The 128,942-nt window shown below is 49.3% G+C and overlaps 41 protein-coding genes across 41 annotated transcripts in view; 24 read left to right on the top strand and 17 right to left on the bottom strand.

Moving 5' to 3' along the window:
• BDZ83DRAFT_778944 (common central domain of tyrosinase-domain-containing protein) overlaps window positions 1-1,919 on the bottom strand; it is a 2,245-nt gene extending 326 nt beyond the window's left edge. The window contains exons 1-4 of the mRNA XM_060515506.1: window positions 1,595-1,919; window positions 1,413-1,543; window positions 1,092-1,358; window positions 1-1,041 (exon numbers count right to left, since the gene is read on the bottom strand). The exon at window positions 1-1,041 is cut by the window's left edge and continues 326 nt beyond it. Coding sequence (XP_060364636.1) covers window positions 1-1,041; window positions 1,092-1,358; window positions 1,413-1,543; window positions 1,595-1,871 — 1,716 coding nt within the window. The 5' untranslated portion in view covers window positions 1,872-1,919. The remainder of the gene's footprint in view (window positions 1,042-1,091; window positions 1,359-1,412; window positions 1,544-1,594) is intronic.
• Window positions 1,920-3,439: 1,520 nt separating this feature from the next.
• BDZ83DRAFT_752483 (DNA-directed RNA polymerase I subunit RPA2) lies at window positions 3,440-7,178 on the bottom strand (the record flags this gene model as incomplete). Its single annotated transcript, XM_060514209.1, has 2 exons — window positions 3,440-6,649; window positions 6,711-7,178. The coding sequence occupies 2 exons, from the start codon at window positions 7,176-7,178 to the stop codon at window positions 3,440-3,442; spliced, it is 3,678 nt and encodes a 1,225-aa protein (XP_060364635.1).
• Window positions 7,179-11,386: 4,208 nt separating this feature from the next.
• Window positions 11,387-12,593, top strand: BDZ83DRAFT_346844 (ADP-ribosylation factor family protein). The gene is made up of 4 exons (XM_060502493.1): window positions 11,387-11,632; window positions 11,786-11,858; window positions 11,937-11,956; window positions 12,065-12,593. Exons 1-4 carry the CDS (start codon window positions 11,583-11,585, stop codon window positions 12,471-12,473), a joined length of 552 nt encoding a protein of 183 aa, XP_060364634.1. The 5' UTR covers window positions 11,387-11,582; the 3' UTR covers window positions 12,474-12,593.
• Window positions 12,594-14,514: 1,921 nt separating this feature from the next.
• On the bottom strand, window positions 14,515-15,651 carry BDZ83DRAFT_719821 (family 17 glycosyltransferase; the record flags this gene model as incomplete). Its single annotated transcript, XM_060512213.1, has 1 exon — window positions 14,515-15,651. One exon carries the CDS (start codon window positions 15,649-15,651, stop codon window positions 14,515-14,517), a length of 1,137 nt encoding a protein of 378 aa, XP_060364633.1.
• Window positions 15,652-17,739: 2,088 nt separating this feature from the next.
• BDZ83DRAFT_622444 (pyridoxal phosphate-dependent transferase) lies at window positions 17,740-19,860 on the top strand. The gene is made up of 4 exons (XM_060508334.1): window positions 17,740-18,128; window positions 18,280-18,531; window positions 18,586-18,844; window positions 18,903-19,860. Exons 1-4 carry the CDS (start codon window positions 18,107-18,109, stop codon window positions 19,720-19,722), a joined length of 1,353 nt encoding a protein of 450 aa, XP_060364632.1. The 5' UTR covers window positions 17,740-18,106; the 3' UTR covers window positions 19,723-19,860.
• A 2,123-nt stretch (window positions 19,861-21,983) lies between these two features.
• On the top strand, window positions 21,984-24,450 carry BDZ83DRAFT_622440 (trehalase). The gene is made up of 4 exons (XM_060508333.1): window positions 21,984-22,248; window positions 22,325-22,683; window positions 22,751-23,051; window positions 23,110-24,450. The coding sequence occupies exons 1-4, from the start codon at window positions 22,070-22,072 to the stop codon at window positions 24,311-24,313; spliced, it is 2,043 nt and encodes a 680-aa protein (XP_060364631.1). The 5' UTR covers window positions 21,984-22,069; the 3' UTR covers window positions 24,314-24,450.
• Window positions 24,451-24,790: 340 nt separating this feature from the next.
• BDZ83DRAFT_622438 (SPFH domain/Band 7 family protein) lies at window positions 24,791-26,557 on the top strand. The gene is made up of 3 exons (XM_060508332.1): window positions 24,791-25,327; window positions 25,419-25,774; window positions 25,831-26,557. The coding sequence occupies exons 1-3, from the start codon at window positions 25,069-25,071 to the stop codon at window positions 26,149-26,151; spliced, it is 936 nt and encodes a 311-aa protein (XP_060364630.1). The 5' UTR covers window positions 24,791-25,068; the 3' UTR covers window positions 26,152-26,557.
• Window positions 26,558-27,667, top strand: BDZ83DRAFT_622435 (ubiquitin family protein). The gene is made up of 4 exons (XM_060508331.1): window positions 26,558-26,791; window positions 26,872-26,926; window positions 27,015-27,097; window positions 27,209-27,667. Exons 1-4 carry the CDS (start codon window positions 26,781-26,783, stop codon window positions 27,291-27,293), a joined length of 234 nt encoding a protein of 77 aa, XP_060364629.1. The 5' UTR covers window positions 26,558-26,780; the 3' UTR covers window positions 27,294-27,667.
• BDZ83DRAFT_622432 (RNA polymerase II transcription factor SIII subunit A) lies at window positions 27,668-29,447 on the bottom strand. Its single transcript, XM_060508330.1, has one exon. It carries the CDS (start codon window positions 29,114-29,116, stop codon window positions 27,869-27,871), a length of 1,248 nt encoding a protein of 415 aa, XP_060364628.1. The 5' UTR covers window positions 29,117-29,447; the 3' UTR covers window positions 27,668-27,868.
• Window positions 29,448-29,560: 113 nt separating this feature from the next.
• BDZ83DRAFT_346774 (transcription initiation factor IIF) lies at window positions 29,561-31,702 on the top strand. Its single transcript, XM_060502491.1, has 4 exons — window positions 29,561-30,314; window positions 30,378-30,651; window positions 30,703-30,905; window positions 30,956-31,702. The coding sequence occupies exons 1-4, from the start codon at window positions 30,039-30,041 to the stop codon at window positions 31,295-31,297; spliced, it is 1,095 nt and encodes a 364-aa protein (XP_060364627.1). The 5' UTR covers window positions 29,561-30,038; the 3' UTR covers window positions 31,298-31,702.
• Window positions 31,703-31,766: 64 nt separating this feature from the next.
• Window positions 31,767-32,630, top strand: BDZ83DRAFT_578337 (HAD-like domain-containing protein; the record flags this gene model as incomplete). The annotated part of the gene is made up of 1 exon (XM_060505112.1): window positions 31,767-32,630. One exon carries the CDS (start codon window positions 31,767-31,769, stop codon window positions 32,628-32,630), a length of 864 nt encoding a protein of 287 aa, XP_060364626.1.
• Window positions 32,631-33,017: 387 nt separating this feature from the next.
• BDZ83DRAFT_752474 (uncharacterized protein) lies at window positions 33,018-33,617 on the top strand (the record flags this gene model as incomplete). Its single annotated transcript, XM_060514208.1, has 1 exon — window positions 33,018-33,617. One exon carries the CDS (start codon window positions 33,018-33,020, stop codon window positions 33,615-33,617), a length of 600 nt encoding a protein of 199 aa, XP_060364625.1.
• A 5,407-nt stretch (window positions 33,618-39,024) lies between these two features.
• BDZ83DRAFT_578309 (uncharacterized protein) lies at window positions 39,025-40,017 on the top strand (the record flags this gene model as incomplete). Its single annotated transcript, XM_060505110.1, has 1 exon — window positions 39,025-40,017. One exon carries the CDS (start codon window positions 39,025-39,027, stop codon window positions 40,015-40,017), a length of 993 nt encoding a protein of 330 aa, XP_060364624.1.
• A 2,845-nt stretch (window positions 40,018-42,862) lies between these two features.
• BDZ83DRAFT_622422 (serine/threonine-protein phosphatase 2A activator 2) lies at window positions 42,863-44,342 on the bottom strand. Its single transcript, XM_060508329.1, has one exon. The coding sequence runs from the start codon at window positions 44,206-44,208 to the stop codon at window positions 42,931-42,933; it is 1,278 nt and encodes a 425-aa protein (XP_060364623.1). The 5' UTR covers window positions 44,209-44,342; the 3' UTR covers window positions 42,863-42,930.
• Window positions 44,343-44,656: 314 nt separating this feature from the next.
• Window positions 44,657-45,542, top strand: BDZ83DRAFT_652058 (exosome complex subunit Rrp46; the record flags this gene model as incomplete). Its single annotated transcript, XM_060510500.1, has 3 exons — window positions 44,657-44,846; window positions 44,911-45,068; window positions 45,159-45,542. The coding sequence occupies 3 exons, from the start codon at window positions 44,657-44,659 to the stop codon at window positions 45,540-45,542; spliced, it is 732 nt and encodes a 243-aa protein (XP_060364622.1).
• Window positions 45,543-49,868: 4,326 nt separating this feature from the next.
• Window positions 49,869-53,861, top strand: BDZ83DRAFT_652057 (ATP-NAD kinase-like domain-containing protein; the record flags this gene model as incomplete). The annotated part of the gene is made up of 5 exons (XM_060510499.1): window positions 49,869-49,894; window positions 49,976-50,045; window positions 51,082-51,208; window positions 51,382-51,551; window positions 51,657-53,861. 5 exons carry the CDS (start codon window positions 49,869-49,871, stop codon window positions 53,859-53,861), a joined length of 2,598 nt encoding a protein of 865 aa, XP_060364621.1.
• Window positions 53,862-55,309: 1,448 nt separating this feature from the next.
• On the bottom strand, window positions 55,310-57,338 carry BDZ83DRAFT_578289 (uncharacterized protein; the record flags this gene model as incomplete). Its single annotated transcript, XM_060505107.1, has 4 exons — window positions 55,310-56,342; window positions 56,396-56,856; window positions 56,919-57,030; window positions 57,106-57,338. The coding sequence occupies 4 exons, from the start codon at window positions 57,336-57,338 to the stop codon at window positions 55,310-55,312; spliced, it is 1,839 nt and encodes a 612-aa protein (XP_060364620.1).
• Window positions 57,339-60,421: 3,083 nt separating this feature from the next.
• On the bottom strand, window positions 60,422-61,456 carry BDZ83DRAFT_719809 (ras family protein; the record flags this gene model as incomplete). The annotated part of the gene is made up of 5 exons (XM_060512212.1): window positions 60,422-60,556; window positions 60,624-60,829; window positions 60,914-61,067; window positions 61,136-61,228; window positions 61,394-61,456. 5 exons carry the CDS (start codon window positions 61,454-61,456, stop codon window positions 60,422-60,424), a joined length of 651 nt encoding a protein of 216 aa, XP_060364619.1.
• Window positions 61,457-62,728: 1,272 nt separating this feature from the next.
• BDZ83DRAFT_578413 (uncharacterized protein) lies at window positions 62,729-63,600 on the bottom strand (the record flags this gene model as incomplete). The annotated part of the gene is made up of 4 exons (XM_060505119.1): window positions 62,729-62,854; window positions 62,908-63,245; window positions 63,295-63,367; window positions 63,448-63,600. 4 exons carry the CDS (start codon window positions 63,598-63,600, stop codon window positions 62,729-62,731), a joined length of 690 nt encoding a protein of 229 aa, XP_060364618.1.
• Window positions 63,601-64,223: 623 nt separating this feature from the next.
• On the top strand, window positions 64,224-64,735 carry BDZ83DRAFT_719807 (PWI domain-containing protein; the record flags this gene model as incomplete). The annotated part of the gene is made up of 3 exons (XM_060512211.1): window positions 64,224-64,327; window positions 64,380-64,470; window positions 64,526-64,735. 3 exons carry the CDS (start codon window positions 64,224-64,226, stop codon window positions 64,733-64,735), a joined length of 405 nt encoding a protein of 134 aa, XP_060364617.1.
• BDZ83DRAFT_346472 (uncharacterized protein) lies at window positions 64,536-65,814 on the top strand. Its single transcript, XM_060502490.1, has 2 exons — window positions 64,536-64,690; window positions 64,741-65,814. Exon 2 carries the CDS (start codon window positions 64,741-64,743, stop codon window positions 65,644-65,646), a length of 906 nt encoding a protein of 301 aa, XP_060364616.1. The 5' UTR covers window positions 64,536-64,690; the 3' UTR covers window positions 65,647-65,814.
• Window positions 65,815-67,186: 1,372 nt separating this feature from the next.
• BDZ83DRAFT_346183 (uncharacterized protein) lies at window positions 67,187-71,119 on the top strand. Its single transcript, XM_060502489.1, has 3 exons — window positions 67,187-68,106; window positions 68,163-70,715; window positions 70,820-71,119. Exons 1-3 carry the CDS (start codon window positions 67,378-67,380, stop codon window positions 70,865-70,867), a joined length of 3,330 nt encoding a protein of 1,109 aa, XP_060364615.1. The 5' UTR covers window positions 67,187-67,377; the 3' UTR covers window positions 70,868-71,119.
• Window positions 71,120-72,362: 1,243 nt separating this feature from the next.
• Window positions 72,363-74,974, bottom strand: BDZ83DRAFT_752464 (Dynamin central region-domain-containing protein; the record flags this gene model as incomplete). The annotated part of the gene is made up of 4 exons (XM_060514207.1): window positions 72,363-72,677; window positions 72,734-74,356; window positions 74,428-74,814; window positions 74,876-74,974. 4 exons carry the CDS (start codon window positions 74,972-74,974, stop codon window positions 72,363-72,365), a joined length of 2,424 nt encoding a protein of 807 aa, XP_060364614.1.
• A 1,089-nt stretch (window positions 74,975-76,063) lies between these two features.
• BDZ83DRAFT_346090 (CHCH domain-containing protein) lies at window positions 76,064-77,124 on the top strand. The gene is made up of 5 exons (XM_060502488.1): window positions 76,064-76,245; window positions 76,314-76,497; window positions 76,591-76,625; window positions 76,699-76,813; window positions 76,890-77,124. Exons 2-5 carry the CDS (start codon window positions 76,445-76,447, stop codon window positions 77,041-77,043), a joined length of 357 nt encoding a protein of 118 aa, XP_060364613.1. The 5' UTR covers window positions 76,064-76,245; window positions 76,314-76,444; the 3' UTR covers window positions 77,044-77,124.
• A 692-nt stretch (window positions 77,125-77,816) lies between these two features.
• Window positions 77,817-80,864, top strand: BDZ83DRAFT_699964 (LIM domain-containing protein). Its single transcript, XM_060511424.1, has 2 exons — window positions 77,817-78,300; window positions 78,366-80,864. The coding sequence occupies exons 1-2, from the start codon at window positions 78,222-78,224 to the stop codon at window positions 80,666-80,668; spliced, it is 2,382 nt and encodes a 793-aa protein (XP_060364612.1). The 5' UTR covers window positions 77,817-78,221; the 3' UTR covers window positions 80,669-80,864.
• On the bottom strand, window positions 80,865-81,867 carry BDZ83DRAFT_622361 (ubiquitin family protein). The gene is made up of 3 exons (XM_060508328.1): window positions 81,539-81,867; window positions 81,160-81,412; window positions 80,865-81,093 (listed from the first exon to the last, which is right to left on the bottom strand). Exons 2-3 carry the CDS (start codon window positions 81,397-81,399, stop codon window positions 81,031-81,033), a joined length of 303 nt encoding a protein of 100 aa, XP_060364610.1. The 5' UTR covers window positions 81,400-81,412; window positions 81,539-81,867; the 3' UTR covers window positions 80,865-81,030.
• Window positions 81,394-81,867, bottom strand: BDZ83DRAFT_346083 (uncharacterized protein). The gene has a single exon (XM_060502487.1). The coding sequence runs from the start codon at window positions 81,710-81,712 to the stop codon at window positions 81,428-81,430; it is 285 nt and encodes a 94-aa protein (XP_060364611.1). The 5' UTR covers window positions 81,713-81,867; the 3' UTR covers window positions 81,394-81,427.
• A 10-nt stretch (window positions 81,868-81,877) lies between these two features.
• Window positions 81,878-82,960, top strand: BDZ83DRAFT_622355 (uncharacterized protein). Its single transcript, XM_060508327.1, has 5 exons — window positions 81,878-82,001; window positions 82,153-82,210; window positions 82,268-82,315; window positions 82,380-82,392; window positions 82,481-82,960. Exons 2-5 carry the CDS (start codon window positions 82,208-82,210, stop codon window positions 82,672-82,674), a joined length of 258 nt encoding a protein of 85 aa, XP_060364609.1. The 5' UTR covers window positions 81,878-82,001; window positions 82,153-82,207; the 3' UTR covers window positions 82,675-82,960.
• A 580-nt stretch (window positions 82,961-83,540) lies between these two features.
• On the top strand, window positions 83,541-86,966 carry BDZ83DRAFT_346005 (nuclear pore protein 84/107). Its single transcript, XM_060502486.1, has 3 exons — window positions 83,541-85,661; window positions 85,724-86,003; window positions 86,052-86,966. The coding sequence occupies exons 1-3, from the start codon at window positions 83,693-83,695 to the stop codon at window positions 86,533-86,535; spliced, it is 2,733 nt and encodes a 910-aa protein (XP_060364608.1). The 5' UTR covers window positions 83,541-83,692; the 3' UTR covers window positions 86,536-86,966.
• A 280-nt stretch (window positions 86,967-87,246) lies between these two features.
• Window positions 87,247-88,068, top strand: BDZ83DRAFT_752460 (uncharacterized protein; the record flags this gene model as incomplete). The annotated part of the gene is made up of 2 exons (XM_060514206.1): window positions 87,247-87,494; window positions 87,567-88,068. 2 exons carry the CDS (start codon window positions 87,247-87,249, stop codon window positions 88,066-88,068), a joined length of 750 nt encoding a protein of 249 aa, XP_060364607.1.
• Window positions 88,069-88,658: 590 nt separating this feature from the next.
• On the bottom strand, window positions 88,659-89,761 carry BDZ83DRAFT_578350 (uncharacterized protein; the record flags this gene model as incomplete). The annotated part of the gene is made up of 2 exons (XM_060505115.1): window positions 88,659-88,915; window positions 88,984-89,761. The coding sequence occupies 2 exons, from the start codon at window positions 89,759-89,761 to the stop codon at window positions 88,659-88,661; spliced, it is 1,035 nt and encodes a 344-aa protein (XP_060364606.1).
• A 1,411-nt stretch (window positions 89,762-91,172) lies between these two features.
• On the bottom strand, window positions 91,173-91,877 carry BDZ83DRAFT_622348 (uncharacterized protein). Its single transcript, XM_060508326.1, has one exon. It carries the CDS (start codon window positions 91,674-91,676, stop codon window positions 91,347-91,349), a length of 330 nt encoding a protein of 109 aa, XP_060364605.1. The 5' UTR covers window positions 91,677-91,877; the 3' UTR covers window positions 91,173-91,346.
• A 3,118-nt stretch (window positions 91,878-94,995) lies between these two features.
• BDZ83DRAFT_752458 (F-box domain-containing protein) lies at window positions 94,996-96,680 on the top strand (the record flags this gene model as incomplete). The annotated part of the gene is made up of 2 exons (XM_060514205.1): window positions 94,996-95,360; window positions 95,423-96,680. 2 exons carry the CDS (start codon window positions 94,996-94,998, stop codon window positions 96,678-96,680), a joined length of 1,623 nt encoding a protein of 540 aa, XP_060364604.1.
• Window positions 96,681-97,245: 565 nt separating this feature from the next.
• On the bottom strand, window positions 97,246-100,492 carry BDZ83DRAFT_652043 (uncharacterized protein; the record flags this gene model as incomplete). The annotated part of the gene is made up of 3 exons (XM_060510498.1): window positions 97,246-100,148; window positions 100,240-100,416; window positions 100,477-100,492. The coding sequence occupies 3 exons, from the start codon at window positions 100,490-100,492 to the stop codon at window positions 97,246-97,248; spliced, it is 3,096 nt and encodes a 1,031-aa protein (XP_060364603.1).
• Window positions 100,493-101,735: 1,243 nt separating this feature from the next.
• BDZ83DRAFT_752456 (V-ATPase subunit C) lies at window positions 101,736-103,274 on the top strand (the record flags this gene model as incomplete). The annotated part of the gene is made up of 5 exons (XM_060514204.1): window positions 101,736-102,030; window positions 102,117-102,211; window positions 102,354-102,445; window positions 102,518-103,010; window positions 103,068-103,274. 5 exons carry the CDS (start codon window positions 101,736-101,738, stop codon window positions 103,272-103,274), a joined length of 1,182 nt encoding a protein of 393 aa, XP_060364602.1.
• A 19-nt stretch (window positions 103,275-103,293) lies between these two features.
• On the bottom strand, window positions 103,294-104,611 carry BDZ83DRAFT_345723 (adenylylsulfate kinase). The gene is made up of 3 exons (XM_060502485.1): window positions 104,389-104,611; window positions 103,934-104,186; window positions 103,294-103,845 (listed from the first exon to the last, which is right to left on the bottom strand). The coding sequence occupies exons 1-3, from the start codon at window positions 104,394-104,396 to the stop codon at window positions 103,474-103,476; spliced, it is 633 nt and encodes a 210-aa protein (XP_060364601.1). The 5' UTR covers window positions 104,397-104,611; the 3' UTR covers window positions 103,294-103,473.
• Window positions 104,612-105,571: 960 nt separating this feature from the next.
• BDZ83DRAFT_578300 (thioesterase superfamily protein) lies at window positions 105,572-106,585 on the bottom strand (the record flags this gene model as incomplete). The annotated part of the gene is made up of 3 exons (XM_060505109.1): window positions 105,572-105,598; window positions 105,660-106,375; window positions 106,444-106,585. 3 exons carry the CDS (start codon window positions 106,583-106,585, stop codon window positions 105,572-105,574), a joined length of 885 nt encoding a protein of 294 aa, XP_060364600.1.
• Window positions 106,586-107,216: 631 nt separating this feature from the next.
• On the top strand, window positions 107,217-108,130 carry BDZ83DRAFT_345489 (uncharacterized protein). Its single transcript, XM_060502484.1, has 5 exons — window positions 107,217-107,276; window positions 107,329-107,436; window positions 107,534-107,657; window positions 107,711-107,739; window positions 107,798-108,130. Exons 2-5 carry the CDS (start codon window positions 107,434-107,436, stop codon window positions 108,077-108,079), a joined length of 438 nt encoding a protein of 145 aa, XP_060364599.1. The 5' UTR covers window positions 107,217-107,276; window positions 107,329-107,433; the 3' UTR covers window positions 108,080-108,130.
• A 51-nt stretch (window positions 108,131-108,181) lies between these two features.
• Window positions 108,182-111,449, bottom strand: BDZ83DRAFT_578249 (CBF/Mak21 family protein; the record flags this gene model as incomplete). The annotated part of the gene is made up of 4 exons (XM_060505103.1): window positions 108,182-109,003; window positions 109,058-109,568; window positions 109,636-110,723; window positions 110,787-111,449. The coding sequence occupies 4 exons, from the start codon at window positions 111,447-111,449 to the stop codon at window positions 108,182-108,184; spliced, it is 3,084 nt and encodes a 1,027-aa protein (XP_060364598.1).
• An 800-nt stretch (window positions 111,450-112,249) lies between these two features.
• On the top strand, window positions 112,250-114,485 carry BDZ83DRAFT_652037 (uncharacterized protein; the record flags this gene model as incomplete). The annotated part of the gene is made up of 7 exons (XM_060510497.1): window positions 112,250-112,345; window positions 112,408-112,501; window positions 112,560-112,600; window positions 112,661-112,751; window positions 112,810-112,892; window positions 112,946-113,075; window positions 113,137-114,485. 7 exons carry the CDS (start codon window positions 112,250-112,252, stop codon window positions 114,483-114,485), a joined length of 1,884 nt encoding a protein of 627 aa, XP_060364597.1.
• A 193-nt stretch (window positions 114,486-114,678) lies between these two features.
• On the top strand, window positions 114,679-115,893 carry BDZ83DRAFT_622276 (prefoldin). Its single transcript, XM_060508325.1, has 5 exons — window positions 114,679-115,087; window positions 115,173-115,334; window positions 115,395-115,504; window positions 115,574-115,691; window positions 115,775-115,893. The coding sequence occupies exons 1-5, from the start codon at window positions 115,063-115,065 to the stop codon at window positions 115,810-115,812; spliced, it is 453 nt and encodes a 150-aa protein (XP_060364596.1). The 5' UTR covers window positions 114,679-115,062; the 3' UTR covers window positions 115,813-115,893.
• The last annotated feature ends 13,049 nt before the right edge of the window (window positions 115,894-128,942 follow it).

The raw sequence follows: 128,942 nt of genomic DNA, 5'->3' as shown, positions 1-128,942 counted from the left end.
AATCCGAACTTGGAGATGTTTTTCGAGATACGGTACGATCTCATCGGGTTCAAGCCCAGAGATAGTTCGCGCCGAAACCATATGCACCAAGGCCGATGTCAGAGGAACTGTCCCAGACACGTGGTTGTCTGAACCCATGTTCTTCATCGCAAATACGCTCATTGATCCAACCAGATTTGGTGCAGCTGCCCAAGCAGTGGGTTCTCCGAGAACTTCACCTAGGAAGAAATGGATTGCGAACGAGCCATTTAATGCTCCATTCTGAACATGAACGTTGGCGATCCATTCGGTGTACATGTCGTCTTCAGTCGCTACTTTGGTCTGAAAGTCAGGATCTTTTGAGAAGTCTAACACATGCTTCGAAGTAGTTCCTTTCCGAACTTGGGATAGCGGCCCCCATCCCCTTTTTGACGCTGCTCTCCGTTGCTTCCAGGCCAGACCCGAGGGGCTAGACGAGCCGTATATTCTATTGATAGTTGCTATAAGGCGAGCTTGTTCTTCAGACTTGTGGATTCCAAGACTCGGATTTGTTTCCGCGTACGAATATCCGAAGGCCGTGGTGTCTCTGGCCATTGCCGAGTTCCAAAAGGTGCCGTTGGCGTCCGCATAGAATGGCTTGAGTTCCGTGAGCCAGTTTTGAACGGTCCCTGACGACATGGTGAAGGAAGGCTCCATTGCGACTTGGGAAGTGACCCAGGCAGTAGGGTACAGAACTTGCCACATGGCGACTATTCGTTCCACCATAGTATGGTGCAAGAAGAACACCGGATCGAATGCCGAATACTGAATGTAATACAGATGGCCGCGGTCGCCCACCAACACGTGCATAGCATCGTGCAAGGCCTCCACCGAGTCGTATTGCGTTTGATTCGACGCCGTCCCCCAATATTTGTTACTGAAAGGTTCAAAGTCCTTGTAATTGGAAAGGAGAGTATAGAGTCGTTGCTGAAGTGCAGGTCTGGCATGCTCGATCGAATGCGCTATACTTTGGTTGTCCGTTGTCTCGAAGGGAGCTCTCATTGTCTCTGTCCAATGGGGAAACTTGTACTATCAGGTTTTTACTCTTTGATCAAGTCGGTGACACTACTTACATCGCCTTGGGAGAAAACCAGCGGGTCCAGCGGCCGGAATTTGTAGCTGTATAATGGGTTGGCAATGGTCTGCCATCCGTTGGGGCCATACACTTGGATTGCAGGCTGCTCAAATTCAGATAAGTAAACAGTCTCTCCGAGCGGTGGTGTAGTGGCCCAGTCCCAGAATGGAATTCGGAAGTCTATTGCAGCGGCTTCGTAGTAAGCTCGTTCCGTGGGGTCTGGGAACCACGAGGCAATCAGCTGCACGAGTTGGAAGAGAATTTGCTGCTACGATGTTAGTGGGTTTTGAGCTGGCGTCACAGCTTCATGGGATCTGACCTCGTACAAAGCAAGATACACGCGATGCCACGATGGGAAGAGAATGGACATGTGGGTGCAGTACCCCCTTTCTTCTCCTCCCGGTACGCCAGGTACGCCATTCCAGGGGACGAAAGGAACGCCGTGAATGCCTGCTGTATATCAGAAAGCCGATCGACGCGAAAGGAGCCACTTGTTCTTACCTGCGATCTGATACCACGACAGCTGTTCACTTTGATTCGTGAACTGAAACATGCTTGAGGCGAGGAGGAAGAGATTCCACTTGAAGGGGTTCTCCATCAACTCTCTGATGTCGGGGCGGTTAGGAATAGTCCCGTTTATGGAAGGCAGCTTGGTGACAATAATTGGATCCTGCGTCTCGCGCTTGACCACCTTGGCCGCGTCGAAGCCATAGTCGTAGGCCGGCGGGGAGGGTATGGCCACTGCGGCAGCAGCGAGGAGGACAAAAGATAGGAGCATGGCGCAATGGAATGCCTTTTCTGCGCCCCCCTGGTTGTAGTCGACTAGAGTGGATTTAAGAGTATGAGAAGGTTGACAAGGACAATGGATATTGGTGTTCTCGTAGGATGGTACTGAGACGTGGTAGATGACGGAGGGTCGATCAAAACTTCGGCACAGCCAGATTGCCTTTAGGAAGGAAACCAGGTGTGATGATGACAGCAAGATGATCGTGTTCAAAATTCCGGGATTGTTTAGATGTTGATGAGTGCCGGGGTTGACGTCCAAATCGTGGCGGAGATGGGTGGCCTGGCCGAGAGGTATTTTGAAAAAGGACGAATCGAACGACATTTTAGCGTGCCAATATAATGCACTCTGCCCCCATCTTAAGGTAGATAGTCACGTAAGGCAAACAGGATGCGAGTGGCACGCCGCATGACCGTAATGGTACGGTGCTTGCGTAATTAAGTTCCTGGCTTCCGAAGGCAGTCTCTAGATTGGGGGAGAGAATCACCCAGGAAGGTGTCGAGACAAAGTACATCTGAACGTCGTAATCCCAATCTAGGTATTTGAGGAAAGAGAGACGTCACGGGCTAGGTAGGTACTGGTGAGAGCTGGAGACTGAAGCGGAAGGCATGGGTTTTGGCCCTCGGTATCTTGCGGGCACAAAACGTGCGGTGCCTTCCTGCCCAACTTCAACAATGTGACATGGCTTACCTTCCGTCAACTTTCCAAGAAGTATCACCACCGTAACTCATGTACATTGCTTTAGAGCCAAGCACAGGTTGAAGAGCATCCGACAAGAATAGCTGAGAGAGCAGGGCGCCGTGGCACGTCAAGCCAGGTGGAACTATTCAGCCAGAGCAAGAAAGCTCAGCATAGATATCTTTAGGTAAACGATGCCAGACCAGTATGAAGATCTCACTGACTCAATCTAAACAATCTAAAACAACTTGGTTGCCCACGGCGGCTCGTGGCATTTCTATATCAAGTCACCCCTAGAAAGAGCCACAGTAGCTTCCCGCCAACCCTCGGTTTAGACTGACCAAGAAACGGAAGCTATCACAGCTACTAGGAGCACAATCAACTACTTTGGATACCATAAGGCTTCTCAGGTACGCCACGAGCCGAACAAGCCCAATCTGTGCTATGGTTGACGGAAATACAGAGAAATCCCTCAGATCTGTGCCGCCAATTGACAGTCAAAATTTGCACAAGGCGGCTGCCGACATTGTCCGTACGATGTACGCCCGAATGGCTGTTTGTTGATTCGGTAACCTACATGAGACAAACGGTTCAGCATCTGATTGTGACCGCTCTACACATGTTGATGTTACGTAGTCCACGCTCGCACCATCTATGTCGTTTGTCAAGCTCCTTCGGACTTCGGCGTAGAGCCTGGAAGGCAAAGGTGAGACTCGGTTTAGGGGTTGAATCCAAACATGGAAGCTTGATGAAACAAAAAACCATCACTAATTGGCGAGAAGCACTTTTACCAGCATTGTGAACCTTTGCCCATTAAGAAGTCATGATTTATGTACAAGGTGGAATACATCTTTTGTCTACCGAAACGCCGTCGATCTAAGCCTTTAAGGTAATGATTTCATGGGCTTCAAGGGGCCCTTGCGAGGCGCGTCCTTGGAGTCGATGCGGTACTTCAGCTTGACACCCATAGCCGCCAACTCCACATCCAGGAACTTGAGCGCACCCGGAACAACGACAACCGTCGTGTTCTCGCCTCCGACCCACTGGTTACCCTGGCCGTCCTCCCAGATCTCTCCCTCCACCTTGGCGGCGCTCTCTGCGTCGCCGGCGTCGAGACGGGTCGCGCAGTTTCTGCAACGCACTGTCGTGACCTGCTTCTTCTTGCCCACAAATGGTGACACGGTTGGTTGAACTGAGAGGAACGAACCGCAGCTTCGGCAGATCCAAGATCGCGTGTAATCAGAACAGTTAAGCAGACGATCCTGCAGCAGGAAGGCCGTACCGTGAGCGAGCAGCGCGTCACGTTCCATCTCTCCCACACGAATACCACCACCACGCTTTCTACCCTTGATGGGCTGGCCGGTCGTCGGCACGACTGGTCCTGTCGTTCGCACTTGGTACTTGTCGTTAACCATGTGACGCAGACGCTGGTAGTAGACGACACCGACGTAAATGTCGGCGGCCAGTTCCTCTCCCGTGATACCAGAGTACATGGGCTCGTTGCCATGGTAATTGTACCCGGCCTTCATCAGCTGATGACCAAAGTAGTCACCAGCCGTGTTCTCCTCGTTAAACTTGAAGGGCGTGCAGTCTTGTGCCAATCCGTGGAGAGCGCCGGCCTTTCCAGCCAGTGACTCGACAAACATACCGATCGTCATACGAGAAGGGAAAGCGTGAGGGTTGATGATGATATCGGGCTGAATACCAGACTCGGAGAAAGGCATGTCGACAGCAGGCCATTTCTGGGAAGCGACACCCTTCTGTCCGTGACGAGAGGAGAACTTGTCACCAATGACCGGGGATCGGGGCACTCTGAGCTTGATGGAGATCGTCTGGGCAGGCTCATTACCCGACTCGCTACCGAGCACACGTACTTCCTCGACAAAGGCTGTCTCAGACTCCTTGTACTTTTCATAGTGTGTCTGACCGTCCAGGTTGATCAGCTTGCCGCTGTAATCTGCTGACACCGTGTGCCATGCGCAGAGCACATCTCCTTCTTGGACCATCCGTCCAACGTAGGGCAATCCGTCCTCATCAAGCAAGCCACGGTAGAATCCCTTGACAAAACCGCCGGGGGCGAAACCAAAGAGCTTGGTGATGTTCTTGGTGGCTCTCGTTCTTTGTTCTTCCTTCAGCGTGACCTTTTTCGTCTTGTAGATAGTACCGTGTCCGAATCCTCTTTCGTGTGCCGACTTGTTTAGAATCATAGCGTCGTCCATGTCGTAGCCAGTGTAAGAGATAACCGCCACAACGGCGTTGAAGCCATTGGGGAAGTTGTCGAATCCATAAGCGTTGTGCAGAGGCGATCGTACGACCGGTGTCTGGCCGCTCTGAATTCTGTACATTTTGTTGTCTGTTCGGTGCCGAAGAGCCGTTGCCGGTGTTCCCATGGTTTGCTTACCCATCTGACACTGGTACATGTTTCTGGGGGACTGGTTGAAGTCTGAGAAGGGCGTCATATTGGCAAGAATGGAGAGCATGTTGGTAGGGGTTTCCTCCACGTGCGTCGACTCGCCTGATACGATTTCGTTCTCAATAACGGCGATAGACATGTAGGGTTGCTCGTAAGGCCCGACGAAGTCCACCTTATCGAGAGGAAGATACTTCACGGGTCTGACCATACGCGCAGGCGCAGAAGACAAGTAGATACCGGGGTATGAGCCACCGTTTGAAGGAGGGACGTATCCAATTTCCAGTTGAAGAGGGACACCGTGAGTGCCCTCCACCTTCCAGAAACGGAGAGTGTCTGCAATTCTTAGAGATTCGCGAGGTGTGCAGAAGCCGATGAGCTTGCCGTCAAGCATGATGACAACGCTTTCATCTGTAGCCGCAGAAGATGTCTCCACAGCTCCCAACTCCGCCACGAGGCCGGGGATCTTGGAGGCGTCGACGGATTCGGTCATGATCTTACACTTGTGAGCCAGATGGTTGAGCAAACCGCAAGGCGAACCATCAGGAGTGTGTACAGGGCACAAGAAACCCCAAGACTCGGGCAGCAGCTTTCGGACCGTTGTTGTCTTCAGCTCGGCGAAGAAGGCACCTCTGTGAATCATTCGGAAGTGACTGATGAAACGGAGAAAGTTGAGCTTTTCCGCAACGACTGTGAAACCGGCTGTTTGTTGCAAATCAAGACCAGAAGGACTGGTCAGGTTGCCTGTGGAAAGGAAATATTCCAGGCCGTTTCCAAGGTTCTCGTTGGCGTGTCTGAAGATATTGGCAGGGAACTCCTTGGCGAAGTCCTGCGATGTGAAGGGGGTAGCCGGGTGCTTTCTGGTCCATTCGCGAAGGGACAATCTGACGGCAGTCGACAGGAACTCCTCAAGGCGCTCCTTGATGATCATGCCGTACAGGAAACCGCCAAGAAGAACCTCCTGGTTTTGGACAGCATCAGGGTTGTCGACAGCGCAGTCGCCTGCCACGAGAGCATACAGCTTTCTGATCATGAACAAGAGCATCTTGAACTTGTCGTTGTCCTGCTTCTCGGTGACGTTGATGTTACCAAGGTGAACAAGGACAACCTTGCGCAGGAACTCGGTGCCGACATCGTAGTTGGACATGGTGTCAGGTACACCCATCACCACGCGGAACTTCTCTCCCAGGTAGGCTCTCGTCTCGGTCTTGCTGTAGAGGCCGTAGGACTTGTAGGTTCGGAGCAGCAGCTCGACACGGTCCGTCAAGAAACTGTTCTTGGCCGACTTCGTGTTGGAGAGACCAATCAGTCCTTCGAAGATGTCGCGGTCGTTTGTGTCGACGAGAGCCTTGAGGACCATCATGACCGGTACGAGGTACTCATTCTTCTTCCATGAGAAACGGAATGTCATGTTGCCGTCGCTCAGGTAGTGCAAAACGTTGGTCTGAGATGTCTCATCGGGTCTCACCGATCGGACGATGATACCGTACGGGGTGTAGCCTTGGCCTCGGTTTTGGAAACTCGGTCGGTTGATCGCCATAGGGAAATTCCTTCGGTTGACTTGCAGCAGTCGGATAATCTTCTCGATACCGTTGACAATGAAGTAACCGCCCAGTTCTTCGGATTCCTCCTTTCTCTGCACCAATTGAGCCGGGGAGTTGCCCTCCAAGTGGCATCTGTTGGACTGCCAATCCCTCATTAGCACCCCGCCGTCAGTTTTGCAATTGATGTACAGAAGTGCTTACCTTGACCATGATTGGGACCTGTCCAAGCTCGCGCACGAATTCTTTCGGATCACCACCATTGACCCTGTACTCGAAGGTGGCGGAGAGCCTGCCTCGGTACGTCGAATGACGCTCTCTGCATTCGGAGGGCAGGATTTCACGATTCCTGGCGAACTTGTTGGAGGGGGGTAGCTGGGACTTTTGCAGCGCTACACTCTTGATCCGTACGGACAGGCGGTTCTTGCCTTCGAGGCCAGCCCTGTCGTCGCCATCGAGGTATGTCTTTGTGCCAATATCCTCTATGCCTCGAGCGAGGAGGCTCTTGTCGTCACTTGTGAACAAGGCATTGAACGAGTCGATGTGAGGGCTCACGGCCTCTTGCAGGGCAGGATAGGCCGTGTGATCCTTCGGGGGGTTGCGAAAGAGGTTCTCGCGACGAACGGTATTGTATTGGTGATCCCACTCGGTGCTTGTCGCTGAGGGCGCCATGTTCGCTCTCTCGTTCGCTTGCCTGCCTGCGACTAGGATTGTTAGCTTAAGTCGTAACTTCTTCCCTCTCCCATAGTGAACAATTGCTGGCTTACGGGGGACTATGGCATGTGGGTGTAACGATGTCAAGAACTGGTCTCCCTGGGCAAGACAAACGCGACAGAGACAAGGAGGGCGAAAGTGTAAGCTTCTTCCTACTGCACCGGGTTTCTGGATCGCAGAAGGTTAAGATGCGACGGTCGGGTCCTCGGTGAAAACAAAAAAATAATTATGGAGATTGGAGCGGAAAAAATTGCATCGTCCAATCATGGCGCGGTCTCGTCGAAAGTGCAGGCCGTTATCCAAGACAGTGCGAGGACGCTGCTTTATCTGAGGTGCGGGGCCCTGGTCTTGAGATGCTCATCCGGAATGGAGGGCCCGCGTACCTTAGACGGAACCCCACTGTTGCGGGATTGTGCACCCGGGACTGAGATGCTCTCGGAGTTCCCGTTATGAATGGCACCCGATATCCACGGAGACCGACCCACACCCGTCCGTACGCCAGCCTTCGCCTCAGATAAGGCCTTTCTCGGTACTTTGTACCTATGTTGTGGACACCGAAGTTAATTAGTCGTAGAGACGGGATATTGCGTGTCCTGCAGCTTTCTTGACTGTCCGTTACCTCTCATCTGTCACGAAATTTCAGTCACATTTGACTAGCTCCGGTCGCTTACTCAACGTGATGTGAACCCGACAGCTGGGAATCAACGACGGAAGTGGACGCGTCAATGGTTGGTGACTGTCATCGCCCGGGTTCGCTAACGGGACTCTGCTCTATTCGTCTGATGATCGAGATGGTACATTGGGTTGGTGGTAGCGCCATGGCCGCAATGAACTTCACTGGTCACCGCCCACTAAGTCGAATCAGCACAGCGAATTCTGACATAGGATTGTAGTGCCTACCCAGCCAGCCAGCGAAACCTTTCAGAAAGATGAAATTTCCAGCCCAAACTGGGATCCGTCAGGCAAGGTAAGCAACCTTCAATGGTTGGCCTAAGGTGTAAGAGTTATCCGCACTAATTAGAAGGTAGGGTAGCAGAGAGGTGAAATAAGGTAGGTAAGGTGAGGTAAGGTCAAGTCAGGTCAGGCCTTTGGGCGTAAAGTGGTCATGCCGTACCCCCGGATATCGTTGGTTCTCACCAATGCTCGCGGTGGATGGGTACCCTCCCCGTTGAATCTAGATTTCGGGAGTCTCCTAAGAATGCAACTAGCAAAGGAAGACTCCTGATTAGTAAGAATTACAGCGAGCAGCTGGCGACTTGCAGCCCAATCTGCACTGACTGGGGCCCGATTCACCAAGACCAAGAGCTAAGGCATCTCCATGAACATTCTACACAGTACGTGAGATACCTCCACCGAGGTACTCGCGATACATACTTCCCGTTCTCACTCTTTGTACTAGGTAGTCCACGGCCTTCGCGACTCCGCACCCATCACAAGATGATGGCAGGGTGATGCCCGGGGGATGCGTAACATACGCTGCCGCCCTTGCCTCTTGGCCTTTGCCTGTCTCACCTGCCAAGCCCCTGTCCTCTCCAGCTTTTGGTCGAGGTTCCGTACTTATTATCTCCATCTACCTCACTCCTCATTAAGCACGCCAAGGTAACCTAGGGCAATGGACAGTACCAACACTTGATGCTTGTGTGATGACACCACCTCTCCTTGGGAGGGAATATCGCAGACGTACATTACGATTTTCTTCTGTCCTCGTAGGGAGGGCTCTCGAATCTTGGTCTTCAGATCTTCTAGCCAGCTCAGCGGGTTTGTTCTGCCAAACTATTCAGAAACAAATGGGCATGCTGGTATCTTCTCCACCGCCTACATCATCTATTCCCATGGTCCCTTTCACGTCCACTGGCTGCAGAATCTAGAGAAATGGAGAAAGTAAGGCAAGGCACAGAAAATAGAGATTATCTTACCTTACCTTAAGATACATTAGCTTAATAAGTGCCGCACCTTCCATTGGGTGTAAGACTGAGGTGACTGATTGCCTTCCTTGCCTTAACCTTCCCTCCCATGCTAAACCCCAGCTGTGGAAGGTACATCTTGCGGAAAAGGCTCCTTCTTTCCATGAATGTAATTGGGTTGTCTGCGGCTTTTGTTGCCCGCGTGCTTGCCTGCCTGGAGAAAGAGCCCAGCCTGCCTTACGGTCCTTCCCTTCCATTACCTTACCTTACGGCCCTTACCTGACCATGCGCTGCCGTTGTTGCTAAATACTCCCGGTCTGCATCCTGCTTTCCCAGCAGCCTCGAGGCTCTCATCTCATCGCTTTCTATTCATCTAGCCCGGTCCGCCTTTCCTCCAGCTCGCCCTATCCAAATATTCATTTGGCTGCCTCTCAAGGTCGAGCTTGCATTGCTTCTTCATCCCGCTCGCAGAACCCAGCCCGACCTCCGTTGCTGGTGATCCTATAAAAGAAAAGGTAGCCACCAACAAACGCCTTTGTCGGCGAGCCGCCCGCTTCTCGCCTCGCCTCGCCTCTCATCACAGTCACAACGTCATTAGACGCCCAACGCCGACGACCATTCTCCCCTCTCATCGCACCGTCCTGCCTCGGCCCGCACGCAGCCAGCCCTTGCAGATTGCTTGACGGGGATTGTCAGAGAGATCTAGAGTTGTGCCGCCTGCAACAATTTGGGTCCTCACGCGCCCTTCATCCTTCTTCTTACCTTCCCCTTCGCGGCATATCTTTCTTTATTGGGGAATCTATCTACCATCTACTTTTGTTACCCATCCACCCACAAACGCGACCACCTGAGCAACCTTGCTTGGCACACCTTACCTTACCCTGAGGCCGACTAAACAACATCCGAGGTGGAGAGCCAGCCTTCGCGCCGACCGCATCACTTCGGGGCCTCCTTTATTAGCCTTGGAAGTCTGCATGTCTTGGCCTTACTTTGGACACCGCGGTTCGAATCGCTGCAACTCTTCAACCTAAGCCGGCTAAGACCGACTTGGCCCACCCATATCGGGTTCTGGTGACTTCCAGGACGTCTAGGCTATCGCGCCTCGCCGCCGTCTACCTCTGCCTACCGTAGCCGTTCGCCCACCGAAATACAGACACTGCCTACACTAAATTCAACCATCCGTCATATCCCGTTCATTTGGCATCGGCACCCGGGAGCAAATCCACGAGCTTTCATATCAGGCCACGGAAGCGTACTCTGGTCAAGTCATCCACGTCTGCCAAAGATATTCATCATAGTCGGATCGAGCGCCGTGGTGTTGAATAACCGCCTCGCAGGCTGGTCCTTGTCGAGCATCACCCTTCGCCGCCGCCGCCACGCTCGCATCTCATCCCTGCTACCGCTACCGTTGCTGTCATCAGTGGATTGACTTCCATGCCACTGCCGCGCATAACGTACTGCAAAGGCACTCACACCCGAACTCAGGTGCACCGGCACCCGCTTGACATACAATTACGTCCCTGATCGCAGCCCTTTCTCGCGCCTACCGTGGACAGATCCACACGATCCGGTAGAAGCAAACGAATGAAACCCCAGTCGTTGATCTTGTAACCGCTGCAGACCCTGTCAACGCGGTTATTCCCAGTCGCCTTTTCTTCCCCAACCGCCAATTCTTGCGACTCCAAATTCGGCACTGTTCATTCTACAGCTTGTGCCCCTCCCCTCCCGACCCCGGTCCCCCGACCCCAAGCTTGAGCCGGATCCAGGGTACTCAGTGACTTCCACAACCCATCAACCCTCACCATCCCGTCTTTTTCTGGTGGGGACCTACTATACCTTACCTTACCTCACAGGCTGCTCGAGGTACCTCTTCCGGCCCCAAAGGGACAGACCAGGCCAGGCCAAGCGTCACCTGCGCTCTTCTTTTCTGGTTTCCGCCCGCCGCCTGCACTGTCTGCACCTGCATCTGCGCCGCAACTTGCTCTCAGTTCCAGTGTCGTCGCCCGCCAACGAGAAACCAGCGACGCCCATCGAGCCTCTCTCTCTGTCTCTCCCGCCCCCATCATCGCACAGAGCAGAGCAGCAACCTACGCCGCCATCTCCCTCGTCGATGCCAGCGACATTTGACTTGCGACGTCTGGTCGGTTACCACGGGTCATACGAGACATTTTTATTTCCAATTTTTGAAGGCGTCTGAGCGCATAGAATACTTAAGCATCCAAATCACAACTCCGCACCCATCCTTCCTCCCTCTCCTTCTCTCACCGTATCGACGTCTCTTCCGAACGACATAGCAATCGCCACGCCACCGACCTTTTTCCGTTGCGCAACTTCTATTGCCGTCGCGCTATATCCGGATCCTAGAACAGTACACGTTGGCGACTCCTCATTTGGCCACCTACGCATACCATACCTCCTCCTCGACGCCAGCGCATCGCGCTCATTACACACCACCACCATGGCGGGGCTTTTCCGTAAAGTGTACGACTGGCTGTTGAGGACGTTCTGGTGAGTGCACTTTGATTGCCGCGATGAACAGCGGGGGTGATTTTCAGCGATGGACGGCCCGCGCGCTCTGACCTTACCCCGCCGCGCCCACTCTGCCCTTACCCTCGATCCTTGGGGATGGTATCTTGAGCTTGAGCTGACTTGCGATGACAGGGCGACAGAAATGGATGTGACGATGATCGGTCTCCAAAATGCGGGTAAGACGTCTCTACTCCGCGTACTTGCAGTAAGTCAATCCTCTCCTACACCTGCCATGTTTTCCTCTGCGCCAAATCCGTCCGCACGCTGACATTTACACTTGTAGGGCGGCGAGTTCACCATCGAGTAAGCGACCTCCGGTTCTTCTTCACCCCTCAGAACTGCCTACCGTGCCGTCTCTGGTGTAATCGGTCACGGCTAGCGGCATCTTCGGCTAACTGAAATCTCGTGTAGCTCGATCCCGACGGTCGGATTCAACATGAAGCGGGTGCAACGAGGACACGTTACACTGAAATGTTGGGATATTGGTGGTCAGCCCCGGTTCCGAACGATGTGGGAAAGATACTGCCGTGGCGTCAACGCTATCGTCTTCATCGTCGATATCGCTGATATGGACCTGCTGCAGCAGGCTCGGGAGGAACTTCATGCTCTCATGGACCAAGCTTCTCTGAGGGAAATCCCGCTCCTTGTTTTGGGGAACAAATCGGACCTCCCGCAGAAGTTATCGGTGGACGAGCTGATCGATGCGCTTGACCTCAAGTCCATAGGCCATCGCGAGGTCTGCTGCTACGGCATCAGCGCCAAGGAGGAGACCAACTTGGATGCCGTGCTGCAGTGGCTGATGAAGTGGGCGAACAGGTGATGCGTAATACTGATGCGCGTTGGGTGCCTCGATCCACCGCGTTCCCAGTTGTCCCGCCCTGCCGTTCCTACTCGATCGCATCCCTCTCAGGGTTGTGGGCTAGTGGATTCGAAAGGGTAATGCGATGCTGAAGACGGAGGGGGAGTATCCGGCATGGTGTTCGGTGTCGAGATGTGGTTGTGTCAAAATTGTCCTCCAAATCACGGACCTTCTGACGTTGTTAGTCGGTCTGCGACAGCATTAGCAGCAGTAAGCGTGCCAAGTCCCCCATGGCGTTTTCACCATATCCCATATACCGGAGCGGGAGGGAAGGGGGCAGTTTTTCAGCGGTAATTTGGACGGCATTTCTGGAAGCAGGGCGCTTGCCTTTGATTTTGAAGTTAGCACACCGGGATTCCCAGTCATTTAAAGGTCATCTAGCCTAGAAATGCTGGGCGCGGCACCGCTCAAGCGAGAAATAGCAATGTAGAAAGGAGCAGAGCGGGGTATGAGTGGGTGGCCATGACGATGCTACAAAAGTAGACGAATGAATATCATGACTGATGTACGATCGCTTGATCATTTGTCCAAACTTTATTTGTATGAGTTTTTCGCTGCCACAACATAGCTCTTCGTCTGGGAAGAAGGTGAGCCGCTTCGCCGTTAAATCGACAGGAGCTGGTCTGAGCTACAGCTACAGCACCAGTGTGTGGTGGTGTTGAGAGAGGGAGTGTGAGGTACAGTTGACAGACCTAGGAGAGGGGTAGACAGCAGAAGAGAGAAACCAAAATAAAGAACGCGGGATGTCTCGAGAAGAAAAGTAAAGAGAGGAAAGAGAAGGGTGAAAAGAGAAAGAGAAAAGACTTGTTTTTTTTTTTTGACAGTCTCTTTTTTTTTTTCTGTTCTCCTTCTCGTTCAGCAGTGGCAGTCTTGCTCTCTCTTATTGTCATTGCCTTTTGCGCAGCACACATACCAGAGACTGCCAGCGCATCGCGCATCAATGCATCGGTTTCCATCTGCTGCTGGCGCGACGTGATTGGTCCGCCAACCGACGCTTCCGCACCCCTTTGCTGCAGGGCCCATGGGGTGAAGACGGAGAGAGGGAGGGGTGATTGGGAGCCCGTTGCGCTGAGGTGCTCTCTTGTCTCTTGCGTTGTGTTTTCAATGTCTCGGACGTTTGGGAGGGAGAGGGGGGGGATATAAAGTTGAAAGGACAGGGAAACCCAAGCAAAGTAGGTAGACAGATAGGTTGACAAAAGGAGAAACCGGGTTGGAGAATAAACGAGAGGTGAAAGGAAAATGTGCCCTCTATTGGAAATAACTACGTATTTGGGGGAGAGGGCAAGAAAATCCCCCTCCCGCAGGACCCATTCAATGAGCGATGCCACGATGTGTTAGCCAGGGATGGCCTGGTGATGCTTGGGACGCTAGAGGTGGCAGAAGTGCCAAGCGGACAGGACAGCTGCTTTTCCTTCTTGCTTCCCGTCGTCAACCCCACACTCACTGACTGGACGCCGGTTTACTCGCTCACTCTTTATCACCTTGGCTATTTGCCTTGGATACCTAGGAAGGTAAGAACAACCTCCAGCCTTTTGACTTGACTTATTTCACCTCTCTTACCTTCTCAAATTCGCAGTGAGTGAGCGAGTTAGTGTATGGTATTCGGTGAGTCGATGGCTACCAACTGTCACGTAAGGTGAATATGGAATGTGGAACTCATGTACCCACTCAAATACTCATTGCTCGCTCGCTCATTCGATGTCATCCACATCACCGTAATACATCTTTTTCAAGGAACTGGAATGCCTCTCACTCCACCCACAAGGCAATGCGGCACGAGCACGGGGGTTGAGAATGTAATTTACAGGGTGTGCAATTCTTCTAGTGCCAGTGAGGACTTGCCAGATGCCCTCCCTTTAGGATTCGCCATCCCTCTCTCCAGAAAAACAACGATGATGCGAATCCTCCATGTAACCAGTAACTCCATGCTAATGTGCCCATTTGAACAAAACAGAAGATAAGAAACCTAACCAAAGAAGCAAGAGGCGGAAGCCCAGGACGGTCATGGGTAGTCGGTAAACCCAGCTGAAGGCCCATCCCTATTCACCATGTAACCAAACTTTTCCGGCTCGTCCAGCAGAATACTCGGCATATCTGTGTTATTCTCGAGGCGCACAAACTGGTCAACGTCCCGGCCCCAAAGGTCTTTTCCGTTCCTAATGGCGTCCGCTATACGGTCCTTGTTTCGAAACCTTTCGCCATTCATCCACTCGTGGGAGAAGGACGACATCTTGGTGAGGAACTCATCGACGGTGGCGAAGCAGCTGGAGCAGTGCCAGCAGGCATTCCCGAGATTCGCCTTCTCGAGATCATAAAGAGGCTTGAAGCCCCCGTCTCCCATTCGGAGGTTCGCCGGCAGAAGCGTGCGCGAGCCCTGGTAGTAAGTGGCTTGCGGGTGTTCCCACTCAGGTCCCGTGTGGAGGAACTGGAAACTGTAGTAGTAAAACCGGCTACGCAGAGTCAGGCGGCGAGGGAATTGGCACGTTCGCAGCACCAGGAGTGTCTCCAGCCGAGCAATCTCGTCAACGTCGGCAACGAGGATAACGTCCCCGTATACCGGAGCCTGCTTGCCGACGAGTCTAGGCAACACTTGGGTGTACATGGCGTTGCGCTGTAAGTCTTCGTAGTCCCACGACCTTCTCGGATTGAAGTCTGACGGGAATTCGAGTTCGTGGTAGATGAGTTTGTCATGGTAAGGCTTGAAGCGATCCCAGTTCTCCTTTATCGTGAGTGGCTTAGGCCTGCCAGTAAAAGTCTTGGGAGACTCGACAATGACAAAGTAGTCAACGTAGTCGTAGGTCGAGTTCAAGCGTATTTCCATCCAGTCGAGCTCTGTGTTGACCATGAACAAGTCGTACACCTTTCGCTGGCCAGTCTCTGACTGAGGAGTGAAGACGGGGTAACCGTGGTGCTTGCAGAACTTTGCGGCAGCATCGGAGGAGTAGAAGCCATGATGATCGCTCTTGTTACCGAAATTCAGACCGCCTTTGGGAAGCTTGAGGGACAAATCGAGGCTTGAAATGCGATGGTCGAATCTGTCAAGTGCAGGATGTTGGATAAAGTATAAAATGAGGCAGACCGTAATCGCTAATAAGAGTTTCAGGATGACAGGAAAGCCAACATGCCACTGGAGAACCATGGTCCCGTTAGGCTAGCTGTTGATTGACAGATGGTGATCTAAGTAGGAAGGGCAGCAGATGTTCTGGTCTTGAGTCGTTGCGGCGAGGCTGTTTCGTTTTACGTCTCGAAACAAAAGCTGGTGACCGGATGTGAAGTACGGCGAATGCAGCGTTCACCCTAGGCCGGTGTTACTGGTCGAAGCGTGAAAGAGAATCCTAGCCAGAAGGCAGTGTGAGGAAGACACACTTTGCAGAGCTGCTCAGATGAGAGCATCCGGGCCACGGATCGTTTGTTGACGGGAACAGCCTTGTCGCATATTTTCAGAACTGGGGAAGTGTGTAAACCCCAGGATACCAGGGGGAAAGAAGCAGTAATATAAAGTGTATGATTATGTCAAGGCTCGGACAGGCTCGAGCACCGGTGTCACCTGTGAAATATGAAGTAGCTTGAGATGCCAGAGGCAGGAGCGTGGAGGGGCGAGCTGAAGCGAAATCAAGCAAGCACACGCGCTTTAATGAAATAAACGTTTTACACTAAGGTAGGCAGAAGTTCTGATCAAAGTGGCACACTCTAGCTGGGCGGTTTACCGGGGAAAGCCTCAGCTATGGGCAAGTTTAGGTTACCACAAAGGTAGCACTAATAGCGCGATGGCGGGCGCTTCATAGTTCATACAAACCAAGGGAGCCCCTGAAATTGCGTTGGAGAGCAGATCGGTCGAGTTCCATTGTCGAAGCTGGCAAGCACATGGCGGCACCATGTCCTCTCAGCCCCAGGTGGATGTGAGTCTCCCGTGTCTTGCACTTGCAGACATGTGTCCACCCGGCCTAGGATTGTGCGTGTGTGGCCTGTTGTCCAGGAGTGTTCGGAGGAATGGTAAACTTGGGGCCGGCACATTGAGATACCGTCCGTCCGGCCTTCCATCTTTGACGTTGATGAGCCCAGGATCAAGGGTGGGACCACGGCCGCTTGCGTTTTCTGTTTATGTAGAAACGCCGAGAAGATAACTCTATTCGTATGGTGGTAGATCAGACGAGCCAGCTTGGAAAGGGCAAAACATACAGTCTGAGAAAACACGCTGAGGCTTCTAGCCCAAGATCATTCTCTCAATGGCTACCAGCACTCGTCTCGCCCTTGATGGGAAAGTGAGCTGCACGATGAGCACGAGAAGGCACGAACATCCGTGGTTCCGTGGTGCGCGGGTAGGGTGAATGTGAAAGATGAGAAGCAGGGGACGTCGTGCGTGATTGGTGCCGCCAACAGGGGTGTAGCAAGAAGAAGCTTTCACCAGGCCGAGTGGGGCCTAGTCACTCCTGACCAGTGGCCCTACGCAGTCAGTATTTCTCTCGAACAGGTGAAGGCGCGACAAAGATCAAAGCTGGGCATTGCTGCGCCAAGGTCAATAACGGTAGCTGTCAGCACTGTCGCGCTCCTTTCCCGACGATCAACGCCGTATGGCACCGAACGTGCTGAGTAACGCCCCTACGCAAGCTGTGAGGCGCAATCCATCGTCGGCGGAACTCCACCATCAACAACACCAGGAAAGACTTTGATGATGGCTGCCTGTTGCGGGTTTACACACTGCCGTATGCTATTACCTAAGAGGGATCCGGGGGCTCACGATCCCTCAATATTGACCCCCCGCCTACTCCTGAAAGACAACACAAGCCAAGGTGAAGCTTTCGTCTCAATACCTGGTCAAGAAAGGCCTCTAGAGCTTGGTGTGTCTGAGCAGCCACTGTCCCACCGCCCAGGTTTCAAGTTCCAGCAATGCCATCACGGGCCAAGCCCAGCAGGCCCCAGCTTCGAAGCTTGCTCGATTCAAGCACCTATTGGTCTGAAACAAAAACATCCTTCACCTCGGGAGGAGGCTTAGAGCTGAGATGTCAAGTTGCCAAGCTGGTGTTCCTGCGACATTTGAAATTATACCGAGTAACGTCCCTTTAGGTATATTGTATCCTTCTCCAATCTTTCTGTGAGACGCATTGGCCAATCCACTCTATGCTATGTCATCACTTCCGAACCCCCTGCGGAGATCGAGATAAGATAAGCAACGTCAAAGGAGCTAGGGTAACCGCCCCGGCAAGACGATGCCGAGTCAATACAAACAAGCAAAGCAACCTAGTATGTACTGAAGCATGAATGGTAAATACCGACATGAATGTCTGCAGAAACAGAAGCAGCTCGATATGTCATCTCTGAAGTACTTGGATGGTGATTGTCAGTAACATGAGATGACAAAAAGCTTTGTGGTCCACTGTTACTGTTGTTGGGCAACTCTCGAGCGTCCAAGACCACCCGTACCTCGGAACGTACTTGAAGTGCTCCACTCATGACAACGTCGCTGGTTGTTCCACATCGACCCCGACTCCGACCCCGGACTTGCCAGATAACGTACCGATACTGTGTATCTGTATGGAGAGCTTGTATTCAACCGGCCCACGAAAGCATCTCGTCCCGGCCAGACCCCAGAAAAGATGAACTCGACCAGGAGAACGAGTAAGTCTAGTCCTGCTCAGAAAACAGCTTCGTGGTACTAGTCTCCTCGCTGCTCGATATCAAAGCTCTAGAATTCACTCAAATAAGAGCATCCCACCTTCAGGAATCTTTTAAAGCCAAATCGGAACACTAACCGATCGGTCACCCACAGTTTCATTCACCTTGCGCGCGGCGTTGAGGCAACCTTATAGCAAGCCAACCCCGCAGCTGTCAACGGCCTTCAACGCCCTCACCCGCCACACGCTTCCAGGCTCTGCCGCATCCATCCACACATCGTCTCCCCGATCAATTTCAGGAGCAATGTCCCCATCTGCTGTCAGTAGCACGAGCAATGGCACTGTTAGTGCCCCTAAGCAGAATGCTTGGATTGGTCATCTCGGGGCCGCGGGCTTCGACCTGAGAAGTAAGTAAGGGCGTCAGCTTGATCAAGGGTTGGTAAAGTAACAGCAATGATAAGGCGATACCATGACCACTCCGACGGCGTCGATGCTCGCTGCCATTCAAAACTGCAGCTTGCTAGATGACGTCTTCGTAGAGGACCCCACAACGATGGAACTCGAATCTCATGTCGCCGCTCTCGCTGGCAAGGAGGCCGCTCTCTTGGTGCTCTCCGGGACTATGGGCAACCAAGTAGCCCTTCGAGCACTCCTCACACAACCTCCATACAGCGTGTTGAGCGACCATCGCTCTCACATCATCAAGTACGAAGCTGGCGGGTTCGTGCATCCCTCTCGCCTTCGTACCGTGTGACATCTACTGATTGATATTCGTCAGTGTTGCTTCGCTTTGTGGCGCCATGATACAACCCGTGGTACCAAGCAATGGAGCTTACCTGACACTGGAGGACATTGAGGCCCACGCTGCTCTTGATGACGATGTCCATACCTGTCCTACCAGGGTCATTAGCTTGGAAAATACCCTCGGCGGCGTGGTGACCCCTCTGGCCGAGGCCAAAAGGATCGCAGAGTTTGCACGCAAGAACAACCTCAAGCTTCATTGCGATGGTGCTAGAATGTGGGAGGCTGTTGCCTCTGGAGCCGGTAGTCTTTCCGAATACTGCTCACTATTTGACACGGTCAGCTTGTGCTTCTCGAAGGGCCTCGGTGCTCCGATTGGAAGCATCGTTGTGGGCGACGCAGCGCACATCAAGCACGCCCGCTGGGTGCGCAAGTCTATCGGCGGTGGTCTCCGGCAGTCTGGAGTGGTAGCGGCTCCTGCTAGGGTCGCCGTTGACGAGACGTTCGGAAAGGGGCCCAACGGTGAAGGCGGTCTTTTGAAGTCGTCTCATGAGACTGCAAAGAAAATAGGGGAACTCTGGACCAGCTTTGGCGGCAAGCTCACCCTTCCGGTGGATACCAACATGTGCTGGCTTGATTTAGATGCTGCCGGGTGCAGCACTCAGGACTTCATCGCGTTTGGGGCCGAAGTGGGACTGAAGCTCATCGGCAACAGGTTGGTCATCCACTATCAAATTGCGCAGAACCAAGACAAGGTTCTGCCTAAGCTAGAGCAAGTCTTTCGGCGAGCTCTCGAAGGCGGTAGTCAGACAACAGGAGGGGAGAAGGGCCCGACGAACATGTACCAGCCGCGATAAGGTTGAATGTCGTTTCTTGGGTTCTCGTGGACATTATATCTTCCAGACGACGCCAACTTCAATAGATGATGTTACGCCTATATCCTCGAATGATCCAAGGTTATCACAACCTCGGCCTAAGTGTCCCTTGAATATGATCCGAATTACATGAAGGAAGCAATCCTCGCTGGCTGACCTGGCAGATTTCTACTCAAGGTAGCTGATGTAAGACGAGTGACCCCCGCTTCACCCCTGTCATCTCAACTGGTCAACCCTCAAGAAAGGCATGGCAGACATACAGAACATTCTATATCATGGGCAAATCCAGACATCAAGCTTGAGATCTGCGGCCAAACTTTGGTATGCGCAATATTGAACATGGACGCTACCATTTAGGATGGCCCATGGCCAAGTCACTTGGTGTATGTCACTACCACGTTCAAAGATTTATTATCCGCCGCCGGACTTGACACCACAACGCCGATGCCGATTGCGACTTATGAAAGAGACGTATACAATTCAAGAGTGGCAGATTAATATGGCTTTGGCGCGAAATGAATTATGTTTTCATATTTAACCGCAATCAAGACTACTACGGCGCTTCGGACGGATGTGGATCAGCCTTGCAGGCTTTTGTACATGCAATGCCAGCTTGGAGTGCCGATGAGTAAGATGACTGAGAAGTCGAATGTAACGAATGTAACATATCGTCGGAAAATTAAACATATTGATAGGGGGTCAGGTTGCGACAGCCCCAATGATCTGTCGTTGGTATATCTAACATCAATGTGGCCGATCTTCGTCTCTCCACACATCTTCAACTCTCGAAGGCGAGTGATCGTTGTAAATCAACTTGTGGGAGTTTCAAGACCCATGGGAACGAGATTTCGTACGATTGCACATCATCAGATGTAACAAAATATTGGGTTTATCACACACCACACGAGAATCTCGCTCTCGCTCCTGTCCAGGCACCAAAGCTACACAACGAGGCAGACCCTTGGGCAGAAAAGTTGAAAGTACGGAGTACACCGCGGGCGACCGTCTCGTTGTACATGGGGAAGGCCTTGTTTGCACATCACCTACGACACTGTGTCTCGACAATGGACAGACAGCAACAGAAGAAGAAGAATGTAAACGCGGAACAATTAAGACTTCGAGGACCACTCAGCCGCCACTGACATAGCTATGTAAACTGTCATGCAGTTGGTATCTGCATTTGAATGCATCAAGACAACGTTCGGAGCAATTTCCGGGGGAGCGTGGGGAAAGCTGTATCCGGGACCGCCGAGCTTCTCCGCATGGCCCGGCTTATTTGTCCAATAACAATTACAGCATGGTCTGACGAGCACCAAATAAAGCCTTTAATACCCCGCCAAACAGGCATTCTTACCGCAATTTCCAAGACAAGACTAATACCAAGTTCGCAAGATCCCACGGTCATCCTTGCTGACGTCACAATACCTGTCGGTCCAAGTGGGATGACATACGATGCTCGTCACCCACACCTTCGGCCTACCCTTGCACTAATTAATACGCCTAGCCTGCTGGCACATCATGCTCATGGACGCTTCTGGAGCTAGAAGCTTCCCCCAGAGCTGGGAAATCACTGAGAAGCTGAGAGGAAACAAAACAAGCGGCCAATCGGTGCTATGACGCTCGTACAGCGGCTCTACCACGGCTCCCCAAAGGACTGGATCATGCGGGGAAAGCTGCACGTCGTCTGCAAGCGGGACCGGCGAAGTCAGCCAGCTTCATTCTCGGTGTCAAGGTGTCTCTCTGCCTTGTTCGATGTGACAGCACTCTTGTCTCGATTCGTAAAAGTTGCGTGTTGTGGCGTCCAACGTGTCGTCTGCCATGCTGCGAACCCAAGATGCCTGCGATGGCGCAGAATTGACTCGGACCCAGCATATTCCAAGCCCAACGGCGCCGAACAACGGTAACCTTCTGCTCGGCCGCCCACGTAAACCCGCAGGAAACGATGGAGTTTTTGAAGTTGTCTTGGTCATAATGTCTAACATCCTGGGAAAGCCTATGCACACTTGGGTTCGCGGCACCCTGGTACCGGCCCGGGTCTGCCCTGGCCTTGTTACGGTACTTGCCCACCTCAGGCGACCGGCGATCCCTCCTGGCGACGAACCCGTCCAAGCTTCCCCTCCCGACCTAAGGTACGTGAAGCTGCAGCCGATCCTGGTGGGCAGCCTGGCAGCTCCCCATGTGCATAAGGTACTTCCCTCTGTGCCCATTTATACCTGGTCGTGAGCCACTTCATCCGAAGTGAACATCTCGTCTGCGTCCTTGGATCTACCCGTTCAATAATACTACCATTGTGTATATACTAGCTCCTACGAGAGCTCAACTGAACGCCATGGTCAACTTTGCACTGGCCCTCGCAGCTGTAGCTGTCTTACCTCGGACAGCTCAGGCTTTGTATGAGAATGGGTCTGTCATCGCTCCTTGCGACTCACCCATCTACTGCCATGGCGACATCTTGAAAGAAGTTGAACTGGCAAGACCGTTCTCAGACTCAAAGACATTTGTAGACATGTGAGTGCCCATTGACATAGCCCTATGACCATAGCTCGACATAGGCTCCTTACTGATACTCATCGCTCCTCGAAAGGCCTGCAATTAAGTCCCTGGAAGAGATTCAAGCAGCATTCAACAACCTGTCAAAACCCCTGAGTAATAACACTGCACTCAATGACTTTCTACGCGCCAATTTTGCCGCAGCAGGTGGTGAGCTTAAGGAGGTACCGAAGGATCAATTGAAGACAGACCCAAAGTTCCTCGACAAGATCAACGATACAGTAATCAAGGAATTCTCTCAGAAGGTCATTGCCATTTGGCCGGACTTGACCCGCACTTACGCTGGCTCTGCGAGCAATTGCACAACATGCCCGAACAGCTTCATCCCAGTCAACCACACCTTTGTGGTTGCTGGAGGCCGATTCCGCGAGCCTTATTATTGGGATTCTTTCTGTAAGAGCTCGCTACGTAGCTTCACATTTACATGTACAGTTGTCAGCTGACTTGTAATGTCGCGTAGGGATTCTCGAGGGCCTCTTACGGACGGGCGGCGCTTTCACTGAGATCTCCAAGAATGTTATCGAAAATTTCTTGGACCTCGTGGAGAAACTCGGGTTTGTGCCCAATGGTGCTCGAATCTACTATCTGAACCGTTCACAGCCGCCATTGTTGGCACAGATGGTGCGCCTTTATGTCGAGTACACAAGCGACCGGAGCATCCTGGAACGCGCAATCCCTCTCCTCATCAAGGAGCATGACTTCTGGATGACAAACAGAACCGTTGAAGTAAACAGAAACGGTACCATATACACTCTGAATCAGTCAGTGAAATATTGAGACCATCGGACTTGTCAGTTTGTAGCTAACATCAAGGATCAGATACAACGTCACCAACACACAGCCAAGACCCGAATCATACAGAGAAGATTACGTTACTGCTTCGAACGCTTCCTACTACTCGACCAGCGGAATCATTTACCCCGAGGTCGAGAAACTGAACGACACCGAAAAGGCCCGTGTGTATGCCAATCTTGCGTCCGGTGCCGAGAGTGGCTGGGATTACACCTCACGATGGCTTTCTCGACCTGCAGATGCGGCGAGGGACGTTTACTTCCCTCTAAGATCTCTCAACGTTCTGGAGACCGTCCCTGTGGAGCTGAACTCCATCTTATACTGGAATGAGATGACCATTGCTGCGCTACTCAACTCCACAAACAACGGTACGGGAGCAGTGGCTTGGACCGAACTTGCCACCAAACGAAGTCAAGCTATGTACGATTTGATGTGGAATTCAACCCTTTCAAGCTACTTTGACTACAATGTGACCTCGGGAGGTCAGAACATCTACATTCCCAAAGACGATGATGCCAGCACTCTTGAAACGGATACCGCCGAAGCAGAACAACAAGTTCTGTTTTCGGTTTCTCAGTTCTACCCATTCTGGACAGGAGCGGCACCTTCCCATCTCAAGAACAACCCCTATGCGGTGAAGCAAGCATACCAGCGTGTAGAGAAGTATCTAGACATCAAGAAGGGCGGCATCCCCGCCACAAACCTCAAGACAGGTCAACAGTGGGATCAGCCAAACGTCTGGCCGCCCTTGATGCACGTCCTGATGGAAGGTCTCCGCAGGACACCTGCCACCTTTGGAGAATCAGATCCTGCTTGGCGTGATGTTCAAAGCCTCGCCCTCCGCCTTGGACAACGGTACTTGGACTCTACCTTCTGCACATGGTATGCTACGGGGGGTTCAACTAGCGAGACTCCTCAACTCCAAGGTTTGACTGCCCAGAGCGTCGGAACCATGTTTGAGAAGTACGGCGATAACTCAACCAATGTTGCGGGTGGCGGTGGAGAGTATGAAGTGGTTGAGGGGTTCGGCTGGACGAATGGCATCCTACTGTGGGCCGTTGATGTATTTGGAAATGACTTGAAGAGACCCGACTGCGGGAACATCACCGCAGCCAACATTCATCCCGCTAAGAGAAGCTTGCCTCAACGCGCGGTAGAATTAGATTCCTACGATGCTTCTTGGATCAAGAAGTTTGGTAGACGCGCTGAGGAGGCCGCGAGGAGGGTATAGAGTCACAAATGGGCTGGCCTGCGATTATGATACTTAAGTAATGCATCGCGATGATATCATAGTATTGAGATTGTCTGAACGGGGGTGCTGGTGAGCTTTAGGAGCCCCATCAGGTCAATAATATCTTAACGACGTTTACGTGGACTCGCTCTCTACCTGGTGCCGAAGCAACCAAATGCTTGCCAATCATGTTTTAGGTGAGCTTGTTAATCCGCTGCGTAGAGTTCTGAAGACTATGATGATACCGAAAACGTCCAATCATGATCCGATATGATATTGCTCCCGTCGACGTACCATTAGCCACCTTGTCCGCTTCATTTCGTGGAGATCAAAGATGAAGCTTCTCTCGCAAATGGAGGCTAGCTTGCTTGCTAAGAGCTGCCAGCTGTTCCCAGGTGGTGTGAGTAAGAATCTCGGCAAGCAACGACGGGTAATCAATCCGGGGATGGTCTGTGCGTCTTCCTGGTTGATGACGGCTCGAACGAACCAGGAGCTGCCTGAGGTGCTTGCCAGCTGCCGCCGCGGGCACACTCCAAAGCCGAGAGCACCGGCCAACACCATTTTTCGAGCTCCGCCAAACGAACCGTGACGTTGAATACTGGTCTGACAAAGCTCCACCATCAGCTTTCCCATTCCGAAGCTGCAGCAACCCACAGTCAATCGACCTCAATCGACCGCAAAACAGCACCGATCGAAGCTCCCTTGCCCCGAGCTGAATCCCCATCGAACCGGCGCGCCCGCACCCGAACTTGATCATGTCTGGAGGAAGAAATCCCATGGAGGAGGCCTACGAGCGCTTCAGGGCCGTCGCTCAGCAGCAGCAGAAGCGCGGTGGCTTCGGCGGCGGCGGCATGCCCGGCGGCCCTCGCGGCGCTGGCATGGGACTTGCCGGTCTGGTTCTTCTGGGAGGTGCTGCATTCGTGGCCCAGAATGCGCTGTTCAACGTCGATGGTGGTCACAGAGCGATCAAGTATCGGAGGACAACGGGTGTGAGCAAGGAGATCTACAGCGAAGGTAGGCAGCGCCCCTCCACACCACTTGAAGTGGCACTTTTCCTCTTGATATTGGAGAACAAAACGTGCTGACATTTTGCCTCCTCTCTCAGGAACCCACTTGATTATCCCCTGGTTCGAGACTCCCGTCACCTACGATGTTCGCGCGAAGCCCAGAAACGTCGCCTCCCTCACCGGAACCAAGGACTTGCAGATGGTCAACATCACCTGCCGTGTCCTTTCCAGGCCTGATGTCAAGGCCCTGCCTCAGATCTACCGCACTCTCGGCACAGACTACGACGAGAGAGTGCTGCCTTCCATCGTCAACGAGGTTCTGAAGAGTGTTGTTGCTCAGTTCAACGCTTCCCAGCTCATTACCCAGAGAGAGATGGTTGCCAAGTTGGTTCGCGAGAACCTCTCTCGCCGTGCCGCACGGTTCAACATTCTGCTGGACGATGTGTCCCTGACGGTATGTAACTGGCACTCTGTGAACCCCCATGACGTTTTGCTAACATTGCGCCGTAGCACCTTGCCTTTTCCCCTGAATTCACAGCTGCCGTTGAGGCGAAACAGGTTGCCCAGCAAGAGGCGCAGCGCGCGGCGTTCGTTGTCGACAAGGCTCGCCAGGAGAAGCAGGCCATGGTTGTCAAGGCTCAGGGTGAGGCTCGCTCTGCTGAGCTGATTGGAGATGCCATCAAAAAGAGCAAGGCCTACGTCGAGTTGAAGAAGATTGAGAACGCGCGCGCCATTGCTCAACAGATGCAGGAGTCCGGCAGCAAGAACCGCTTGTTGCTTGACTCTGAGGGCCTGGGTCTGAACGTGTTTGACGATAGCGAGAAGAAATAAGGCGTCGGCATTTGGGCGCGAATTCTCCACACTGTACTCCTACAACATCAAAATTTGGCATGGCCTTGTATAATAATGAAAAAAACGCCTCTGAGAGCTTTGAAAACACCTCATCTGCAAACGTATGAGGCTCGAGAGGGATGGTGGAAAATCCATCCGTGTATAACAAACAGAAACTCTTCGGTGTTTCCGGTACAGAACAACAGAAAATTCCACATCACAATTGCCTCTCATTACGTTGCTCATTTGTAAAGTCCTTTATAGTAGCATGCTTGCTACGTTTGGAATTTTGCTCTGTACATTACTTTCTTGGAGAGCCGTCGATCCATTTGCAGCACAGGCCGTCGGAATTGGTGGATGCCTGCACAGCGTTAAGACGTGCCTGGGGTGGGCCCGCGCATTTTAGAGGTCCCCCTCCCCTGCTCGGCTTACAGAAGAGCCCCTCCCCCACCACGACTTCCTGCCTGCGGATAGCTCGAGATTAATCGTGCAACCGTCACATCCTCAACCAACAAACCACACGACCCCGCCAAGTCGAATTCGAATACCACACAACCTCGCCTTCTCTACCTCTTCTCGAATCCAAACTCAACTCCACAGATCGTTGTCGATATTCCACACACGCCACAATGTTGATCAAGTACGCGAATCTTTGTCTTCCGGACCTCTGGAGGCGGTGACCCGCCTGTACCCATTCGAATAACTGCTTACGCCAACTAGGGTGCGAACACTTACTGGCAAGGAGATTGAGCTGGACATCGAGAACGAATATAAGGCGCGTACTTATCCGACACATTGCCCACCGAATACAACAGACGGAAACAGAGAGGGTGAGAATATGACGCTGACCAACCTTGCAACAGGTCTCTCAAATCAAGGAGAAGGTTGAGGAGAAGGAAGGCATTCCGCCCGTCCAGCAAAGACTCATCTACGGTGGAAAGCAAATGTAAGGCGTAATTCCCTTTGGGCGTGTCATGCTTTCGCAAGTGTGATAGGATCTGGGGGAGCTTGGGATAATTCCTACAGAGACCATCCAGCTGACAGGATGCTCAAACAGGGTCGACGACAAGTCCGCATCCGAATATGGCCTCGAGGCTGGCGCTACGTTGCATTTGGTTCTCGCCCTCCGTGGCGGGAACTAGACTTATTTCTGACAACGGCTTTGAGCAAGAGAAGACAGGATAGGAAACAATACGCAGCTCAGGTGGTTTCAGCGTTGTTGAGACAGAGCAAATATCGACTACAGAGCCGATAGGGGATGATATGCAGTAGCAACGTCTATTTGCGACATGGGAGTATCGAATATTGCCTGTCCAAAGGATGGGGGATCTCGAGTCAGGCTGTAAATGCCAGCCTCAACTCTCAAAAGACAAGGACTGCATTGGGATATGGCATCAAGGGAACAATAGACTAGCGTGGAAAGGCTGCCTGCGATAATCCGTACATGGAGAATAGAGCTAGTCACATGAACGTAGCAGGAATCAAAGAAATGGTGCCGAGTTAAAAGCAAATGGGTCGTCATGTTTCTTCAAACGAGTTTAATTTCACTCTGCCGTGATCAACAGGACGACCATACGAAGCTAAAGGGTATATCCTACATCCTACCCGACGCCTGAATTCAATGCTATGTGACCTGTCCCTGTACCGACGCCCCATGACCTTTTATGTTACAATGCTCGTGATTCTTCATTCTGGCAATGCCAGATTATACTGTCCTTTAGCGTCTAGTCCTCTTTTTTGGCATAAAAATGTCGACAGCCTTTCTCTTTCTGGGCAGCTCCTGATTGCCCAGGATTGGTCGAGCTTGTTGCGCTTCGTCCAATGACGCTGGCAAAGGAGGAGATTGCGGGCCGTTGTTCTGAGCAAGTACTTTGTGCGTGCGGAACTGATCCATACTCGTGGAGGATGATGGCTCGGGTTTGGTTGGTGGGCGCTCGACTCTGATATTGCTCTTGGGCCGAGCGGCATTTCCGAGAATACCACCCCCACGTCGCAAACCCGATGGTTGTGAACTAGAGGCAGGTCTGGCGGATGTAGAAGAGTTACGATCCTTGAATGCTGAGGATTGGGCAGGGTTTGTAGGCCTAGAGGAAGCTGCCGTATCCCGACTGTGGCGAGAAGAAGATGCTGCGCCCTTGTTCTTCTTCGGCGTTCCCTCATCGCTGAATAAATCATCATCTTCGCCGTCTGATGAATCGGAAACATATGTGGCTTTGGACTGTGGGGTGACATATGTAGAATGTGTGGGTGGGCGGCTGCTGGTGGATGTAGGCCGAAAGACAGGTTGGCTTGAGATTCGGTGCTCGGCAGCCATCGAGGGCGGGGCCTGTTTCAATCGAGGGGCCCTGATCATACCAGTTGGAACAGCCATGGTGCTTCTTATGCCGACAATCTCCTTGGCCTCTCTACGGGCTTTCTTCATGACGCTAGCGCCCGTTGTCATCTTCATCCTGCTTCCGGCGGCCCAGCTCAGGGAACTCGGGAGCTCCCTCTTCCCTCGAGGTTGCGTTGAAAAGGTGCGACCGGTCTTAGGCGGCTTGGGCAAGAATCTGGCGAACTTGGGGTCTACAATTCTGCTGACGTTGTTGTCCTTCTTCTGCTGAAGCCCCTGGACCCTGGCGAGAAGTTCGGCCTCAGCCTGTTGCTGAGCCTCACGGCGTTCCTCCGCGTATCGCTCGTATATCTTGTACCACTTCGACGGATTCTTGGGCGCGTAATTCTTTTCGTGGCTTTCGGATGGGAATTCCTTCTTGATCAGGCGCAGCCAGAGCTCGGAAGTTTCGCCTTGTATAAAAGGGGAGTTGAGCTCGATCTCTCGGAGCTGAGCCGGATTTGTGACTCTGAGGAGGATTTCGCGGACATGGTGGTATTGGAGGGCGTCGCCATTGCCTACACTGCTGAGTTCTGTGATGTGTCTCTGGCACATAGCAATGCACAGCTCGGCAAGTGACTTAGTCGGCGCCATGGTAGATGATGTAGGTGGAATTTCTGGAAGACGGCCTAGCTGATGGTCGTTGCCGCCGTGATGAGAGCGCTCGGTCGTGGGGTCGTTGATGGGGAACAAGCAAATCGCAGGCTCATTGTTCAAATAACGGATGTAGTGCGTATCTAGGTAATTCGAATAGTAGGCTGTTGTAGCAGAAGGTTTCTGTCAAGGTAGAGGAGACCCCTCGAGGCCCTGTGGCAACAGATCGAGCCGATAAGAAGTACTATATTCAAAAGTAAGATCTTTGTTGTTGCTGGTATATGTAAGTGATGGCGGGAAGTTGCAGGTGGATGGGTCCTTTTAAAGAGGTCACGACCACCGAAGTGCCAGATCCGTAGTGGGGCATGCGGCTTTTAAGTGGTTCCCCAAGCTGACTTACCTTTGACGGGCCCTTGTCAAAAGCTAAGGCAGGGCCAGGCAGTGACTGTCACTGAGGTACCTCTCACGATGACTGACGACTGGGCTCATTATGTAGATGGGCTTGCTTCACACAAATCGACTATTGAAAATTTTGAGCTCATACAAGTAACTTACTTGTATTTCAAGCCAATGCGAACGCATGCCAAAGGATTCTAGCGTAAGTATCTGGAACTTATACTAATGCGAATGCAATAATTGAATGGCATGGTACTCGAACCCTCAAAAGTTGAGGTTGGCTCCATTCTACCCATGTCACATGATTTACGAGCTAGTCTACTTCGGGGCGCAAAGGTACCTCTAGGCTGCTTCGGGTGGATCTCGACTGCCACTTCCAGCTTCTCTCTTGCTTGCTGTGACGGAGCTAAAGATAGATGTGGGCTTTCCTGTTCACTCTGCCGTCATTGCAAAAAACGCCAACCCTTCCTCGACTTCGCGACCTCGGATAGCGACGAAACATCTGAGATAACCCAGAATATTCAATATGGCGGACTCAACATACATCAAACCGGAGCCATATATCAAGCCCGATCCCGAAGCCATACCTGCCGCTCCTGTCGACGACGACGACCTATACGAAGATGCTGGCGATCTGGAGTTCTTCGACCAATTTGGCGATCAAGGCTCCTTCGGCCAGGCATATCTAGCACGCGTTCCGAAGGACCTGTGGGAAGCATGGGATAGCTTGCCGGATGACGCAGAAATCGAGATCGGCACCATGCGACAGTGGGATGTGGTTCGTCCAGATGGCAGCGTTGAGGTACTGTGACATACGCGACGCGACAAGGCTGGGTAGACGGTTGGACTGACTTTTCTCGCGCAGCATCGATTCAAAATGCTACTCAATTCCGACCGCGCCGAGCACCAGCTGATGCCGAAAGAATACGACTTGGAGATGGGCAAGGAGATCGCGCGTAGCACATTCGTTTTCACCGAGGAGGACCTACCTGGCTTCAAGGCAAAATCCAAGGCGCGAACCGACGCCGCAAACGCTGGCATTCCGGCTCGATTCCTGAAACCCAAGACGGAGAAGGTGGAGAAGAAGCCATTTGAGAAGGGTCGCAAATGGCAACCGTACTATCGCAAGGCGATTCCCAGTCAGTTTGATGCTCCCACCATAGTGCTGGCCAGCGGCTAATTCAACGCAGAGAAGACAAAGATTGCCGCTAGAATCCAGTACGAGCTGGCGTGCAAGCCAGTCGATAATGCCGAGAGCCAGGCAATTCTTCAACGGAAGCAAGTCGAGGCTCAGCGGCCCAAGCATACCCTGCAGATCATGGAACAGCGCGCAGCCAACAGCATTATTCACCATGGTTCTGCTGCTGCGGTTGAGAAGTTTGGCTCCTTCATTGTGAGTAGTACTCGATGGGAATTGGTCGATCCAGTACTAATAAAGAACAGAAAACGTCTGCGCCGACCAAGGCCACCAAGCCGAAGAAATCCGAAAACAGATCCGCCCGCATGTCGGAGGAACAACTGTTGGATGGTCTCATGGAGGCTTTCAGGAAGTACGAGTACTGGAAAATGTCGATCCTCAAGGCTAGATTCGACCAACCCGAGGCTTTCTTACGCCAGACATTGGAAAAGATCGCGGTACTTAACAGGTCTGGCATTCACGCCAACGAGTGGTCACTTCAAGAGCACTTGAAGAGCATGGCGTCCGGCGCCACCAACGAGACGGCACCGGAGGAAGCCGCCGCAGAGGACGACGATGACGAAGTGATTATGGAGGATGTCGTCTAGTGAACATTCACAATTATACACAGATCGGGCCACAGGACCCGCAGGGCATCGCAAGGCGTTTGGAAGGGCTTTTTTTTTCGCATGAAAAGTCTTGGATGGAGGTGGCTTTTACAGTTGGGGACTTTTTGATACCCCCTGGGACACCAGGTGAGGACACACGTGTCGAAGGGTTTGCATCTGTCCCTCCCATCACAGAACGATAGAGCAAAACAGAGAAAGCGATATGCACTCTAGCTGGGATACAGCAGATAGGGTCCAAGTCCGATGGTAGTAGCAACACAGTGTCCAGTATTCCAACTTTTGACATGAGCATAGTTGTCTTTCTTTCCTAATCCAACACCACTTGTGATCAAAGTGGGCAAGTGGGGAAGTGCACAGTCGTCACCACTCGACTTCATCGGCTTGGATCCAACTAAGCCAATTTTCCCGAACACAACGACAAGACCGCGCTTTGTCACGTGTTGCAAAAATGCCTCGAGATACTCCAAATCTCGTGTTGGACTTTGATGGTACCATTACGACAAAGGATACAATCGGCACATTGGCAGAAATCGGCCTCCAGTTCCAGCAGCAGCGCGGGGTCGATCTCTCTTCGAAATGGCAGCAAATCCTGCTAGATTACAGCAAAGACCATGCCGACCATGTGTCCACGTACATTCCTATCGCGGATGACAGATCCTCGCTCAAAGACGAGCTCGCCTTTTTGCGGGGTCTGAAGGAGGTTGAGATGCGATCAGTCCAGAGAGTTGAGAGCTCAGGTATCTTCCGAGGCATCAGCCGGGAACACCTTACGCTTGCTGGCGAAACTTGCCGAGAGGAAGGAAGGGTCAAGTTGAGGGATGGTTTTGCGGAGCTCTTGAAAGTTGCTAAAGAGAAGGGCTGGTCCGTCGCTGTAGTCTCCGTCAACTGGTCTAGATCATTCATTAAGGGTGTCCTCTCCGACTACCGCGTCGACATTGTCGCTAATGAGATCGAGTTGGACGGAAGCATCTCGGGACCGGAAGTTGAGGGCTCACCGACGGGCCAGCCGTCGCTGATGACGTGCGAGGATAAGCTGCGAGCCCTTCGAAGATTGGCAGCTTGGCGAGGAATAGAGGATTTTGGGACGCTGGTGTACTTTGGTGACTCCACCACAGATCTCGAGTGTCTTTTGGCAGCCCGAGGGGTTGTGATATCGTCCAATGCCGAGTCCAGTTTGATGAAGACTCTGAGAAGAATAGGATATCAAGTGCCAAAGGTGGAGGATGTTCGGGTGCCCGAAGGCATGGCATGGGCATCGACTTTTGTGGAGGTTCTCGAAAGTGAATACCTATCTATCAAGGAATCCACATAATAAATGTCTGGCCTTTTGAACAATGCTCGTCCCTCCTTTGGTCGTAAGAATGCCATGTTAGGCAGCGCTGCTGGCTCACGCCCTTTGTTCAGATATCCCGGTTGAGAACCGCACAAGAACTCGATCCCCTTTGTCGATTATAGTAGAGAACATCGATTAGAGGCCCGAGAAACATTCCCATGTCTAGAAACAACCGTAGTACTTCGAGATTCGATGTATGTTCGGCTTAGGCAGGTCACCTATGCTACATGGTCTGACGTCGAGCATATAAGCATGTCGAGGTTCGGGTCGAAGTTGTCATGCCAGACCTCTACCTCGACCACAAAACGACAGTAAGTTCAACCCTCCTCGACTTTCCCGCTTCCACTACTTTTTCATCTAGCAATCATGTGTTTCTACCGCGCCACCGTGTACGAGTGCAAGCACAGCGAACTCGGCAAAAAGGTTACAATCTGCAAATTGCAAAGGGACCTTTTCAAGTACACGGAACATACCACTAGTCACACATGCATCGAGCGTCGTGTACACTCGATGAACTGCGTCCGGAAGGCTGGAGTGTGTGACAAGTGCAAGCGTCTGGACACCCTCAAAGACCGCACGGCAGATGCGTTCAAGGGCCTACAGGACACGCTCCGAAAACGCAAGGTTGTCGATGACGATTCTGTGAGTGATGACACTAGGGCCCTCGAGACTTTTGAGGCTGTGAAAATCCCGAAGATTGGACTTGATTCGGATGATGATAGCAGCGCAGCTCACGAGATCTTTGAACTTATCCCGACTCCTAGGCTTGATATGACCCCTGACGAGCTTGATGATGAGGATGCTACTTCATCGAAGGGAGAGACTTTTGTGGCCTCCGAGATCTCGGAAACCTCTGAGACCCAAGACATGTCCGAGTCTTCCCATGAAACGGTCGAGACTATTGACACGAGCAAGAATGTCGGGGAAGATGCTGCTACAGGAAAACCGCTAGGCTCCTCTGTTTGAATTATCTGACGGCAGACTTTGAGATTTTCCATAAACCCAGTCAGAAGACATCCATGTGTTGCGCTGGTACGTCAGTTTTCATCTTGCTTAAGATAACGTTGTGTAGTTTCCCATATTCGATCTAGGGCGGAGTCAGGCGTTAATAAAAATACGTGGAGTTTCGCGTCACTGTGCCATCACTCAGTAAGTTGGTCTACTCTTTGATGCTTTTTTATGTAAAAGGCATCTGGTAATGTCGTGATGCATCGCGAGGAACTATTGAAGGCCTCAAGTGCCCAGCTTGAGCCGCACCTTGCCAGACATAAGTCGTTTCCCCATCTTTTGATATAAGAACCTGGGCCGAGGCTCAGACAAGGAGCCTTCACAGAAAGCAGATGGCCGGCATTAATGGTGGAAGTGAGTATGAAACCCCGACTTTAGTGTTTCATTATTTATAGACGTCAATTCCAGCTTCCAAATGGAAACAGATCAATTCTTTATGCGATAATCGGAAGAAACCCGGCGAGTGAAGACCTAAAGATGCATGTACGGAGTCAATTAGACTACGATATGTCAACACCACCATCACTGCGAAAGAGAACATAATGTAAACAACCTAGGGATCTTTTCTTTTTTTTAGATCGGAGAGATCGTATATAATGGGAGGCTAAGCTACGTATATTTCAACACCAGGACACTGTAGCTTGTGTGTGTTTTGCCTCCATAATGACCTGTATCGTCTGCACAGACTGGCGAGTTGAGCTACGCAAAGCGTTGGACATACCTCACGAGACTTTGCCACTTCTGACTAGGAATTCCGAGAGGTGGGAGTAGCGCGGACCACGACAGCGGAAAGAGGTAAGATCATACCTAGCTGCCATACACCGGGATTCGACTCCGAGATCCGGGCCCGATCCGGTCGAGTTACATCGGGATATACAAGGCCGCCTGACGTCTGGAATGCTCGGGGATCGCCACACCGGGGCTCAGATTCCTCGCCTTGTGTTAGTATTACTGCGGGTTGAACTCCAACGAACGCAATGCCAGCCACGCTTCACCCCTTGCGGGTTTTTACACAGTCGTAACTGAATCAAGAGCAATCACACAATACGAGAAACTTGTCAAGTCACGATGGCAGTATCGTAGCTATTGGCATGGCGTGGGCCTAGAGTCAGTTCCTCCTAGCAAGGCCTCGGCCAGAGCGGCGAAGCTGTCGAGGAAGAAAAGGCATCCGACGGCAAGAAGACTGGATGAGACAATCCAGACACGGCTGGGCCAGGTGTCAGGTCGCCTTTAGACGGGTTGCAATGCCAACAAGCGAGCAGGCTAGCCAAAGCACGCAAAGTATGGCAGAGATGTTTATGGGTGTACGGACTCGTGTGCGACCAAAACTCCCAGTTCTCGGTTTGGACGGAGTGGACTGCTGAGGTGCAGACATGGATGAGACCCGGTAGACTTCTCAGGGTCCTGATGGGCTTTGTTGTTCACAGGGGTTGTTGAGTAGGTCTGTATCAGTCGGACCAAGCGATACAAGTCATCCGATGGCACGAAGGGTTTGAGGCTGGAATAACCCCTTATATCCGCTCTCATACCGCAAAAAATCGTCACAATGTGCGTTGCTTCGAGACGGCTCAGACTGTCAAATGCCTATCGGTATAGGGGGCCTAGAAACGAGGTAGGTAAACTTGGCATAGAGTTGTCTCCATTCTAATGACGGACGAGCGCTGAAGATGATGAACACGAGGTGCATGATGCAGGCTTTGTTCTATGAGGTCAGGTGATTCACGGTGCCAGGCGATACGATGCAGAGAAGCCGGGGGCCGACCGAGGACGTTGGCGTTTGGTGTTTGGCGTTCTAGCCGTGAACATGGTGTATGATGCTGGAGCTGGAAAGGCCGTGCGTGGGTGAGGGTACGGCTAAGGAGGTTGAAGTTGAATGGCAGTGATGCATTTGGTGTGCCAGAATACGGAGCCATCATATAAGTATATAGATTTGCGGTCTGAGTGTTCCAAGTTGACGGTCAAACGGTCCAGGAGCTCTCCTGGCGGAGAGCAAGCCACTGGAAACGTATCTCGGCGAGAACGAGTTTTGTAGCAGCTGGTAAGCGAAGTAGTAGCAGCTGCGCAAACGCCGCATAGTTCGGATGGGACTTGTTGAACAGAGTAACGCGGCTCTGGCTCTGATGAGATCATTAATTTCTGCACGCTGGGAGTGCATACTATAGTGCAGAGCAATATGGATGAGGGTAGGGGCCTTGAACAGCAGGTGGCATGACAGAGGCAGTGGTGTCCTTGGAGATACAGATAGCGTTGCACCCGAGTCTGGATCACAACGACATCTCGGGCGATCCAGAGTCGACTTTTCCATCAAGTTGTCATCGAGTATACTGATACCTCGTAAATCGTAGAGGAGAAAGAATGCTCTTACGTCCAGACAGCATTGGTGAACAGGCTAGGGTTGGGGTAAGTGATTGTTCACCTATATTCCTTGGCTTCTCTGCAGGTACCTGGGCTCTGCACAGGAGTTCCCGGCTCCGTCCGGGCGCTCGGCAAGGCAGAAAGACCTGTTCGAGGAGAGGAGAGGAGAGACCAGGCGTGTTTCGTTCCCATTGACGAGCTATTGGCACTGAGAAGGGGAAGCTGACATATTGAATATTTGAACCCGGGGTTTGAGGCGCCCCCGTCGGCTGTAGGGACCAACTGATTAGCAGTTTTGCCAGGAGATGTACTCGTAGAGAGACTTGAATATAGACTGAGTCCAACGGAAGTCTCAAGCCTCGATCAAACAGTACGAATGATGCCCTCGGATCGTGGAATCTGGATAGGACCTATAGGTACTCCGTCATGGTAAAGAGGATCTACGGCTACCTTCCACAGCACCCAAGCACCCAATGCCATTGTGGAGGGAGAGGAGAGTTTCTGTGCAAGGCGCTGTGTTTCTTTGGCAAGGTGCACTTTACGGTAGGAACCAATGGCAACCTGCCTTAATTGCTTAGGCGAGCGTTTACGTAAACCTACTCTTCACACTAACGACGTGCATGCATGCACTTTACCTCGAGGGAAGGCACCCCAGATGTTGTACCTGCCTTACCTTCCAGATTTGATCTGATTCAGGTACCAACGTACCGCATGTGGCTCAACTCTCAAGCGCTAAGGCAATAGGCAGGAATCTCATAATTATAATCACCGAGAGCCCTTGAAATTCTGGTGTTGTTTGTGATTCGAATCTTGGAAGCCCAGTAAGTCTCCAAACGCAGAGCTGTGCACAACATTCGGACAAAACGGATACGGAAAAGGCATCAGAATTTGGTCGTCACGGGTCACCCTGGAGGTCAGGAGGTACGTTGCGGAGCAGGTTGACGGGAGTGAAGCAAATTGCGCCAACTGGCAACTGCTTGTAAAGTGGGACACAGGGGGGAAAGGAGGAGATGCAACTTGCAAGTGGAAGGCTGCTTGCACCCCGCATCCGCGTGCGCGCAGCACACGGATATCAATCAGGGTCTGGCGGCATCGCCGCGCCGGCCCTCTATTCGCAGGAAAAAAAAAGGGCATGGAGAGTGGAGGACAAGGTATAAGTTGTGGACTCAGGCTGGGCCGGGTGCCGCCGCATCCACTTGGAGCATTGCAGTAATATACCGTCCAGTCCTGCATGCTCAAGGCAGTGTCTGCGTGGTATATGTTTCTCATGCTGTGCCATGAGAGATATACAGAAATAGGAATTGTGCTGACGACAGACTACAGATGAGACAGACTCTGTACTTACTGTGCGGTGCTGTAAGATGAATACCTAGCAAAGGTAGATACATGGCAAGGTACCGAGTACGGTGCATGACAAGCACACAAGCATCTGACAATCCCAGTCCCCTGCAGCAGCGCTTGCTGTTGATCGTGACCAAATGGTTCGCGGTGGCGGGCGCCGCCCTGAGGGGTCTGAGTCTTGACTCTGCAGTACGAATACCAACCAATGTGCCAGTCAAGTATGTATTCAGCTAAGCTTGCTAACCTGAGGTACGGGTAAAGTCAATCTGAGGGACTCGACGAGTTTGGGTGCCCATTGTGCTGTATTCCTGCTGGTGTGCTGCATAAGGTATCAAGTCCACCTCAATCTTCTTTCATCTTCAGCGCCTCTCATCTCTTATTAAGGGTCGCCTGCCAGAAGGAAATCCCCCTCCCAACATCCACTCGTCCCCGACACAACAAACAACCTGTGAACGTCAAGTAGATTGCTAATACAAGCCAGGGGAAGGAAACAGCAAGAAGCGGTCCGACACAGACAGACAAAGAGCCATGTGTAATATGCGGCGTGCAGTGTGCAGCGTGCAGCGTGCAGCAGCGGTTTGCCGATGGCCTAAAGGATGGCGCCCGCCCCCCTCCTTCGCTTCATTACCCTACGCAGTAAGGCACCTTACCAATACAGCTTACTCCTGAGCCCTGGGCCCAAGTTCTCGGTGGTGCTGGACGTGCCCCAAGTCCCCTAAACCGATTAGATACCGGTACTCCCCATACTGGGCTCAGTAGGGTAAAGTGCCTTGGGTGCCAACCGTGCCTTAGTAACCCACCCCCACCCCCTTTCCTCATGGCTTAATGTATACATCTCCACTGCAATTGACAGAGAATACCTTCCAAATGTATTCCGTGCTCACCACATTACCATGTATCTCGCACCTCCTCGGGTACTTGCCTAGGCTCCTAACCAGTGCATTGCTTTACAAACTCCCTCTCTGCCTTCCATCTCCCGCCTCTCCGCCTCCAGCATCCGCGTCCGTCCTCTCTCGTATATCTCCGGGCCTGCTATGGGCACCCCCGGCTACCCTCCCGTCCCTGCCCATCTTCCCTCCTTCAGAATCAGGACCCCTTCGTCAGCCGCCCAGGGCCCTTCTTCTCATTTGCAACCCGGAATGCGTGACTCTGCTTGACACCACCGCCTTTTTATCCTCCATATCGCTGCCCTTCTGCCCATCTTCTCGCCTATTCGTCGTGCCTTGTTTATTTGTCTCGTCTCTCTGCTCCTGTCCTGTCGTTGCTGCAGTTGCACCTCCGCTCCTACCGATTCCACCGACTCTCGCCCTCTGCCTTCCTCAACTTCATTCCTCTCTTTCCCTCCCTCCCACCAGTCCTCCTCGCTCTCCTGCAAACGACACCGCTGGAGAACAAACGGCTCTTTTCTCTCCTCAACGCCCAACCTGACGCCAAAAGTCTGAATCGATCCAGAAGTCGATGCCGTTTCCAAGTACGGCCTGCAACTGATTCGTCCGACCGGTCATCGCGCCGAGCTCTAGTTGTTACCCCTCGAGACAACCGCCCTCGGAAACTCGTGCAACCTTCACAACGAGAAAGGAACCGATTTCCTCCGCAGCGTACAGGCACAGTTCCCCGCAGCTAATGTCGCCCTCGCCAGCCTGGCACATCGGACTGTCCGACATTCAACATGGAGCCCGTTCCCGAGACTGAGAGAATGGAGGAGTTCCGATCCTCACCACTTCCCTCGCTCCGTATACAGAACCCGACATTACTGCCTCCTGCCGTCGCCGAGCCTGAACCTTTGCGAAAGCCCCCGACTCTCCGCCGCCAGACCGATCCCAGTCCCACTTCTCCGACTGCGCCGTCTTGGACCTTTACCCCTCTGCCCTACCGACCACGTACTACCTCGCCCTTGTCCGGTCACCACACGAGATCCAGGTCAGCGGCGAGTTTGGCCCCTCCCATGTCTCGTACCCAGTCTATGCCTGGCGTCAATGGCGCCGGTCATATCCTTTTCTCCCCTCAACTCCGCCCTGCCAGTCCTTCCGGGTCGCCCGCCCGCGTGCGAACACCACGGAAGCCCGTCGACGAGGCATTCCCGACTTCACCTATTCGCGCCTCCGCCTTAGATCCCGATCGACAGACTGCAGAGCGACACAGTTCTCCAAACCTCATTGGAACGACGCCCTCTATGGTCCTGCCCCGACATCGCCGCCCTTCCTCACCATTGAGGAACCCTGGTTCCGCCAGCACTCCCTCATTCGCGATGCCTACCACGCCTACGTATACATCTGCATCGTCTTCACCATCGCTACGAGGATATGACTCCTTCTCACACGGTTACGGGGCCTCTGCCTCATTTCCCTCCTCGTCAGTGCCGTCAACCCCGACATCTACAAGATCGAGAAGCCCAAGCATTTCTAGTCTTGAAACTATACCAGACTCGCCTGATGCGGAGGAGGCAGCTATGGAGGCAGAGAGGATTGCCCAATTGAAGGCTGCCGCAGACGCCGCAGAAAATGGCGATGCCAGTGAGGTGAAGGGCAAGAGCGGTCTAGACGCGCCCTTGCGTGGAAGAACGTTGGGAGGGTTTGGATCGAGAGACAAGCGCAAACGCTGGAGTGTGTGTGGCGCTGAACGACGACAAGATCTCGACTTGGAGACGATTTGGGAAGACTGAGAGTCTGGAGACCTCGGAACAGAACGTACATTGCAAGTACGGACGACAGTGAGGCGGACGTGGACCGAGAAATACCTCAAAGGCTGGAGCAAAGCAAATCGTTTTGAGGTCTGCAATGGCGTACGATTCCCGACACTCATTTGTGCCGAGTGTCTGGATTTCTTTGCACTGCATTTAGCATCGACAAGGTTATGGGCATGGCGGCGTTCAGTGAACTCCTTCTGATACCCTACACTGCATTTCAACTCTCAAAGGGCATGACGAAAAGATTGTAATCATATCTGGTTTCTGTACTTTACTACAGATGGGGGCTTTTACTCCCTTCCGGCGGGACTCGACCGTCCACTTCGAGAAATGGCGTAGGAGGTCTGCTTGTTAATGAAATATACCACATTCATGAACTTTCTTCTCCCTTTTTGAGGCGTCTTGCCGACAATCCGTTGTGTTCTGATGTTTTTGCTCATTGCGACGATGTCTTAGCCGTGGTCGCTTGAAAGGGTTGAAAACCCCCCCCTTGCGTAATACTATCATCCCCCCTCCCACTTCTTCAGGACCCGACTCTCAATAGACAGCACCCATAGTCTTCCCTCTATTCTTGAGCCCTCCACACTTTAAGGGAACCAAGGGCTCGAAGCCTCCTGCGATGGGGATCATGCAACTCCCTGAAGATCTGAGCGACGACAGCGACAGTGTATAAAGAAGGCGATGGCTTACACTCCAATGGTCTCGGTGTATCAGGCAACTCATCATCCATTCAGCTTGACACACTACCCTACAGGAATTGTTGTTCTGACTACTCATTACTTCAGCCTTTCGGTGTCTTCCTATCGCTGTCCAGATCATTCCTCAACGCCATGCAGCAAAGTCTCTTCTTGGGCATCACCGCCCTTCTCCTCGGAAATGCGGTAGCGGCTCCGAAAAGTTCAGACGAACGGGTGAGATTGACAGGAAACTCAAATCGAATCTGACAGGATGGGCAAATTGCTAACAAAAGTGAAAATCAGGTTGTCGCCCACATCGTCCGAGGCCCAGACTCCCGACCGGACCTAGAATCGGGCGAATGGGTTCGTCCCATCGCCGCCCGGGGCCGCTCCCGATTCCACTTCAACGGCACCTCCAACGGGACTTCGTCTGCCGTCGGCACGGGCACCGCCGCGGGGACCGCCAGCAGCACTCACTACACGCTCTCGTACAACACCTCGTCCACTGCTTCCGCATCCTCCTCGTCGTTCCACGCTTCTGGATGTCCGGAGAGTGTCACCACCTCCTTCACCACGGTGGATGTGACGTTTTACATCACGGCGACGACTTCGTATGGCGGCAACTTGACGTCGTCAAGAGGCACCGGCACAGCCTACCTGCCTTCGTCTTCGTCTTCGCTGTCTGTCAACTCTACCAGCTCGAGAGCAGCATGGAACACCACCTCTTCGACTTCCGTGATCCTCTCGACCGGCTACACTTTGCCCGTCAACTCAACAACCGTTTCTTCCGTGGCTCCTTCCGAGTCTCCCTGTCCTGACGACACAGCCAGCACTCACCAGCCGTACCCCAACATCACGTCACCATACTCCAGCTCGTCCTTGACGACGGGATATTCAGATGGAACCGTCACCTCTGTACCCGTCTGGCACAACACCACCACGCCTGCGGCCCCTTCTCAGACAACCGAGCCTTGTGACGATGGCATGAGCTCTAATTCCGCATACATCAACTCAACCTCGACGGCGTTCAGCAGCCAGCTCAACTCCACGGCGCCGTGGTCCACCAAGACATCAACCAGCGCCGCCGTAGAGACACCCTGCGACGACGAGACCAGCACCTCCAGCATGCCCCTTGCCAACTCGACTACGACGTACACTCTCTCCACAAAGACTCAAAATGGAACATATACCCAGTCAGCCACCACCCCGGCCAGCGCCACGACCGAGCCATGCGACGACGAGACCACCTCCAGCGCCTCGGTAGCCCCAACATCGTCCAGCTGGACAACACAGACGCCCGACGTGACACCCTTCCTCCCCAACACCACTAGCAGCATCGTCGCATCCACCGCCCAGGCGACGACGGCATTCTCCTCCATCATCCCGACGGAAAGCTGCGTCATCGACACCTCCATGGCACCCATAACCACCGCCTCGTTGACCACGGTCCCTACCTCGACGACAATCCCGACAAAGACGGTGTGCCAAAACGACGCGCCGACGGGCAAGCCAATGCCAGGTAACAACCACTGCGGCGTCCACGGCTTGCCGGTAGGCAACTACTTCTTGGCTCGCTTCGTCAACAACGCCCCTAACGTACCTGTGACCCTCGAGGGCTGCTACCAATTCTGTGCCGTAAGTTGATTATACTCCCTCCTCCCCCCCCCCCCCCCAAAAAAAAAATACTCTAAGCCCAGCATTGCTGACAAGACTCCTCACTCACAGAGCGTCATGAACACCACCGACGGCTGCAAGTCGTACCGTTTCTACCCCGAAAAGGGTCTCAATGTCCCGCGGTGCGACCTGTACGGCAGCACCGTCGCTTACGCGCTGGACTCCATCGACAACGACCACCCTGATCTGTGGTTCGATCTCACTTGCGGCTCACCGTCCAGTGAGCAGTGGGCGCACCTTCCAGGTATTGAGCGTCTTCACGAGCTCGGCCTGGTGAGGTAGATAGATACCTTATTGAACGGCGACTGAGGCGGCTTGTGCCTAAAATTGAACATACGAAATACGAAGGATGCTGTTAAGCATCGTAATACAACCAGAGAAGTATAATAGGGGGTTTCCACAAGATGGAGTGGCAATATGGAGAACAACTCATAGTAGTGCATAATAGTATAATCAAAAAAGGGTTCATTATTCGTACTTGTTGTCATGGCTTTTTTCCTTCTTCATAATTTGCCATATGGCAGCCCGTCATGAAGGTCTAGTCAAAGGGTATCCGCCGCAGATTATCGCGGGCCCCCCTCTTCCTCATCTCTTGAGCAGCAGCGACACTGCTAGGGACCTTGATGCCGCAGCAATCACCCCATCCGACGTGTTGATGCTTATGCTTGCTCACGTTCCCCGGGTTAATCTCGCCGCTTTCCTCTTCGTGCTCTTCGTCGCCTAGCTCAAAGTCCTGCTCTGTGCTCATCCCATCTACTGCTGAGATGAGTGAACCGAACAGAAAGTGTTGCATGACCGGCAGTTTCCTCAAAACCTCGGCGACGAACATTCGGCGCATACCCCCCTCCACCTTGGTCCATGACTTGGAAGCTGAGATATCGTCCAACATGGGGCTGTGCCATCGTAGACCCTTGACCGTTTTCGTATCGTTGACGAAGTTGACCTGACCAAGGTAGAGATAATCGTGACTGAATTCCTCTAGTGTGAGGTCTTGGTGGATCGCCAATGGTGTGATGAATGGGTGGTGCAGAAGCTGCGAGGCGCCAAATAGAAATGGGAGAAACTGGTAGTCATCCAAGCCCCATACGCCGTGTGAGCCAGCGGGTTCCAGATAGTACGTCAACTGGACGTTACGCATGACCTGCAGGTACCGCTCAAAAACCCTGAGGACCAATGGTCGGAAGTCGTCCTTAGTGACGATTCGGAGTTGGTAAAGGCATAGAAGCCACATGATGAAGTTGAGCTCATGCCCTGATCCATAGTCTATACGCTGCCTGTTGCCAAAGGAATGCTCCAGATAGACCAATACCTCAGTGTTTGCGGCCTCGCCGACGCCCAACCCCGTCTGCCAAGCCGCTGCCTTCTCTTTCACCAGGTCTAGGAACGTCCGGAAGGCCTTGTTTCCAAAGCGCGAGCCCTCTTGATCGTCGGGTGGAGCCTCTTTCACAAATCCATCTACTTCGTCGAGTATGGCGAGGATCGATCGTATCGCAGGGCCGAGTTTGCTATCTTCAACGGCGGAGCGGGGTGTATCTTCGACGGACTCGGAGAGGCCAAAAACGAAAGCTAGAATTAGAGTGTATGTTGGAGACGACAGAAAAAGCTCGTGGTCTTTCTGGGAAAGGATCCGTCTCGAGGGAGTCTTGTATTCGTGGTCATCGAGGCCTAGTGGTGCAGGCAGCGTGGGTGTCTCGGGACGTGGCGTTGGGTTGGAGGGAGTTGGTCGACGTCGGCGGGGTTCTAGTTTGGGAATCTTATTACTCAAGGTAGGCACGGCTGTCGTGCCGGCATGCGTTGCAGTATCTACTGAAGCCATGACGGAGGGTACGAAAGGTCGAGAACAGGTATCCAGTGATAAAGGGATGGTTGTGCAACCAAGTTTGATGGAATATTGAATGATGTTGAAGTCAAAGTAAAGCTTAGAAAGCTCGGAGTGCTGCGTACCTACGTACATACATGCCTGGTCAATGAAGCAGCCCCCCCACCTAAGGTACTTAAGGTACGGATACAGGACGTGCCTGCCGACGCAGATCTTGATTACAATTGGTCTGCTGTTGGGAACTTTGCCTTGTGACAGGTACGTACCTGTGGCTTGCCAACTTCATCCTAATTTTTCCTCCCGGAAGTTGCTTGAGGCAGGATATTCAAGTCGCTGTTGTACGAATTTCGCACTCGCTTTTCGAGCACATCTCAAGGGAGAAATCCTAACTCATCAGTCCACTCCCTTGTCCTTATTTGCCAACATTTCCGCATCATCGTTCGCCATGACTCTCAATTCGAACCCCCAGGCCCGCATCTCACATCTGCCACGAGCAGATGGTTCGGCAACGTTTTCAAGGGGCGGCTATTGCGTGGTTGCGGCCGTCAATGGGCCGATTGAGGTCCAACGACGAGACGAAAACCCCTTCGAATCTGTCGTTGATGTTGTCGTACGACCTGCTGCAGGGGTTGGAGGTCAGACTATCCTTTTTCTGGCACCGTGTGGTCAATTTTGCTCACAATCGTGACGACTATTTAGGTACTGGAGAACGCCAGCTCGAGAACATTTTGCGGTCAGCTCTTCGCCAGCTGATTCCCGTGAAAAACTTCCCTCGATGTCTCATTCAGGTCACGCTTCAGGTAACCGAGACGCCGCAGAATGACTATGCAAACAGCAAAGTAGTACAAGCTCAGTCTGTAAGTGAAGAAGCCCATCTCAGATATCTCAAAGCCACCGCCTGATGTCACATATGGAGTAAAGCTGCTGACTATCCTACTTTATTAAAGAGTCTGCCTCTGCTACCGGCTCTCTTTCACAGTGCCATCTTGGCTTTGCTATCGGCTGCTGTGCCTTTGAAGGCTATTGCCACATGTGCCACATTGGCCGTCGTCGAGAATGGTGATAAGATCATCGTTGACCCGTCTCCTCTGGAGATTGACCAGTCAAAATCGCTCCACGTTGTCATCTTCACGTCCCAGAACGACCTTCTGTTGTTGGAGAGTGAGGGGACTTTCTCTATGGCCGATTGGGATGAAGTGATCAATAAAGGTCAATCAGTGTGCAGCCAGATCCGTCAAGCGGAGCTAGGTGCGGCCATGGACGACGACAGCCAAGACGCGACCGACATGCAGCAGTTCATCCGAACCGTCATGGAATCGAAGACAGCGTAAAATCTGCCCATCAATCGAAGTATACAGGGTCTTGGAACCGCCGAGCAACAACCCAGGCGCGGGTGATGCCTTATTCAGGAGTTCTAGTGAAGGAGAGATATCGATACTGGTCTAATGCAGTCGATGATGAAAAGCATGATACCAACGAAGAACGCGCGGCATCGACGTCTAGGCATCGGGGATCACGCCCTTGTTCCAAAAGGGATGGTCTGGATTGGTTCACTCAGTTATCAACGGTGAGAACGACAGACTGGGGAGTGTCGAAACGAGACGGCCGATGGTGTGGCAAGACGAATTATCATGAGGTTTAATCAGGGGGAGAGCAACTACGACGGCACCTGGAAACAGTGTTGAAGCTGGGAGCCGGGAACCGGCTCGGCAATGGGCCTCTTCACAGGCTATCACTTATCACAAAATTCAGAAGCAGTAGCAACATGACACGGAAGACAAGGGCCAGAAAGCTATCCTGCGGCCGATGTTGGAAAAGTACCTCGTACCTGGATCAGGTCGCATATCAAAGTCCAGGAAAGTGGGTTGGTTGCTCTCGACGGCGTTGTTTGGCCTGTTTGAAGGTTGATGAAAATGCGGCGTGAGGCGGTGTTTCAGCTCAATCTCAGGGGTCCTGAAGCGGGCAGGGGCACGGAGAAACCTGCGACAATGACAGGCCCCAAGGTTAGGAGCTACCGGGTGTTTCTGACCAGGACGTCTCCCGTCACGGTGTTAACTTTGACGCTCTCCCGCCTGCGGAGGAAACTGGAAACGGCTCCGTGGCCGTCTGTCGTGGGAGGGAGGATTAGGTGTCTTGCCTTTCTGCATCGGTCGGCACTGGAAAATGGTGTCATTTTACCGTGGGTGGAGTCTCTCCTGTTTTACCTGGCGCAAGCTACCTTAGATGCCCAGGCCTTCAGATACCCTTAGTAGAAATTCTGTTATCCCGAGAAGATCTCCCAGGTTTATCGAGTCCCTTCGTGCCTGAGATGGCGACGCCAAAGTATCATTCACGCAATACTCCGTAATCTGGGTATGAAATGAGGTGACCAATGAGTTGTAGCCGCCAAGAGCCGCAGTTAGGTACACCACATGAAGCGGCATGGTATTAGATTGATTTTGCTCGAGGTGGCTTCGGGCCAGTTTAAGCATAATTGATGTTGGTATGTAAGTAGGGGCGGAATGCGGTTATATTCACGTCCCATCTCCCGGAGCAGCTCTACTTTCCTCCTATGAACTGCCTTATTTGCAGAAGCTCAAAGGCATGATCTTGGACTCTTGTCTTGCATCTTCATTGGCCTCCAGTAAGCAAAAGGAGCGAGTTTTATCGTTGCGTATGCATGTGTTCCAGCTCAGTGGATCCGGGCCTGTGACCGCTGTTCCGCTTAGGAGTTTGGGCGAAGGCAGCGCCGCAGAGCTTCTAGAACGTCGTGCCAGGAAGGCAAAGGTAGAGATACTTTGACTTATCAGGGAGGAATTTTCTCTACATGGTGTGATAACAGAGTTTTGGGGTGTACCAAACGCACGTGTTATCCAGTAACATAGGCCGGGTAACCGCCAGTCAAGGAGGTTCATGTACATGCAAAGAAATAAGGTAGGAAGCGTAATGTGGTGAAGTACCTTAGGTAGCTCACCTAGTCCGTGGCGGGCCAAAAAGCGGGCGGTGTTTGATCCGCATTAAGTCCAAACCAGCTCGACTCCTCCTTCCTTCTCCATGCAACGCTGATGATAACAACAACAAGAAGAACAACGGCGACGACCTTGGAACATGGGATTTTGCAACAACAGCAGTACGGGAGGTGGATTGTTGTCGAAAGCAGCACAGCCCTCATTCGTATACTCTCCAGGTTCCCACAGACAACTGACGGCAAGCTCCATCTGACATGTCTCTGATTATCTGATATAACCTAGGACCTCTACTATTTGTTGAGCACATCAGTGCTGGTCCAATGTCACCTTGGCTAAGACATCTCGAGGTAAGGTTCGTTCCGAGGAAAGTCTTGGCTATCGGTTCTGCTTATGTACAACTGACCGATTCTTGTCGTTGCATCCCCCACTTCACTCACTCACCTCGCTGGCGGTTGTCGTACTACCGGATGGGACGCTCCAGATCTGCAAAAAGGTTTTCTTTCTGGAGTCTGTCAAGCCATGATCTTCTCCCGCCCTTTCAGCTATTGGATGTCTCGGCGCTCCCCAAAGGTAATCGAGCCGTCCAGCAGCAATCGGGCTACCTCGGACGACAGCCTCGATCTGCAGATATCACACACACACCTACCTACCAATGACCCTTGCTTCCTCTCTTCCTCGACATATCTCGCTGTCATCGGTGGATCACTGTTGCCGTCTCGGGAAGCCTAGGACCGCCCAAGCCGAGCAGCAGCAGAGAGTCAAGGCTCACGTCCTCGAAACACACTGGCATAATGCAGTCCATCACTGGAAGAGGATCTACCTAGAATTTGCCCCTCGCTCAGGAACAGGACACAGGCCAAGTTGCGGCCTGCGTCTTCCAGCGGAAAGTTGAGGCCAGACCCGGCGGCGGATACACACACACACACACACATGCACACATGCACACGCACATGAAAGAAATCTCGCATGCCGTACCTTACTCGACTACAAACGAGTGATTCAGGAGAGAGTCAGAAGAGTTGTTGCCGCCAGAATTTGTGTACGGTGGTATGGGATATGGGGAAAGACTTGTCATTTGAGACGACGGGAAACGGACAGAATCGTTGTTTCGCCTCCGACCACCCCGGCCTAGTGGTGTCCCAGACAAAAGAGTGAGACTGCACAAGCACCGGTTGATCAGGGCAGAGCAGAGACCAGATTGAAGCTGCATGGCTCTTTGATTCCTACGCATTGCGCGGATACCTAGCCTCTGTCCAGTCGATAGCCACGGTTTTTGGTGTCATCACAATAGCCACCGGACCATCTATTGTGGCTGTCGCACTACCGTACGGGCATGCTTCCCATGCTGCCCCAGTATCGTGACCGCATGAACTGCTCCTGTCATTGGATCCAGCGAGCGCTTGCTATTGTTACCGCTTGTTGGAGAGAGTTCCACGTTGCCCGTTGTCTGGCCTATGGTGTTGATTCTTCTCATTATCGTAACAGAAAGTGGACAGCTCCAGTCAAACGCCTCCGACAGATAGAGTCGCGCACAGATCTGAGGCGACTCGATGGCTGGATGTCGGACTGCCCGGTCTTTCTTACACGCGGTGGGTGATCATCGATGCTACTACACGTGTACAACAGATAGGATCAAAAAGTCCAGACAAGAGCTGATCATAGCAGACCAAGGGTAACAACAATAACAACAACAATCGGTAAAGAGAGAAGGGCCTCTCTCGTCTCGTCCGTTGACTAAAGGAACACAGGCTCGAGTTGCAGAGTATTCGGTACCGTCACAAGTGCGACATTTGTGGCGACCCGAGCGGGTACACGATACACTTGGTGTCCCGTCTCCTGTTGCCTCTCCTGGACGTTGCCCGCAGCTGCAAAAGGGGATGCTGTGCGTGAGGTGCGGCGTGCGGCGTGCGGCGTGCCTGTCAAGACACGGCAGCATCTGGCTCCAGGGCGCCGGAAAGGTAGACAGTACAGTAGTGTAAGGTAAGGTACCTGCTCTACTGCCTATCCATGGACCAGACGTATGTACGCAATACGGGCTATAGGTATCCGTCTCTGTACAGCAGGTAGCCCTCTCGGTATTGGCGCACCACGATCCAACGGGCCTGCATTGGCTGGGGACTGGGGACCAGAAGACGTTCCCGGCCCACCAGGGGGGTCTGCCAATGTCATGCCGCCCCTTGTTGGTCTCCCTTGCCCTCCATAGAACCTGGCTTTGCAGAAGAGGTTAGAGGAAGAGACGTTTGACTGGGGACCGCTAGGGATATGGACGGGGAGTACGTATCGACGTTTTACCATTCGCCGCACCTTGCTTGCTTTGCATCCTTTCGCTGGCTGGCTCTTACACCCGTTGACTTCATCACAAGCCCGATCTTTTTGAGCAACCAGTCCTATCTCTGGGTCTACACGTGTATCCGTAGCATATGGATGCATCGTAACGTGCCTACATTAGTTACGACTACGGATACACCAAGCCACTATCGGATAGGGTCCGTAGATACGTATCTGTGCCCCAGGCCACCGATTGTCCGGCCTCCTGGCAGCAGGATGATGCATGCAACATGGCAGGCGCGTACTGCGGGTGCTGAACCTTTGAAGTTTGGAGGCTGCCAAAGATGATAGTAACACGGTTAAGGATATGGGTCATGGATGTAGCTAAGGAGGAGCAGGGTATTCGTAGTTCGTAACTTCGAACGGATACAGTCCAACAACATGGCCAGGGCGAAGAGAAGAACAAGGTAATAGGTTATGGATCAGGATTGGGGGGCACAGGTACCGAGAGGGAACAGAAGATTGGCTTCTTGATATCCGTACCTTAGACCACCTGAAGACGGAGTAGGGATACCTCGTGAAGAAAAGTCAAGTGGATCATCCTCAGCCCAGAGCAAAGTAGCAGAACAGGGTGCTTGAGCTTGGGCGTTATGGCGGGAGCGCCCTTTGTCGCATCACATCCATCCTGCTGCTCGATTCGATCGACATCAGACTGAAAACAATAGGAATGGAGGGGGAAGGGGGTAGGTAAGGGGAGGAGAGGGGAGGAATGTCTATTGTGACCTAGAATATTAAAGCTCCTGCACTGCTGGGACGAATCTTGAACTGGCCTCCCCTCTGTTCTCTTGTCAGTCAGTCTGGTCACTCTCTTATTTCGTCTTCGTTTGGTTTATCGCTCTTCTTCTTCTCCTTCTTCTTCTTCTTCCTTCTCCTTCTCTACCGCCACAACCTCCTCCTCCTCTCCCCACCCTGGTTCCTTTCGAAGCAGAGCTCCGGTAGTTCTAGCAATTACCTCGGCCGCTACGTCTCTTGGGGCATTGTTCATAATTCTTTACTTGCCTGCATCGTCTCGCCTCGTCTTTGCATCAGATACCTTGTGTGTGCACTGCATTGCAATCATACCCCTTTTCACTTAATTACCTTGTTGCGGCTGCTGGCTTTTCATCGTTTCCTATTCGATCGCCTTCGGTATCACACTTTCGACTCGGCTCAGCTCTCATCATCCTCAACCTCCAAGACGCCCCATCCGGACTACCAAGAACCGACCTGCCAGACCAGTAGTTCATCGCTCAGGTTCTAGTTAGTCGTCACACCCGACTGCGACATTGTCAGACAAATCAGCAGTCATCAGCCTGGTTTAGTTATCCGTCCCGAGGCGGCAATTCGACACAATTTAGCGTCATTCGTTCCATCCGAGGTCCCGTCACACCCGAGTCACAACTCTGCAGGAAGCGTCCAGCTTACCTGCACATCGACCTGCATCTCTGGAGGGTGCGCTTCAGAACAAAAGAAGACAGACAGACAGATTCTCTGAGCATAGAGCCTAGAGTTACGACTGCCGTTCTCAGTAAGGTTGCCAGGTTACCAAGCTTGCGAAAGAACCGACTATCTCCATTTGGACACTGTTCTGAATCTGTGTACCACCCGACATTAGAGACGTTCTGAACACTTGTACGAGTTTGCGGTAAACTCGTCCAGTACGGATACACGTTCCATCACACAAGCAAAGGTCGTTCAATCGCGGCCTAACACAAGGATCTACACGGCAACAACGCCCATCAGTACTTGATCGAGACCCATCGGCGTCGGTGGTCCGTAAGGTCCGGTTGTTGACTCCCAGGTTCCATTTCCTTGGAGTCTAGAAAGTTGCTTCGTTGACCTCCTTTTGTGTGTGGTCTCCACGTTGCAGTAGGGACAGTACTTGGGTACTTGCTACTTCTCGGTTCGCCAGTAGTCAGTTGTGTCTGCTATTACCGCTTGGTGTTCGAACTTCGCTCGGCCTTAGCGGAGAACAGGTCCCTGCCACCACCCGACCCCCTGCCCGCTTCCACGGTTCGCCTACCAAGTCAGGAGTACCTACCTTACGGTACCCGTGCCTTGCACCACATTACCTCACAGAGAAAGGTACCTAGGTTTTCTGCCGTGCAGCCCAGGCCCCCGGAAGGTGCTATTATTACTCTTTCGTCACTGCTGCTGCATTATTTTTTGCGACAATTAATTACCACCTAGCCGTCCATCGCTTACTTTCCGGCCACTCGCCCACCTCAACTCAACTCACCTTGGATCGGTTCGCGCGGTACAGAGTACTTCGCTCCTCCATCCATCACACCCATCCCCGATCCTCATCCACATCTCCCTCACTTTCCACACCCCGTCGGCGGAGATACGGCAGTGCCACTATTCTTAACCATGTCGGGCTTCGTCTCCTCGCCCACCGCCCTGCACCCCGCCCTCAGTAATCCGAATCCGCTTCCGCCGCCAGCGCCATTGTCACTGCAACAGCACCAGCCGTCCGCGTTGCCGTCCTCGTCGCCCTCTTCCGACCCCCATGGAGTTAAAACCTCGCTTTCCGACCGCCCCAAAAGCTCCAGTGCCAGTGTCAGCACCACCACCGTCCACGACCGACCTCTCTCTTCTTCCGCCTCCACCTCCAACTCTGTCTCCCATCTTCACTCGCACTCACACTCACTGTCACTGCATCGCAATGCTGGTCCGGTAGCAGAGGAGGAACCCTATGCTTGCGCCGAAGCCGGATTTCCTGCTACAGCTGCTGCAACACAAAACCCCTCGTCCTCGATAAGAAGAAGCTCCCTATCAATAACCTCTACCGCCGCCTATCCCGAGCTGCTCCCGCCTCCTCTGTCCAAGTCCACCAACGCCAACGCCAGCGCTGCCGCCCATCCTTCCAAGGGCCATCGCCGCGCACCTTCCCACGAAGTTCCCCGCCAAACTATTATGAAAGCCTTGGCTTCGGTTGTTCGCAGAAATAAACCCGAAGCCCTCTCACTTACCGGCATGTTGTCCCAACAAGGCGGTTGCGACAACCGCCCCGCCACTGCTTCGTCCCAGAAGCTGGCCGACGCCTTGAACGAGCTGGCCAACCGGAGCATGACCCCCACCACGGCCCTGCCCTCCTTGCAGTCCCCTTGCTTCTATCACAACCGATTCGATGATGCCGTCAACATCGATAAGGTTCTCGAGGAGATCAAGAATGACGACTGCATGTCCCACTCTAGGCTCGTACAGACAGCCACCGGCGTACGCGAGGTCTCCAAGCAGTTGCAACGTCGCCCCATCAAGCGCGCTGTTCGCAATGTCATGATTGTCACCAAAGCTCGCGATAACCAGCTCGTCTACTTAACCCGCGAGCTCGCTACCTGGTTGCTTCGCACTCCGAGGTATGGTGCCAATGTTGGCGTCAACGTTTATGTGGACGCCAAGCTCCGCAACTCTCGACGCTTCGATGCCAGTGGCATTGTCGCAGAGAACTCTGCGTACCAGGATATGCTCAAGTACTGGACACCTGATCTGTGCTGGAGCCAACCTGAGAAGTTCGACCTAGTTCTCACCCTCGGCGGTGACGGAACCGTTCTCTTCACTTCATGGCTATTCCAGCGCATCGTGCCCCCCGTCCTGTCCTTCAGCCTGGGCAGTCTCGGCTTCCTGACGAGCTTCGAGTTCGAAAAGTATACGCAGCACCTGGACCGGATCATGGGTGACGAGGGCATGCGTGTCAACTTGCGCATGCGCTTCACCTGCACCGTCTACCGTGACGGCACTCTTGGCCAGGAGGCGGAGGAAGGAGAGCAGTTCGAGGTTCTGAACGAACTTGTCATCGACCGCGGCCCGTCCCCGTATGTTTCGAACTTGGAACTTTACGGCGATGACGAGCTCCTCACTGTGGTGCAGGCCGATGGCTGTATTTTCTCAACTCCGACCGGTTCAACTGCTTATTCTCTTTCGGCCGGAGGTTCCTTGGTACACCCCGACATCCCGGCTATTCTTCTGACACCCATCTGCCCGCATACGCTCTCATTCCGCCCGATGGTTCTCTCTGACACGATGCTCCTCCGCGTGTCGGTGCCGCGTAATTCCCGCGCTACGGCGTACTGCGCCTTTGATGGCAAGGGTCGTGTCGAGCTGAAGCAAGGAGACTACGTTACCATCACTGCCTCACAATATCCATTCCCCACAGTTGTCCGAACTCAGACGGAGTGGTTCGACAGTGTTTCCCGCACTCTTCGCTGGAACACGCGCGCCGCAACGCAGAAGGGCTTCGACCCCTCTGCTGGCGGCAGCCTCTGCCCGTCTGAGGACGGTAAGGATGATGATCCGGAGTGGGACATTGACACCGACTCGGCCTGCTACGCTAGCGAGGACGGGAGCATCAGCGCGAGTCCCTTGAGAAGGCAGATGAGTCTGCTGGGCATGTGATTAACGGCCGTTTGTTTATTCGTTAGAGACAGAGCATCATGATTCCCAACTTTCTTCACAATCACAAAACAGGCGGCTCGGCTACGCAAAGTAGCACGCTCTGTTCTGTTCGACTGTTCTACACTACATCTCCGCATTTCACCCTGCTAGCGAGGAGGGCGGGCTAGACTGAGATGCTTTGGCATCTTTTATTTGTTTGTTTCATAGACTTGAGCGATTTGGCAAGGCATAAGAAAGACAGGAAAGCATGAGACGTACACTGTTGTGTGTGCGTGGATGGAAAGACTGAGACCTGACATGCTCGCATGAGCAGTGTTCTCTAACATCATCAGAAGACGAAGGAGATAATACTGGCATTGGGGTTGGCACGGTATATACTAGTATGGGGTAGCTGTCGGGTACGAAGGCCAATACATTCGCCCTCCTCTCAACCTGAAAGGAGAGAGGGCAAGAGGATGTCGATCCTCGTGCGACACACGGATACATAGCCGAGAGAGATGGGGGGAGAGAGAGAGAGAGAGCGAGCAAAAGAGGAATAGAAACAAAGAAAGTGAGATCGAAATCTCACCAGCATCTGCAGTTGGTGGTAGATCCGACTAGCAGGTGTGGTTACATGCCAAACAGCTTTTGCCACAAATATGAACCTAGATTACTCTGGCCCTGTGCCTGACTCGAAGGCACCTATTTCCATCTAATCCTCCCAACAAAGAGCGTATGTAATTTTGAATTCTGCATTAGTGAACATGAGGGCTGTTTCTAGGTGAGCACAAACATCCGGGTTATCATGTGAGAGCATTGAGAGTCCGTCTTAATCTAGCAAGACAACAAGAAGATGATGGCACCTTGATTGACGTTCTTGTTCACGCAGAGCAACACAGACAACTAATTAATCAGTATTGTTGTTAGTTTTTTTTACTCATTGCTCTTTTTATGACTTGTTTCGCCGTGGCGCCTTACAGGCTTGGCCAGAACATAAACATTGCACACGTACAACCGACTTTGCAGAGTCATATCTACTACCAAATCCCAAGACGCCATTTGCTTGTTGTAATTCCAAGCCCCAACACAACACCAAAAATGAGGATAAAGACGGTACTCTTTCAACCCATACGCAATGCGACATCTGAGGGCGAGAGCCAGGTTCCATCATGTCGGTCGTGGATCCTGCAGGAGACGACACAGGTATAAAACTTCCGCAAGCGATAGATAGCATGACCGGCGCATCCGTCTCTGAATTTGCCGGGCCCTCAGCCCCTGCTTGCCGTGCCTCTCTGTGTCGCAACTCGCTTGACGAGGGGGCTGCTGCCCATGTTGTTGGACTTGCATCTATCCGTTTCTACCACGGAGCCGACTGAGTGTCCAAAAGGGGGCGTACAACAAAGACACTCACTTTTGGCGCGGATTACTCACGACAAGGATGTGAAGCCGCCCGTCTCCACGCCAAGTTTCTATCTCCAGGCACCTTGGCTAAGAGACAACAGACCTGCGATGCAATCCATGTCGCCCTTCTTGCTCGGGCTTACATCGCCGCCGCGCATGAAGCTCTCCACCTCGTCCGTGCCCTTTGTCGTAGGTGAGCTTGAGCCATGCCCATCCTCGAATATGGTGACATATTTTCCGGATCCTCGGCGTCCCATAGCGGGCATCGTTCTGGCGCGGCTACTGCTGAATATAGCAGGCCCAGGATGGTCCTGTAAAGTACGACCTGTTCGTCTCGCATTGTTTTTGCCGTCAACGGTAGCCGGCAAGGGTCTTCGGTCATTCATTGGCGGCAACCGACGCATGTTGCCTTCGTCCTCGGGTATCCAATTCTCCTTATCAGAATCACCGGATGGAGATATCAGCATGTCCACCTTGACCTTATCACCTAGGCTTTTCTCTTCACTGGGTTGAGACACGGACTCCTCGCCGTCAGCGAGTGATGTTTGCATTCTAGCCATGCTTGAAGATGTGCGACAAAGCTTAGGCTTCTTAGCCTGTTGAGGCCGAGAAGCCGGCCTGCTTGCAGGACAGTTCCGTTTGGAGCTGTTGTTTTGAAGCACGCCGCTGGTAGAGCGGAGGAGGCTGATGGCAGCGACAGCAGAGCCATTAGACTCGTCTTCAGCTTGCGTCGTGAGCTCGTCACGAGTATCAGCGTCACAGCACAGCTCCCATGCGTGAGCATCACGAGATCTGCCTCGTCCCAGTGCCGGTGGCAGCGAGTCAGTGAGGGCTGTTATGGGTGGTAGAGTCACGCTAGGGAGGGCACTGTGACTGCGCTGGAGCGGTCGAGCTATTCTGGGCTGAGGTAAGGCTGCCAAGTCCGAGAATAGCTTCGTAGGCTGAAAGCGAGGGGGCGAGTTCTCATTAGAGACAAGCTCAGCTTTGCCTTCGAGTGAAAGCGACAGTCGCACCTGTGACTGTTGCGATGATTGAGGAGAGGGCAGGGTTTGCGATCCATGTGCAGGCGGTGAGCAAGACGCAGGTGTACATAGATCGGATCTGCATAATATATTAGCACAAATGCGACTGACAATCAATGGAGCGGGACATACTTGGGGGTTTCGTCAACGCTGCGGTTGAGCGTTGAAGGGGTTGAAAAGGCACTTGCTGGGTTCCAATGAGATGATGTGAAGAACCCAACAGAGTTCGAAAAGGAGAATGACCCTGTTGAGTGAGGCTGAGACGAGGAAGCCGTGACTTGGGATAATGGCGTCTCCAAAGCCGTCGCCTCAGGGCCGCCACTGAGAATGAACGGTGTTGCGTGTTGAGGCTGCTCATCGGCCTCGTCTTCTCGCAGGCGTATAGCCTTGACCGGAGTCTCCGCAGGCATGACAGCGTTGACGGGAGCTGTTTCTACCACTGGCGATGCTTTCTCTTCCGGCAGGGAAGAGGTGTAGGCTACTGGGTCCGAAGAGAGTATTTGCATACCACCGTATCGGAGAGCAGCAATCTCCTGGGCGGAGAGGGGCCGCGACTTGCGCCTGTCATTTTGGCGACGATTTTGGAACCATATCTACACGCCCGCAATCAGCACTAAGCGCGACCGTTGTCGTACCGGCAAAATTATGCAAATACCTGAACCTCCTTTTCGTTGAGAGAGACGCGCTTCACAATGTCTAGGCGCGCTGCCTTGTCTGGTTTCGGGTTCGCAACATAGGCAGCCTCAAGTATCGACTTGTCTTTGGCGCTACATAAGTCAAACGAGAGTCAGTGGCCACAGCACAAGAACGCGTAGCAATTGGGACCAAACACAACGACATACGCAGTTCTCTTCCTCTTTCCTTTCGGGTGACGCTCCGAGTCGGGGTTTGACAATTCTGTCTTGACAGACGAAGATGGCGCGAAGTCGGGAGTTTCTGTCCCAGTTGCAACAGGCTGTCTCGTAGGCGTCTGCGCCGGTTGATCTTTCCGCAAGGAGGATTCGCGTGGAGACGGGGAAGAAGAGGACGGCGGAGCTCCAACCAAGGCTTGAGAGGAGATGTCGGAGACAGACATGGCGGCGGTTGAAGCTATGAGTAGTAAACGACAGTCATGATCCGGGGTCGACACAATTGAACGAGGAGTCGCGAGCCGGGGGCGATAGTAGCGAGCGTGCACTGAAGAAAGGTTGGGCGAGACACGGGACAGGCGTGAGAATAAAGCGAATTGAAGATAATCGTAGGACTGCAGGCAAAACAAAGTTGGGAGGAGAGTAAAGTAAAGAGGAAGAATGACGAAGAGAGGTTCCCAGGAACGGACGAGGTGGGGAAGCGAGAGTGTCGAGACACACGAGGCGCGGTTATTCGTCGCAATTAAGGTCAGGTACGGTCCAGGTGAGTAGCGGTGCCTCCCACATGGGTTTTGGTGTTGAACACGGCGCGTCTGAGAACCCCAACTAGGGAAAGGCACTTACACGCTAGGGACGTGGATAGTGGAGTTGCAGATACCCGGTCAGGGTACCGTAGGTACTGGTACTGGGCTTGGTCTGAATACCGGCTTAGTGCAGTGCTATAAAAGCTTTTCTGAAATTGACATCGAGTAAGCGTATTTGAAAACGAGGATGAATTTCGCTGTAGATTCAAGGAAACTCACACTGACGCGTAATACACATTGGATTTGGTCGTAAGTGTGATGTGAAGTATGTAGCAAGTGATAATCATCCACGGAGTACAGTACCACTAAGCCTACCAGGTCAGGTACCGCACAACAGCGCGATCGCGGCACGGATCCGCAGACCCACCAAGTTACCTCCACGTCTGTTTTTATGTGCTCTACCTTGCAACAATGTTTGCGCATGAGCATCAGGTCTGGTATGCTTCTATTCACATTTCATAGGCCCCATCTTCCATGGGTGGACGAATGCGGCGCAGACAGTCTGCAAGTCAGTCCAAGTTCATATTCATCTGAATAAAACAATGTCGTTCGCAAGGCATAACCATCACATGCACGTAGGTACTTTAGCACATGTCTTCATGTTGACGAACCCCAGGGTCTGTTGTTCCTTGCTGACTTTAGCCCAAGTTTACGCGCTCAATGTAGGCACCTAGCTTCTGCAATTTAGTGGCATAAGGTAAGGTGAGATACGAATAGCCTAGGTACGCATAAAAGGCTCGGACCAGTCACGTCGCGCGTCTGTTTTCAATTGGGAAATAAAACAAAAACACTCTACTTTCCATCACCAGGGGCTACATACACCAACAAGATTGAAGACAGACCCTAATAACACCTTAATCATTTGCGGTCCGCATGAAAATTACAAGTACGCATCGAACCTTGCTGGTGTTACCGTTGACGAGCTGCCCGATGGACATCCCTAAGTCCCCTCGCTCTCTCATCTTACCTCCACTCTTAATTCTCCCCATTTTCTGGAGTTTGCGTACTTTTGGTCTAGTGCCTCGCCTGACGAATCACGCGCGTATGCATATAAAAGCTGTTCGCGAGATACCGGATACAAGGTCATATGGTCACAGTTGTAAATTGTATCCAGAAAAGCGAAGTAGAGATTGGTCATTTGCTGCATTCCGAGATATTGCTCTTCGTCATTTCTACGTGCCATCACGCGCGTGCGAAACGCCCCGGTTCGACCTGAATTCGATACTATGCTTCCGTTGGCAGTAAGACGCGAAAGACAACTAGTCGTCGCTGATGCGTGGTAGGTGTTCAACCCCAGACCATCCCTCATCCGTGTGCCCACCCTGCCGCATCTGACCGAGTCTGCTCCGGGACCATGGAACATGGCGCCAATTCGAATTGGTGCTTGAAGGCTGACACAATATACGGACACACTTGATTGAGTACGGAAAAAACTTGTCCTCCACCGCATACAAATAAACGCCCACCTTGCCTTTCCAGAAATCCAGCAGACCCAGTGACGCGTGTGGCAATTGGCACATAAGCTGCACTCAGCAACGAATCTCCCATTACAATCCATGTCCTCTTATATTCCGCCAGCAACTCTCGGTTCTTCCATCAGACACCAAAGATCCGTACTATCAGAGATTGACACCCAGCCACCTCCCGACAAACAGACAACCAGACGCGTCACTGGATCCCGGGTGTCTAGCAGACTAGTACTTCTGTTTCTTGAGTAACCAAAAGCGCGTTTAGAGAAGCGAACAGGGGGTATGCGCTGACTTTGGCAGAGTATCGTGTACATTCAGAGGAGGTTGGTGACCATAAGAGGAGACGACCCCGGACCCTAGAAAAGACATGCCTAAATCTGGTGCAAAAATAGTGCTTGCAGCCACAATACGGATCCATCTGTGCAAATGCTCAAGCTCTCCTCTCAAGTCAAGCTTCAGCTGCCAAGTTACTCCCTACACCTATGATCATGTCTCAAACAACTGAGGTGTGTGAGTCTTCCATAAGTTCTTTATTTCTGCACTACGTTCAAGAATGCCAACTTTAGAATAAGTTTCACAGGATGGGTAACTAATCCACCTCTCACCTACACTCACCGAAAGGCAAGGCAATACCTCTGAGTCTAGACCCAGGACTCTCTATTTAGGTACCTCATTCGGTCTCACTCGTCAACTGGGTCCGTCACATCACCGTCCAAGGTACTACTTACTTTTGTGCTATTTATGCACCTTTCGAGATATCTGAAACGCACTTATCATCTCTCACTTAGAATATGATGAGAAGTCGTGTAGCTCCTGGCGAGACCATGTTATTGATGATTTCTCTGGCGGCCTTTGCGATCTTTCTCTCTCCTTCTCTGTCCGTCCGTCTTTCTGTCTGCCCGATCATTCCTAGCTAACCATTGAATTGCTATCTAATTAAATGCATTGCGCTGTCTGTCGAGATACGGACACGCATAGTAGAGAAGAGGACGAGCGGAACCCGAGACACCTTGGTGGAAATGTAAGGACTCAGTGTTCATCTTGTAAGGCGTCAAACTACTCAAAGTATGCTGGTCGTCTCGCAGCAAGTGTAAAACCCTCCATCCAGCTCCGAGTCTACCATACGAACCGGCCGTGCCGTCTTCTACCATAATGACCGTGACCAGCTGTTGCCGGTCTGCGCCAGAGAATTTCGGTTCACGACGTCCTTTCAACCGTTCCACCCATTGGGATCATGTCCATGCCGCGTCTCTATCTTTACAAGTCATCGTCGGAAAGTTCACCGGGCAGAGGCATGTTGGAGGCCTCAGCCATCTCCTGGCGGTACTGCTCAAGGAGCTTCTCGTCGACCTGAGCGGTGGGGGGAGCGAGAGCCGGTGCAGCAACGAATTCCTGTGGAGCAATTAGCATTAAAATTTTCGAGGCAGAAACCGGTGCAGAGAATCGTTCGGGAGCGTACCAAAGCGGGGTTGCCGACAAGCTTGCGTGCAAGCCAGAGGAAAGGCTTCTCGAAGTTGTAGTTGGACTTGGCAGAGATATCGTAGTACTGGAGGTTCTTCTTGCGGTGGAAGGTAATGGTCTTGGCCTTGACCTTGCGCTCCTTCACGTCGACCTTGTTACCGCAGAGAACGATGGGGATGTTCTCGCAAACACGAACGAGATCGCCTAGATGGTCCTTGTTAGTTGGGCTGGTTGTTTGGGGTCAAGGATACGGATTCGAGTCATGCCAATCCAATGGGTGCCACGTACGGTGCCAGTTGGGGACGTTCTTGTAGGTGATACGGGAGGTGACATCGAACATGATGATACCGCACTGGCCGTTGATGTAGTAACCATCACGGAGACCACCAAACTTCTCCTGGCCGGCGGTATCCCAGACATCGAACTGAATCTGACCAAAGTTCTGCGCGCGCTGAGTTAGAGACCGGCGACCGATGTTGTAGGGGAACCAAGCCAATGGGAGGTACTTACCGTGCTGAAGCCCAGAGGGTGGACTTCGACACCAAGAGTGGCCATGTACTTCTTCTCGAACTCACCAGTCAAGTGACGCTTGACGAAGGTGGTCTACAACGTTACACATTGTTAGCAACGCGATAAAATGGAGGGGGGGAAGCGGAAGGGAGTGCCTTCGGCTCAAGTCGAGGGGTCGATGTTTGCGAAAAGGGCAAACGCTGTTGTCGGGCGCAACCTCGATAAGGGCCATGGGGGACGAGGGAGTATTAGATTCACCTTTCCGGTACCGCCATCACCGACAAGGACGAGCTTGAAGGTAGGAGTCTGAGTTTCGGCCATGTTTGCGATCGGTGAAGGAATCGGTTCGGTGCGAGTTAATTGTAAACAAGCGGGGCTGATCGCGAGGTTAGCAGCTGGCGCAAAGCGAAGAAAGCAAACAGATGGAGAGGTTTGTTGACGTGAAAGCAAAAACCAGCGTCAGCAAGGGCGCGGAGTAGATGAATTCGTACCGGAGAGAGGGATGGGTAGTGGGCTGTAAACTTTTCGACGTGTGGAAATCGTCACCGACTGATCGACTTTAGGGGGGGTTATGTTTTTGAGGATGGCGGGGGAGCTTGCAAGGAAGCCGTACTTCTTAAGCGAAAAATTCAGTCAGGCAGGCCAACGAAGTCGGGTAGGCACGATTGGGCTAGGCAAGGGTCACGTGCGGCGCTGTCTCGTCATAGCGGGGTCCCCTTTCAATGGGCGACGGCAAGTACGCTTCTCTCCATTTGTTCTTTCCTCCGGGCCGTTTCCATTTGGGTGACTGTATGTGTCCTTGCTGTTTCCTTGCCTCCTTCAGCAACAAGTTGGGTCCCATTGCTTCGGGCATTCGAAGATCACAAGCCTTCGCCGGCAGACCGCTCTCATCAAGAAATCCAAGGTTAGGAATTTCATTCAATTTGAGGGCTAATACATACTCGACGCGCTCAACAACTCTCATGCTCGTTTTATGGAAACTAGGTACCAAAGTCATTCTGAGTTCCGCCTTTCCGTCACTGTTTTGGGAGAGAGCGGCGTGGGCGGTCAATCCAGACACAGGTACGGCACCTTTGTGAGCCATCTATTGACATTCTTCTTTTACACCAGGACATTCAATCAATATCTCACATGTGTTACTACCAACATCATCCTCCGCCACATATCTCACAAAACCCCCTAAGCATCCGACACATGCAGCTGTCCCATCAGGCCGCGACTCGCTTTGTAATCCAACTACCAGTTTGCCTGTTCCCAATCGCTGCCTGCTCAGCCATGGCAGTCATCTGCCTAATGGTTGATCTAATGACTGCAGCCGGTGGCTTACACCAGGTCAGGTACCTAGTGAGTCTAGAAGCATGCCAGGCCACGTGGAGTCGGGGTGTCCTTCTGCCAATTGATCCTACCTTGTAAGCACCCAAGGCATTAGTGACTCTCACTGAACGAATTCCACAGCGCGCAGCCTTGTACTTTTCGGCATGAATCTTCGTGTCTTATGTCAGCGAAGTCGTCGCGAATCATGTAGGCCTACTGTACATACGGCGATATCAGATCCTCGTTTGGCCCCCGCAGCCCAAGCAATATATCCCTCTCTCACAAAGGTAGGATGTGACAGCCCAGCAAACCTCTGCCACCCCAGTTACGTCTCGGAGTCAAGGTTACGTGCAGCTCCTCCCGCGCCCCTTGGCTGGGCCGAGATACCCTGACCAGAACAGGTCGCTTTGTCTAGTTAAAGTCATATTCACACAAGTGCAGAGCAACAGTCAACTTACACCTTCATTCCCTTGTACGCATTCGGCCACCTTCTCAAGACTGTCGTGGTTTGAGCTGTTGACATAGCCGAATATGCGGATTTGGTCATTCGGCTTTAGGCCAGCTAACTCGGCTGGGCTTCCCGGAACCACAGTGTTGACCTTTGCGAATGGCTCCTCGAGCGGCTGAGATGCCGAATGATCTGCCAGGGTGTTGTTGGCACCCCCGGGGAGCGGAACTTCGGGTACCTCCTCTTCCTGCAAGCTGGCAAAGTGCTCATGGAGTTGTTTCTCAACCATGGCCATGAGCTCTTTGTAGTCATTGCGGAGGTGGATGATGCGGGCTCTGGTAGTACGCACTATTACAATCAGCAAGGTGCTAGATCTCTGCCACCAGAGGAGAAACACCTTGGGCAATATCGAGATCGGCTCTTGGAAAGCCATCTTGAGTTGTGAGAGGTGTGTTCATGTCAACCCCGTGCTGGCTCGCCAATTAGCTGATTACTCGCTTCTCCATGTTCGTCTCCGAACACTGAAGCGGGGGGTCTTGAAATCACAAACAGAGTCGAGGACTGCGCCCAGAGCTTTCAATTCAGCCTCCATGTTTTCCTTCTTCTTCTGTAGCTCGGCAAAAGAGAGGCGACCAAGGTCACCGTTCCTCGACGTCTTGCTGGCTGGGCCCGAGGGCACGGTTGGAGCGTGTATGTTGTCCATCCTGAGGGGCAATCCCATCATTGACCGGACGGGCCGATAGAAATGCGAGTGGGCTTAAGTGCGGTGAAAGGTCGGTTGCTGACTTTTTGCAAAGATGGCAGATGACTTCGTTCATGTCCCCAGTATTTGAGCTGGAATTGATGTTGGTGGACCTTAACTTCAACCCTCTTGGTTGGGGGTATTGCATCAACATATCCGTGGAGGACATCCAATCGTGAGCCCCGCGCCCCAAATCCGTGGGCAGCGTCATGGGGACCTGCCTAGCTAGCCGGGTACCGCAGGTGCTTAGGTAGGTACCTGTCCAGCCTTAGGTTCATTGAACGTGCCTGCCTACCTACCTAGGAGTGCTAGGGTACCCAGTATTGTGACTACCCATGCGCTGACTAACTCACCAGACCTGGTTGGAGCCTAAAGTTACTGCTCGTACCTGAGGCACGAGATGCGGTCTCGCTGGAACCCGACGCGTCCATCCAGCGTCCCGGTCCAGCTCCGACTCCAGCTCTAGGTTCAACCCCAGCCAGCTCCCGATCTCCTGCTAGACTGTCCTTGGATCGACGTCACAGCATCCATTTCTTCTTTCCTCCATCCTCTTACCCCATCCGCTTGTTGCCTCTCCGATCATCATGGCGACCGGCGTCGACGCAAAGCTCCTGAAGTCCACCAAATTCCCTCCAGAATTCAATCAAAAGGTTGACATGCAAAAAGTCAACCTTCAGGTGATGAAAAAGCACGAGCCTCGCCTTCCACTGTCATCCAATTGCTAACTGATTTTTTTCCAGGTGGATAGCCAGCAAAATTTCTGACATTCTGGGAAGCGAAGATGACGTTGTCATCGAGCTTTGTTTCAACCTGATCGAAGGGCCCCGATTTGTCAGTATTGTCTGCCTCGACCGGTTCTCGCGATTATCTTCTGACTTTCCTCCAGCCAGACATCAAAGCTTTACAAATACAACTTACGGGCTTCTTGGATAAGGACACGGCCCCATTCTGCAGGGAACTATGGAAATTGTTCTTGAGTGCTCAAACAAGCCCTCAGGGTGTGCCCAAAGAACTTCTCGAGGCCAAGAAGCTAGAGTTAATTCAAGAAAAAGTACGTATCAGCTTCACCCAAAGACAATTACATTCACTAACATAGACCAGATGGAAGCCGATCGCGCCGCAGACGAGGCACGACGCCGCCGAGGCGATATCGACAGGCGTCAACAAGATGGCCCGGCACCGAGAGATAGGGATCGCGGTGAACGCGGACGCGGCCGCGGCGGCGGTGGAGACATGTGGCGCGGTCGCAACAGTGACAGGGATTACGACCAAAGAGGTAGACACGGAGGACGGTTTGGTGGCAACAGGTCGCGCTCACCGGCTGCGAGGAACCGTGATCAGAGGGACAGAGGCTCATTCCGTGGGTCCACTAGAGACAGCTATGTCCCAAGGAATCGCGGTCTCGGCAGCCGAGTGCCTGGCCGTCGTCGCAACGACACGCGCTCTCCGTCTCCGGCATCCGCCACCTCACGGTCGCGCAGCCCCGATCGCAAGCGGGACTCGAGTCGTGGCTCACCCCCGGCCCCCGCCCGACGAACTCGTCGAGAACGCAGCGTATCCAGCCCCAGGCGTACGAGAAATCGATCGTTGTCACCGAGAAGGAGCCAGAGCAATTATCGCGAATCGCGAAGGAAAAGGAGATCTTCACGAAGCCCTTCGACGCCCTCAACATCGCCTGATAAGCGGGCGGCTGCAAAGCGCCGCAGATACTCCTCACCACGGAGCCGTTCACCAGGTCGTGAGAGACGATCCCGCAGTAGAAGCTCGAACTCAGCGTCATCTCGTAGTTCTAGATCCTGCAGCCGTAACTCTACGCGTCGAACTTCTCGGGGACGTGCAAGTCCGAGATCTCGGAGCAGCCCCCGACACCGCCACGATAGCAGCGTCTCTAGCTCTGCAGATCCCAACGGTCGCGGAGGAACAGCTGATGACATCAACGAGACTGATCGAGAGATCACAAGAGGCCAGGGAGAGAATGAGGCAAAAGAAAGCAGAAGACGCACTTGACAGCCTCGCTGCGTGGAGATCGGCTGATAGCTCTAAGAGGTGACTTCCAAACTTTGCACAAGTCTGAACAGGCCGATCCCTGCGCCACAAGACGATAGGTGGGTGGCGATGGTTGGAACAGCATCCGACAGCTCAAACAGGTCTTGCTAATCTGACACTGGCACTATGCAGATGCAACATTGCCAGGTCTTCCAGCGGCGATGGTGAAGGCAGAAGATCACGGGAGAATGATAAAAACAAACAAGAGACGCTAAGCTCGCATTTCGCCTCATTCACAAACGGCTAAGGCTAATCGTCTAAGAAGTTTTGCTGCATACCTTACACAAACAAACGAGCTCACTGGTCAAGGGGGTGAAGGGCCCAAGGCGAAGCCATTCGCTTAATTTGGTACGTTGACTGTATCTTCTCAAGTCCCATAGACATAAGGCACCTGGGGTATTCTGCCCACCTCTTCTGTGATGGTTGTTTACACAGTTCGGTCTCTACTACCTTGCCTTTCTTTTGTCTAAAAAAGTACCAAGAATGGCACGACACGGCCATGATTTTGATTCGCTATTTGGTTTGCCACGACCACCATTCCTATTTGATCCAGAGTCCAGGACGGCCCTGGACATGGGGAAAACATCAGACTCAAGTCGGCAATGACCACGCATTCGTAAGCTAGAAAGCCATGATCATCCCGATTAAACTAGTCTCCATTTTTAAGACAGATTTCTCTCCTACGAGCCAGATATCGGAATTGAATGCGGTGCATTTGCAACACCACTGAGTGCCTGTGACCTTAGCCTTTCGTTCGTGATGGAGACGTTAATCTGTAGCCACGCAAAACGCCAACTTCACATTCGATCCTCAGTCGTTGACCGTATACGCCGTTTCCCGGCGCGCAAGAGCGAATACAGCCGTCACGAACGTCATCTAAATTATAAGGCGATCTTATAGGCGTATTGAAATCCGCGTCTTGACTTAGATAGCTACCTTCGCGGAGGTACCTAGTTACGTCAAGGTACGTGATAGAGCTAGGGTACCTTGAGGCTTTAGCATGATCCGACTGGGTACGGACCTGAGGTACGTCTCCACTTAAGGACGACGCCCTGTAGCTCCGCGGCTCCGTGGCTCCGAGCTTCAATTGGCAACTAAGGTACAACCCGACATTGAACCGCCACTCTAATGCGTCTCATCAGCCATTTCAACTTCCTTCCAACGCGTCCTGTCACGTCGGTCAATCCGACCGCCCATCGCTCTTTCCCGAAACCATGTTACGCGAACTGAACGAGTAGCTGTGGCATTGTTTCTCCTTACTCACAAGCGTATGTGTCCGCTCACGCCTGACATTCCTCGTTTGGAGTGATCTCCAGGGAAAGGACTGTAGGTCTGGAGGCTCCTTTGTTCCCGACGTTCAATACTATTCCCAGACTGTACGAGAGTCATCTCACTATCATCTTTCTCTCAACCCCACAAACCCTCGGAGTCTCATAGCTGTGAGGGTCATATTTCCATCTGGCGGGCGGCTTTTGAGTCAGGTCCGACACAGAACGAATTGACAATAGATCATTCGTTGCGTGGCCCTCAAACTATCACGGTTTTCAGACCTGACAAGTGTACAAGCTCTCCAATCTCTCCCAAAACCTTTCTACTCTACCTTTCACAGTTGCTATTGGAATCCAACCCATCACACCCTTTCTTTTCTATTCTGCGTTCTGGTTGGGTATCTCATCCCCAAGAGAGGGTGCAATGGAGCTTTCCCCATTGCCTCACAGTCCAGCCGAAGACGATGGCATTACTGCTTCATCTCAGGCTGGTGCATCTTCAGACGATGTGAAGTTTTTCACGCCGAGGAACAATTGTCCCTCTAGTGTCAATATATCCGACCAAGCCGCCATGAGCTTGCAGGATCGGTCGAGCAGGGACAACAAACGAAAGGCTGCTTGTAGCATTGTGGAAGTCACTGAAACTAGCCAAGACCAAGGCATGTCCAAGAGGCTAAAGCTTGAAGTTACGAGGAGCAAGTCGCCTCAGTTGCCCGGGGACAGATCACTTCTTCCCTCTGGAATATGGCATCGAGTTTTCGCATTTCTCCCCCCTAGGAGCTTGGGTGCCCTGCTACGAGTTAACAAGCTTTTCAACGGGTATCTTGATTCTCACTCCGCTTTCGGCAACACTGCTCTTTACCCGGAAAATGCGTGTCTCCTCAAGCCCATGAAGCCAGATACAGTCTGGCAGCATTCAAGGAGATTGCACTATCCCAGAATGCCCTCCCCTCTGGGAAATCGGACTGAACTCGATATGTGGCGGCTATGCTGCACCAAAACCTGTCAATATTGCGGTGTTACAAAGCCGATTAATCAACAACAAGAGAATGCCGATCCCTGGCGCCCAGGGCCTGGAGTGCATGGTCTGGCAACCGTATTTGCATTTGGCGTCACCTGTTGCGGTCCCTGTCTTTTGAAGCATTCTGTGAAGGTCTGTTTTCTACTTGAATCACGTCATCTTTCGTCTTGAAACTAAACATTTCATAGGAGATCGACCTCTTACTTTCTTCCACAACCCCATCATCCCTCATCCCAGCTCTCGCCTTTGTCTTCGTCACACCCGAACTGCAGGCCATCCCATCGAGCACCTTGAAAACCAATGTGGGCGATAACAAGCTGGGAACTACAAAATTATACTCAGCCTCCAACATCACTGCCGTCAAGGAACAGTTAAATGTGGTTCAGAGCCTTGGGACAGCAGCCGTCGAAGAGTGGCTCAAGGGACTAGGCGCCCAGGGCAAAGAACTTAGAATTGATGCATCACGATGGGAGAAGTGGGCTGCGGCTGGCGGTCTGGCGCAAATGTGCCAGGGCGTGAAAACTCTGGGAAACGAGAGTAGTGATGAACTGCTGCAAGACCGAGAACTCGAACCACCAAAGTCCCCTCAAGATTCTTTGGAAGACCGAGGCTCAGAAGCCCGCAGTAGGTCAGATAAGACCCAAGAAGAGGCTGCTGCGCAGAAAGCATTACGGCGTGCTGAAATCGAGCGGCGCGCAATGTTACTCGACCCTCCTCTGCCACCCAATGTTGTTGTTCATATGCCTTCCTTCCAAGCAGCCATACAAATCACGGCCGCCTTGGACGAGAATGCGTGGAATACGCTGAAGCCCAAATTGCTGTCTCAACGAGCCGATGCCGAGAGGAACATCAACGTGGGTCCTACTAAATCTCGGAGCACCAGCATTGGAGGGAAGGTCGAGACAAAAAGAGAAGTCACAGATCAAGACTGGGACGATATCCAAGGCCCGGTACGGGCACGAATGTCAAAATATGCTGACGAGATTATCCGCGGTAGCTGGAATAAGGGTCGCAAAGTCAGCAAGGAGAATAGCCCACGTTTTGCAGCAGGGGTCCTCCTATCAGTGCGTTCAAGATTCTACGCCGATGTCGCGAAAGACGCGGCGGATGCTATCGCAGCTGGGCGGCGGCCTGTTGTCGATCCCCAAGATGGCCCTTTTACACAGAAGCTCACTCTGGAGAACATGAAGTGGGTATTTGATATGAAGATCAAACAGCATACCGAGTCGCATAGGAAGGAGTTGTTTCTTTGCAACGGTTGCGAAAGCCATAGGTTCTACGGATTCGAGGGGGTCATACAACACTATGCCGCAAAGCATACCAAAGCCCTCAGTCTCGGCAACATTGTTGTTCACTGGAGAGCTGAGTGGCCAGAGCAGTCTATATTCAAACCCCACGGCCGATCGACCAAAGATTCTCAGCAAGCCGCAGGAAAGGGAACCGCCCAAGGTTATGCGGCGACAGGATCCCGGCCACCTCGAGGTCATGATACTCTTAGCCGGAGTGGTAGCCTCCTACCTAGCTCTGTGTACCGTTTTCCTTCCGACCAAGTTCCGCCCCTTTCCTATCAAGCACCACAAGCCGCCCCGTACAATCCGTTACCAACATACAATACAAATGCCAGCATACCGCGTGCGCCCTACCTACCGCCGAACTTTGAGCCGTCTGGCGCCCCCCAATTCTATCATGTGGGATCTTCTAGCTTTGGACCCATGCCTCCTGGCCCCCAAGAGCACCCTCTACACATGCTAGGAACACCATATGTTGGGCAGCCGCATAGCACTCTTCCGCATCAAGGCAATTCTCAGCCACCATCTGCTGTACCACAAGGAATGCCTTTTACGTCATCGTATACCACTCAGTTGGAAAACCTGGCCCGGATCGCGAGAGACATTTGGAACTCGCTGAGCACAACTAGGGATTTACCTGGGCCCTTGAGAGTATACATCACGATACACCATGTGGTCAAACGTTTCTGGCACAAATTTGGCGAGACTCCCTCGTTGCGGATGTTCAATGATGGGTTATCAAACAATAAGGCTATGCGTCCAGTCCGCAATATCAACGGACTGAGGTGCAGATCCTGTATTATGGGTCTAGGGCCACCAGTTAATCCAGAACGCGCCATATTCTCTCTCCCGCAGCTCGTCAATCACTTCGAAAACCAACATGTCGGATCCCAGCAGGTGGGGCACAGGAGTGAGCCAGGCCTCGATTGGACACAAGACATGATCTTGATGCCGGATGTATCAGAAATTCCTGACTTGAATGCCGTCATTGGCAGCAAGGGACACAAGTTCAACCTCGTCAACGAAGCAGTCCCTTGGGTCTTCAATAAACCCAGCAGGCCTTTACAACAGTATGGAGTCGCATGGCCTCTGGGCGGGGTGGTACAGCCCAGCGATCCAGATCAGACCGCGAATGAAAATTGGCACACCTACACCATGCATGCAGATGCTTCCATCGATGAATGCGCCCCCTGGCATGGTCCTGGAGCCATTCGAGAACCACCTATTGTGGGTCAAGAACAACAACGCCGAGACACGCAGCCCTCAACTGAAGATTATGATCGAAGATCTACAACGTTCCCCTATAAGCCACTGATCACTTCTCACGAAGCACGTGACCCAGGACAGACCCTTCAGTCCTCAAGCGTTGACCCTCGCCGACAAAGCTCTTGGGGCGCATTTCCGACAGAGTTTGAACATAGGGGCACCGCTTACTATGACAGTGGGCATCCTGTAGGTGGCAACAACAAAACATATCATCACATGCCGTCAGGCTACTTCTCAAACCGTACTCCAGCATTGGCTGACCAAAATTACCATGGGTACCGCGAGCAAAGTCGAGCCCCCGACCGAGTCTTGGCCGAATCTCGGTACAGGCATGGTAGCAGATACCCAGTTGAGGAGGAAGAGAGAGTCGTTCGTACGTTGGATCAGTCGAGGTTGGTTCGGTCACGCCCATCACTTGACCGAGAGCAATTACTGCCGCAGGACACAAGACCAGGCTCAGCAAGATGCGCCCCAGTAATTCCTCATTCTTCAAGGTCCGTCGAGCTAGATTCTGCACGTCCATCAGCAGGGGACCCCGATGACTTTAGCTTGACTGCTGCTCTCGAGTCGCATCTTGCTCGAGATCGTGACGCGCTGGCTCGGGTATCCAAGCCTGGGCTGTTGGGGCGCGAGGCAGTTCATCAAGAGCGCCAATCCACAGCGCGCGACGGTCCCCCATCGGACTTTTCCAACAACCCTGAACGACACATGGAAGTAGAAGTCTTTGATGACGCTCGCCGTGGACACTCCACACGATACATCGCAGAATCGCATGGAGTCCGTCACGCCGGACATGCTTCTGAGGTGCCGACGTACTACCATAGGCCGACGGTGACTGAAAATGCAGGTCGCAGCAGCGATCACCGCAGCGCAGCGCGCTACACGAGCGCGACTCGTCCTCAGTCTGCAGGGTATGAGGAGACTTATGAGATTGTACACGTACGAGATGCAGAGGGAGAATACATCGTTCGTCGGCCGATTCTACGAGAGCGAGAAACGCATCGGGTTTTATACGAAGATGACACTCGTCTCCATCCGAACAGAGAATCACACCACAGTCACGATGCTCTGTACGACTCGATGGGCCGGATTCCCGTTCCTGGCGAGCAGCGAGATATTTTTCAAATGCGCGAAGCTTCCACTACAGGAGCCCAGTTCAGGATTGCCCCGTCATCGTATGCAGAATATGACCCAAACAACCCGGCGCTAAGAGACCAGCAGAATACTAGCTAGACATTGGACTTTCAGATGGGATGGGAATAGCAGAACACAGTAGTCAAATGTAGCCGAAGAGCACCGTGCTCTACTTTATTTTCGTCGTACCAAATCTGTCTCTCTACCGAAAAAGTTGAGCATCAAGCCCAACTACTGGTGATTGCTACCGATAAATGGGCAAAGTGCGTGTATGTATGAGGCGAATCTCTCCAGGTTGGCTTTCACGTTCTCTGAGTGCACTACAATATACCCATAGCGTGATATTAGTCTGACTTTATTGAAGTTGAGGATCTTCTATTACACACTTCTTCGACACAAAAAGGTACATGATAGCCACCCAGCAGACTGATATGAGGTACAGCACAACGATCATGGCATCGTTTCTCAGACATCCATAAGCCTTTTCCGTCGGAAACGCCCCCTGACGTAGACCTCGCCTTTTATCCGCCTGACGAAACCAAGAGTGTACATCCGTGTGCTCGACACACACTGAAGGAGGAAGTGGAGAAGAAAGAGAGAGAAAAAGAGAGGGGGAGAGGCAGAGGGATAGAGAGAGTGCTAACGCAAACATATGGCGCCGGTTTCACCAAGATCTGTTTCTTCTTTTCCAACACGTATCTATAACACTTCACCGATGATCTTGGCCGCCTCTCTGTAAGTCTGAAGTAGCTTCTCGCACTTCTCACGCTCCTTCTTGACACCGTCGTCTTCGTACAGAAGCTCCTCAAACAGCGCCTCCTTGTACAGCTCGCTGACAAGTCGGTTCTGGACTACATCCTTGCAGTGATTCACCAACAGGTGCATGACAGCCTTGGGAACTTGATCTGCAATCGACTCGCGCACAATGTTGAAGTAGGAAGAGATAAGTGCTCGGATAAGCTCCGTCTCCATGGCTTCCCGTTCTGTCATGGCTGGCTCGCCGCTAGCCGTACCCTGGATATTGAATTAGTACTCATCAATGAAAAATAAAAGATCGTGGAGAGACCTACGAAGAGGGAGCCGTAATCTATGGATTGCTGGGGCTTGCCAAATTCCAGCTCGTCCCGGGACGAAGATTGTGCCGGGGCACGCAAAGCCACCTTGTCTTCAGCTCGCCGGATGCTCTGTGAAAATGTGGGCTCGGAGCTCTGGCTAACGTGCCGGGCGATGGAAGAGTTGGGCGATGATGCTGCTCCAATCGCAGAAGCACCGTCCTTGCCAAAGAAGTAGGTCAAGAAAGAGTCGCGCGCGCCGCCCAGGCCCTTATCATTGAATCTTGACGGAGAAGCTGACCTTGCCCCGTTAAGTGCCGCATTCAGACCGGTGGTGCCGTTTTCCCGCACGCCAGGTGACAAGCTGCGCGCGCCCTTAGTTGCCTGCTTCCGAAGAGAATTCGATTCGGCCTTTTCGACGACAGCCGGCTCTTCCTCCTCGCCCTCGGGGCCTTCGGTGCCATTAGCGCCAAGCTCCTTAAGACGCCTCTTCTCCCGTCTCTCCCGCTCTTCCTGAATCAAACGCTTTCGCTCCCTCTCCTGTTTGTTGCTGACAACGTGACTCATGGCAGCGGCGGCACCCAGGAAGTTGGGATGGTTAGTGTTAATGTACGCTCTTTGGATCGAAATCAAAGACTCGACATAACCAGAGGTCGGCCCTAAGCGTTCTCGCAGCAAGTCTGACACGACCTCAATCAGCTTAGCTTGCAGTCTCGGGTATCGAGACAATTCGGTTGAGCCGCAGGTATGACAAATTTTGATGAGCTCCTCGTAAACAAGCTCTACACATCGCTGACTAGGAATCTCGAGAAGCTTGATCTGAGGCTTAACGAGAAGGTCAAAGGCCATTTCGGGTACGAATAGACTGGGACGGGGACCGGTGGAATTGCGAATGGCTGTTCGAATATCAAGGGCGGAAAGATTCGAAGTCGGGTCGATGGATTCTAGAGACATGCCAAAGACGGAGTTGAAGATATAGTAGATACGAGCGCCGCCGCAAAGCTCCTTGGTAGATATTTCAGTCGAGGTACCGTCAATTGATGAGATGAATGACGTGGCAAAACGTGTCATTTGCTGCAAGATGAGGGATCCACGGTGCTCCTTGCCGCTAAAGTGCATATCGCCATAGCTTGCCAGTTCCTGTTGAGTCTGTCCCATGAGAGTGTTGAGCCGAGCTTTGATATCCGGCATGCGCTCGCGAATGTGAGCCATCAAGGTCGTATTCAGCGTCTTGGCCAGGTAGTGAGTGCCGCATCGACTGGCAATGTTCCGGTAGGCGGGGTGGTGTCTGAAGAACTCAGATTCGGCCTTGAGAGCTTCCTCCATGGGCTTGGCGCCCTGAATGTCCTGCTGAGAGCGGTTGACGACACCGATGAAACCAAGCTTCAAAGGGTACACACGGCCAGATAGGATATCCAATGCATTCGTGCCATGATCCATGAGGTCCACCTTGGTAAGCACGCCAATCGTCCTCCTACCAAGAGGGTCGACATGTCGTGCGAGCTTGAGAGCCTCCGAGTTCACAATATCAACATTGGCAGGAGATACGGCAAGTACAATACTGTTCGGCTTGGCAATGTACTCGGAGATAAGATTCCGTGTCTGCTTTTCGATGTCTGTAGGTTGATCGCCAATAGGAACCTAAGAGCTTGTGTTAGAGTATGCCAGATATGTGATGCTGGGCACCGAGAGAGGCAAGCATGTTGGCATACCTTGGTGAGGCCGGGAAGATCAACAAGTGTCAGGTTGAGCACATGTGGCGAGTATATCTTGAGGTTAATGGGTTGTCTGTTGATGCCTTTGTTGTTGCCCGCCACTCGTGCCGTTTCGTTTTCGATCTCGCGCTTTACATCCGAAAAGTCATTGAAGCGGCGGTTCGGAATATGGTGAAACTCGGCCCATTCGGATCGTCTGGCAACGTCGGGAGATTTGTAGGGGTCAGAGGAAGGGTCGAAGGCACTCTCGTCCTCAGATACGTTGATGAGTTGCAGGATCAGGGGTCGTCGAGTACAGATGCCACTGCCGCGGGGCAGAAAGTCACGACCGACGATGTTCTCGAGGACGGAGGATTTTCCGGCTGACTGTGAACCAACTACGACCTGCTCAAATGTCAGCGATTGGGCATGTAGACAGCTCATGCACCACGACTAGACGACGTACAATCTGGGGGAGATCGAGCGAGTCACTGCCAATAGTATTGAAGACTAGGTCTTGCAATTTGTTGACAGTGCCGAGAAGGTCGTCTCCTAGGGACGCCATGGTGATTGGGTGACGCTAGGAGGTAGAGACTCCCACAAAATCGGGTTGGAAGAGGTGATGGTGGTGAGGTGTGAAGCACCCGTGGATGTCGAGGAGAGCTTGGGAGGCGAAATAGTGGAAGCTCCTTCACAGGGCGAAAGGCCAGGCCAAACGGGGAGTCTGCAGCGCAGGGCGACGCAAAACAAGGCAGGGCACCTAGTGCAGGTGAAGGGAGCAAGCGCAGGCTCGTCGGGAGTGGTCGGCTGCCTCTGGAGGTTGAGGGCGAGGCAGATGATGAAGAAAACTGCAAAATGGAGAACGAAGCCCCTTCTGACGAGATGGAGTTTTTGGGCGAGGGGGGGCTTTGCTCGAGCCGATGCGCGTAGATGCTCTCCGGCGTGTCGTTCAATTTCGAGAATTCATGCGCGATCCACCATGTCGCCTACGCAGAAAGCTCCGACAAACGACAAGGCACGTAAATGCTTATGGGTTGGTACAGTGGAGGAGAATAGTTCTCAGTATTAGCTAATACACATCCATGGATCCATTAGTCCCTGACACCTCAGGCTCGGTTACATCACTATCAGCACCTACTCCGTACAAGCCAGCATATTTCTAAGTAAGCTAATTCAGAGGGTGAGAAAAACATTCATCGTGGTGAGGCTTTTTTCCAAGAAGATGAAAAGAAAGACACTTTCCGTAGTCTGTCTTTCAGTGGGTTTTTTTTTCTATCACAAAAAGCCTACAGACTTTTTTGTCTTTTCCTTCCTCCCTCGGTTTGTATGCAGGTAGCTGGCGGCTCCATCATAGTAAGAACGGAAGTATTAACTGGGCATGGACCGAGAGATTTCTCTCTGCCGGAATATTCCAATGGCAACACTACATATAAGAGGAGATCTGTCTATTGAATCTTGATTCTGAGGTTCGCACCTATTCATACGCCTTCCCCCCTCAGCTGCCGTAGCTTGCGTAGCTAGTTAGCTACCTTGGGGGGGTTCTTCGGGCAAGGTACTTAGCGACAGGTGCTCTGAAAAGGCCATAGCGTCCGGTCGTATTCCGTAGACTCGTGGGTGTCACCGGGTGCCAAGGAGACATTGTCTGTACGTTGGTACCTCAGGTACCTTAAAGAATCGACCAATGTCGTTCCACCCACCTTTGTCGCCCTCCCTCTACGTAGCCAACGATTCCCCTACAGGGCCAGCGCATGTGAGCTTTTCTGCAACTTGAGCAAAAGAAGCAATCGAGAATCTCATACATAAGGTAGACGATACAAGCATTTAATACCTGCTAAGGTAAGTCAGGCTACGGCACCGTTCTGCCCGAGCTCCGGATACTCAGATTTCTCATCATCAATGCTCAGGCCCAGATAAAGATATCCAGGCCCAGCAACTTCTTCTCAGCAACACAGCGGCAGCTTTTCAAGACAGCCTCTCAGCTGGAACTGCGTTGAATCATTTGTCATTATCGAATCTCAACCGCATTATCTCTACCATGAGTCAACTTGGTGGTCCAGGTTCTCGACAAGCCAATGCCAAGCCTATACCGTTCGTACCTGACCCGGCCCTTCTTCACAACAGCCAATGCAATATGTAAGGTGGTGCAGGCTAACGTGTGACAACCTTTTTTTTGTTGCCCAGTCCTCAACGTGGCAGTTTCCCACTTGATCATGATGGTGAGTTGCGAAATATTTACCCCAATCCACTGTGTCTTTGAGGTCCTTGGTCTGCTAACGCGCACCTGATCAGGCGAATGCAAGCATGTTATAGCTACGTATCTCGAGTGCATCAAGAAAGTACGAGGAGTAAACGACGCTGAATGCCGCGACCTTGCTAAATCCTACCTTGCATGTCGGATGGATCGGTAAGTCTCCTTTTGTCTATGCGACTGTGGACGAAACGGTGGACGACATTCTGACTACTATTGACTCTGGCCTCAGAAATCTCATGGCCAAGGACGAGTTTAGAAATCTAGGCTTCGACAATGGACCGAAACCAGCAAACGACCCAAGCGGTCTGGGTTTAAGCCAAGCTCAAGCCCAGGGAAGTACTGGCAAGGACAAGGACGCAAAGCCCGGCGAATTAAGATGGTAATATGACGGGTCGTTGGAGACTCTTCAGCTGATAGCTCCTCTACATGTACATTATTCACGGATTCCATACCGAGAGGGCATTTCTTTGCATTGCAACGAATTTGTGGGGATCTTCAACAACGTGGTTGCTTGACAACGCAGATGTGTAAGAAATTGACAATATATGAGCCATTATGCGCGGCAAAGAAAGTCATGCACTCTGCCAACGGACCCAGGAGCATCGCGCCGGGAGCGTCACCCTGTGCATGGTAAAGCCCAAGGCAAGGTACGGCATGTTTGTTTACGTTCACTTTGGTCTCAGGCACAACCATCACCCATTCTGACCTAGACTGGCGCGCTTGCTTTTGGGACAAGCTGGTCAAGACATGCTGGATTGCCCAAAATCTCAATTCTCATAGACTTGAGATAGGTATGTAGGCATGTAGCTATCTGATGAGGCACATTGGCGCGTATACAATTGCTCCTGAGGGCTATGTGGAATACAGAACGCGAGGTATAGACTCAGCATGGAAACATGTTCTCAAGTTGGGATACTTATAGAGGTAAAGTGGTTCCTTTCAAAAGAAGTTGACACAGGATCACGGGCATAAGCCATCATCTGGAGGCGTCTGCCACTGTGGAGCTGTCATTGTGGTTGTCTCCCTGAGAAGCGCTGGGAACACTCTGGACTGTGCGAGGGGCTAACCTGGAAGGGCATCAGATCACACTGCACCGAGGTGACTCCCTTAAGTCCAGGGCGTGTCCCCGACGACGGCACAGAGCCCCGTAGGTAGCCAGGCAGGTCAACTTAAGCTCACCCGAACCCCGTCGACATCGATGTTTCATTGTCGCAGAAGAGAGAGTCATCGTTGCCCCGACAACATCTCACGCCAAATACCTTCCCTCACCTTAGCTACGGATGGATGGCTCAAGTATAACTTCATCGCCGTCAATCGGAACCCCCCTCTGTCAAAGTGTCACAAAAAGACTGAGTCTTTCCCTTTCATTCATAAGTAGATGCATCATCGTCATCTATTCATACATCCATAGCCAAGCGAATCCACTAGACCTTCACCGCATGTTCCCCAGGCACCGCATCAATCTTCACCCTGTTCCCACTGCCCACTGCCCACCGCCACCACCATTTCCCGTCTCCACTGCTTGATCGACGACGTGCTCGCCGCACGCCAGCTCTCCATCATGCATCGCAGACAGAGCACTGAGAAGACGAGGAAGGTGACTCCTCCATCGCCAAGCTACATGAATAACGAACAATTCGGTGAGAAATGCTTCTGAATGCTTCTCTGCTTCTGCCTGTCATGAATGCTAATCCCAACTCCTCAGCCGCCTACTTGGCAAACCTCCGATCCAACAGAGTCGCCCGCCCCGGCGGAGCAAGGCCTCTGCCGCCTTCCTCTGCAAGCATACGATCAAAACGCCCTTCAATCGAACACAGCGTTTCCGAGCCCCTTCCTCGAAGCGAAAGTCCTGCACTCTCCACTCCAGGTTCTATCGATGTATCACAACCGCATCCCTCTTCTATGAACGCCAGCGTATCATCCCGTCATTCAATTCCGAGCACTCAAGGACGAGAGTATCAACCTTACCGCCCAACATCACCTCTGAAGCCCTCTCAGGTTGTGCCCACTGCTACCTATATGGAAAGAGGACAGCGATGGATGGAAAAGGAAGAGGCCGTGTCACTTCGACATGCCATGGAAGACATGTCCATTAAGAACGGCGAACAACACGTCGAGGATGAAGCCGCGGAGACGCCAGACGACGAAACACGTATCTATAATGCTGCGCTCGACGAGGCCTCAGAACTGGTCTGGCGGCATCAGAATGGAGTTCGCCCTCCTGACAAGGACGCCCCGTATCGGTACAAGCCTCACCTCAGAAAGAACAGCTATGCTCATGCTCGCACCGCGAGCGTGGGCAAACATGCTGACGGCGCTCATCCATCCGGCCTCGCTAGGGACAAGTCCAGGTCGGTTTCTGGCAGCTCTACCGACAGCGATGGTCACTCTCGGCGAAGTCGGCCCTCCTTGGCTTTGTCACGGAATAGCGTTGGGGGGGAGAGTCAGAGTCCCGAGCGGCCTTCAATGGACTTGGGAACTTCAGGGCCAACCGGTGCCCGACCCCTTCCGAAATCCAGAGGCTCGGGTCAGCGTCGCAGCAGTATGAAGCGGAACATCAGCGGCGAAGTTCAAAGGCCATTTTCCGGTGACCAGATCTGGGAAGAGCCAGAAGCCAATGCCCGGGAAGACAAGGTCAAGACGAAGTCAGCGTCGGCAGCAGACTTATCTTTGGTGGACAAACCAGAAAACCCCCAGAATCAAGTCCGATTTGCTACAAACTCACAGGCGACCCGCGTTGGACCCTGGAAACCCAGGTGCAATGTAGAGATTCAACGGAACCCACCGTCTCAGTCGCGCAACCCACAGTACACCACCAACACGTCGGCTCCGAAGCTTGTGGTGGACGACCTGGTACCCAAGAAGAACGGCATAGAGATACGCAGTGAAGATATCCGAGGGGCCACAAGTATGAAGCTGAAGGACCGCAGCGCGAAGTTGCCTACGCCCACGGCTGTCAGTGATCGCCCTGGTCGGCCGATTGTAAGCTTCGACTCGAAGTGGAAGGCTCCAGACGAGAGAACTGATGCTAGGCCAGGAGCCGCGAGCCAAAACAGCCAGCCGATGGAGATTCCTTCTATCGTGGTGGCGCCGGAGGAGCCTCCGTCGGACAGAGCACGCAGCAACCCGATCGTTCCGGTCATAAATATTGACGGGGTGGATGAGCCAGCTGGTTCTAGTCCCGGCATACCTTGCATAGTCACCCCCGACGACGATGAATCTTCGAATCCGAGGCCGCGACCCTTGCCTGACCCCAAGACAGCATCCAGAGCCCACCCTTTCCGGCGCCCGCAACGTCACTGGTCGCCAGCCCCTGGCGCGGGCAAACACTCAACCGCTTTGTGTCACGAATGCGCATTCCCCATTGAAGGTAGATTCGTCGCTCTGGGCGGATCGTCAGAGCGCTTCCATCCCCAGTGCTTTAGCTGCTTTGCTTGTGGTACTGGTCTCGAAGCCTTGGAGATTAGCCCAGAGCCAGAGGCTCACCGCCAAGAGCGCCTTGACAGAATCCAACGTCGCGCCCATGGCGAGGTATTGGAAGAAACGCCAGGCAAGACCATGGCCGAAGACGGCGACGAGCGCTTACGTTTCTTCTGCCATCTTGATTGGCACGAACTTTACGCACCGAGATGCAAACACTGCAAGACACCCATTCTCGGGGAGCACGTTGTCGCCTTAGGAGAACATTGGCACTACGGACACTTCTTTTGCGCGGAATGCGGCGATCCATTCGAGAAAGGCATGACTCATATCGAAAAGGACGGGTATGCGTGGTGTGTCAACTGCCAGACAAAGAGGACAGAGAGAAGGGCGCCCAAGTGCAAGAAGTGCAAGACTGCTGTCATCGGACAATACATCCGAGCGCTGGGCGGTGAGTGGCATGATGAGTGTTTCCGCTGTGCTTCCTGCCAGGGCGGTTTCGACGACGGCCAAATCTTTCCTAAAGAGGTTGGTGACAGGGTGATGGTGCTATGCACAGGATGTCGCATGATAGAACTAAAGGCATAACGATGTCGACGAGCAGACTGTTGAGTTGGGCGTTATTTTGAGTTGTCTAGGATAGGAGTTAGGACCATGGAATAGGGGAAGCGATTGCGCTTTTGTTGTCGGTTAGCATTCGGTTTTGTTTTCAGCTTGAGTAATGGGCATAGCGTTTGGCTGGATAAGGTACTCTAGGGGAAGAGGTGAAAAAATTAAGTGGTTAAAGTCATAATCGTCATTGACTGTCTTCATATGGCCCTGTTGGGAGAATCCGTTGCATCCATGTACGCCATTTGCGACAGCCGAGGCCTTCTCAAGAAGCAAGAAAATCCATCGCTCCTTCGACTACTCCCACCGTGTATTTTGCCGTTATTCTTGCCTCCGTTTGACTACAGAGAACCGCCGACCTGCTCCTGGTGCACCTCGAGAGTGTCTCCGTCCGCCATCTCGAGCTGGTAGTGCCACTCGCGTTAGTATTGCGTGCAATGTCGGGGGCAAGCTGCGTAGCCAGCACTTACCGTGTCTGGGGTATCCGTGGGTTGGACACGCTGGCCCTCGAATAGGAACCGAACAGAGTTCATAGCCTTGCCTTGTCTCTCGCAGAAGGCCGTCATAAGTTTGTCCAGCTTGGTAGAGCGCTTGATTTTGAAGAAGACCTCGTTGTTGTTGTCGGTAACCTTGATGTTCAGGTGCTCGACGGCGGGCGGAGCATCTTGACCGCCAGCAGACGGGCTTCCGTTCTCGTGTTCGCCAGACATTTTGTGAGTATCGCTGACGAGGTAAAAGTTAGCATCGGCACAAGACTGTCGTCGGTCGTTTGGACTTTGGAGGGGTCAACGGGTGGATTGATGGAGGTCGAATGATGGGTGGGGTGCTGATGGTTTGGTTTCCACCTACTTTGCGCTGCAGAGCGTAGTCGCGAGAGCGTGAGGGATCGCACGCGTGTGGCTGTGATAGCTCGGGCGTTGGGCTTATGAAGATCGCGGAAAGAGAAGCACGCGATGTTGTGAAGAAGGAGACTTGTAGAATTGACGAAAGGCGGAAGGTGGGGAGCAGTAGTGGGAGGCGCATCTGAGTCCGAAAGACTGGCGCACTAAGTCCTTAGAGAGGTAGGCAAAGACACTGGCAGGGTGGAAGTGGGATAGTAGGCAATTGATTGGGCGAAGTGGAGCCTGGATTTTTTAAGGCTTACCTGAGGTAGTACACTTTCCCACCCCAGATGTCGCCTGCCTAAGCCTCAATGTGATAATGGAATGCAAGTCAGATACTTCTTTCCTACCTACAACAACATCTCAATTTAGGTACCTTAGTTTCCATCTGATTGTTTGCCCCTTCCCAAAGTTTCGTGGAACTCGTACTCGTAGGTATTCAAGCATCCTCCTAATTGGTCACCCGTCATTGCATGATTCAGGTGCTCTATCATTTCATTCATAAGCACATTAAGGAACAATCACGAGCTTGAAGCTCAATGCCTATGGTGGCTCTTTGCTAACATGTCCATTGTCTACCAGGACCGTTCGCAATTTCGACGTTTGGCCTTGAGAAACCGTGCCATTACCGATCGTCATGGTAGACTCTCCGGCACCGCTTCGTCTTGCGATGTAACTACTAACAATGAGATGAAAGGGCCAGAATGAGGACCTAAAGGCGAATCCGCCGTGCCATCCTCGTGCTGTAAGCCCATCACCCAGCCCATGAATCAACTCAACAGACCCAGCGCTGACCCAATTTCGCGCAGTGCGCTATTCAGGGTAGGTTTGCACCATGGACTTCTCCACGGCTTCGTCACGATTCAAATAGCAGGTGCAAGGCTGAGTCAAAGCTGACTTGGGCTCATAGATTGCTTAACCAAAAATGGGTACAAGGAGGAGAAGTGCCAGTCGGTGATTTTGGCCTTGTACGAATGTTGCGATGCCTTTTACCAGTCAAAAGGAGACAACGCTACGTCGGCGAGCTGTCCCAAGCCAGATCTGCTTCGACTGAAGCTGTCGATATTACGTGAGGAGTCGCGCGAGACCGTTTCCCAAAAGTAGCCATAGGGATGCTGAAATGTACACTCTTCCGTAGATATACGTTAACCCGAGTAGAGAAATCTGGCAACATTCAAGAAAGAGAGAATTCTTCTAGGCATTCGTTGAGCGCGCTAAGAGACCCCGTAGGATCTGAACAAGCATTGAGTGCTTATTCCGAGACTCTAATACAAAAGCCTTGACATTGAAGAAGAAAAAGAGAGAGAAAATTAGAAGAAAATTTCCAACTGTGTGTGTTGATAAAGGATGCCAAAGCGGGTCTATACTGTTTTTATACATCCATTTACACGGTCCATCTTGGATCTACTCAAGGCAGGTGTTCACAGTGTTTACTCTTGCCCAAAGCTTTGACGCGACGCGCGCGATTATGCACAGAGCGCACAGACCAGCCAGGCGCTAGCCTGCCTTTGACCTGGGACGTCTGCTCCCGCAAGGTGAGGTATCATACCATAGACGCCTCATTGAGCTGCCAGCTGGTTTGTTTTCATTATTTTTTTCCCCGGTAGGGTGGGAGGTCCGATCAAAGATCCCAGTTTCACTATTCGAGTATAACTCCTCTAGCCTATTTCTTCTATTCTCAGAGTCGATACGTGGGGACTCCTTCAACTCTGTTGAGCGCCTGGAAAAGTTTCTGCGTACAAGGGCTTAATAGGTTGCAGCTTCTTACATCTTTGGCGCTGCAAAGCACCTTGGAAAGTCGTTCACACCGCAGCACCCATGGCTTGATCCCTCCCCGGCCTGAAAACAGAGAAGCCCACAATCATTGTCAGATTGTAAGCAGACGAGTCACAGCATAGTCTCACTTTGTCCGCAAGTCCTGTTTTGGCTAATCACCCACTAGGATCGCATCGGGACTCCATACTTGCCCTGGTCCCATGCGCAACCTTGCCGACGACCAACGATCGACCATTCCACATTGAAGTCAACGAGGCGACCGAATACCTTCTCCCCATTGTGCGCAAACTTTCGATCGATATTTCCCTAGATCCCGTTCCCTTCGACGACGATTGCATTCCCGAAAATGGACGGAATCGGGCCTGAAGTTGAGGTGTTCGCGAACATTCTTGACGATTGCCTAGCGAACCAAGGCACCGATGAGGACAAACGCGCAAGGGTCTTGGGGCTGGTAAACGCATACCACGACTATGCCGCCGAAAAGTTGTCGCAGCTGCGCAAGCCACGCCGTCAGGGCTCAATTGGCAACAATGAGATGGACCTGGACGATGAAGAAGAGGCAGAGGCTGCGGCAGATTCAGAAGAGATTCGAGTATGGGAGCAAGAGAGACAGACATGGGATCTCGTTCGTCGCCTGATCCCGCTGAGATATTCTGTTCGATCCTCGACGAACCAGCAAGCTACGTACAGTGGAGAAGATCTGTGGAGGGCATTCCTTGCGAACGACCAGTCGGCCACAGAGAGGAAGACCATTCTCGAATGGTTACAACAAGGCGCGAGAGCTGGCCCCGACATCGACGACCTCGTACGAGAGCTCCAGCAAAACGCCGACAGAGGTGACATCATCGCTCACGGCTGGATACACACAAGGTCTGCCATCAAGTTGCAGAAGAGTGTGATTGGCTCTTCACGCCCGCTTGACGTGCATTTTCCGGAGGTCGCACGCTCTCTAGTCAACTCAGACAAGGCGCCACTCGTTGCCGAACTAGACCCAGACTCTGTGATCAGACAGGGTCGGAAGTTGGAGCCACAGGATGAGTACTTTGAGAGGGCTATCTGGGTAGGCTGCTTCCAGCTTCTTCGAAGAGGCTGTAGTTTAGAGACTACGCGGGAGTGGTGCTTGGAGAGGACGGAGGTTTGGAGGGCTGTATCCATGTCCGCCTTACCCCTTGCAAGTGATCATGGGGAGACCACACTTGTCGACGACCCTTCAGGGCTTGCTCTTTGGAGACGCATGTGTTTTGCTCTTGCTCGCCAAGGAGGCACCGATGATATTGAGAGAGCAGTATATGGGGTGCTGTCAGGAGACATCCCCAGCGTGCAAAGGGTATGCCAGACTTGGGACGACTTCATGTTCATGCACTACAACGCTTTGATTCGCACACAGTTCGACACTTTCCTACTCAGCCAATGCTCTCCAGAAGCATCAGCAACCATCCGCTCATCGTTCGCCGCTTTTGACGCAGTTCAGTTCCATGGCGATGCAGCCACGTTGGAGCAACGCTTGATCCGCAACCTAGAGACCAGCCCGCACACGAGCAAGGAAGCTTTGGAGCCTATCAAGGCACTACAGGCCGCCATTATCTCGAGAGACCTCCAACGGCACTTTTACGAGCAGGGTGTGGCCATCACACAGAAGGCGAATTCCAAGGAGGCATCTGCGCTCATGCCCGATCACAGCTGCCGCAACGTCGACGTAGTGACGGAAAAGTTCGCTGACATCAAAAATCCTGATGGCCTGCGAATCGCTGTTCATGCACTCATCATCTTCGATACGCTTGACAAACTCGGCACTCTGAAAACCAACACCGTAACAATGAGTTCGGATCACAATCGTCGTGAATTGCAAGAGAACACGATTACGCAGTACATTAGCTTGCTCCGCCTAGCAGGCTTGGAGGAGTTGATACCACTGTATTGCTCCAGGCTTCATCCATCGAGAGCCTTCCAAGTGTTGAGCACAAACCTACTTCCCATCACCGATAGCGAAGCTCGTCAAGAGCAGCTCACCTTCATTCACAAAGCAGGACTAGACGTGGTGGACTTCGTCAAGGCACAACCACAGTTCTTGTTCCAGACCTTGGGCCTCGATACAGCGCAAAACGATGCAATGCGGGAATTCCAGATCATGGACGATGGTCCGGCGTCCTTAAAGTACGGACGTTCCATCAAAACAGACTTCTTCGGGGAAGATCCCGAATCCATTGACCCGGTCGACGAGCGGTTGATCCGGTCAGTAGAATGGCTGCTACTAGTCAGCGAGGCCTGGCCTTATGTCTTTTCCACCGGCGTGGCAATCTACAAGCACTTTCTAAGTATGACCCTGCCTTTTCAAAATAGATGACACCTATCCGCTAATTAGACCCCAATCGAACAGAGACCATGCATTTGAATGCTGCCCGAAGCTTCGCAAATCGTGTACCATTCGATAGCATTATGCGCATGCGCTCAAGCGACTTCCCTGAGCAAGCAGAAGACGAACTCTGGTGGACACAAGATGGAGAATTCTGGGTCAACCAGCTCGAAGGCGCGGGTGCGATGGACCTCTCGCCAAGTCAAGTAGTATCGGACGCCAAGGTGTTGCGCGAACTTGAGTGTCTCGTCAGAGCCTTGGACACAATGGAGACTGTCGCTTCACTGGCGGAGCTGTCAAGGGAGTATGTCAACCTGATCTTTGGCTACAACATCTTACTAACCACTTGCAGGGACCCGTCGGTCAAACGAGATTTCTGGGCTAAGGTCGGCAACGAGGTCAAAGCAGCCAAAGAACACGTGCGACCACTACTGGTTGACTGGCTGGGTAGCCAAGGTAACCCGTGCTCCTTAAATCACATTTCTCGGAGAACTAATCCGCTCGTGACAGAAGATCAAGACTTACAAGCGCTGCGGGAAGCATATCTTCCCGAGACAATCCTCGCCTACGTCAGCACGCTCCATTTCGCCGGCACGACGCTGACGAGGGATAACTTTTTGGAGTGTATGGAGCTGGCAGCCACTATTGCGGAGAAGGGCTCCGATGTGGCAGAGTGCTTCACCAAGGCTAAGCGAATGAAGGAACTGGTCGAGTGTTTTGCTGCCTGCAGCAAAGCATTGGCCGTTGCATCGGGCGAGAAGAAGGCGGCCAATTCGAGCAGCAAGAAGCTACGTGAAATGGGATGGTCACGGGATCTTTGGTCCGTAAAGCACTGAATTGGGCAGTTTACTGGCGAGTCACAATGTTTGTCAAGAATAAGGAATGGGGATCTGAGGCCTGTACTGGAGATGTGTCACGTCTACATGAGATTCAGCTGGCACACGGCATGCCGCTCAGGAAGACTTCGGCCAGGCATGATATGCCTCGAATCCAACAAGGTCATTCAGCTGCCAAGTTGATTGATGCAGGGGGGCGATTAGTTAGATCGAGGCTTTGCAGGCTCACAAATAAAAGAGTATCACAGCAAAGAAGAAGAGGGGGGGGAAATCACCAAAAGTGAAGCATTTCGTAACCCTTTTCGCCATTCTTGTGTTGAGTTCCTACTTATAATTGAGTACTCCGTAGAGATGTGTGTTTATGGGTATGATATCATACTAGGTACGTAGGTAGACGCGAGCTTAAATTAATAGGAAGTACAATCTGATCTCAAGTTCAATTTCGATTGGTTCGATCCAATCATCCGTTGTGGGGCACCCCAAACAAGGTCCTTGCTTAACGTTGTGGACCTTGCACCCCTCTGCCTGGTGAACCATAGCCACATCCCGTCTTGTAGAACCACCCCGCCCAACGAACGCTGACATCTCTAAAGTCGGAAGATATACTTTGATCAGCTTATCAAGCTAGTCAGTGGCCTGCAGATTCTTTTGAGTCTCGAGAATAGGGATCTTGTTGTAACCTTTAATCCGCTGCGTGTTTCTGTCCACACCATGCATGATCCTCCACCACCGATACTTCCACCCAAGCCGGGTAGCCACGACACAAGTCGTATCGGCACGCCGACTATGGTCAACTCGCCCCGGCACGGCAACGGCAACGGCGCCGGCCTGGATGTGGAGAGTGCGGGTGGGAGCCGCTTGAACCAAGTCTCACAGCCGGCCGGGCTCGAAATTGCTCGACCTGAGCCTGTGCCAGATCCAGGCGAACAGTGGCTTCCCAAGGTGTTGCAAGACAAGGCGTACGTTCTTGGACATGGCAGTGGCATCACCTGTCGTTGATTTTTCTTTTTCCAGGCTGATGATGGTATTAGGAAACATGACCTCGCTGATATAGCGACCAACGTGGACCTGCTTAATGCCCTGACACATGCACCAAGTACGATTCACCCATCTCTGTCGTCATCTCACCAGGCCCTTCAAGCGGCCTTGACCGAGAACCTTGAGCTAGCGTCACGGCTTGTAGAGCTCGAGGCTCGTTTAGCCCACCAGCGGTCCACGACGCAAGCGCAGCTGCTTTCAACACATGCGCTCGAGCGCCAGTGGCGGCAGAAGCAATCCGACATGGACCACGCGTTAGCACCCTTCTCACCGGCTGCCATGTACCAACGCCTGGGGCAAGGCGTCCACGAGCAGGCCTCGGTATGCCATGTTTTGGAGGAGAGCTTCATCGACGGAGAGGGAGATGGCGCGTATGCGTCGGAGAGAGAGACGTTGGACTGGATCAAGAGATACAGAGACGCCAAGGTGCTTTACTATCTTCGGCAGGAAAGGAAGGAGCGGTGGGATGAAGGTCGCGTTGGTGGCTGGAGGTAAAATGTATGCCATTCCGGCATCTGGTTCGGGGAAGTCCAAGTGAAGGCGAAAAAGGAACGATGCAGTGGAAACCGCAGGAGGTGGTGGTCCTCGCGGGTTGGAGGTAATCATTCAGCTCTATCCAGAAACGGGGACCAACACACGAGCACTACATCAATGGCATGTCGACGGTTATGTCTGCTGTTTTCTACTTTTGCTCCTTGATGGTAGTATTGGCGACGAACAATGCAATGCAGAGGACCGCATCTAGCTAGCAGATATTTGAAAGAAATATTCTATGGAATAGAAGAGGGGAAGGAAGTATGCAGGAGGAGTGGCCTACAGACTGAATGGAACATGCTGAAATCACTAGAAAATCGCCATGATGTGCAGCGTATAGGTCCTGTCTGTGTCGTTCTGTAGCCCGTCTACGAATGTGTGCTATATGCCTTCAGCTACAGCTGTCATCCTCCGATTTCTCTCTCTCTCTCTCTCTCTCTCTCTCACACACACACGGCATACGTCCAGGGGACATCGCAACCCCACTCCCTGGGATCGTACTCAAAGTCGTCGGAGTGGAAATGATGTTGGTCCAGGGGCAATCACTACCTTCAGGCAAAGCTGAAGGGACTCCGTTTCATCTCAGGACTGCGAGGGCTCATCGGGAGTGCAAAAAGTTCCTCCTCCTGGTCCTGGTCTTGCTGTCTCGGGTGAAGATTGCCCCCTGCGAGCATGGCGTCCAGCGATGCCGAACCTCCTAGGGACAGGTTGCCAGTAGTCGTATCTCGCGCAGGGTGCGAGAAGGAGTGAAAGGCCATGTCATTAGGGGCGGGCGAGAAAGATATGGGCTGAAGATGCGCGTTCTTGTCTGCGAGTCTCAAGTCAGTCACGCTTGGTTGATATGTTGCATAGTTTATCTTTTACGAGTCATCTCACCAGCCGAACCAGCAATCAAATCTGCTGCAGAAGTCGCGAGCTTCAGCCCCTTCAGCTTCTCTCCCAGTCGGCCACCGGTCAGGGGTTGAGGAGAGATGGGACTCGGTAAAGTTCCTGATGCAGACATCGTTCGGCCTTCGACGATGTTGTTGGGTTTTGGGGCAACGCCAAAATGATCGACAACCCATTGCTGCTCCTGGAGCACCATTTCTAAGCCGACGCTTTCGGTATTTGTCATTTTCTCGGCATCGATCTCTTCTTGAAGTTCACGGAGTCTCTTCTTGGCCCAGATGGTGTGAAGAACCCCACGTGTTCCAGTATCTGACTCACTGGCACCCAGGCCTGGCGGGAAGATGGCAGGAAGGGGTTTGATGGTGAGGGATGTACCGTCAGGATGAACAATGGCAACGGTGGGAGGAATATTGGCACCGGGTGGAAGTAAGAAGTACACCCGCTTATGCGTTCCTTTGACATCGTCGCTTGCTGGAAGATAGTTTGTCTTGCCATCCCACGAAACTTCCCATGTCTTGGCTGGCGGTGGTAAGAGTTCGAATGGCGGCGAGGAGGAAAAAACAGATATCGAGGGATCCCATTCCACCATCAGGACCTTGGTGCCCTCATTGCCCTTGCCTGCCTCAAACTCGAACCGGGCAAGGGCAAAGGGCGGAGTGTCCGCGGCAGCATAGGGATTGGTGCTTTTTTCCGGACCGGGAAGATGCGCTCCAATCGACGCCACTCGAGGTAGCGATGAAGCCCGAGTACTACCCGGCGTTCCCATCTCTTCGTCTCCTTCCGATCTTGGCCCGATTGTGGTCCGGCGTGAGGTGGGTTTTGCGGACACGACGCGGTGCGGGGCCGGGCGTTTTGCGGCCTGCTCAAGTACCGAGGCGCTTTAAAGACTCAGACTGCCTATACATAGCGTACTTTCCCCGTCAGCACCGGACAGGAAGAGCAGAAGGTAGTATCGGCCAGTGGAAACAATCCGACCGAGTCTATCGTGACAGTTATTTGCAGCGATTGAGCCGTGGTATGGATTCTAGGCGATTCACCGATGATGGAGTCTGGTCTCTGGCAAAGACAAATGTTTCGAGACGGAGGAAAATAACGAGGTGTTTGTATTGGTGTACATAAATCGGCACCAACCAATGACTAAGATCAGTTTAAAGGAGGAAGTACCCGGACTTGGCGATGAATGGGATGCGGAGGCGGAGACAGACGGATGAAATTCAATCAGGTACGGACCGTTGTGGCTGAGGCGATTGACGCCACGGGCACCATTGATTATTTTTAATTATTTGGGAGGATACGAATAGAGTATCACTTGATTTCAGGATCTATAATCGAGCGGCCTACAACTACCAGTGTAGGTGTCATGACGGGAAACGAATCGCGAATCAGCGTTGAGGCAGGGCCGTATACGTGCCAGGGGCATTCAGGCGTATCGCGGCATCCCAGGAACTCTTCCATTGTCAAAGTAAGAGTGAATAAGAGGTACGGGGAAGACAGAAAAAAAAAAAAAAAAAGGGGGGGGGCCTCTGTTTCCCACATCAGCCACCAAACTAAGGTAGACAACATGTATTCTGTCACTCGGGTGGTACGGTTGGCCTTCAGGGCTGTGTGGCTGTGTCGTGTGTGGCTGTCTAGGGGTGATACAAACCCGCTACGCAGTAGTAGTTTGCCCTGACTCCTGACCCTGGGCTCTGGAGCGGCTCAGAGAGCGGAGGAAACGCGGAGTAATATGGAGGGAATGGGTCCTGGAGATGCAACCATTGTGTAAATTTTTGACAAAGCTGGAGAAGTTTGAAAGTTGCAACCTGTGACCATGGGCGGAGAGAATCCCACATATCCACGGGGCATTCTCGGCCGATGTCGATGCTATTGCCCGCTAGTGTACGGATACTGGGGGGCTGGCCTGGCCAAGAAAAATGGCTTCATGGTCGGCCAACATGACGGGATTACAAGTCTTCGTCTCAAAGGCAAACGACGATGGCGCGCCACCACCAGCCGTACTCAAGTTTCAGTTCTCTTTTCGCGGGCACGCGGGTTGGGCCGCTCGATTTCTTCGAAGCTTACGTAAGGAGATGCGCAACGGAATTTCTCACCCTTGGGATTGGACCGGGAATACAGAGAGAGTACCTACTCACAAACGTAAGTAAGGTGCTATGTACGGATACAGTCCCGTGTCTGTAGGGTAATATACGGATGATGCACTCCCAAATGTGGAGTGAGGCGCCTTCCTATTCCAGTATTCCGTAGCGCCGGTAACCTGATGGCCAACCGGAAGAACGTTATAAAGTGCCAGAACATCCCTCTCTTCATTGCTCCAGTACGGAGTACCGGTATGGCATGGAGCCGGTAAAACGTTAGTCACTAGGTAGCCACACATACACAAGGGAGTTAGAGCGGAGCGGATAACGGTACTTGAAAGTTGAAGGTAAATCAATCCACCAACGGCAACCAAGAGGCCGGAAAACGACGTGAAAGGTTGGAGTCTTGGGGGGAGAAAATATCGACTGTGACGAATGCGGAGGGGAGGGAAGGCCGAAGACTAAGAGCCTAAGAGAACAGAAAGGCCGCGGTAGGCCCGAGGGGCGCTCCACCACGCCATCTGGAACCTCCGTACCTACCAGTGTGCACCACAACATCAGGGTTCCTACCTCAGTACTCACCTTTGAGTGACTTACAGTGTTCATGGTTGGGCTGAGCCTGGCGGGAGGTCAAATTGGTACCGCGGCACCGTAGCATTCACGGTTTACTTTACTTCCCCGGTATTCGTGCACCCCACTGTCTCCGTCCGCCCCCGCTGCATCGAAGGCAGCTTGTCCATCCGAGACAGCGCCTAGCCACTTGTGTCAGTTCCATCGCTTCAACTTCGGTCAGTTCGGTCCAATCTACCGCGTTCCATTTGACCCCATGGGCTACGTTCACGTTGGCACTGGCGGATGTCGGCTTCGCACGCTAAGCTCACGAGAGGTGCCATAACCCATCTGTATTTGCCATCCAAGGTTAAGTGTGCACGGTGAACAGTGAACAGGGCGACGATGAGGTGCCAGAAACTAGAAAGTTGCAGAGGCTGTTTGGAACTTCTTCTTTTACGTGTTTACATGCCTCTAGAATACTCGGCCCTCAAAAAGGAATGGGAGCATGCGTAAAAACCTCAAGTGATGGAGTTGCGCTCACGGCGTACAATTGCAAAATTCCTTGGGCAAGCATTGTGCCTTCAACACCTTTTGTACCTGTACGCATTCATTCGCATGGCAAGTTTCTGTAGGCGGTCCACGTTCCGTATCCCGATGTGCTTCACTGCTTGCTTTGTGACGCCCCGCGAAGCCAAGCCACCCGTGTGTAAATGGCGAAGGCGAGAAAATCAATGAGCCCGGATCGGCAGTGTCGGCGATGTTCGCAGTCCGCTGGCTTTCTCATTCCTGCCGGCTGTAAATTGCATTACTGCGAGAATGAAGCGAAACATGGGCCACGATGGATGAATATGTAGATATCAGTACCAAAATGCCCAACATGACCTTTGTCTGGTTCACATTACTTTCTAGCACGCAATGCGATTGATAGACCCGCCGAAAGAAAAACGTTTCCAGACTGTCACTGTCTACGGAGTAGTGCCTACGGATAGACGTGTCTCCGTTGAAGCGTCTGGTATGGGACCTGTCTCGGGCCTATTTGGCAATCGGTCCTGGATCATCGAAGTCGGCCCAAGCAGCTCTAGGGCGACTGAGACCATGGCCCATTAGCAGTACCTTTGGAAAGGTGAAGCATCTATCCGCGATAGCATCGAATCGAGCTTTGCAATACAAATGAGCCAATGGAAGTAGAGCGACAGCATCTAGCCGTAGGGGCTCCGCCTGGATCTAGGTATGCCGGGCTTCTCTCCTAGATCGTTTGGACGACTGTGCTCGGTACTTCATCGGTGCATACTGTCTAGGGATATTTCTTTGCGCCCGCTGAACCAGAGGTAGCCATAGGCCAGCGCCCACTTGACGCGGGACAATGGCCGAGAAGTGCCTACGCAGTATGTCTACAGCCAAACCACCAAGCTGCTTCGTCGCGTGTAGTTGAGGGCAAAGGCTTGACACACGGCGAAGACATTGGAGCGCCATCGGGCGGGTTCACCATCAATTCCCCGGGCCCCGTGATCGACGTCTGATTCTTGAGTCTTGACGATGGCACTGGATGGGAAATGGAGACGGGGAAGCGCTATATAGCCCGTAAAACAGCGGAGGAATGAAAGTCGGATGTTGAACTGCGAAGTGAGTAGATACCAGCGAATAGACAACCAGGTATCTGATCTGAAATTGTACGTGCCTAAGGCAAGATACCTTACCTGATTGCTGTTGTGGCAGTCGCAATTGCAGTTGCCGCTCAAGTCGAGTGGTTGGAGTACCGTATTACTCCGTACCTGACCTCCGTTTCAGTACCTTACTCCATACGGATACCTGATGGCAAAATGGATGAGAAGACATTACACTGATAGAGTCAAAATCCAGAACCAATGGGTGACTTGTGGAACAAGAAGCGGGAAGAAAGAAGAAAGAAAAAACAAAGACTGAACCTGAAGGCCACACTCGCAACAGGTATACTTACCAAGGTATCTATTTACTACTACTCGCTCCATAGAGCAATGGAACTCGACCACTCGACAAAAAGCATCCAATGCGATTTCACGTACGGCTTGCCAGGCTCAGGGCTGTGGGGATGAAAAGCTTCGTCCGCGCACTTTTACGGTGCTTTCCTCGGCCGCTCTCTTTCGCTTCCGCCGTTCACGCCCATCATACTGTGGTAGTGAAGAGATCGATACACGGTAGAATACCCACAATTGATAGGTAAATTGAGCGAAGTACCCCCAAAAAGACGCTTCTCCGGCCCTTCCCTCTCCGAGGCCGCAGCCAGTCAGCGCCGTTGCATCACAGTGCCAAACACCGCTTCGGGATCATCGACCCCCCCCCCCTCCAAGCCAGCAGGTGCCCTTCCTCACTTGGACCTCCACTAATTCGCCGCACATACCGCCGGGCCACCCAGAATTAGCGAACAGCCGATCCCTCTCTCGCTTTCTTGCATCTGCCTCTCTCCCGTTCCTGGCCTCCAGTTCCACCCGACTGCTCTCGTTGTCTCTTCTCTATCCGTACCGTACCTACCTAACCTCATTGTCACCTCATCCGCGTTTGCGCCCATAGACTGAGGTGACCGCCAGTGTCTACCAAGTTATCCAGGCTTGGGTACCATACCACCATACCTACGTGCATACCCACGTCGCCCACAGAGAGGTTCTACGTTTCTACCCACTCTCATCCACCCACCAAGGATTCATGGAACCTGAGCCTGACTGCACCACCACCGCCTTTCTTCCACTACCAGTGCCGAACGTACTGCCTGTCAGAGAGAGTGAGTGACCCGACTTCGACGGGCCTCTCCAGCACCCTCGCGCTCTGTTCTGTGCCCCCTCCCTCTTCCTCCTCCATTTCTTCCTCGCATCCTCATATTCCAACCAACATCGACCATCACGCCCGAAGCGTCACCACCGCGTTCTGTGTCTCTACAACACTATCGTTCGCCTTTCATCTCCTTATCCGACTCGGCTTTGTCACATACGCTCATTCACCATCTTTCCTCGTCTCTTGCTCCGGCTCGACTATTCTCGATCCATCTCATCGGCCATCCAATCTCAATAACCTACATTGCCGTTGTCGTTTGTCGTCACCTCTCGCCCGTCGACTCTCGAAGCCTACGCTCTCGACGACCCTATTCCAATCGACGCCGGGCGCCAGCCTGTTCATTCAAATCACCCCCTACGATTCTTCCCGCCTCCTAACCATCATCGATATCTTCAATGTTCAGCCATGTTTGAGCCGCGAATGCACGGCATCGTCGACTTTCCGATTCCCGCCCGTCGTTAACCCTCCCGTTCTCAACACGACGTACCTCGAGACCTTATGCCGGACTTCTTAGACCTTGCTCCCTCTTACTTCAGGCTGAGCCATTGTCCAGCGCGATAGCATCAACATGGATCCGCCGCATATCACCGAGTTCGCTTCCGAGCGCTACTTCAGTAAACTCAATCAGCTCAATGAGTCCCCCGCGACCCGCGAAGCCCAGCAGCTTCAACAATTACGCCATCCTCAGACGCCATCCTCTCAACCGTATCCCTCCCCGCCGATATCATCTCAGTCTACCTCTTCCTTTATTTTGCCATTACGAACGTCCAAGTCAAATGAAGGCAATACCGAAAATTCCCGACCCTCAGATCAGAAGCGTACCGAGAAGAGCCGACTCTTCAGCCTGCGATCCAAGGTCTCGATCCTCCAAAGCAAGTCAACAGTGCAGGTAGACCATCGCGAGCAGTATACAGTGTTTGCGAAGCCAAAGACGTTAGCCACCCTCTCCTAGAGCCAACATGCGATTGCGTCTAATAATTCTAACAAATCACCAGGCAATCTCTCGGTCAATTGTTCTTGGCTCTGCCTACCGAGCTTCAGATTCAAGTCATTTCATCGCTGCCATTGACGGACGTCCTGAATCTTCGCAGAGTTTCGAGATCCTGGCACGCCATTGTGACTTTGAATGAGGCGCCCATCGTTCGCCACCATCTAGAACGTCACATCCCGGCATACGCCTTGCGTCTTTACCCATCTAACGACCCCACCGCCGCCAATTTCCATCACCTGTGCGGCTTGTGGCATCGTTTGCATGTCGCCGCCAAATTGTCATACCTCATGTGTGAATGGATCACGAAGGAGATCTTCCTGCGAACGACGGAATCGCAGCGTCTCGAGTTCGCCCCTCAACACGAACGGATGCGTCGTCGTCTGATACCACTCCTTTTCACCTTGTTTCATTTTTTCGAAACCTATCGAAAGCTGCACTTACAACACATACTCGACCACAACGGTCATGGCTTACTGCACGAGCCATATACCCTGAATCCGATTGAGGCTCGAATCATGAGCATGTACGACGACCAGACACTTTTGCGAGTTCATCAAGTCTTCCCTCTGGTCATCTCCTCATTCTGCCGACGGTTACGTCCGCCATCTTATGCTGGCCGCGTCGAACGATCATTGCGAGGCTACTTGAAGGAAAGACCTCCAGATGAGGTTCACGTTGCCATTCTATGTGTTGGAGGCTTGCGACAAGTGGAGAGGCTTTGGGAGATCAAGGGGTACAACAGCAGGCGGGGAGCTGTTGATGTTTGGTACAATTGTGTCTCGAAGGACCCGATCGACCCAACCCCGAAACAGCGACGAGGTATTATGGGCATGGGCCGAAAAAAGTCCTCGATTTCGGTCAAGGATTCGACCAAGTCGACGCAACATGACGGAATATCAACGCGTCGTGCCTCTCGGGCTTCTCTAGATGATCCAGTCGATTCCGACACGAACTTGGTATTCAACACAAGCCTAGCAGCCGGCATGCCCATGGGACCGCTGGAGCGTGAGCATGCCCGACACGTACTATCTGACCTCCCTAGCTTACAAGAAATCTGGCTCAAAACTGCGGAAGCTTTGATATTGGAGCGGGGCATCGTTGAGCGTACCCAGGATATCAAACGCAATGCACAAGTAATGTTGGAATTAATTCGCGATGATGGCATGGATGAGGAGGATGAGTGGTGGTACGGACGAAGTACACCAGAATCCATTCGTCCTCCGCTCGAAGCGATAGACGAAGATGCTATGGACGGCGCATGAGAACCAGCGTGGCGTGTTTAGCATTTAAGGGCGTTAAGGTCGGTCTGGAATTTGGCCCATTGGAACTCAAGCGGAGACTTGTTTTTGGATATTGTTTTTTTTTCTTTTCATTCTCTTTGTCAGGGCCAGCATGGAGAGGGGTGCAATACCTGGGATGTGGATAAAGATACCAACATCAAACAGTTTCCATTTAGTTTTGTAGTCTTGTGATAGCCATGACCGGTTGGCATTCGTTTGCCCAGTCAAGTCAAACAATTCACTTGTTGAGCGACATGCTCTTTCCATACACAGGCCTGTCACTGATGACCGACTGGCACACACTCGATCTTGACCGAGGCGACCGAGGCACATCGACCTGGCTGGGTATCCGTACTAGACGATGCTCGGAATCACAGTTGAGAATGCCACCCGCCTTTTTGGCGCATCTCTTCCGTGGCGCAAAGACGTAGGTAGAGGGCAGGAAATATTTCCTGAGCCCTTGGCACCAGTCGGAGCAAGGTGCCAGTAACACAGTGTACCTACAGGCGGCGCATTAAGTGGTCGCTCGTTACAACCACGTCTTTATCTACTGACGTCTCGAAGTATGATACATGCGGTCTCTCATTGCAGATTCTGTCATGCCGCCATCAAAAGACGACTGGCCCAAGTGTGACGAGCCATACGTTGAGTTCATGGTCGGCGATGCACGCTGCATCTCTGCACCATTGACATTGTATTGTGTGGGGTTCATTGCCAAGCTTGCTTGATTAGCCGTTGTCAGGCTTGCCAGAAAGGCTGAATCGGAATAGTCCTGGAAAGACGACATGCCCGTATTCTGTACTGGGTGTTCCTGCCGTGCATGGAATGTAGATGACTGCTGTTGTATCGGCCGTGAAGTCGAAGTCCGGGAGCTGTCTCCGCGCGTGCTCGAGGATCCGGTCATGTGGGTGCCATACGAAGGTTGCTGAAGGCCCACTAGCCCATGATAGTCTCCGTCACTTGTAGACTCTGTATAACTGTCCCCATTCTGCCCTAGTATTGACGGAATTTGACCGGTACCCGAGCTGCTTAGGCGGTGCTGACTGCTATTAGATCGGTTCTGTGGAGTTGGCTGATGTTGCTCTTGCTGATGAAAGAGATGCTGTTGCTGTTGCCCCTGAGCCGATCCACCTTGATTGTACATGCCTTGCCTTGATGGCATATTCGAGGAGTAGGATTCCGCTACCTCAGTCCTTTCAACTCCTCGGCCAGCGGATGAAGCTGTGAGGCTTTGGCTGTATCGAAGTCGTAGATCAGACTGAGGTTGCTGGGCGTCAAGGGCTTGCTGGAGCGATGATCGTTTTGCAGAGCCGCTCATCTGGGCGCTCGACCTCTGAAGATTAGTATTATTGGCATCTATGAGGCTGCTGTTGTGAAGGTCTGTCCGCGTTGGCTCTAACGATTGTGGCACGTGCTGCCCTCGTTGTCCAGTCTGACTGTTCTGGCTAGCTTGCGTCATTCGGCTGTTTGAGGCAGCATCTTGGCGCTGATGGTTCGGTAATTTCTGCCTCTTGGTCACTGGCTGATGGCCATGAATGTGATCCTGCACTTGTGATCCTTGAGACCGGGCCATCTGCGGTGACGAAGGGCTCTCACTGGTGATTGCAGTAAATCCACCACCATTGTTTCGATCTGAAGCCGAGGCAGCTGTCATCGACTCATTGCCGGCAATACTGTCTCTGCCTTCTTGAGAAGCCTTCCGTTTACGCTTGGCGACTCTGGAGGCTTTACTGACTTGTTGCTTCATGGCAGCGGATTCGCTGACAGTCTCCGGTCCCAACTGAGAAGCCACATTTACCTGATTGGCCGGTCGCTGCTCGTATTGTTGTTCTCGGGTAGAGGATGTGGAAATGGCAGCAGGCGCCGGCAGAGCCAAATCACTCGCTGCGGCAGATTGTGGCTCGCTTCGTTGGTCGTCTGCAGCAGATGTGGTCAGTTTTTGTTGAGATTGAGAGCCAGGCACATTTGCTGATTCTTTCGGTCGATTCTTGGATCCCTTAGGACGGCCAGGACCTCCTTTCCGCTTTTTGACGAGCGGCGATCCGAGCTCGTCAAAACCACCAGCCGTGCTTGAGGATTCGGGAGGATTAACTGCTGTTGGCTGAATAATTACTGGGCTCTGAGATACACCATTCGTATCCTCATGGGCATCGTTGGCCAAGGGCACCGTATCTTTCGGTCGGTTTTTCGAGCCTTTAGGTCTCCCTCTCCGCTTAGGGGCCGGCGTGATTGTCGAGGTCTGGGCGAAGCCAGATTCCGGCATTCCACCGGAAGCACTTGGACCAGAGACTACCCGACTGAAAGCTGGAGTTTCAACCACCCGCTCGGCGTCCACTTGCAAACTCTCTGCGTCAGTATCTGCAATTGTGTCATCCATGTCAACCCAGCTACTATCCACCGCAGCTCTTCTCGCCGCGTCATCACCTGCACTGTTGTCCGTTGTTGCTCCTGCTGCACGAGCTCCTGAAGCCAGTCGCTGGGCCCTCTGGCCAGCTTGTTTCCCCTTCGCATTCCTGCTTCCTTTTGGACGACCACGTGGTCGTCTCAGGTTCGTTTGGTGTGCGCTCGGCATTGTTCCCTGGTCTAGAGCTGGAAAGATCTCTGCCAGCCAGCCAACAAAGAGAGATCCAGACCCATTCGCCTCGGCGCTAACGGGAAATGATCCGCCGTGTGATGTGTGCGCATCGGCAATCCCTCCAAAGAACTTTAGTCCCTTGCAAAGCTGATCAACGACCAGATCAGGGTCCAGGCTTCGCAACAGAGTCAAGAGTCGAGCTTGTTCGGCTATTGTCTCCGCGGTCGTAAGTGTTGAGGTCTTCCTCCGCCCCTGCGCCGTTTCTCCAACGGTCTCCCGAATATATGGTGTATTTAGCTGGGGTCGATTGAGCTGGGGTGCATTCAGTTGCGGTGTAGTGAGCGGTGTTTTAGGGAACCACGGTTTATTGAGTTGTGGTGTTGGCTGCGGAGCATTGAGCTGCGGTGTATTCAGCTGCGGTTGGTGAGGCCACGGTTTATTCAGTTGTGGTTTATCAAGTTGCGGTGCGTTTTGCTGCGCTTTATTGAGTTGTGGTGTGTTTGGCTGCGGTGTGTTTGGCTGCGGGGCACTGGGATGCGGTGCGTTGAGCTGCGGTGGACTATTCGAGGCATGTACTTCTGGTCGATAGATAAATTTGCTCCGTCTGATGGGAATGTAACGGTCTGTCTGGGCCAGTCTGGCCGCAAGCTGCGTTCCCTCACTCGTGCGTTTGGCTGCTGCATCACGCTCCCGACTTTCGTTGGTAGTAGTGAGGTCTATGTGCATGACTCCAAAGTTCCCTTTCGTCGCATCGGTCTTGCCCTTTAGCTTACTAGGCACAGGGTTACGTACACGTCCATCTCTATAAAGGCCTGGGATATCATCCTGTACTGGGGGGCCAGTATGTTGCAAGACACCGAATCTGTTCGCCGCACCTACAGCTCGAACGTCAGCAACGTCTTTCAGTGTTCCTACCTGGTCATCCAACGAGTAGTAGCATTAGAGAGATAGGAATAGTCTACAAACCTCCTTCACTCACAACACCCAGTGTAGGGGTTTGTGCTGCAGAACCGTTGCGAGTGCTACTATCGGTATCAGTGCCAACAACGGTGTCAGTGCCAGTGCCAGTACCGGTAGCGGTAGCGGTAGAGGCATTAGGAAGCGGTGTAGGGCGTCGCGCAGGGTTTGAAGGTTGAGGAGATGCTTTGCAGAAGACGATTAGTCGGGGCGCAGAGAAGGAAGCGTGTTGTGCTTTACACTTACCTGCAGTTGTAGCCATGGCTGTGGACGACAGTCGCGTCACAAATTCAGCATCGTCCCTCAAAGAAAGATTGGAGCACAGCCGTGCCTTTTGAGGTTTCTGCCCCGGCGAGGAGTGTTGCTCGGCCCTTGATCCAAATGGCAATAAATACGTGTGCTAAAACTCGCGGTTGCAAGAAGGCATCACGAAACCCAGGGCGGATCACCAAGGCGACTCGACAGCATATGATAACTTGCCGAGTCAGCTTCTCTTTTTAATAATGCAACGGCGCCAGCTGGTCGTCATCGTTGTTGGATTCGGCTGAAGTAACGACTTAGATTGTGACAAAGCGAGAAACGCTCGATCGTCTGGAGCTATACATTGAATTAGCGACAGCGAAATCTAGCGATGCGCATTGGCGATGGGCGAAATATACCGAAAGGGAAGATAGAGAAGGAACCAAGACCTGCCGCGGGATATCTAGACAGGTCTTACGTTCTGCAAATGCACAGTGGCCGTCGAAGTTGGGGAGGTATGGCGTGAGCAGAGTTGGACAGCATTGGGATGTCGAGTGGAGAGGTCAAGCTTGAGCTTTTCTTAGCAGCTTTCCTTGTACAGCAAGTAAGTAGGCTGCCACCTCATTAGATGGCAGCAAACTCGCTGGCTGCCTATCAGGCGACCTATCGCCGAGTGAGTGACGAACCACCCACCACCCACCCAGCTTTGAGGTACCCGACTACTGCGCCCCCGCTACGTCGCTCGCTGCCCAGGTACCTGATCGCCGCTCCCAAATCCACGTACCTCTTCCACCTGTGGACACCTAATCTGTACTTGAACACTGGCAAAGCTGTGAGTACCTCGTTCGCGATTGATCGTTGCGGAGGGGGCTACATGGTGCAGGCCCGTAGGTTGGCCTCAGCTTAGGACCTAAGGTAACCTCTCTCTCCTCTACTCCGTACTACTTGGCAGTGCTGCATTGCAATCCGCTCCGGCCTTCAATTGACACCATCTTAGCTACCTACCCATGTGCGATTTCTTTACTGGAGTTCGCAAAGTCATTGCTCATTAGCGGGTATTATCAAAACCCCAGCCTCCAGGTCAGTTGATAACTTCTAATCTTCTCTTATTGCATCGACCGACGCCCAACTAATTCCGCCTACTTCTCGATAGCTCGCTCGACCTCACCTACCGTAACCTTACCTCGCCTTACTTTCCTATACCTTCCGAGGCTCTGACATAGCCGCATGGATAGCTAGCCTGCGTCCGATCCAGTTCAAGAAGCATGTCTACCAAATACGCCCTCGTCTCCCTGCCTCTCGGCATCTTCGACTCTGGAGATAAGGACGACGCCATCTCCTCGTTAAGCGCTACCATTTCGGCTGAAAATGGTAGTGTTCGCCCCTTCAACATCCCCGATTTCAAAATCGGCACCCTGGATGCCTTGGTCCAACAAGCCGATGACCTTGCCAAGCTAGAGTCCACCTGCCAGGCTGTTGTTGCGAAGGTTGCCGACTCATTGAAGTCAATCCTCGATGGTGATGAGGACAAGATCTCCCAGCAGAAGATGGTCAACGACAGTGAGAAACGTCCAGGGCACTGCCTCGTTGCTGCTGCCTGTTCCACAAACCTCTTGTACATGATACTGACGGCGGTTGCACCTCAGAGCCCACCGACCAATACATCAACTCGTTTTCCTGGAACAAGGTTCGATACCGCGCCGACAAACCTTTGAGCGAACTCGTCGATACACTGCAAAAGGTATGTGGAGAGAGAGAGAGATAGCGTACTCAGACCAACAGGTTCGCGGCGGGACGTTTCTTTGCTGCATCTGTCTCGCTTTCGACGTGGATCTGGGTTGTCATCCATAGAGTAGGCCCACAGGAAACTAATAAAGCGCCAGGAACTTGTCACTACCGACAACGATGTCAAGAGCAAGTTCAACCAGTATAACTCAGTCAAGACAAACTTCACCACTCTCCAGCGCAAGCAGACGTACGTATTACTCCAAGGCCCATCCTTTCTCGTGGCCCAATGCCGGCTCGATAGCTGACAGCGGTATTACAGTGGTAACCTTGCGACAAAGTCCCTCACTCCCGTTGTCGATCCCGCTCTCCTTATCCAGGACTCGGAATACCTAGAGACGCATCTTATTGTTGTGCCGAACAATGCAAAGAAGGACTTCTTGAAGAGTTACGAAACACTGGCACCGATGGTGGTCCCCAGATCTGCCGTGCAGGTCGCGACGGACGAAGAGTTCACCTTGTACGCCGCCACGTCATTCAAAAAACACAGTGCAGAGTTTCTTGCGAAGTGTCGCGAGCAAAAATGGACTCCGCGTCAATACAAGTATGTGGAGGGTGGGAAGGAGGAAGAGCAACGTGAGCTTGACCGGGTGGCTCGTGAAGAGAAGAAGACATGGGGAGAAGCTCTGAGAATCGGCCGGACAGGCTGGAGCGAAAGCGTCATGATCTGGCTGCATGTGCTCGCACTTCGCGTATTTGTCGAGGCTGTTCTCCGCTACGGACTCCCGCTCGACTATGTCAGTGTTCTTGTCAAGGTCAGTGCCCCTATCTCTCGTTCAAATCATTGCTTACGATGCTAATGCGACGGACAGACGAATTCGAAGCTGGTCAAGAAGGTCAAGACAGCGCTCGACTCTAATTACTCCTATCTAGGAGGCAACGCCTTTGGCAGAGACAAGCGCGGGAAAATCACCAAAGACGACGCAGCACTGTCGTCCGAGATGGCTGCTGTTGGTCTCGGCGGAGGCGAGGAACACGAGTACACGGCTTACGTTTACTACGAGTTTGACTTCTCCTAGTTACGTGGAACTACGCAATTGCAGCATGGCGGGCGCATGCACTCCCGCGCTTCAGACGCAACCTTGCACTGAAAACGCGTAGTATTCTTTAAGAGGCAGTTAAACCGTGGTTAGAACGCTCTGGGCTATAGCGGATTGGTAACTCCTAGTTCAAACAAGATGAGAATCGGCCGTCCAGGCAATAGTAGGACCATCCACATCAGGCTGTTTTACTCGCAGTAATGAGACCCTCTTTGATCAGCCACTCGGCAATTTGTGCCACACATTCCTCGACGCTCGACTTATCGGTCCTGATGACAATCTCGGGCTTCTCGGGTGCCTCGTAAGGGGCCGAAATGCCGGTGAAATCCTTGATCTCTCCCGCCCGAGCCTTCTTGTACAGACCCTTGGGATCACGCTGCTCAGCGACCTCGAGGGGCACATCGACAAAGACCTCGATGAATGGAATAGCCTCGTCGCTGCTCTGGCCAGTCTGGCTGTGCAGCTCGCGAGCTACTTGGCGGTCTGCACGGTAGGGCGAGATGAAGGAGGTAATGGCAACAGTTGAAGAATCGGCAAACAGCTTGGCAACCTGCTGCGGCATTAGCCACGTACTCTTCAATGGTGGCCGTACTTGGGTCGGAAGATGAAGTCCAAAGGGTTAAAGTAAATGACCGTACCTCAGCAATGCGACGGATGTTCTCATTGCGGTCTTTCTCAGAGAAACCAAGATCTTTGTTGAGGCCGAAGCGCACATTGTCGCCGTCCAAACGGTAGGCGGCAACTCCCAGGTGCAAAAGGTGCTGTTCCAGAGCGGTTGCTACGGTGGACTTGCCAGAGGCGGAGAGTCCTGTGAGCCAGAGGGTGAAACCACGCTGTCCGCGCAGCTGGTTACGCTCGGAGCGCGAGAGTGAGGGGTGCCATGTGATGTTGCTACGATACCGGAGGTTAAATGTCAGCCAATCTGTTCGTTAGGCTGCCAGCTGTCGAGTTGTGGACGTGAAGGCAAAAAGCTGCAGAGCATTCACCGCAGGCAGGTGCGACGACTGCGGGGTCGGTGGGATGGTAGAAATACATGGAGGGGCAATTTCGGTCCTGTCATGGCGAAACTCTAGATTTCCAGACTCATACTTACGTGGCCATTGTGAATTCAATTGGGCATCTGTTGGGAAGGACTCAAGGGGAGAATGGTGTTGAAGAAGCGAAAGTGTGGAATGGAATCAGGCGCAGCGGCAACAACCACCCATACATATACACACAGATGCGCTCGCATACACGACTCTCACGACAACGGACCGAGTTGGGAGGGTACTAAGTTGCTTTTCACCCCACCTCCTCCCCCTCCATTTTTCTCTCTTGTTTTTCACTTCACAAGCTAAGATCACGTAGAAGTCAGCGCCAGGCGATGTACCCCAAATTCCCAAACACTACAAAGTAGAGAGTGGCTTCACAGGGGAGGTACTTTGCCTGGCTTTGGCCATTTCCACATCTAGGTTTAGTACCTTACGGATCCCGTAGGGAATGATCCAATGACCTAAGATACAGGAAGAAAAAAAATCAATAGAATCCGCAACATGATGCATGTACTTCCTTACCGGAACACTGCGAGTCTGCGCCGAGCGATGGCGTCAGATCGGCTAGAGGTGGATCATCGCTTGGCGGGACCAGCACGTCAGTGGCCTGTAATCTGGCTGGTTCTTGCCCATTTCAAGGTATTGCCTCCGAATGACCGAGTGCCGACTCCCGCTCCATTCCCGGATGCCGCGCCGCGCTTCACGTCGGTGCCGAAGACTCCTCCGTCTCAGCTAGGGACGGGACCTCTGATGGCCACCTTGCACGGCTATAACATCACAGCTGTCCTCAACTAGAGTCGCGCACTTCGAAATCTTGACTGAATGCTCTGCAGGACATCAACCCTGTTCGCCGGCTGCAATTTTTCACTTGCGAGCTATCTATCAGCTCAGGCCAGGTCGCGGGGCTATCTACAGCCTAGTATTCACCGTATGCTGCAATTTTGAGAGGGAGCTATTCTGCGCGCACCCTGATGAGAGCCATCTACCAATCCATCCAGGAGGGCTCGTGGCCTGTACTCATAGTCCGTCCCACAAGAGTGTGGAAGGTCTACTGGCTCGAATAGTCTAAGTCGGATCGGGTTGAGCATGTGCTTTCAGCTCAGTGCATCGATCTGTCTCGCAAAACACTTGTGGATTCGGTGCCATGTCTTCTTTCCAATCACCCCAGTGCATCCCATTCGACTATTACATTTTCAGTATAAATAGAATCGAAAGGACGCGCTCTAGTTTGCGTTTGCAAAGGTCTCAAGTCGCATTCAGCTTGGCCATTACCTTTGTTGGATATCAGTATTGTGGCTCAATGATCCAAATAGTAAGAGAAAAGGTCACTCACGGATGCAAATCTGGGGGAGACAAAAAGCGCAGAGGCTTGCGCTAGGACAATAGGCTCTTCTCCGTCCACTGGCAGCGTTTCCAACTGGCCCTCAACCCATGCCTTACGCCCTTCTACTCTCGTCGTGCGTGCCCGCAAGACAACGTACGTGCCTGCGTGCACTGGTTTTCTATAGTTGATCTCAAGCTTGGCCGTAACGCCCACTTTGTGTGGAAGAGCACCGAAGCAGCATCGCGCCAGACCCTCGTCCAGCATTGTAGCAAGCAATCCACCATGCACAATGCCAGGGTGACCACAAATGTCTGTGCCAAGATGGGAGATTGACACGAGAGACTTGCCTCCCTTTTCAGTCCAGCAGACAGGGGGCACTGTGATCCGACCAGGCCCAAGAAGCGTGCCGCCAGTGAGATTATGCCGCCGCAGCGCATCGGGGAGTCTCATATGGGGTCGAGATTCAGTCATGTCGGGATTCTGGCGCATCTCTGCCGCAATTGGGTGGTTGTTGACGAAATCATTCACTATTGCGGCCTCGTCGTTTTCGGGCACGTAGGCGTGCAGGGTATCTTCATCGGAACGGGGTCTTGCCGCGTCAAGTAGACCAGGCACTAGGGGACTCGCCGCTGCAGCGAAACCCAAGCTCGTAAACAGCAGTCCAAACGCGCCAAAGCTGATGGCTTTGCGGAACCGGGAAGGGCTTGTCGGTTGCGATGCTGTGCCTACAACAACATTGTGTGAGCTCAATGGGTTATGGTCTGAAGGGACTCTCAAAAGCCAAGTAACTTACCTGCATTAACGCCTTGATGATAGCATCGGAGCCAAACCTGCTGACGACGGGCGGAGGTTTGCAAGACTGGCGCGTTAGGGGCGGCCAATGTTGCAGGCTGCTTGAGAAGTTGCCGAAGCGGAAGAAAGGGTGGTGCTGCCATTGATACAGCCGGTCAATCGAGCAACAAGGTTGAAGCTTACGATCGATGTGTATGGCATAGGAGAAGGTCGAGATTAACCTTTCACACGGTTTGTCACTCCAGTCGTATGCCGAGGCTATATGCAGGGTAGCTTGACGGTTCGGGTGAGGTGCCTTGATCCCGGCACTAAGATAGTTCGACTTCATGACACTAAACGACAATTCATTAAGCGAACACTGCTAGCCAACAATATGCATCAATGGGATTTCACTCGGATTCACGAATATGGATAGACGGTTTCCACTCCTCGCACTTGTCTGATGCTTTGTTACAACGGCACACTCCCCCATTCTGAACTCCTGGAGCCATACTTTTGCTGCCGATATAACGTACATGCAACTTCTGGTGTCGTAACCTCGCCCGATCCCCTGTACACCCTACGCAATAGGGTTCTCGAATATGATCAAGACAAGATCCCGGCCACATGACATCATTTCTCTCTCCGTAAAACTATCAGACTCCGGACGGACAGGACAGGGTCTTCACCGTCACCTCAGTGGTTGGTTTTCATGCGGCATCGGTCCGTGTGGCTCCAGGGGTCCTGGGCAGACCTCAAAACTTGAATGACCAAGTACGGGTGCAGAGCAACGTGAAGAGCCTGGAGACCTGGTACAGATGGATACATACCCCTCATCTGACCTTTGGCCTTCTGGTACTATAATAAGACACCGCCGTCCACGATGCAGAAGCTCAGTTGGCTTTAGCATCCACCGTCAACCAACTTCATCTCATACTCGTCCCATCTAACAACTCTCATCACTTAACAGCTGCTAGTAGTTCGGCAGAAAGATACAGCAACAACATACACAATGGTATTGCCTTTTCATGTTTCTTCGCATGCCGAATATGCAAGCGACCTACTGTCTTTTTGACACCGGCTGACCTATCACCGTGCTCTGTCCATTCTAGGCCACGGCAGAAACCGTAGATCTGGGTGCTGTGCACGCGCCTAAAGAAGAGTCCATAAAGGTGTTCCAAGAGATTGCACACGATCTCAAAAGAGAACTTCTCCACATCCGACGTGAACATCAAAGTAAGTCACATTCTCCACCGCAAACAAGCCATGGACTGACACCTAATCACCAGAGCACGAGCCCGAGTACTTTCAGGCCGTTGTAAGTCAATTGTCATTTTATCCCGGCTTACCATCGCGTCCGCTCAGACAGATCCTAGGAACACCTCGACGACCACCAACTAGCCGCTTTTGGCCCGGACAACTTCGTGGCCGTAAGAGTTGCCAGTTCGGCTTACGGAATTCACCTTTTTGGCAAGGTCCGAATCCCAGCACTACCTGAGTCGGGGCCTGCCTATATTCACTTCCGCGCCTTTGTGCCCGGAGCTGAGTCGCCAAAGCTTCACAGCATTCACACCGAAGAGACTGATCATTCGGACGGGGACAAGACGTACAGAGCCATATTCACTAAAGATGACGACCTTGAGTGGTTTGATACATAGATATGGGATGGGCCGAGAGCAAGTTGGTTAGGAGTTCTCATCTCATGGGCTTCTTTAGCCCAGACGTACAATATTATGTCTATTGAGAATTTCTTGGTCCGATTACATGTCCTCTTCCTCTGCCGCCAAGAGCTCGGCATAATCATCTGCCGACGCAAACATAGGCAAGTCCTTGAGTTTCCTCCTGGATGATCGGGCGGCGCTCTTGCTCTTCTGGCTAGTTTCCTCGGCCTCTCCAGGTACTGCAGATAACTCAGGGCTCTCCTCATCCTCCATCGCCTCATCGTCGTCTCCTTCCTCGCCATGAAGCTCGCTAGCATCTTTGTCGTCTTCGTCATCTTCGTCACCATCCGAAAGTTCGGCGTCGGAGCCGTCAGAGAAAACGACGCCGCCATCAGACTCTTCATCGCTGTCGTCGAATCCATCCATGTCAAGGTCGTCATCGTCACTCTCGATTGGACCATCGGGATGCGAGGCAGTCAGGGCCTTCCAGATCTCATCCTCTTGCTCGGCGTCGTCCTCGACACTGACCTCGTCTTGTCCAGATGACGATTGTTCAGTGATCTTCTTACCACCCTCGACCTTCTTGCCCGCTTGCTTGAAGTATTCGTGGAAGAAGATATCCTCCGCTGCGACCTGGTCTACCTTCTTGTTCCAGAATTTAGGCGTGTTAATTGGCGCAGCTGCGCCTGAGCCAGTTCTCTTCGCGAGCCAGATGCTACCAGAATCGGGATTGCGGACCGGCTGCATGATTGATGCTCCCCTGGCAGTCTCTGCCGCCTTCGGGCTGCGGTACACAAATTTGTCGAGGAATCTGATCAAGCTATGGCTCTCCAAGTCAGGCTTGGCCATCTGCTTCTCATTTGAGAACAGACTTGCGGCTAGTAGAGACACGGACGGGTGGAAGTGAGTGAGGGGTGGTATCTGGATTCATTAGCGGCTGGAGTCTCGTGAATCAAAACACAGATACACGCTTACAATTTCCCAGAGACAGCTGTTTTGAGCATTGCTATGCTCTGGGTTTCTTTTGCGGCCGTCGTACACACTTCCTCTAGACACAGATGTGTTCTGATCCTCTGCCGAGGGCTGGCTAGTGGCCTCTTCTGTGTCGTTATCCTCTGGTTCTTCAAGAAGTGCTCTAAGGTCGGGGAACTGGGTCCGCAGTTGGAACACCACATATATCAAGCCACAGACGAAAGCAGGCTGGTGCAAGTTGAGAATCTGCAACATTCTCTTCGCAAAGGCCTTGATTCGCCTCGTGTCAACATCGGCCTTGAGAGACTTCAGAATCAGGTTCAGGTAAAGGGCTTGTTTAGAGGAGTTGGCAAGTCGCGGATCCAACAAGGATTCGTACAACGTTCTGTAGAATCTATCGGAAGCCAAGTGTCTTGACACGGATATTTGCTGGATGAGAATCAGCGCCTGAATGCTCGTGTTGAAGTTCGTTGAGTGCGCAATGCGGAAAAGGGTGTCCATTTGGGATTCGAGGCTGCGTGCGAGTGTCAGCTGTTTTGAATATTCGGAAGCACAGAAACCATTGGAAAAGATATGCTTACATGGGGTCATGTTCGGCTACGAACGGCACAGCGCGGTTGATACCTGTCAATACTGCGGTGACCAGCTTATCGGCTGTCTCCGTTGTAACGCCAGTCTCCTTGGAAGAACGATCCTGTTGACTTTCAGCAGGTGCTTTGCCAAGTGCGGAACTGTTGAGAAGAGTAACGAAAATCTCAAAATAAATGCGGAGCAGTGCCTCTGCCGTGCCACCTTCGCGGTTGCTCAGTATCGTCTGATTCAGAGTGTTCGTGGCGTGGTACTTAGCCCTGAAGGTTTGGCCTGGTCGGAGTAGAACTTCCTGCTCTATGCCCTTGATCACAACCTGCTTCATTCCGGGGTGGGTGTTCTGGAGCTGGAGAAGAAGGTAGGAAACTCTCGAGGCAATCTTGCGGTCCTTGTCGCCCATCTTGTTAACCAACAACCTGAGCAAATTGGTCTCTTGCTCGGGCTTGTCCTTGAGCAGGCCGTAGACAAAGTCGATAGAACGGGTGCGAGAGTATTCAATCTCATCATTGCACCAGACCTCAAGGAGCTGGATGATCTTGAAGTATGATGTCTTGAGCCAGTCCTCGTAAGCCCACTGGATGAGGTGTGCATCCGTTAAGCGACCCGGTAAGGCTTGGCTAGAGTTCCAATTCTTGACAGAGGATCGCTGTAGAGCTCCAATGAGACCAGGTTGAGTCTGAAAGGCGCGCAGTCTCCTATTAGGGGGTAGAACTAGGCCTGGACCGAGGAGATCGACCAGAGCACCAAGAGCACCAATGGCCTGAGCACGACTCCTTTTGGATGCAAGGCCTAGGAGTGACTCAAAAGCCTTGACGTTGTGCAGCGGTGATTCTTGAATTGCCAAGGTGAGAGCAGAAACTTTGTCGGAGAGCGTTCCGGAAGACATGATGGTGGAGAGGAACTTTCGAGAGGATGATGCCAAAACGCTCTTGTTGTACGCTGCCGCGTCCGCCTCCAGAAGAGTGACTGCATGAGCTCTGAGAGCATTGATGGCGCCAAGGAAACCATTCACTTCGGGAGACGTAGGGTCTGGGAGCTGGCTCAGTTCCGCGCCGTGCCAATCAGCACGAGGTTCGAATTTCTGGCGTGCATGGGTCAGCATATGCATGAATTTGACAAGAATTTGGGTCAGGTGGCTGCTCACGAACTGCTTCTTGAACGTATCTTTGACATCCTTACGGGGAAGTTGTTGCGGTGCATGGACCTCGGAAGCTGTGTCTTCCTGGGCTGACTGGTCATCGCCTTCACCAACTTCGTCTGCCTCGCTCACTTCATGCTCCTCTGTCTCCTCCTCCCCCTCCTCCTCCTCCTCCGGGAATTCTTCTGCATCCTGGGCTGTTGCTGCTTCATGATGTCGTTGGAGGCCTAGCTGAGCTGCGAAAGCAGCAAGCTCATTCTGAAGTTTTCCGTCAACAGTAGCGACGGAGTTGGCTTCCCCAGTGGCGTCTTCGTCGTCCGAATCAATGTCTCCAATGAGCTTCAGGTCCTCTTCGTCTCCTCCCAAGGCCCTGATCTCCTCTAGAAGATCCTCGCGGTTGAGGGGCGCGCCCTTCTTGCCCTTCACCTCAGTCGTAATCCCGTCACGCCCGCTCGTGGACTTGTCGCGACGATGGGCGTGCTTTTTCCGTTGGTGCGAGCTCTCCAATTGCTCGTCGATATGTTTGCGCTTCTTGTTGTCGGTTGAGTTGTCTTTGGTAGCTTTGCCTAGTTTTCCCTCGATCTTGGCTGTGAGATTCGAAAATGACTGCGGATTCAAGGACGCTGGCTGTCGAGCCTTGCCGGCAGGTTGCCTCTTTGGCTTGCCCATCACGTATTTCTGATTACGACTGTAGCCAAAGGAAGAGGCAGAGTCCTGAACAAGTGAATGAGTAACAGAATAACGAACCGTGTGAAGGTGAGAGAAATCCTCTGTACCTATTGCGCCAAAATGTACAAGAAGCAGAACTTGCAATGCAGAGAAGAAAGAGTGTCGCAAAAAAAAAAGGCAATTGAGCGCCAGGAGTGGGGCACGTGTTTCTTATCGATAAGCAGGGATGGCAACGTGAGGTGGTTGAGGTCGTGGTCGAGCCTCCCAGTCTATGAATACCTCAAATGGAACGGTGAACCCAAGTGAATGTTACCTATCTGTATTGTCATCTCCAATTCGGAGTATCCAAGGTATTTCGGAGTAAGGTATTAATCAATGCTATGAATTCGGGTCGCGCATCCATCTGACCTCGTCAACCTAGGTAAGCCAAATTGTCGCTAATAGCTCTCTCATCCAAGCGATCCAAGATTGCAGTCGAACAAAATTTGACGCAGCCTCCCTCACCTGGCCTCACGAACCCTTGTGACCCTGACGAGATTGCATCTTGTCTTCGCGCCAGTTTCACTCATTAATTGTCCACTGTCGGCGTGTGCCATTAGCTGATTTCCGATTGACAAGTCCCCAAGCGACCAGCTCGTTGAACGATTGACCAACCACCACTATCATCCCATCTTGGTGGATGCTATTAAGGTGAAGATATTGGTCATCGTTGCTGAAGCAGTATCTCACTTACGAGTATTGGTCAGCGAACCTGCTACAGAGTTACCTCATCAGCTGGTGTACTCACTTTTGACGCCAATATGTCCTTCAGTTTCGCCAGGAGACTCGCTATCTTATCGACGTCTCATAGCACGAAGGCAAGCTATGGCAACTTAACATTCAATGGCAGTAGCCAGGTAGGTACACACATATGCCTTTGGACTCATAAGCTCATACAACATCGCTTACATGTCACCAGTCATTCAGCCGCAGCTACCGCGCTGGTAGCGCCAGGAATCGACTGTCAACTGTTTGGGTCCCTACCGGAGGAATGACACCTGAACGAGGCGAAGGTAGGTCTACCGCATGCTGCCCATCTCGATTGCCAGCATACTCATCTTAGATACTCAGGCGCCTGTGAAAAGCTTGTTCGCGCCGGATTCTTGCGACAGGTAGGTTGTTCGGCGAAGGGGCATTAAGATGGGAGATTTTGCTCATTCCTCATATTTCAGTCACATGCTGGCATTTTCCATCTGCTTCCTCTTGGCCAGCGTGTCCAACGTAAGCTTGAGGGCGTCATTGACTACTACATGCAAGAACTCGGTTAGTTGTTTGTACACTTCGGCTGCAGGCCGCTGTCATTCACTGACGTCTGCTACAGGGGCCTCGAGAGTAGCTCTGTCAACCATTACGTCCAAGGACCTCTGGCAGAGGAGTGGCCGTCTCACACAACTAGAGGCTGAGGTCCGATCATGCTTTCCCAAAAAAAAAACCAATACCACGGCTGACTTGCAAAGCTGTTTGGCTTCGAGGACCGCAAAGGATCCAAATACATGTTGTCGCCCACCCACGAGGAAGAGATTACTACTCTAGTGGCAAAGACTGTGAAGTCCTACAAAGAATTGCCCCTTCGCCTCTATCAAATCAGTAAGACCAGCAACTTCACAAGCCTCGTCAGCAGCCCAATAACTGATGCTGAAATCATTAGCGCGCAAATTTCGTGACGAACTGCGCCCGCGCCATGGACTACTAAGAACCCGCGAGTTCACCATGAAGGACCTCTATACCTTTGACGTCTCCGCGGATTCGGCCTTGGAGACCTATCAGAAGGTCCAGTCGGCATACACTGGCGTTTTCAAAGCATTGAAGCTGCCGGTGATAGTAGCCAAAGCGAGCTCCGGCGACATGGGAGGTGATCTGAGCCATGAGTATCACTTGCCCACCACAATTGGGGAGGACACTCTGGTCACCTGCAACACTTGTAACTACGCTGCTAACGCCGAGGTCGCCGAGACAAGGGCAGCCGCCGTCGGCAGCACAGGACCATGCGGTCTGACTGAAGCCTCAAGTCCTGCATCTGCTCCAATAAGGGTGTGGCGAGGCATCAGTAAAGACCGCAAGACCTTGGTGAATGCTTGGTATCCAGGCCGGGCCCAGGATGAATCTGACCGAGAGACCGATCTCAGAATCTCGGCCATCAAGACGATTGTCGCTGATCTGGACGCAAGCACTGAGAATGCCATATCACTGTGGCGGACAGCTACTACATCAGCGAGTTCCAGCACGAACACTGCGGCCACCCGGGCCCATATCATCAACATCATACACTCCACATTGACCAGCAACCTGGAAGAGGTTCTACGAGAAGAAAGCAAATCATCGCCTTTGTCGGGCTTGGATGTTCCCGAGGACAGAGTAGACTCGACCACCATTACCAGAACTCAAGGTGGACAATCAATCAACCTGCTTGCCGCTCGCGATGGCGACAAATGTCCTTGCTGCGACAATGGCATTCTCCAGCTGCAGAAGGCGCTAGAGCTCGGGCACACTTTCTACCTAGGAACGCGATACTCGGAGCCACTCGAAGCAACAGTGTCCATACCAACTCGTGCCAAATCAAGCCAGCGCGATGGCCAGCCAGCTTTAACCGAGCAAAAGACGCCTATGCAGATGGGGTGCCATGGAATTGGCGTCTCCCGACTCATAGGGGCCGTAGCTGAGCATCTAACGGACACCAAGGGCCTACAATGGCCGCGCGTGATTGCTCCTTACGAAGTCGTGGTGATTTCCCCTCCTAATCTAGCTGAAGATGCTAGTCAAGTGTATGATGAGATCGCCAAAGGGGCCATTGACACGGTGCTGGATGACAGGTCGGCATCCTTCGGTTGGAAGCTGAATGACGCAGACTTGGTAGGTTATCCAGTCCTAGTCATACTGGGTAGAGTATGGAAGGAGACGGGTGACTGTGAGGTCCAGTGCCGCAGACTCGGGATCAAAGAAATGGTTCCGCTTAGAGAGCTACGCCAGCGTGTGGCAGGGTTGCTCGAACAGCTCTGAGCAGAATGAAGATCGCTGGGGCATCGGCGAGACGCCCGCGACGCGGCGTGTACAAGACAGTCATGTATATACAAATCAGATGTAATACCATTGTAAAGATAGGAAAACGCCTGCAGTAGTTCACTTTGATGTCACGACCAGAAGGCGTGCGTTTCCATTGCTGTTGGAACATTAGAGACCACAGCAACCATTCTCGTCTATGTATCTTACCAAACTCGTCGTGAGGTGGGTGACATGCGATGGCGGCCTGCCCAGGCGTGTTCTGCGGGTGTGGGGCGGTCACGTGTATAGCCACTGCCCGAGAAGTGCGACAACGGGTGTCAATAATATGGGAAGGAGTGGTGTCAATGGACGACAATCAATTGATCAGGCCGTGCTTCAAACCTCCCTCAGCTTCCACAGAGGTTGACACAGCACCAGATCTCAATCACTTCAGCAATCCGCCGTTTGGCTTTTTGCCTTTTGTTCGACGTGGGCTTTCACCGTCGCTCTGGGGTTAGTACTAAGCAAAGACTCAGACTCACCTCGGTCATCTATCCCGACAACTTTGTTCGCCCGCAGGCCGGTTCAGTCAACCATGGCCGCTCAGAATTCCGAGAGTAGTGAGTATTTCCGGTTGAGATTCCGCCATCTCGTCCTTGAGATCAGGTATGCGTCTTCGATTTCCGTGCTGACTCAGCTCTATAGTCAATCTGGAGACGCTGGACACCCAGCAACTCAGTCAGGTCAAGAAGCAGTTGGAAGAAGAACTCGAGCACTTGACAAACTCGTTCGCCCAGCTCCACAGCGCGCAATCCAGGTTCAAGGAGTGCCTCCGGTGTGTCAAGGCCAGACCCGGTGCTGGAGATGGTATGCAGGCGCCCTACTTTCCCATCTCATCGGTGGCCAGCGAACTTAACATTTGTCTAGGCGACAAGTCTGTCCTGGTGCCGTTAACCAACTCCCTCTACGTACGTGGAGAGCTTTCGGATCCAAAACACGTCATCGTCGACGTAGGCACAGGATTCTACGTCGAGAAGGCATGTTTATCAAGCCCCGGGGTCTGTGTGACTGACCTCTGACCATTGTGTGTGTTAACGCTTGCGCAGGATACCGAGTCTGCCGAACGTTTCTACGAGGCCAAGGTTCAGAATTTGATGAATAATATTCAGGACCTGGAGGTGATCGTGCAGCGGAAAACGCTCAATGTGCGCAGTGTTGAAGATGGTAAGTTCCATATATCCCTAAGAATTATGGCTGGGCAATGGACGTGGTTTAGGATGTACTAACAAGTGATGTGCAAATAATAGTACTAAGGCAGAAGGTTTTACAAGGCCAAGCAGCATAAGTAGTAATAAATAGTCTAGAAGAAAATACTAGAATTATTTTTATTAATTTTCTTAATAAAAGAAGTTAAATTATTAAGTAATCAATATTACATAACATATATATATATATATATATAGCGAGGTGCTTATTAAATCTTTATAAACTTTATAATTATAAATAAATAAATTCCCCCGATAAAGTAATCCGCGAGGGCCGTGTTATATATTATATAATAGTTTTTTTCTAGCTTTATAAATATAAAAGATCGATTATAATGAAATGAGGCTTTTAAAAAGAATTATATAATATAGTATACTTTTTAATTATATAATATATATAATATACCTTAAATATATACTTAATTTAATATAGTAATTTCGATATAAAAACTATTATATAATTTAGGATAAATAAGCTACCTTTTTAGCTATTTATTAATAATAAACTAAGCGATATATTTATAAAATAGTAATAACTAAAAAGCTTAAGTATGAAATTCGGCCGTAAAAGTTAGAGATAGCTTTTTTTAATTATAAAAGTTCTAAACTTTAATAATAATATAAAGGTTTTTAAAAAAAAGAGCTAAAAGGGCCAATATTTAACTACTTATACTAAAGTTTATAAAAATTCTTTTTATTTTAATTACTTTTTATATTATTTATAAACTCTATTTAAATTTAATAAACTATTAAATAAATATATTAAACGAACTTATTAATATATAAATTATATTAATAAGACTTATTTTATATTTAATATATAGTTAATAATTAGCGGGCTAACGATACTTTTTAATAAGCTTACCCCCCTTATTATAAAGCAATTATAGCGCTGCGCACTATAGTTAACTCAGCTACTATTTTATAAAATAGGGGCACCTTTTAACTAGCTTCTTGCCTATAAAAAATAGGCTAAGATTTAGTTTCTATATATTATAGGACTTATTTATAGAATAAATACCTTTTTTATTCTTAATTAACTTTATTCTATTATAATTCTAAATCTTTTATTTATATAACTATTAATAAAATAGTATTTAACGTAAATAATAGACTTTTAAAAAATAAAAGCTCGGGGCCTTTTAATAATCCTAGTAATAACTAAATTAATCTTAGTTATAATACCGCTAACTTTAGAACTATCCCTTTAAATACTATTTTAATAGTTTAAAAAGCTCTTTAAAATAGAATTACTTAATTAAAAAAAGCCCTAGAATAATAAAGATATATTATAACTTAGTAAAACTCCTTTACTAAATAAATTATTAAAATACTCGATCGCTACTATTATTTTAATTTTTATTTTCTTTTTAATAATAAAAATATTAAAATTAAAAATATTTAAACCTTTATTAAAAAAGCTATATTTAAATATTATAATAAATAAATCTTAAATATTAATTACGCTTTTCTAAGCGCGCCGTAAAGATTTCGATTTAACTATATTAAAATTATTTTCTTTTTTAATTATATAAATATTAATTACTAAGCGAAATAATCTTAATATTATAATAAATTACTTAATATTCGTATTAAAAATACTTTAAATTTTAATTACTTTTTAAAATAGATTTATACTTTATTAAAAGACGTTATTTATAGGGAGCTTAAAATTATATAAAATATTATTTCGGCTCGCTAAAAGGATAACTAAAGCCTTTTAAACTTTAATACCTATTTAAAGTCTTTAAAAAAGGAATTTATTACCTTACTTAAAAAAGAACATACCTTTTTTTTTATACTAAACTATTAAAAAAACTATAATAAAGTATTTATAAATTTAATTTTACTCTTTTTAAAACCCGTACTAAAATAATAGTAGTTATAAACTAAATATAATAGGTTATAAAAAGGGATAAAAAAAAGAAAAATAATTATTATAAAAACGAAAAGGGTTTAAATAAAAAGCGCTAAAAAAAAGCTAAAAAAAAGCCCTCCTTTTCCTATAGCTCTAAATAAGCTTTTTCTTTTTATTCTATAAATAAAAAACTATAAATACGATTTAATAAAAATAAAAAACCTCTTCGCTACTATATTTATAATAATACTAAATATTTAATAAATATTTATCTAGATAAAGGTAAGGATTATTAAAAAAAAAAAGTTCTTCTGCTATATAGAGTATTTAAAATCCTTTTAAAAAAAAAAAATCCCCTATTTTTCTCTTTTCTTATTTTAAAAATAAATTAGCGTTTTTATATCCCTACTTTGATAAAAAGTTTATAAAAAGATTTATTTACTTTTTATAATTTAAATACCGCTATTAAATATAATTTAGTTTTTTTTACTTTTATATAGTAATTTAGCTTTAATTAAATAAAACTTATAGCCCTAATTTTAGAAGCTATAGAGTAATTAAAAATCTTTATTTATAAAGTCTAGAATATCTTTATATTATTTATTAATTTAAAAAGGATTATTAAAACCTTTATCTAAGCTTATATTGCCGTTAACCAAGACCCTCGTTTAAATAATAATTCTATTCTCTTTTTAATAATTATTATTAAGGATTTAAATATCTATTTTAAAAGATCTTAGCATTATTAATAGTTCGAGATCTTTTAAAAATAATAAAAGGCCCTCTACCCTTTTTACTTTATTAAAAAGGCTTAATAAACTATATATATATATATTATTATTACCCTATTTAAAACCCTCCTTTTATTTAATAAAAATAAAGGTTCTTTTTATAATATTATAGAACTCCCGTTAAAGTTAATCTTTACTCGGGATATTTTTAATATAAAAAAGGCTATAATACTGGCTCTATTTAAGTCTATTAATTATTAAATTAAAATAATAAAAAGTAAAGAACCTCTTTAAAAGCCTATTTACTTACTTTTTTTTAAAGAGTTATAAACCTTTTATAATTATATTAATATAGAGCTAAAAAAAAAGAAGGATTTATTTTTTTAAAAGCTTTATAAAAGTACCTATTATCTTTATTTTAAAAAAAAACGGGAGTCTCTATCTATATATTAACTATAAAGGATTAAATCGAGTTATTATTAAAAACCGCTACTCTCTTTTATTTATATTTAAAATCCTAAACCGAATTACTAGCTTTTAGTATTTCTTTAAACTCGACTTTAAAAAAGCTTATTATTAAATACGTATTTATAAAGGGGATAAATAGAAAATAGCTTTTTATATTTAATATAGTCTATATAAGTATTTAATAATACCCTTTAGCCTTATTAATACTCTAATAACTTTCCAAAACTATATTAATATTACATTTAAAAGAATTATAAATAACTTCTATATTATTTATTTAGATAATATCCTAATCTTTTTTAAAAATAGAATAACCTATATTAAGTACTTTTTATAAATTATAAATAGGCTATAAAAGGCGTAGCTATATACTAACCTTTTTAAATATACCTTTTATTAAAAAGAGGTTAAGTTTTTAAAGTTTATTTTATTTATTAAAAAGGTCTCTATAGCTCTTAATAAAATAAAAACTATTTCGAAATAGCCTTTATTTATTACCTTTAAAAAAGTCTAGGTCTTCCTCGGGTTTTATAACTTCTATTAAAGGTTTATCTATAAATACCCTAAGATTATTAAACTACTTATAGATTTACTTAAAAAAAATAAAAATAAAAAAAAACCTAAAGAGGTATATTTAAATCGTAGCGCTATTTTAGCTTTTAAAATCCTATAATAAACCTTTTAATCGGCCCCTTTTTTAAAGCATTTTTTTAATAAATTGCTTATTAAAATTAAAATAAATACTTTAAATTATACTATATCTAGGATTCTTTTTTAAAAATATATAGATAATTAATAGTACTCTATAGCCTTTTAATTATAAAAGTTTAAAAGTACTAAGCTTAATTAGGGTACCCTAAACTAAGAGATATACGCTATTATAAAATCCTTTAAAACCTAGTAATATTATATAGAAAGGTCTACGACTTTTATAAAGGTTTTAATTAATTATTAAAACCTTAGTTTATTTATAAACTAAACCCGTATTATAAAGAAATAAATAAAATAATATATATACTTTACCCTTTATAACTTCGTTATTAAATATAAACTAAAAAAATAAAACCCTATTAATAGGCCCTTTAAAAGGCTAGATTACTATAATAATATAGTACTAGACCCTAGCCTTTTATTAAATATAATTAAAAAAGTATATTCCCTTTAAAAATACTAAATATAGTAGTCTAGAGTTTAGGGGGTTTAAATATAAACCTTAACGCGTAGTTAAATAAAAAAAGCCTTTAAAAAAGAGAGGGTTTATAAAATTAACCTAAATAAAATATTATAAAAAACTATCTTAAATTTATAAAGTAAAAACTTTTTTTATAAAAAGACTAAAGCCCGAACTAAGCTAGGCCAAGGTTTATTAAAATAGAGTATTAAAAAAAACGTATTATACTATAAAAATAAACTATTTATTTTTAAAGAGGCGTCGTTAAAAATTAAAATTAAATCCTTTTATTACGACGATCCTTTAATAAATTATTTTAAAAAAGATAAAACTATAGAACTTATAATAGAAAAGTTCTAATAAATAAATCTTAACTAAGATATAAATAAATATATTAATAAATATAAAGTTTATTATTTTACTAAAACTAAACGATATAAGCTTTATAAATAATTATAACCTTTACCTATTCTTAATAAACTATTTAAAGAGGTTTTAATAAATATAATTATAAGTTTACCTCTTTTATAAAATAAAAACTAAATTTATAATAAAATCCTAGTAATTATAGACCGATTTACTAAATATTACTTATTCTTTACCGTTAATATAATAATAACTATAATAGATCTAATAGAACTATTTTATAATAAAATAAAACTAATATATAGCTCCCTATAAGGGATTATAAATAATAAAGGCCTATTATTTATTAATTAAATATAATTAAACTTATATTATTATAATAAAGTTAAACGTAGGCTTTTTATAGCTTTTTACCTATAAATAGATAGGTAAATAGAAATAGTAAATAAAACCCTTAAATAATACTTTCGTTACTATATTAACGCTAATTAAAATAATTAAATAGCTTTACTACTTATAATATAATTTATTTATAATAATATAAAAAACTTAACTATAAATAAAGCGCTATTAAAGGTATTTATAGGATATTATTTAGAGTTTTAATATAATCTCGGGGACGAGATCTTTAAAAAGGAAACTTAAAAAGTCCGAAATCGGCTTTAAAAACTTAATTAATTAAAAAGTAAAATAAAAGAGCTATAATAAAGAGCTATAAAAAAGTAATAAAAAGGGTACAATAACTATTATAAACCCTAGGAGTATTAAAGGGGCTAACTCGTCTCGCTATTTATTTAGAATTTAAAATTTAAAATAAAATAACGAAAACTTTTATTTAAATTCGTTAGGCTATTCTAAATCTTAAAATAAATAAATAAATAGGTTTATTATTTAGCTTTTTTTAAAAAGTACTCTAAGCTTTAGAACGTATTTTTAATAAACCTCCTCGAGGAATAGCTAAATTATAAAAATAGCGAACCCCTATTAATATTAAACCTAGAAAACGAAAATACTAAATAAAAACTAAATTAAATAGTTAGCTATTATAATACTAAAAATAGTCGCTTCTATTTAGTTAAATAGATAGGCTAGTTATTAAAATATAATTCCTAGGTTAATAAAAAAGATATATAAAATACTATAAAAGTAATTAAAAATTATAAAAAAAAGGTTTAAAAGGGGACTAATAAATAAAAAAGTAAAACTTTTATAACTCCTAAACTAAAAGAAAACTTCTTTTTAATAAAATAATAAAAAAACCCGAGACTAGATTTATAAAGGTTATATTATAATTAAAACTTAACTTAAATTATTAAGTTTATTAACTAAGAACTAACCTAGACTATTATAAAACGTAATTATAAAAATAAAAAAATCTCGCTATATTAATAGCTTAATAAATAAAAGGGGGAGGACCTAGGTTAAAGAGCTTAGTTCGCTTATAAACCCTAATTAAAAAGTAAAAGATATAAAAGTTATGAACCTCTATAAAAAAGTATTAATAAATTAAATAAATAACCTAGTTATAAACCTAGTACTTTTTAAAAAGTTATTACATTTATTAGCCTTAGTTAGAGAAAAAAAAGTAGGGGTTAATATAGTATTCTTTAAAAAAAATAAAAATTAACGTAGAGAATAAAAAAAAGCTATTAAAAAGGCTTAATTTATTTAGTTAATATATCCTAGATAGTTAGGGCTATTATAAATAGTATAGAAACGTATTATATAAATATCTTTATAAAAGAAGTATAGTTTTTAATATTTATAATATTAAATTTAAAGAGTAATTAATATAAAGCTATTATATAGAAGAGGTTTAGTTTAACCTATTTAAAGGACTTAGAAATAGGCTAAAAAAACTCTTTATAATAGTTAACGTCGAGCTAAATAAAGTACTTTTATAAAGTCTAAGAAATACTTATAAAGTCGTTATAAATATTAACTAGTTCGTTATATTAAAATAGTTAATTAAAATTATAATAAATCTATAACGTATTTTAAAAATCGTTTAAAAAGAGGGGAGTAATTTAAAAAAAGTTAGCGAATACTTAACGAAAATAGGTTAAAAAGTCGTTTATAGTTTTATATTTATCGCTACGTTTAATATACTAAATATAACGGTTATTATTAATTAAAATAAAATAATAGTCTAGGTTTAGGATATTCTTTTAAAGGGTTCGGCCCTCTTTATAATAATTATAAATAATATAAACGTATTTAATATAAAGGAACTATATAAAGAAATTTAAGAGCTCGGGGCTTAAATTAAAAAAGAGGGGGGGATCTTTAAGGTCTTTTTTAAAATTAAGCTCGGAATTATTAAAGCTATTAGGGCTAGAGCTATTAAAATAGTTAAAAAGATTATTATCGTTATAGTTATTAATTGCTTTATTATCGTTATTTTTAATAAAAGAAAGAGATTAGTACTCGTCGTCGTTATTAACGTTAATAATATAATTACTTTAGTTATTATTATTACCGGTTTTAAACTCTTTATTAATAGTATTATTATTATTAATATTACGAGGTTAGTAATTAAAGGAATCTCTTTTATATATTTAGGGGAAATTAATAATAAAAAGGGGACTAAGTCCTTAGCTTTTAAAGTCGTTATTCTTTATATTAAAAGAACTACCGAAATCGTTAATAACTTAGTTAAATATAGTTATAAAGCTATTAAATTAATAAAAAAAAGTAAAAAAATCGTTATAAAAAAAAAAATAAAGCTATTTAATAAAAAGTTAAAAAAAAAAGAGTTTTTGTAAATAAAACGTGTATAAAAAAGAAAAAAAAAGCTAATTATTAAAATATAAGAAATTTTTTTAAGGGAAGGTTTATAAATAGTAATAAAAATAAATAGAAGTCGAGGTATAATTATAAAAGGTAGTTATAATTATTTACTTTAGTTATTAAATAATAACGCCCAATCTAGGTTAATAAAATAGTTTATAAATAGTAAATTAAAAATAAATCGGCCGACTTTAATAGTCTATATATTAAATCGGGATATTTATTTAACCGGGGCGTAATTATTATAGGGTAATTATAGCGCTATGTACTATAATTAACTTAGCTACTATTTTACGAGGTAGGGGTACCTTTTAACTAGCTTCTTACCTATAAAAAATAGGCTAAGATTTAGCTTTTAAATACTATAAAACCTATTTATAGAATAGATACCTTTTCTATTCCTAGTTAACCTTGTTCTGTTATACCCCTCGGACTAGGCCCCTTTAGCTAGCTCGACGCTATAAGTATTATAATTAATATAAATATATTTAAATAGTTTATAAAGTAGTAGCGTCGCGCGCCTAATATCGCCGTTAACGTAATTAATCTATAGTCATAAACTTTATAAAAAGAAAAGTTAAAAAGATAAAAAATCTAAAAAGAAATAGTTTATTAAAATAGTAGGAGTATCTATTAATACTATATATTAATACTATATAAATAATATCGAGAACTGCCTAAGCGATTAGTAAAAGTAGAAAATATAGATAAATAACCCGTTACTAACCTATAGCCTTATTCTATTAATATATTTAATATTACGAGTCTAGTAACTATTAATTAACCTTAATAGCTATTATACTTTAAAAAGTAACCCCTTTATTTATAATAAAAATAATAGCTTTATATTTTATTTTTAATAATCTTAGTAATATAGGTTTTATTATAGGAGCTTAGCTTTTTATATTCTCTTTTTATTATTAGTTTATTATCGTAACTATTTTATTATTACTTATTATTAACCTTTAATAGCTACCTATTATTATATAAAGGTCGTTAACCCTTTAGGGTCTAGCCCGCCTCATTAGGGGCCATCTTCGCCTTTACGGGCAAGTTAGTCTATTAAAGTAAATATCGTATATTACTACGTAATAAACTTTAAAACTAACTATAGCTAGCCACAGCTATCGACACTAACTAAACTTAGATACTAATAACCCCGCCGCAATATAAAAATTACTTTCCAAATAGCCGAATATTACCCCCTATTTTCCGCCCTATTTAATAACCCTAAAATATCCCTTTTAGTCTTTTTTAATTTATTCCTACGCTACAATTTTAAAGTATTAATAATACTCTAGAGTTAATTAAGCATTTCGAGGCTATATTATATAAGTTAAGCACTAATAATAATAATACCGATATCGATATACTTATTTTAGATCTTTAAATTAATAGTATTTAATCCGTATTCTTTAAAACGATTTTACTATAGTTCAGGATCCTTTAGTATAATATTTATAAGATCGAACTTCTAGCTATTAAAAAAGCCCTAGGGGTCGATAATTTCTAGACGTCTCGGTATTTTAATAAATAGGTAAACGATTTAATAATAATAACAATAAACAGCAAGGGAAGCGTTTTTTAACTTTAATAAAAAAAAAGAGGTAACGAATATATATATATATATAAATTAAAATTAAAAAGGGTAGCGTTATTTTAATAATAATAACGAGGGCATTACTAATACTACTATTATAAGCTACTATTATTTAGAGGGGCTGCAAACTTAGCTAAGTAAGCGGTTTATAAAATAATAGCGTTGCGCGCTTAATATCGCTATTAATTAATCCGTAGTTATAAACTTTATAAAAGGGAAAGTTAAAAAGGTAGAAAGAAATCTAAAAAAAAATAGTCTATTAAGATAGTAGGAGTATTTACTAATACTATGTATATATACTATATAAACAATATTGAGAATTGCCCGAGTAGTACGTAAAGGCAGAACATTAAAACAAATAAAGGTCGTTAATAATTACTTTAAAATTATATATTCTTTTAAAAAACGCCGTTATTTTAACGTTATTATTTTCTTTATCTCTTAGCTCCCTATTTTTTATTACGTAAATATTAACGTTAAACCTTGTTTTATTATTATAATTAAACTATTTTACTTTTTTTGAACTTCTTTCTCTTTTATTTTTTAAACTTCTTTATTTAACTATGAGTTTTTATTAAAAGAAAAGCTTTATTAGTTTTAATAGAGGCGCTCCCTATTAAAACTATTTTATTTAGACTAATTATAATATTATTAAATTCGTTTATTACATTAGCAATTATATTAATATTTATATTACTTATATAACTATAAAAAAGAGTATAGTATAATGAATTTAATAATAGGTTTTTAAAATATTTTATATTGATTTTATATTTATAAGTTTTTATAAAGCTTTATAACGCTATTTAAATATATTTAAATATTTTTATTAGTTTTCGCTGAGCTATTACTTACTATTCGCTACATACTTAAAGTATTATTATTAATACTTTTATTTAAATTAATGATATTTAAATAGAAGTAAGTACGTTTATTATCGATTTTATATAAAATAAAGGCTTAAAAAGTACCCTGAACTAGATTTAAATATAAAAACTCGTTATAATCTATAAATACCTCTATTTATAGATCTTAATCTCTATATATTCTCTAATCGTTCGTTATATATTCTTTTATTAATTTATTACTTTTTAGTTCTATTTAATTACGGACCCTTTTAATATTATTAATTATTTAATTAGTTTCGAGCCAACGTATTTTTATAATAATAGTACTTCTATTTATTTCTATAGTTATATTAGCTAATTACTTTATAATGATATTATAAACTAAATATACTTTTTTCAAAAAAAAAGAAACTACTTTTTTAAAAAAGTTCTTTAAATAAATAACTTTTAATTATAACGTCGCTAGGTATTTTTAAAATCCCGTTCTTCAATATATAATTAATTTTATTAACTCTATATTTATTAAATAATTAGCTATATTATCAACCTTTATTAAATAGAACTTTAATACTTTAACTAACCCTAATATTAAATATAATTTAAAACATAAAAAAAGAGATAATAGCTTTAATATATTTAGTAAAAAGAGTAGCGTTATTAAGGGCTTAGTAATTTAAAGCTCCATTAATAAAGGCTCTATTAACGGTAACTTTATTATAAAGAGCTTTAATATATAATTAATTAATATTCTTAAAGCTATAGTTAATATTACTACCGATTTTAAAAATATTAATAGCTACGATAAGTATTTATTAAAGCGTTATTATTTTATTTTTATTACCTTAAATTCTTTTTTTAATTTAAATTTAATACCCTTTATATTAGTTAATAACGTTTTTTTATATTTATTTATAACAAAGCGGCTATTATACCCCTAGCTCTTTTTATTTTTTAATTATTTATTATTTTAGAAAATATTTATAAAATATTTTTATTTTTTTAAAAACCTATTAACGTACTTTACTAGTTAGCGACGTATATTAGTTAGCGACGCACTTTTTCCAAGACGCGCTTTATTCTTAACTATTTAAACCTTTAACGCATAATAACTTAATAACCGCAATACTAATTTATATTTAAAAAAACAAAATCATTTTTATTATTAAAGTAATTAAATCGACGCGTACTATAGGCCGGAATCTTAGTATATAACGCGCTATAAAGATATATAATATCCCTAAAAGTACCCTATATTATAAAATAAATAATTAACTACGCCGTAACTATATCTAGCCCTAACGATATAAACTCGATTTAATTAAAAAAAACACCTCTTTAATACGTTATTAAATAGGATTTTAAAAGGTTTCCTTTATAATTTATTAATATAGAAAATTATTAAAGGGCATTTTTAAAAGATCTAAAAGTTACTTTTAAGTAGTTCGCGTTATTAAATAATATAATAGCTAAATATAATATTAATAACAAAAATCTATATAACTTCGATAAGACTAGCTTTATAATAGATATTATTACCGGTTTAATAATCATTACGCGTATTAATAAATGTAGAAAAACGAAATCCGTCCAGTTTAATAATTATAAATAGGCTATAATTATTAAATATATTAATTTAAGGGGGTAATATATCCCGCTTTTCGTAATCGTTCGAGGGTCCTATTACCTTACTAACTAGTTAATAGAATTAAGCTTTTTAAATAACTAAGTAATTAAACTAATTACTAATAAATAGACCGATAATAAAACTAGCCTAGACTAGATTAAGTATTTTAATAAATATACTCGGGCTTATATAAAAAGTATTTATTATATATTTATAATTAATAAATATAAAAGCTATTTATTGGCTAAATTCGATAAATATTATAAATAAAATAATATTATAACCGTTAATATACCTCTATATTTATCTTATTTACTCTAACTATTAAATATTACGCTTTATTTACTTTTAAAACGTATGTACGGGGACAAAATTAACTTATTTATTAAATCCTCTATTAACTATATTATAAAGTCTAAGTTTTTTATTACTTTTTATAAGACCTATAATAAGATCTTTATAAATAAAAATATTAAATCTACTTTTTATAGAGCTAGTATTTTATTTTAAGACCTAAAATATATAATTAAAAAGCTCGATATATATATACGGACGCCTATACCTTTTATAACCGACCCTTTAATATTACTAACCTAGTAATTATAAACGCCCTCTAATTATTACGAAGCGCTTTTATAATTTAACTTTATTAAAAGTTAGATCTTAGCCTATTAAGAAAGCTCTTTAATATTAATAATTAAAGTAGTTAACCGGTTAATAAAGGGTACGTAAGTAATAGCGTATTTAATTACTATTTTAATAGATTAAATATATATATTTTAAAATATTAATATAGTATTTACTAAGTACTAGAGAGCAAAAAAGATATATATCTAGCTTAGAGGAGTATTTAATATAAAAGAATTTTAGGTTATTTTTAAAAAAAAAAGGGTAAAAAGAAACGGCTAGTACCTTAAAAAGGTAACGAAAAAGGTCTTTTAAAAAAGGGTCGGTCGGCTTAATAGCGTTATAGTATATATAATAAAATAGGCTATAATACGCGAACGTATTCTAAAGATATAGAATTATTTAGCGATTCGGATATTATTAAAAGCTAATTAAATTTTTATATTATAGTTATATAAATTTATAAAATATCTAAAAAGTAAGAAAAAGTGCGTCGCTAACTAATATACGTCGCTAACTAGTAAAATACGTTACTTTTTAAAGGTCTTTATATTTAATTTTTCTAAACTTATAGTCTTTTTATTATATTTAATATAGGCTTTAACAACTATAGGTTTTAAAATGATTTAAAATATAAATATCTATTTATTACCCTAGCCCTCGATTTTTTTAACTCCCTAAATAGCCCTATTATTAATTTATTAAATATTATTTTTATCAATATTTTTAGCTCGTCCTTTAAATAATTTTTCAAAACTCTCGCTCCCCCTCTTTATAATAATTTATTGATTATTTAATAACTATTCCTTTTTATTTTTAATCCCTCTTTTTTAAAAAAAGAATTTCAAAAAAGGGAAAGTTTATAAAAAATAGTTTATAAAAGCGTTATTATTATAATAATAATAGACCGCTATTCTCGGTCTTTAATAATATTAAATAAAATATTTTTAATAGCTCGTTTATAATTCTTAGTTTTATTATTAACGCTTTAATAATTCTCTATTTTATGAATTATATTCTTTTTATTTATATAGAGCCGTTTATTTATTTAAAAGGATTTATTAAAGATATTCCTAGTTAAATCTATATTTAAATTATTTATAATTTTGTTTATTAATTAATCTTTT

This window comes from Colletotrichum acutatum (genome assembly GCF_030867785.1).
Source record: "Colletotrichum acutatum strain CBS 112980 chromosome Unknown BDZ83scaffold_50, whole genome shotgun sequence".
NCBI lineage: Eukaryota > Fungi > Ascomycota > Sordariomycetes > Glomerellales > Glomerellaceae > Colletotrichum > Colletotrichum acutatum.
This window is presented reverse-complemented; position numbering and strand designations above follow the sequence as displayed.

Excerpts from the sequence above, each read along its gene's own strand:
- BDZ83DRAFT_346844 (XM_060502493.1), top strand. The coding sequence starts at position 11,583 with ATGGCGGGGCTTTTCCGTAAAGTGTACGACTGGCTGTTGAGGACGTTC. Across the intron at positions 11,633-11,785 it reads TGGCTGTTGAGGACGTTCTG|GGCGACAGAAATGGATGTGA; the intron begins GTGAGTGCACTT and ends TTGCGATGACAG. Across the intron at positions 11,859-11,936 it reads CTCTACTCCGCGTACTTGCA|GGCGGCGAGTTCACCATCGA; the intron begins GTAAGTCAATCC and ends TTACACTTGTAG.
- BDZ83DRAFT_622438 (XM_060508332.1), top strand. The coding sequence starts at position 25,069 with ATGTCTGGAGGAAGAAATCCCATGGAGGAGGCCTACGAGCGCTTCAGG. Across the intron at positions 25,328-25,418 it reads CAAGGAGATCTACAGCGAAG|GAACCCACTTGATTATCCCC; the intron begins GTAGGCAGCGCC and ends CTCCTCTCTCAG. Across the intron at positions 25,775-25,830 it reads TGGACGATGTGTCCCTGACG|CACCTTGCCTTTTCCCCTGA; the intron begins GTATGTAACTGG and ends ATTGCGCCGTAG.
- BDZ83DRAFT_622440 (XM_060508333.1), top strand. The coding sequence starts at position 22,070 with ATGGTCAACTTTGCACTGGCCCTCGCAGCTGTAGCTGTCTTACCTCGG. Across the intron at positions 22,249-22,324 it reads TCAAAGACATTTGTAGACAT|GCCTGCAATTAAGTCCCTGG; the intron begins GTGAGTGCCCAT and ends GCTCCTCGAAAG. Across the intron at positions 22,684-22,750 it reads TTATTATTGGGATTCTTTCT|GGATTCTCGAGGGCCTCTTA; the intron begins GTAAGAGCTCGC and ends AATGTCGCGTAG.
- BDZ83DRAFT_345489 (XM_060502484.1), top strand. Across the intron at positions 107,658-107,710 it reads CATCCGACGTGAACATCAAA|AGCACGAGCCCGAGTACTTT; the intron begins GTAAGTCACATT and ends CCTAATCACCAG. Across the intron at positions 107,740-107,797 it reads CCGAGTACTTTCAGGCCGTT|GAACACCTCGACGACCACCA; the intron begins GTAAGTCAATTG and ends GACAGATCCTAG.
- BDZ83DRAFT_622444 (XM_060508334.1), top strand. The coding sequence starts at position 18,107 with ATGAACTCGACCAGGAGAACGA. Across the intron at positions 18,129-18,279 it reads GAACTCGACCAGGAGAACGA|TTTCATTCACCTTGCGCGCG; the intron begins GTAAGTCTAGTC and ends GGTCACCCACAG. Across the intron at positions 18,845-18,902 it reads ATCAAGTACGAAGCTGGCGG|TGTTGCTTCGCTTTGTGGCG; the intron begins GTTCGTGCATCC and ends GATATTCGTCAG.
- BDZ83DRAFT_622422 (XM_060508329.1), bottom strand. The coding sequence starts at position 44,208 with ATGGCTTCAGTAGATACTGCAACGCATGCCGGCACGACAGCCGTGCCT.
- BDZ83DRAFT_346183 (XM_060502489.1), top strand. The coding sequence starts at position 67,378 with ATGGAGCTTTCCCCATTGCCTCACAGTCCAGCCGAAGACGATGGCATT. Across the intron at positions 68,107-68,162 it reads TTTTGAAGCATTCTGTGAAG|GAGATCGACCTCTTACTTTC; the intron begins GTCTGTTTTCTA and ends AACATTTCATAG. Across the intron at positions 70,716-70,819 it reads ACTATGACAGTGGGCATCCT|TCGAGCCCCCGACCGAGTCT; the intron begins GTAGGTGGCAAC and ends CCGCGAGCAAAG.
- BDZ83DRAFT_622276 (XM_060508325.1), top strand. The coding sequence starts at position 115,063 with ATGGCCGCTCAGAATTCCGAGAGTA. Across the intron at positions 115,088-115,172 it reads CGCTCAGAATTCCGAGAGTA|TCAATCTGGAGACGCTGGAC; the intron begins GTGAGTATTTCC and ends TCAGCTCTATAG. Across the intron at positions 115,505-115,573 it reads CAGGATTCTACGTCGAGAAG|GATACCGAGTCTGCCGAACG; the intron begins GCATGTTTATCA and ends ACGCTTGCGCAG.
- BDZ83DRAFT_346083 (XM_060502487.1), bottom strand. The coding sequence starts at position 81,712 with ATGCGCCTCCCACTACTGCTCCCCACCTTCCGCCTTTCGTCAATTCTA.
- BDZ83DRAFT_622361 (XM_060508328.1), bottom strand. The coding sequence starts at position 81,399 with ATGTCTGGCGAACACGAGAACGGAAGCCCGTCTGCTGGCGGTCAAGAT. Across the intron at positions 81,094-81,159 it reads CCACGGATACCCCAGACACG|CTCGAGATGGCGGACGGAGA; the intron begins GTAAGTGCTGGC and ends TGGCACTACCAG.
- BDZ83DRAFT_346005 (XM_060502486.1), top strand. The coding sequence starts at position 83,693 with ATGGACGGAATCGGGCCTGAAGTTGAGGTGTTCGCGAACATTCTTGAC. Across the intron at positions 85,662-85,723 it reads AATCTACAAGCACTTTCTAA|AGACCATGCATTTGAATGCT; the intron begins GTATGACCCTGC and ends CCAATCGAACAG. Across the intron at positions 86,004-86,051 it reads CTGGCGGAGCTGTCAAGGGA|GGACCCGTCGGTCAAACGAG; the intron begins GTATGTCAACCT and ends AACCACTTGCAG.
- BDZ83DRAFT_699964 (XM_060511424.1), top strand. The coding sequence starts at position 78,222 with ATGCATCGCAGACAGAGCACTGAGAAGACGAGGAAGGTGACTCCTCCA. Across the intron at positions 78,301-78,365 it reads CATGAATAACGAACAATTCG|CCGCCTACTTGGCAAACCTC; the intron begins GTGAGAAATGCT and ends CCAACTCCTCAG.
- BDZ83DRAFT_346774 (XM_060502491.1), top strand. The coding sequence starts at position 30,039 with ATGGCGGACTCAACATACATCAAACCGGAGCCATATATCAAGCCCGAT. Across the intron at positions 30,315-30,377 it reads GTCCAGATGGCAGCGTTGAG|CATCGATTCAAAATGCTACT; the intron begins GTACTGTGACAT and ends TTTCTCGCGCAG. Across the intron at positions 30,652-30,702 it reads CTATCGCAAGGCGATTCCCA|AGAAGACAAAGATTGCCGCT; the intron begins GTCAGTTTGATG and ends AATTCAACGCAG.
- BDZ83DRAFT_622435 (XM_060508331.1), top strand. Across the intron at positions 26,927-27,014 it reads ACATCGAGAACGAATATAAG|GTCTCTCAAATCAAGGAGAA; the intron begins GCGCGTACTTAT and ends ACCTTGCAACAG. Across the intron at positions 27,098-27,208 it reads ATCTACGGTGGAAAGCAAAT|GGTCGACGACAAGTCCGCAT; the intron begins GTAAGGCGTAAT and ends ATGCTCAAACAG.
- BDZ83DRAFT_346472 (XM_060502490.1), top strand. The coding sequence starts at position 64,741 with ATGGAAGCCGATCGCGCCGCAGACGAGGCACGACGCCGCCGAGGCGAT.
- BDZ83DRAFT_622432 (XM_060508330.1), bottom strand. The coding sequence starts at position 29,116 with ATGGCGCCGACTAAGTCACTTGCCGAGCTGTGCATTGCTATGTGCCAG.
- BDZ83DRAFT_345723 (XM_060502485.1), bottom strand. Across the intron at positions 103,846-103,933 it reads ACATCCGTCGCATTGCTGAG|GTTGCCAAGCTGTTTGCCGA; the intron begins GTACGGTCATTT and ends ATGCCGCAGCAG.
- BDZ83DRAFT_346090 (XM_060502488.1), top strand. The coding sequence starts at position 76,445 with ATGAGTCAACTTGGTGGTCCAGGTTCTCGACAAGCCAATGCCAAGCCT. Across the intron at positions 76,498-76,590 it reads GCCAATGCCAAGCCTATACC|TCCTCAACGTGGCAGTTTCC; the intron begins GTTCGTACCTGA and ends TTTGTTGCCCAG. Across the intron at positions 76,814-76,889 it reads CTTGCATGTCGGATGGATCG|AAATCTCATGGCCAAGGACG; the intron begins GTAAGTCTCCTT and ends CTCTGGCCTCAG.
- BDZ83DRAFT_622348 (XM_060508326.1), bottom strand. The coding sequence starts at position 91,676 with ATGAACACTGTAAGTCACTCAAAGGTGAGTACTGAGGTAGGAACCCTG.